Here is a 144179-nt window from a genome sequence, read left to right on the forward strand (position 1 = left end):
AGGACTTGAAACCACAACCTACTGAATCAGAGGCAAGACCACTAGCAACTGAGCCACAGCTGACACGGACGAGGCTATTCAGCTGTGGCAGGATTCACAGCTCCACCTGATCCTCTTCCCATCGATGTCCAACTCAGACACCCCGACATCGACAGTGTCGCCCGAAGTGAGACAAGGCACCGAACGCATCGAGAGGCTTCATTGGGAACACGCAGAGGCCAAGTTGAGGCATTGGAGGGTGTACAAAAAGCTCCAAACAACCCATCTGCCCAACCCTCCAAGCACCACCTACCCTGCACGTGGCAGACTCTGCAGATCACGCTTTGGCCTTAGCGGCCCACCTCAGAACCGGAGTGGAAGCAAATCTTCCTCGATCCTGAGGGACTGCCTAAGGAGAAGAGAAAAACAACCAAAGAAGGAGATTGTGTGGTGGGGTGACCACAATGAAGGGTCAAGGGGTGGGTTTTAAGGAGGAATTATAAAGGAGGTGAAGTGTAGAGAGGTAGAGTTAGGGAATTCCAGAGCACGGGTCTTGGGCTGCTGAAGGTACAACTGCTAATGGTGGGGAAAGAGGAAAAGTGGGGTATGCACAGTAGGCCAGATTCAGAGGAACAGAGTTCAGATGGGGAGCGGGTTGTAGAGCAAGATGACTTATTTCCTACACTCTTGGCAGCGTTCAACAAAAGTGGTTCATTTTGCCTACATTGGTCCAGACGTTACAATTTAACTCACTTGCTGCAAGCTTCATGCGACAGGATCAAAGGTCAGGAGTTCGAAGGCAGAGGTCAGCAGTCGACTGTCACAATGTAGTTGTGGGATCTGATCATTAGCTGGCTCTGCAGATGAAATAAAAACTTACATTTACCTATTGAATAATATTAATGTCACGGAGGAATGTCATTGACAACTTACTTGTATTGTCTATTTGTATTGTTATTTTTTAAATGTGTTTTAAATCTTTTCCGTTGCAAACATATCACAAGAAAAAGGCCCTCCAGCCTATTTGATCTCATCCAGACCAATTTGTTTGCAGAGTACAGTGTGGAACATGAGTAAAAATAATCACAGTGAATTTATTGAAGTCAACTAGACACCATCACTTTTCATTCTGTGCTCATTTTACACACCATGTGTACAACTGACTTATATCAGAAGTGTTCCTTGCTCATGAATTATCAATCAGAGCATATGGACTTGAAGGAACAGGAATTAGCTATCTATTCAATAAGCTCATCCCTTTTTAAACTATTTCAATCTGTCACGTCAGCTGTAGCTCAGTGGGTAGCACTCTCACCTCTAATTAAAAAGGTTCTGGGTCCAAGTCTTTTATGTTTTTGGTTATTGGGTTCGCTTAGTCTAGCGAATGCTAGCTGCGCCCTTGATATTAACACATTATTTGGTACTTGAAACAATGCAGGCTGAGAGACTGATTAACTGAGCAAACACTGGTAATTTCTTGGAACTAAGAACAGAGCACTAACACCATGTCTGCTTCTTCAATCACCTCCAGCTCTAGACTTACAGTTACCCAAGAAGCCCGCGCTGTCTAGCGATTGGTCAGTACAGTCACATGGTCAACTAACTACATTCTCTTTAAGGTACAAAGCATCCACTTTACCACATCCCTCCCCCTTTACTTGAAAGTACAATTGACAAGTATCACAATATCCCAATTATTTACCTGAATGTCTCTCAGGAGGCTTCCTCGGACGTGTCGAGTGTTGGAGCTCAACGGACTCGGCTGGATTTTCCGAGACCTCCTTCTCAGGGGTCAACTGTCCACCAGGCTCTTCGGTGGAAGTGGGCAAGTTTGTGTCTCAGCCCTATCAAGCCCAACAGCCCCACCGGTACTTCCAAATTGCGTAACGTTTCTTCCATGTGCGGTGCAGACTCAAACGCAAATGATGATGGCATTCCCTCTTGTGGGACTGTCTCTCTTCTCCGGAGATGATCCACTTGTCGTCTAATTATTCGGCTTGTTTACTGATACATTATAGGAGAGAGGTCCTGTCACGGCACTCACTTCGCCTAATAGCCAATTGAGCCCAACTCCAAAGTCCTTTGTGAGTACTGTGTCTCCAACTGTGAAATTTCTTCCATGATTATAGCCATCATGACTAGTCTTCTGAGTCTCTTGGCTTCCCTCCATACCCGAAATTTGGCCTGAAAAGAATTAGATGGGTGAGGAGACTTCTCTTCATTAGTAATTTAGTGGGGGCAATACCGGTGGTTGTTTGTGGCATCATCTGGTATGTGAACAGGAACTGTGACAATCTGGTGCTGATGGAATCCCTGTCCAGCTTTTTCATCCCAGACTTAAAAGTTTGGATCACCCGCTCAGCCAAACCATTAGAGGCGGGGTGGGTAAGGCAAGGTTTTGATATGAGTTATTCCACTGAGGGTTGTAAACCTGTGGAACACCCCGCTGGTAAACGCAGTCCCATTGTCTGGCATGAGCACCTCTGGCAACCCGTGCACTGCAAAACTCTGTCACAAACGGTCTATGGTGGCAGCAGACATGAGTGACCGGACTTCATAGATATCCATTCACTTGGAGAGGGCATCTATTAGTAAAAGGAACATTGTGCCCGAGAAGGACCCCACATAGTTGGTGTAGAGGCGTACCCGGCCACTCCCAGGGGTACAATGGAGCTAAGGGGGTAGCTTTTGTACCTGCTGGCATTGAAGACAACTTTTGTCTAGGGTTTCGATGTCTGTGTCCATCCCTAGCCACCACAAGTAGCTGTGAGCATTTTCATCCCACTAATGCCAGGGTGAGCGCTATGTAATTCAGCCAGTAATGACCTTTGCCCTCTCGGGAGCTCTATAACCCTTGCTCTCCGGAGCAATTTTCTGTCCTGGCAGTTGGGCTCATATCTGTGATTGAAATAGGGCTTCGTGCAATCAGACTTTGGCTTGCCAGACCATCCATTCAAGATCTGCTCCTGGACGTGAGATACAAAGTGGATCTTGGCTTGTCCACTCATGGACTGGTCTGGCCTGGACAGGGGAGGAATCCAAAAAAATTTAGTACTAAGACAAGTTCCTGTGGAATCGGAACCTTCACATTGTTATCTGGCAGGGGGAGGCGGCTCAGCGCGTCAGCATGTGCGATCTGGCTTCCCGATCAGTGAATAAAAGTGTATTCCTAAGCAGCCAATATTGGTGCCCACCTCTGGATGTGGGCAGATGCGATGGGGGTATCACCTTATCCTCTCCAAGTAATCCCAGCAGAGGCTTGTGGTTGGATACGATGTGAAAATGGTGACCGTGGAGTTATTGATGGAATTTCTGAGCACCAAATACAATCCTTCTCAATTTGAGAATATGTCACTCTGCAGCACTGAGTGTGTGAGATATATAACCAATGGATGGACCCATCTGCCATTGAATGTGAAAGTACAGCCCCTGCTCCATAAGGGGATACATTGCCAGTTAAAATCGACTCATTCTTGGGGTCAAAGTGGATCAGTGGGTCTGCAGATCTTGACAATTGCTTTACCTTGAGAAAAGCATCCTGGTGCAGAACTTGCCAAATCAATTTATGGTTTTTCTTAAGCAATGCATATAATGGAGCCAGTACGGTTGATAGATTTGAGAGAAATTGGCCATAGTAGTTTATCATGCCTAAGAAGGCCTTTAGTTCTGTCATGTTTCTCGGTGCAGGTGCCTCGCAAGTAGCCTTGACTTTGCTTCTACAGGATGCAGGCTCTGCGTGTTGACCTTATAGCCCAAGAAAACATACATGGAAACATAGAAAATAGGAGCAGGAGTCGGCCATTTGGCCCTTCGAGCCTGCTCCACCATTCATTATGATCATGGCTGATCCTCTAACTCAATAGCCTGCTCCTGCTTTCTCCCCATTTCCTTCGATCCCTTTCGCCCCAAGAGCTATATCTAACTCCTACTTGAAAACATACAAGGTTTTGGCCTCAACTACTTACTGTGGTAGCGAATTCCGCAGGCTCACCACTCTCTGGGTGAAGAAATTTCTGCTCACCTCAGTCCTAAATGGTCTACCCCGTCTCCTCAGACTGTGACCCCTGGTTCTGGACTCCCCCACCATCAGGAACATCCTTCCTGCATCTACCCTGTCTAGTCCTGTTAGAATTTTATAGGTTTCTATGAGCTCCCCCATCATCCTTCTGAACTCCAGCAAATATAATCCTAACCGACTCAATCTCTCCTCATATGTCAGTCCCGCCATCCCAGGAATCAGTCTGGTAAACCTTCGTTGCACTCCCTCTATAGCAAGAACATCCTTCTCAGATAAGGAGACCAAAATTGCACACAATATTCCACGTGTGGTCTCACCAAGGCCCTATACAATTGCAGCAAGACATCCCTGTTCCTGCACTCGAATCTTCTGGCTATGAAAGCCAACATACCATTTGCCTTCTTTACCGCCTGCTGCACCTGCATGCTTACCTTCAGCCACTGGTGTACAAGGACACCCAGGTCTCATTGCACATTCCCCTCTCTCAATTTCTAGCCATTTAGATAATAATCTGCCTTCCTGTTTTTGCTACCGAAGTGGATAACCTCACATTTATCCACACTATACTGCATCTGTCATGCATTTGCCCACTCACTCAGCTTGTCCAAATCACACTGAAGCATCTCCGCATCCTCCTCACAGTTCACCCTCCCACCCAGCTTTGTGTCATCTGCAAATTTGGAGATATTACAATTAGTTCCCTCATCTAGATTATTAATATATATTGTGAATAGCTGGGGTCCCAGCACTGACCCCTGCAGTACCCCACTAGTCACTGCCTGCCATTTGGAAAATGACCCGTTTATCCCTACTCTTTGCTTCCTGTCTGCCAACCAGTTTTCTATCCATCTCAGTACACAACCCCCAGTCCCATGCGCTTTAATTTTACATGCTAATCTCTTATGTGGGACTTTGTAGAAAGCCTTCTGAAAGTCCAAATAAACCACATCCACTGGCTCCCCCTCATTTAGGTACCTCCTCAAAAAATACCTCTTTGGCTTGGAAAAGGCATTTTTCTCACATCAAGCCCACCCCCACATGTGAAAAGCATTTCAGCACCTCCTCTAAATTAGCTATGTGTTCTTCGTCTGTTAGTCCAGTGACGAAGATATCATCCAGATAAACAATGACATGGGGCAGTATCTGAAGCAGATTTCCCATGGTATGCTGGAAAATGGCACACACTGATGAAACCCCGAAGGGTAACCGAGTATACTGATAAAATCCATGATGTGTATTGATGGTCATGAATTCTCTAAAGCCTTCGTCCAACTCTACCTGCTGGTAGGCATGGCTCATGTTGAGTTTTGAATATCTCATGCCCCCTGCCAATTTCGAATAAGATTTGTCAATCTTTGGTATCGGGTGTCTGTCAAGTTTGGCCACTCTGTTTACAGTTAACTTATAGTCGCTGCATAAGCGAACACTTTGGTCTGTCTTCAATACGGGTACTATGGGTACCGCCCACTCGGAAGGTTGCACCTGTTGTAATATTCCCAACTTTTCCAGCCAGTTCATCTCGCTCTTGACCTTACAGCACAAGGGACTGACCTGGCTCTGATAAATCTGGGGGTTGCGTTCGGGTCTACATGGATTTTGGCTGTAGCCCACGAATCCTTCCTAGCTCGTCACTGAAAATGGAAGGGTACTTTTGTAACAATTTCTGTAAGTCTCATGTTCTGATTTGAAAAATCTTGGCCCACTGCAATTTAATCTTTTTGAACCCGTTGTGACCAATTAAACAGGGGCCTGCTCCAGCTACTACTATAAGGGGTAAATTGGCAGACTGATCCCCATACTGTACCAGGACTTGACATATCCCTTTCACTCTTATCTCTTCGCCCACATATGTTTTTAATTTAGTGTCTGAATGTTCCAAACTTAAAGGATGGACTCCTTTATTCATGTGTCTGAATGTATGTTCTCCTATGACAGACATTGATGCCCAGCATCGACCTCCATCTTGATGGGTTGTTCATTGACTCTGGATGACCACTTGGATTGGCTCAGTTCTACCCACTTTCTTAGATGTCAGATTCTGCTTCCCTTGGTTCTTCAACAAGACAGATTTCGCGATTTCTACCTTTGTTTTTAAAATGCTATCTCACCCTATCTTGACAATGCCGTATTATGTAAACATTGTGGTGGCAGGAAAAGCATTCGATATTTCTGAACTGTCTGCAGGCTGCCTGGATGCATTTCTCTCATTAATGTTGTGGGTTTTCAACAATGCCCTGTTAAGAAGTAAAGACAAACCACAGTGAATTTAAGTTTGTGAGTGCAACATTCAACAAAAGAACACAAAGCTCTATTACGTCATGTCTAGACTCCCTCGCTCTCTTATTGTAGGCGCAAGTATACAGTTCAATATGATGCATAAAATGTTGTTTTTCAATGGTCTGTAAATAATGGATGCTCCCTGTCTTTCTGCAGAGTCCAACGTTTTTGCGCCTTTTGTTACCGGCCCTTCCCGCTCTACAAGATGGACGGCGCCATTTTGTGTATATTTTATTGCCTCCGAGTCTCTACCATCACTCTTCCAATTCTAATGCCTTACTGAAGTCTGGATTAGTTTCAGATAGCAATTGCTTTTCAATAGCACCGTACCCGATTCCACATATCAATCGGCCTCTCAACATGTCATTAATTGAAATTCCAAACTCTCAATATTCCTTAAATTCCTTTAAAACAACTACACAGCCAGCGATTGTCTCCCCTGGAACCCTATTCCTCGAATTGAGTTTATAACACTTCGTAGTGACTAAGGGCTTTGGCTTCAGGTGGTTTTTTTGCAACGTTTACTAACTTGTCGAAAGCCTCTGTATCAGGGGTGTTAGGTGACGTGAGGCTGTGGACTAGCCCATACGTTTTGGTCCCGCATGTGGACAAAAGAATCGCCCTCTTCTTGCCCTCCTCCGCGATGTCGTTAGCGGTAAAGAAGAATGCTAGGCTTTCGATGTAATGAGACTAGTCATCGGAAACGGGATCGCATGGTTCAAGATGTCCAAACCGTGGCATACTCGATGACTAAGCAGACTCCGCTTTAGAACAGCTTTCAAGGTAGTGGCAAAGTAACGTAGCTGGCTTACCGCAGCTTTCTTGATTGCCGTCCATCAATCTGGTTTATCCTCGTCGCCAGTTTTATGTTTTTGGTTATCAGAGTTGCTGTGTCTGGCGAACGCTAGCTGCACCCTTGATATTAACACATTACAGGCAGAGAGACCGATTAACTGAGCAAACACTGGTAGTTTATTGGAACTAAGAACAGAGCATTAACACCATGTGTGCTTCTTCAATCACTTCCAGCTCTAGACTTCCTGTTACCCAAAGAGGCCGGGGTGTGTAGCAATTGCTCAATACAGTCACATGGTCAACTCTTAAAGATACATAGCACTCCACTTCACCACAAAGTCCTACTTCAGAGACTTGAGCCCTTAATCCATGCTCAGACTCCAATGCAGTAGGCTGCTCTTCTGGAGGCACTGCCTTCCAGATGAGATGTTAAACTTGCTCTCTCAGATAGGTGTAAAAGATCCCAGGGCATTTTTCAAATTTTATATTTCAAAGAGGAGCAAGGGAGGTCTTCATGGTGTCCTGGCCAATATTCATCTTTCAACAAACACCACTATCCAACATGATATGGTCATTATGATATTGCTGTTTGTGGGGCCTTCCTGTGAGTAAATTGGTTTCCATATTTCTTACATTACAACAGTGACTTGAAAAAGTGCTTCATTCGTTGCAAAGCAATTTGGGATGTTCTCAGATTGTGAAAGCAACATAGCAATGCAAATCTTATATTTCCTTTGTACCTATCTGCCTCAATCCTAACCATATCCCTCAATTCTTTCCCTCTCCAGAAATTCATCAAAATGCGAATTGAGCCCTTATGACTTAGTGGAGAGTTGGGTTTTGAGGAGATTGTTAAAGGAGGGTCTGCAGGAGCAGAGGGGATTAGCATTGAATCATAGAATCACAGAATTGCTATGGTGTAGAAGGAGGCCACTTGGCCCACTGTGTCTGCACCGGCTCCCTGAGTTTTTTAACTTAGTGCCAATCTCCTGCCTTTTCCCTGAAACCCTTCACATTGTCTCTATTTAAATAATCATGCAATGCCCTCTTGAATGCTTCAATTGAACCTGCCTCCACTACTCTTCCAGGCAGTGCATTCCACACCCTAACTACTCGCTGTGTGAAAAAGTTTTCTCACCTCACATTTGCTTCTTTTGGAAAACGCTTTAAAACTGTGCGCTCTGGTTCTTGATCCATTTTCGAGTGGGAACAGTTTCTCCCTATCTACTCTGTCCAGACCATAAGACCATAAGACATAGGAGCAGAAATTAGGCCATTCGGCCCATCGAGTCTGCTCCGCCATTCAATCATGGCTGATAAGTTTCTCAACATCATTCTCCCACCTTCTCCCCGTAACCTTTGATCCCCTTACCAATCAAGAACCTATCTATCTCAGACCCCACATGTTTTTGAAAACTTCTATCAAGTCTCCTCTTTGCCTTCTCCACTCCAAGGAAAATAGTCTCAACTTCTCCAATCTTTCCTCATAATGAAGGTGTCTCAGCCCTGGAACCATTCTCTTAAAACCCTTCTGCACTCTCTCCAATGCGTTTGCATCCTTCCCATAGTGTAGTGCCCAGAATTGAAATTCCAGAGTGCTGGGGATCTAAGTGTGAGGAACGCTAAAGGTAATTAGTATATGCTAATAAGGATCACTTTGAATTATGAATAATAAATGACCCTTATTAGTGATCTACAGAGTAATGTGAACTCCAGCAAATTGTGTGCCTCATATTTTATCCTACAGACAAATATCACTATCGAGAGCAGCTGTACTTTTTCTAGGCTACAGATGTTAAACACATGAGCTATGCTCACTGAACTATTAAAACAAACTATCACCTGTTGTATACAGGTTACAGACATGCTGTGCTCATTCAGTGCTGGTGAAATGTTGACAGACCGGTGGTGTGCTGGGTTTTATTTAAGATCACAGCAGGATTCTCATAAACACAGAAAGATTTATCTCATCTCCACAGACTTGAAGCTGCAGCCAGTGAAGAGGAGAACCGAGTTATAAACAGAATGTGTAGCTCACGGTTCCCGCGGTGACATGATAGTTATACAAAAAGAGCGAATCCTTGAACATCTTGTCGAATCGGCAAGTTATGTAAATAGAGTATGTGTTTTCCTGAGTAGCATGTTGCCACCCAACTGTGCGTTCTCCAGTCTCACCAATTCCTCTCACATAGGGTCGTAATTTATTGTGGGAGGGCAACTAATGGTGTCTGCCATGAGTTAAACGTGCCTGTTTAGGTTTTTCAATTTTTTTTTGGGTGGCAAGCTGTTGAAAGTGCGAGGTGATAATGTCACCGCGGGCGGGGGAAACCGGGGATCTAGGGTCTGGATGGACAGGCCAACCAACAGGGTATCTCCTTAACCTTAAAGTTAGAGTGGGGGGGGGGGGGCGGTGGGTGGGGGTGGGGGTGGAACAATATAAATTCTGTGGAACTCACTTCCCCAAAAAGCGGTGGACGGAGGGTCATAGAATATTTTTAAGGCAGAGGTGGACAGATCCTTGACTGACAAGGGAGTCAAAGGGTATCGGGGGTAGGCAGGAAAGTGCAGTTGAGGCCACAGGGCCACAGCCAGATCAGCCATGGTCTTGTCGAATGGTGGAGCAGGCTCGAGGGACTGACTGGCTGACTCCTGCTCCTAATTCATGTTTGTATGTAATGTCAAATCAGGTACAGAAAGAGTAATAAAGAGAGGGAAAGAAAAATTAGATTAAAAGCGAGAGCGGGAGAGAAAGGACAGAAAGAAAAAGCATTTTTTTCAATGTGAAAATAATTTAAAATCTCCAATAAAATCTGAAAGAATGAGACTCCGCAATTGTAATAATTAATTTTCAGTGCCACAGAGTTTGACTGGCAGCAATTAAGATTAACACATTGTTAAAAAAGGCAGTTTCCAAACCATTCCTCGAGCAGATGTCACCCCAGCAACTCTGATCTCTGTTTCTCCTTGTCCTCTTGACGTCTTTGCTACCTTTGACTCTTGGCTGCTCTATTCTCTTGAGCTGCGTCTCGACTGTGGGTCCACCCTTATGTTACTGTGCTCTGTCTTCCATGCCATCAACCTCTCTGATTATGCACTTAGGCTGAATCTAATGGTTCACAGCCTCCGAGTTCTGTAGGTGAGCTTATTATGTATCTGGTCTGTATATGGTCAAGATTGTTCTTCCAACTCCAAAGCATTGCTCATTATTTCTTATTATTGTTGCTGAATCCATATATTCGCCAGTGGAAGTTTTGATTACTTCCCAAACTCACTCTTGGTCGGCCTATTGCCCGTCAATGAGTTCAGTAAAACACTGCTCAGCTGCATTATCTCCCACTAATTCATTACTACCTGCCCCCTTCCCAATACCCTGTCAAATTTCATTAGTTCCCTCTGGGCCAATCAATTAATCTGGAATCCAACCTTACATCATCTGCTCTCGAGAAATTTTTAGAATTCTTTCCCCAAGCCATTTTGTTCTGTCACCTTCCTCACTGCATTCAAAAACATTCTGGAATCTTCCACCATGGGCGGAATTGTCCCAGATTTGCACTTGGTGCGGAAGCGGGTGGGTAAAATGACGTTTTGCTTGCTGGCCACGATGGTGGGTTTTCACACCATATCGTCCCAAACCTGCCGCATTAATTATACATTCTGGGGAAATACACCGTTTCTATGGCGGGCGAGCTCTCATTTGCCCACCACGCCATCACCTCACCATTTCAGCACGCCATATTTAAAGTCCAGCTGCACTCACACCTCTCAGAGCATCTAACCCACGACTGCTGCACAGAAGACATGGCCCAGAAAGGCAAAAAGACTGCAACCCCCAGGTTCAATGATGCGTCCCTTGAGCGCCTTTTGGACGTAGTGGAAGCTCGCAGTGATGTTCTCTACCCCCGCCCTGGCCGCTGGATGGGCAGCAACCACTCTAATCTGGCTTGGGAGGCGGTGGCAGTGGTGGTCAGTGCCAACACCTTGCAAAAAATCACAGCCACCCAGTGCCCAAGAGGATGAATGATCTCCTCCGTTCTGCCAGGGTAAGTCACTCTTGTCACACTCTCCACTCACACACTCACAAACCCATTACACATCCACAGGGACCTCACTCACTGCCAGTTCAAGTGACATCACCATTCACCCTCTCACACACACCTTCATTGTCCTCATCCCATCTATGGGACCACTCACCATCCACATATGACAGGTATACTTATCATTTGGCCTGTCAGGTGTCCTACTTACACACTGTCCATCTCTATTTATGTAGGACAAGCTGGCACACAACAAGAGGGAGGGGTCGCAGATCAGTGGAGGAATACCTGAAATCAAGATCCTCATGGACTTTGAAAACAGAGCCATCCAGCTGACCGGTGAGGATCTGGTCTAGTCCTGTGCTGACGGTGAGGTCAGCTCTGCTCTACCAAGTGAGGATCCAGCAGTGCAACGACCATCAGACAATCATGCTGTGAGTGATGTGTCCTGTATCACAGGCCACTGCCATGCACTAACTATCTCCCTTTGCTTTCGCAGACACACCTGCTGAACAGCCAACAGAGTCCATAACCCAGGGCCTCCAATCAAGCCTAGAAGAAACCTCTGAAGAGGAATCTGAAGACACCCTCCTTGAAGTCTTGTCACAACGCTCACCTACACCCTCCACCAGCACAGAGGCACACACCTCGATAGGACCTAGCTTTAGAGTAGCCCCGGGATCACAATCTGGTGAGCACACCGCACTTTCTGATCCACAGCAGGTGGAGGCAGGGACTCCCCATGCATCCGGCACACAGAGGACTGCAGGAGGCCAGAAATTTACTGAGTCCAAATCGGATGATGAACCTCTGGATTCAATCATGTCACAGTTGCTGGAGCTGCAAAAGACAAGCTAGGGAACAACAGGAAGGGATGTTCGCTGCACTCCTCAGATTGCAAAGCACGATGGCGGAGTCCATCTGCCTTCAGTCTGATATGATAGTGCCAGCATGCCAACACTGTTAGAATTGTGGCCGCCATGGAGACCTTGGTCCAGGACATTGCTCCTGCGCTGCTGCGCGGGCTGAACTCTATCATTGATGTCTTGGATGGCCTCCAACAGTGTGTAAATGAGAGGGGTGTGAGGCGGCTCGATCTCACTCAGGCTACCCTTTCTCCTCAAGGACTCAGCCAGGGGCCCTTGGACATCCATAGGGAGGGGGATCAGCAGGTGCACACCCTGGGGCCATTCATCCAGATAACTCCGGGAGTGTCAAGCCCATCCAAAACCCCTCTTCCTGTGACCTCAGCAGCTCCAGCTCCACAGCTCGAGGAGGATGCCACTGTCACACAGCAGGACCCCGAAAGTAGGCTAGGGCCCTCCAGGTCTCAGCCCTCCAGAAGATGCCCATCAAAGTCATCACAGACAGGGCGTAGCAGTCAGCAGTCTGCCTCCACCTCCACTGTGGATGGCTGGGGAGAACCAAGATGTAGCGACAGGATTAGGAAGGTTATGAAGATGTAACTCTTTCGAGTACAAACACGTTTCCATCTGTTCCTATTCAGATGAAATTACATTGTTTCATAATTTGCCATGATGAGATTTGAACTCTTGATCTTGGGGTTACAAGCCCAGTACCATAACCACTTGGCTATTTAGGCCAAGCATTATGAAGATGTACTTGTACAGCCTGGGCATGGGTGTTAATCACTTGTCCATAATGTTCACGATTGTCAATAAACACCCAAGAATGTCTCCCTGCCTATGGCTCCTTGTTCTGATAAGCAATGTTCTTGTCACTCAGATGTAAAACCCTTCTGCACAAGATAAAGGCAGGTGTCTCAGTCCAGAGCCTCTTCCCTGTGCTTTGTGTAGACTTCAGACAAAAGTGATGGTCCAGCCTCACACTCACTGGACACGCTACTGATACCTGCACCGCGACGGTACTTGTCAATGCTGCCAGAATGTAGTGGGCAGGCGTCACAGACTTCCGTCATTCTCTCTGTGTGCTCTCAGCACCTTTAAGGAGCTGGCCTCCATCTCTTCAGCATCTATAACCACAGATGCTGTGCTCCTAAAGGGCTCAGATGTTGAAGGCAGACAAAACATCAGATGCTTTTAAAGTTTCATGGCTGTGTGATCATGATATGACCTGATCACAGAGAGCAAGCGAGCTACCCTCGGCCAGACGGGAGTCAGACATTCTCAGAGACTATTTGAAGATCTATGGAGAGTCGTCACTGAATGTTGGCATCATCCTCCTGCAATCGAGTGACTATTAGGGCCTCCACCGCACCTGCATGACAGGAGCATTCTCATAGAGGATATGTGCACTGCCCTGAGCCAGACAGGAGTCAGACGTTCACAGATGCAAAGTGAGGATCTTATGCTGTTTCCTCACTGCGCCAGGCAACGGTGATGTGTGACACCCTCTGTGGACTATATCGCAGGGCTCCACCAGACCAGCCCAGGCACCGGAACCTCATTTTCAGCTTCCCGATGGTTTGCTCCACCAAGGTGCGAGCTGCAGCCCTGAGCATCATTATACCGTCACTCTGCTGCAGTCTGAGGCTGCCGCACGGGTGTCATCAGCCACGTCCTCTGTGGGTTGCCCTTGTCCCTGAAGAGTCATCCCTGTAGCCTCTGTAGACCTGGAAGACATCAGGGAACTGTGACCGATTAAGAATATAGAAATCGTGCACACTCCCTGAAACCATGCGCATACCAGCAGGATGTGTTTGTGGTGGTTATACACCAGCTGCACGTTCAGCGAATGGAATCCCTTGCAGTTGACAAAGCTGATCACTTCTGGCGACGGAGATCTGGGCGCCACAGGAGTGCAGCTGATGGCACGCTGCACCTCTGGGAATTCCGAGATCTGGGCAAATCTAATCACTCTTGCATCCTGGCTATCCTGGTGCCGGGCAAAATGCACAAAGTTGTGTGCCCTCATGAAGATGGCATCCATGTCCTCATGGATGCATTTGTGGGTGGAGGCTTGTGATTTCCCACAGAGGTCACCTGTGGAGCCCTGAAAGGAGCCACTGGCATAGAAAATGAGCGCGGCTGTCACTCTCATGGTCACTGGCAGTGGATGCCCTCCATGTCCACGTGGTGCTAAATCCTGCAGTAGCTGGCAGATGTGATCGACAGTTGCCTAGACAGTCTTTGGCGACACTGTTCTTGGTCATCTGCAGGAATGAAAGGCAGCATCTATAGACCCTGGGTCTAGTAGGCGCCGACCAGCGATGGTTTGCTGTGGCTCTTCAGTGGAGTGTGCGGGTGCCCCAGCCACCCCTTCTTCCAGAGGGTGCTGCTCCTCCCTATGCGCAGCCAGGTGCCCCACTCACTCTCTTCTCCATTGTCTTCGCTCTCTGTACGTCATGAGGTGTACAACTAGTTCTCCAGGCTCCATGATCCTGATGTACTCCTCCTGCAAGATGAAAGAGAGAGACATGTGGCTCAGCATGGGTGTACTAAGAATCTCTCTTGGTTAAGCCTGAAGGCCCCTTAACACATCCTGGAGAGTGTTGGCCATTACTTGGATGGCCAGATCTTAGTGCACTGCATGTCTGCCTGAAACCCCACCTTCCTCCACCCCACCCTACCTAACCGATTGGCGGCTTTACCCACTGTACTCCATGCGTTGCTCTCAGCACAGGCACAGGCATTCTCCTAACCCACACTGCAAGGCTGCGCTGTTAGATTGAACCATGGGGTAGACTGGTCCAAACCGAAATGAAGACATTGCAAGGGTCTGTGAGTGCCTCCATCAGTGACTGCTCCACGGCCAGCTTTTGCAAGGAGATTGTACAATGTGCCCAATCGTCCAACTGTTCTGCAGTCCACTAAAACGCTCATTAGTTTGCAGTCTGTGCCCGAGGGGTGAAAAGCTCTGGAGTACTTGGTGGCACTTTGATGCCTCTGTGTTGCTTCAGTGGTTGGATAAACTAGAGGCCCGACTCCAATCATATCAATGTGGTTGCGCCTGAACTGTCTCAGCTGCAGAGGAATGGTCACTTTGTACAAGGTATCCCTAATGCGTGGCCGCTTCCTTTGCCCACCCTGCACTCCCCAACCCCGCACGTGCATGTGCGCTACCTCCAACCGCAAGGCAGCCTTTGCCCATCCCCCCAAAAGTTGCTTCAGTCACAGGGCCTGCTGCCCCACCCAACACGCCTCAACCTTGAAGCCCAACAGGCGTCCCACGCGAGTGTTCCGCAATGTTACGGTGCACTCACCTCCGAGTTCCCCTCAAAGCACATCCAGCAGGCTGGCCTTATAATGATATGCTAATGTATTACAACGAGGTTCCTGACGTTTGATGGTGGGGAACACAGCCCACCATCGACGGGCTGAGTGGACAATCGCAAACTAGTTTCACGACGTCGTGAAACCAATTTCTGACCTTCTTGCTATGTTGTCCACTCATGCCACCGAACACGCCTGATGCCAGCTGGCCCAGACGAATCCGGCCAATGCCTCGTTTTTCCTGCTTTGTTGCCTCCTTTGCTGCCTTGCCAGGTTATGCGAGTGGCTCTTGTTGTGAGAGGCAACTGTTTTCATGGCCTCTGATGTGCCAACGGAAATGTGAGCTGAGTAGGTTGAAATTGCCAGTGTGAGTTGATCCTTGTGTGTTGGCTGTGATGCCCAAAGACAGCAGAAAAGTTTCGGGAGATGAGAACAGTCTTGTAGGCGTCACCTAGATCTGTAAAGTCTTTTCAAATTGGGGTGAGCCAATCCGGGAAGGTGCTGTCAAAGGACAAGGATAAAAAAACAATGAGCAAGGATCAAGATTGCAGCTGCTGACGAAACAGAGAAAGTGGTTAAAACAAAAACAGAATTACCTGGAAAAACTCAGCAGGTCTGGCAGCATTGGCGGAGAAGAAAAGAGTTGCCGTTTCGAGTCCTCATGACCTTTCCACAGAATTGAGTAAATATTAGGAGAGGAGTGAAATATGAGCTGGTTTAAGGTGAGGTGAGGGGTGGGGGGAGAGAAGTGGGAGGGGGTGTGGTTGTAGGGACAAGCAAGCAGTGATAGGAGCAGATAATCAAAAGATGTCACAGACAGAAGAACACAGAGGTGTTGAAGGTGGTGACAACACATCTTTGTTCTTCTGTCTATGACATCTTTTGATTATCTGCTCCTATCACTGCTTGCTTGTCCCTACAACCACACCCCCTCCCCATCCCACTTCTCTCCCCCCACCCCTCACCTCACCTTAAACCAGCTTATATTTCACCCCTCTCCTAATATTCACTCAATCCTGTTGAATAGTCATGAATACCTATGCGTTCTTTTGTTCTATTGTTGTTGACATCTTTTGATGATCTGCTTCTATCACTGCTTGTTTGTCCCTACAACCACACCAACCCCCTCCACTTCTCTCTCTCTCTCTCTCTCTCTGCGCCGCCCCCCCCACACACCTTAAACCAGCTTATATTTCAACTCTTTCTTGGACTCGAACTCAAGTTCTGTCGAAGGGTCATGAGGACTCGAAACGTCAACTCTTTTCTTCTCCGCCGATGCTGCCAGACCTGCTGAGTTTTTCCAGGTAAGGATGCTCCCGATGATGGGGGAGTCCAGAACCAGGGGTCACAGTCTGAGGATATGGGGTAGACCATTTAGGACTGAGATGAGGAGAAATTTCTTCACCCAGAGAGTGGTGAGCCTGTGGAACTCGTTACCACAGAAAGTAGTTGAGACCAAAACATTGTATGTTTTCAAGAAGGAGTTAGATATAGCTCTCGGGGCGAAAGGGATCAAAAGGTATGGGGAGAAAGCGGGAGCAGGCTATTGAGTTGGAGGATCAGCCATGATCATAATGAATGGCGTAGCAGGCTCGAAGGGCCAAATGGCCTACTCCTGCTCCTAGTTTCTATGTTTCTATCTTTCTACACATTCCTTTATTCACACTGCCTTTTGAATGGACTTCTCCAGGTTGTTAGTCCAGGCCTCTGGATTATGAGTCTCCAGTAACATGAACACTATGCTACCATAGCTGATAAATTTGGAACACCAGACAATGTTGTTGACAGGAACGAGCAAACACAAGGTTGTTGCTGTAGTTAAATGGACTAGATAGAAACAGCAAAAACTGGAGGAATGCATTGGAATAGCATATCATTCCAGAGGGATCAGCCATTTCAAAAGTTTGAGAGGGGTTGACGTGCCTGGTTGCAGAATCAGAGTGTGTGATTGAAATGGTAGAAGGTCATCGGACAGGTGTGACATGAAAAAGTTAGCAGAACGTGGGCACTGTCAATTCTCTCCCTAAACTGAGTGCAGCATTGCTCGCACTGCTATTCTTCAGATGATGCATTAAATTGAAGGTCTGGCCTGCCACTTTGGGTGGTTCTGATGCATTTTAAGGATGCTATTTTCAAGAGGTAGCATACGGCAGCATTGTGCTTATGTTATTAGACCAGTAATCCAGGTATCTAAACAAATGACCTGGAAGCACGAGTTCAAATCCCACATTGGCAACCGGAAAATTTAAATTCAATGAATTAAATATATTTGGATTTTTTTTGAAAAAAGTTCATCTCAATAATGGTAACCATGTAATTACTGGATTGTTTTAAAAACTCATCTAGTTGTCTAATATCTTTTGAGGAAGGAAAACTTATTGGCATTGACAAGAATTGGGCTACATGTGACTCCAGACCCACAGCGATGTGTGTCCTGTTGTTACAATAATATCAAGGTACTAATCACTCATAACGGGTTGGGTAAACACATTGTGGTTCATTTATTAAGACTAGGCATGTGAGAACAGATATACATGAATAGAAACCCTGAAGATATCAGAGCTGTGTTCTGCTCACAGGCAAAAGTGAAACTAAGGCTGCATAACACACTTCCCTTCTGGTGATGTCATGCTGCTATCCCTTTATGGCGTATAACAACAATGTGGTTGACTCTTGATTGTCTCCTGAAATCTTGTATTTAAGAAGGTAGCTCACCACTATCTTCTCAAGGGCAATTTAGGGATGGGCAGTAAATGCTGGCCTTGCTAATGACACTCACATCCCGTGAATGTATTAAAAAAAGCAGAAATTCTTCCAGGAGTTCGGCTAACATCTCTCCTTCAAACAATACCACTGCTCGTTAGTTTATTAGAAATTGCTTATTCATACGCTGTGACTTCTTATTTATTGCCCCCTCTAAACTATTCTTTGATGTAAACAATCTTCTGATGAATGTACCCATGACATTTCCCCTGCAGTGAGAAGGAATCTGGTTTTCAAAAGCTTCTGTTCTCAGTAATATTGAGAAGGGTTTTTGAGAATATGATTTAAACAAATTCTTTCCATATTATAGCGCTGTTTTGATTAAAATGAAAACAAGCAAATAACATTTTTTACAGGAACTTGAACGCATGACCCACTGACTCAGAGGTGAGATAACTGCGTCTGAGCCAAGGACATCTTGTAAACATCGTCTTCTTTATTGCTGGACCACTTCCCTTTTCAGCGTACTCCATCTGTTTCCTATCATCCACAACCTCTGTGCACCAGCTGTTTACTTCTATCGGCTACTTCTGGACCCCAGCTGTTTTTTTTATCTATAAATTCAGTACTCCAGCTGTTTACCTCTATGTAAAAATAATCTTGCATTTATATAACGCCTTTCGTGACCACAAGAAATCCCAAAGCGCTCTATGGCCAATTAACTAATTTTGAATTGTAGTCACTGTGGTAATGCAGCAAATGCGGCAGCCAGTTTGTGCACAGTAAACTCCCACAAATAGCAATGAGTGGAATCATCCCAGATTTGCACCAAGTGTGAAAGTGTGCAAGATGTGCGGTAGCAAGTGCGAAAAATGACACTTTACCCGCCGACCACAATGGCAGCTTATTGCGCCATATCATCCCATTCACAGGGAAGACACCGGATCGCTGGCGGGCAGGCTCAGATTTGCCTGCCACGCTGTGATCTCAGTGCTTCCACACCCCAGGCGTCATATTTAAAGCACACCAGAGCACGTGCCAGCTTCATGTCATCAGACCAGGACTGCTCCAGATGACAGATGGCCCCTGTTCAATTTCACAGTATCATGTATATGTGTAATGGTGTCTTACAGCTTCATTGACAGACTTCGCGAGTCCTCCCCCTGCAAACCCTTACCACCCCCCACCCCCCCCCTCCACCAACTAGCAGTTCAGCTACACGCAGCCAGACCACAAGTGATCCTGGAGGGAGAATTGTGTGTGTGGCAGGGCCTCGTGCAAGCACTCTCCCACGCACATGGAGCCTTCCTCCATCGCACTCATCTCAATGTCCTGAGCATTTTCAATGTTGCCTGCTGGGGTTCTCTTTCAGTTGTCCATCTGAGCTGACCTGAACCTCCGCCCACCCACTGACCACACTCCCATGCAGCCCCCTGGGCCTGTCCAACATGGGGCTCCGCTCACTTTCGATTTCTGAAGCACGGTTGTTGTAAGGTTTGTTTTCAGCTCCCCTGTCCTTTCCCCTCCTCAATCACCCATATCCTTTCCCCCCATCACTGTCAATCCCCCTGGCAGCACCTTGCACCTCCTCACTGTCACCTACCAGCCAGAACCCTATACTTTCCGAGATGTCCAGGTGAATGTGCACGTTCTCTATCTTCTCAAGAATCCCATCCCCATCCACATTGACCTTCCTGACCTCCTCCTTCAAACACCCAGGGTTCATGTCTGCCTCCGAGTCCCCACCAACCACCCTCACTGTCCCTTCCACCACTACCATTGCACCCTCAGCCTCCCACCATTCCGGATCTCTCCATGAATTCTCACCATTCCCTGCTACCATGCCCACCCTCAGTTTGTTTCCCAGGAGACAGTCATTGACTCCACAGACCCTTCCCTTGCATGTTCACCTAGGCACCCGACCTCTTACTCCCTTCTCTGCCCCTACTCCCTCCTCCACCCTTGCTTCCTCCTCCACCCTTAATTCCGCCCCCCCCCCCATCTCCTATCTGTTCCTTGACTCCTTCACCTTGCCAAATTCCTTCTTACCCTGGACTCCTTCTGCTCCCCGAAGTCCTTCCTCTCCTCTGAAGTTCTTCCCCGCTCCGAACTCCTTCCCTCCTCCAAACTCCTTCCCTTACACCTTCTTCCCCCCCCACACCTACTTCCCGAGTTGCCGCATTGCCCCCCACCCCATTACACCCTCCCTCCCACGTACTCCCTCACCCCCTTCCAACCTCACCCCACCCTGACACCCTCGTACCTCCCCTCCCAACCTCACCCCAACACTCCACCCACCCAACCGGTACACTTTCCCCTTTCAGGCCTTCCTTTCCCACCCACCATGGTCCACCTCCCTCTCCCTATCTCGGTGATCCTCTATAGTAGCTCATTGACAGGACCGTGATGTCCTGAAGCAGACCCCAGACATTAATAGAGACCTCCCACCTTTGGTGAGCTGCCTCGCGGCGGAGAGGACAATCACAAACTGGTTTCACAACAGCGTAAAACTAATTTTTGGCCTTCTTGCCATATTGTCCACTCTTGCCCGCCAAGTTGCCCGATGCCAATGGGGAAGGAAAATTCCAGCCAATGTGTTTTTGGTGATGTTGATTGAGGAATAAATAATGACCAGGACACTGGGGATAACTCCCTGCCCTTCTTCAAAATAGTGCCATGTGATGTTTTACATCCACCTGGCCTTAAAGAAATGGGGTGTCACCTGAGAATGCATCTATATTTTTGCTTGCAAGCCTTGTAGTTCGTCATGAGATACACTGTCGTATTTTCTTAATAGCCCAGGAATTTCTCCTGTTCTCACATGAAATATTTCAGACCAGTTGAGCTTAATTTTTTGTAAGCAGTCTCAGCCCAGAAGACTAGCTTCTTCACCTGTCACTGTGATCACTGGAAGCTGGGCAGTCTGTTGCCTGTACGACACAGGTACTGTGGCGGTGCCCTCCAACTGTATGGATTCTCCAGTGTACGTCTGCGATTGAGCCGCGATTGACTCCAGATTCAGTGGCCGGGTACCTTCATTTAGGCATTTAAATGTGTGCTCTCCCACCACGGTGGTTGAGGTTCCTGTATCTGCCTCCATTACTAGTGGCTTCCTGTTCACTTGGATTGTGACAGTGATAGGTTCAGTTTTTACCACTGTGACGTTGTACAGGGAATAGATATCGGTATCGGCAGCTTCAGGTTCTGTTATATTATCCACTTCAATCATTTTGGTCTGCTGCCTTATGGGCTGTTTCAATTTCACCCAGCATTGCTTTATTATGTGACCTTTCTTATGGCAGTAATGGCATTCTGCCTCCTTGAATCTGCAGGTGTCCAGTCTGTGGTCACCCCCATATCTACGACAGGTTAACCTCGGAGTCGTTATTGAAATGTTTCCACTAGGCCTTTTCGTTTTTCTAGCAGCAGAGATTACCTCTCACTTTGCTGCTGTCTCTCTGGTTTTGGTGCCACACCCAGTGATAGGTTCCCACCCCATGAAGAACAGCACCATGTTGTACACTCTGTAAAGCCTGTGAGTCTCTCGCAGCACTTTCCATGGCGAGTGATATTTCCAGGGCGCGATTCAACTCGATGTCGGCTTCTGTGAGTAAACGACGCTGAATGGCATTGTCGTGAACTCCACAAACAAATTGGTCCTGCAGCATATCATCGAGTGCGTCTCCAAAGTCACGGTGCTCAGTCAACTGCTTCAACTTCGCTATATAGGTTGCGACCGACCCTCCCAGGGCCCTTACTCTGGGGTTAAATTTAAATATCTGCATTATTATGGATCGCTTCAGCTGGAAATGCATCTTCACTGGGTCTACTAATTTGTTAAAGGACTTGGGTGCATTTGGGGCCATCAGACTGTGGATAAGATTGTATGTCTTGCTGCCACATATACTCAAAAGGATTGCTTTCTGCTTCTCGTCCATGGCAGTGTCAGCGCTATTTTACTCTTGTCGCCAAATGACAAAGCAGACGGGTTTCTACTTGAAACAAATAGACTTTATTACAGACAGATCTTCAGATACTACATACTTTAACCAGGCCCTTGACTAGAAAGGCCCGCCACCCCCCCACCACCACCCCCCCCACCCCACCACCCTCCCCACCCCCCCCCCCCCGCCCCCCCCCACCACCACCACCCCAACCCCGCCCCCCTCCCCCCACCTCCACTGGTTTACTGGGTTACCCATGCTTAGGACTCATTGGTTAGAGTCTCAAAGAAAAACAATCGTGTGACCCCTGATGGGCAGCAGGAAAGGCTTTACCTTCAATTACTACATAATAAAACATCACAAAGAGCTTTACAGGAGTATTATTAGTCAAAGAGGTAGGGATTAAAGGAGAGGTGGAGAGGTTTAGGGGGGGAATTCCAGAGCTTAGGGCTAAGACAGCTGAGAACACGAGTGCCAATGGTGGAGCAATAAAAATTGGAGATGTGCAAGAGGCCAAAATTAGAGGAGGTTTGTGGGGCGGGTGAAGGTTACAAAGATAAGGAGGGTAGAGGCCATGGAGAAATTAAAAACAAGGCTCAGAATTTTGAATCTAGGTGCTGGTGAGCTTCCTCCTTGCACAGGCTCAGCATCTTCCATGTTGGTGTCTCTCCTTCAGTAGCAGTTCTTTGGCACTTGCTAAGTGTAACCTTGTCCTTTACAATGAGAGAATGCAGAGTTAAAGGGACATGCCTGATGAGGATACTTTTCACTCATATCAGCTGACAGACTTGCAGGTGCAGGTTTACGCTTCCTCTAAACATCTCCTTCAAGATGAGAACAATCCATTGAGACAGGAAATATGAATTTTCACTGTGGTTGAGCATAATGTTGATGCCTTATTGTTTCCTGAATTTTCCTGTGAATATGTTGGTTTCCCTGTCGCTCATGCAGTTGTGACCAAGAGGGCAGGACATGTGAAGAGGTGTGTCACACCTCTATTGTTCCTCCAGAGTGTGCATGGGGACCCTTCATGGACCTTGGCTAACTTTGTGAGGACATTAAAGTCCAGACTCTGCTGTGTGGTAGTTTATGGAGGAATAGGGGTTGTACTCACTAACTGTGCCACATCTCTCCATAAGTTCTGGGTCACTTTCCAGGGGGCTTGCCACTCCCTGTAGGGCTGTCAACCCTTCAGGGCTGTCCTGGAGTTCCCAGGGATTAAACATGAATCTCCTGGACACTGTTCAGCATCCCTAGAGAAAAAGGATGTTTTACTGACAGTCAAGAATCATCCGTTTGGGTAACAAAGAGTCCATTCCCTTTCTAACGGGTGTAGGTAATGTTTAGCATTGTTTTCAACTTATAAATCAAGTGTTTTAACACCAGTTCCCATTTAGACTCACTGGATAAACTCTTGGGGCAGATAGTATTGCAGACTGGCTGGCTTTAAGCAAGTGAATTTTGGAGAAATGTTTTGGGTTGATATTGTGGCATAACATGGTATAGATCACTCATTCTCTGGCATTAAGGTCATTTTACAAGCTTCAGCCCCCAACACTGTATAAAAATTAGTGTTTGTGAAAATCAGGCCGGTGTGTTTCCCTTGAGACATTATGATATGCTAACTGGTTTCGAAAGACTGGAAATTGATGCACCTCAGATGCTTATAGTCAAAGATCCCATGGCCTCATTACAGCACAGAAGGAGGCCATTGTGGGAAATTGAGAGACTGATTGCTACAATCAGTCAACAACTCCACTATTGTTGTATCGTAGGGACAGCAATCAGCCACGCAGCCTGCTTCATCATTCAGTGAGGCCATGGCTGGTCTGCATACCATCTCGAGGGGCCCGCTTTACTTGGTTATCAAAGATCCCTCTATCACATGACTAGCAGGGGAGTCAGATGGAATGTGGCCTATTCTTCATCCAGCAATTCCTATGTTCCTAGAGCCCTAGGATAAACTATGCCTGGACTACTGTGAGAAATCCTGTGCACCACATCTCAGGAAGGATATATAGGCCTTGGATGGAATGCAGGTTTACCAGAGCTTTTTTTTACTCTTTCACAGGATGTGGGCGTCGCTGGCTAGTCCAGCATTTATTGCGTGTCCCTAAAAGTCCTGAGAAGGTGGTGGTGAGCCACCTTCTTGAACCGCCTCAGTCCGTGTTTTGTAGGTACACCCACAATGCTGTTAGGAAGGGAGCTCCAGGATTTTGATCCAGGAACAGTGAAGAAATGGCGATATATTTCCAAGTTAGGATGGTGTGTGCTAGGAGGGGAACTTGCATGTAGTGGTGTTCCCATGAGTTGCTGCAGTGCATCTTGTAGATGGCGCACACTACTGCCACTGTGCATTGGTGGTCGGCAGGGTGGGGAGCGGGGGGCGGGGTGGATGTTTTAGGTGGTGGATGATTGCCAATCAAATAAGCTGCTTTATCCTGGCGGTGTCGAGTTTCTTGAATGCTACTGGAGTTTCACGCATTCAGGCGAGTGAAAAGTATTTCATCACACTCCTGACTTGTGCCTTTTAGATGGTGGACAGGCTTTGGGGAGTCAGGAGACGAATTACACGCCACAGAATTCCCAGCCTCTGACCTGTTCTTGTAGCCACAGTATTTATATGGCTGACCCAGCTCAGTTTCTGGTCAATGGTAACCCCCAGGATGTTGATAGTGGGGAATTCAGCAATGCTAATGCCATTGAATGTTAAGGGGAGATGGTTGGATTCTTTCCTGCTGGAGATGGTCATTGCCCAATTGATAGATGCTTGACGATTAGCCAAACAGCTTTTTATACCCTATTTTCAATATCTTTACATCTGGTAAAGAAAAATGTTCAATGAAAATGACAAAAAATCTTTCTTTAATGTCCAGGGTTGCATAAAGCTGTGTCCTGGAGATTGATCTTCAACTCCTGGAAACTCCAGGCGAATCCCAGAGGGTTGTTAACCCTAAAATTGCTTTCATTTAATATATGATTCTTCTTCAGAACTAAAGAGAAGTAAAATATGGTGAAATATATACTGTTTAAGGGGGGTAGGACAGGTGAAGCTGGATAGAGGGCCAGTGATAGGTCGGGGCAAAGGAGAGATTGCAAAAGATGTCATAAACAAAAGGTTGAAGGGGTGCTGATAGTGGTGATACTAGCTAAAGAAGGTGCTAATAGTGACATTAAGAGTAGAAAGCAGAATGAGCAAGTTACAGACCCACATGTGTCAACCATGTCTGACACATCTCCCAAGCCTCTGCCCTCACACCTTCCTCTCCCTCCCAGAACTATGATAAGGTCCCCCTGTCCTCACTTTTCAACCCACCAGCCTCCGCATTCAAAGGATCATCCTCTGCCATTTCTGCCAACTCCAGCATGATACCACCACCAAACACACCTTCCCTTCACCCCCCGTGTTGGCATTCTGTCGGGACCATTCCCCCCGAGACACCCTGGTCCACTCATCCAACACTTGCAATTCACTTGCACTTCGCTCAATTTGGTCTACTGCATTTGCTGCTCCCAATGCCTTTACATTGGAGAGACTAAACGCAGACCGAGTGACCGCTTTGCGGAACACCCTCAGTCTGTACGCAAGCATAACCGAGACCTTCCTGTCGCTTGCCACTTCAACACGCCATCCTGCTCTCATGCCCACATGTCCGTCCTTGGCCTGCTGCAATGTTCCAGTGAAGCTCAACGCAAACTGGAGGAACAGCACCTCATCTTCCGACTAGGCACTTTATAGCTTTCCGGACTTAACATTGAGTTCAACATTTTCAGATCATGAAATCTCTCCTCCATCCTCACCCCTTTTTGATCCCCCTTTTTCAAATAGTTCTTTTAAAATTTTTATATGTATGTTTTCCCACCTATTTCTATTATTATTATTTTCAAAATGTATTTCCATTCATTGTTTTATCCCCACCTTTTAGCCTATTTCCATCTTTTCTCCCACACCGTCACCTCCCCCCACCCCCACTAGGCCCACCTGTCACTTGCTCATCCTGCTTTCTACTCTTAATGTCATCATTAGCACCTCCTTTAGTCAGTATCACCACCATCAACACCCCTTCGACCTTTTGTTTATGACATCTTTTGCAATCTCTCCTTCGCCTCCAGCTTCACTTGCCCCACCCCCCCCATTCCTTAAACAGTATATACTTCACCACATTTCTACTTCTCTTTAGTTCTGAAGAAGAGTCACATGGACTCGAAACGTTAACTCTGTCTTCCTCTCCAGAGATGCTGTTAGATCTGCTGAGCTTTTCCAGCAATTTTTGTTTTTGATTCAGATTTCCAGCATCTGCAGTATTTTGCTTTCATTTAATATATGTCACTTGAACATAAAGCATAAGAAACAACTCATGTTTTGAATGGGTTTTCAATCTTGGTCAATGTTGCTCATCACAATCCTCACTCAACATTCCACCAGCATCACATGCTTTATAGCAGGTTTTCTCTTCTGCGCATGTGCAAGAAGCGTTCTCATGCCCATTGGGTTAACGCGGACGGTGTGAGCATGTGCAGACGGAGCAAAGCAGAACGCATGCGCGACACGGGCGTTCGAGTCACGTTGTTGAGATGGAAGGGACAGGCATGCGCAGACCGAGCCAAAGCGTGTGCATGCGCAGCTTGCTCACGGCTACGGATCATCCCTCGGTTGCTAAGGAGGGCCTGGACATTCGGGCTTCTGAGCTGGAGGGAAGGGAGGTGATAATGAGCCAAGGTTAGGCTCGGCTGTGAGTTGTCGGATACTGGTATAGTGATTAATTAGTGTTCTTGTCGGGTTGAATCGCTAGTGACTGGGAGGGTTGTGATGATAAAACTAAAAAAAACTGCGGATGCTGGAAATCCAAAACAAAAACAGAATTACCTGGAAAAACTCAGCAGGTCCGGCAGCATCGGCGGAGAAGAAGAGAGTTGGCTCGAAACGTCAACTCTTTTCTTCTCTGCCGATGCTGCCAGATCTGCTGAGGATTGTGGTGAGCTGCTTATTTCCGTCCCCAACAGGTTCATACCCTCAAACTCACTGAGAGGGACACCCTGACTGTCAGCGTCACCCTGACTGAGATCGTCACCCTGACTGATTTCGTCACCCTGACTGAGATCAACACCCTGACTGATTTCGTCACCCTGACTGAGATCGTCACCCTGACTGAGATCGTCACCCTGACTGAGATCGTCACCCTGACTGATTTCGTCACCCTGACTGAGATCAACACCCTGACTGATTTCGTCACCCTGACTGAGATCGTCACCCTGACTGATTTCGTCACCCTGACTGAGATCAACACCCTGACTGATTTCGTCACCCTGACTGAGATCGTCACCCTGACTGAGATCGTCACCCTGACTGAGATCGTCACCCTGACTGAGATCGACGCCCTGACTAAGATCGTCACCCTGACTGTCAGCGACATCCTGACTGTCAGCGTCACCCTGACTGAGATCGACACCCTGACTGTCAGCGACACCCTGACTGAGATCGTCACCCTGACAGAGTGCCACCCTGACTGTCAGTACCACCCTGACTGAGATCGTCACCCTGACTGAGATCGACACCCTGACTGTCAGCGTCACCCTGACTGAGATTGACACCCTGACTGTCAGCGACACCCTGACTGAGATCGCCACCTTGACTGTCAGCGTCACCCTGTCAGTGCCACCCTGACTGAGATCGACACCCTGACTGAGATCGACACCTTGACTTTCAGTGTCACCCTGACTGAGATCGTCACCCTGACTGAGATCGTCACCCTGACTGAGATCGTCACCCTGACTGAGATCGACACCCTGACTGTCAGCGTTACCCTGACTGAGATTGACACCCTGACTGTCAGCGCAAGCCTAACTGAGAGCGCTATCCTCACTGTCAGTGTGACCCTGACTGTCAGCGACCCTCACTGAGAGGGGTACACTCACTGTCTGCAACACCCTCACTGTCATAAGAACTAGGAGCAGGAGTAGGCAATTCAGCTCCTCGAGCCTGCCCCACCATTCAATACAACAATGGATGATCTCATTTTGGCCTCAACTCCAATTTCCCACCCTCTCCCCATAACCTTTCAACCCGTTACTAATTAAAAATCTGTCCAACTCCTTAAATTTATTCAGTGTCCTGGCATCCATTGCACCCTGAGATAATGAATTCCACAGATTCACAGCCCTTTGAGAAAAGTAATTCCTCCTCATCTCTGATTTAAATCTACCACCCCTTAGCCTAAAACTATGGCCTCTTGTTCTAGAATGCCCCACAAGGGGAAACATCTGCTCCACGTCTACCCCCTTTAGCATCTGATATACCTCAATTAGATCTTCTCTCATCCTTCTAAACTGTAGCGAGTATAGGCCTAAACTGCTCAATCTCTCCTCATAATACAAGCCCCGCATCTCTGGAATCAACCTGGTGAACCTCCTGTGAACTGCCTCCAATGCAACTACATCCTTCCTCGAGTAAGGGAACCAAAACTGTGCACAGTAATCCAGGTGCGGTCTCACCAATGCCTTGTACAGTTACAACAACACTTCCCTATCTTTATACCCTATTCCATTAGCAATAAATGCCAAAATTCCATTTGCCTTCCTTATTTCCTGCTGTACCTGCATACTAGCTTCAGCGATTCATGCACGAGGACATCCAGATTCCTCTGCACTGAAGCATTTTGATGTTTCTCTCCATTTAAATAATAAGTTGCCTTTTTATTCTTCTGACCAAAATGGATAACCTCACACTTATCCACATTAAACTCGATCTGCCAAACTTTGGCTAATTCACCTAACCTGTCCATATCCATTTGTAAATTTCTTATTTCTTCATTGCAACTTACTTTCCCACCTATTTTGGTGTCATCTGCAAATTTAGCTATAGTACCTTCTTTCCCTGAATCCAAGTCATTAATATAGATTGTAAATAGTTGGGCCCAAGGACCGAACCCTGTGGCATCCCACTAGTTACAGCTTACCATCCAGAAAAAGACCCATTTATCCTGACTCTCTACTTTCTGTTAGTTAGCCAATCCTCTAAGCAAGCTAATATATTACCCCTAACTCCGTGTGATTTTATCTTGTGTATTAATCTTTTGTGCGGCACCTTATCAAAGGCCTTCTGGAAGTCCAGATATACTACATATGCAGGATCCCCATTATCCACTTTGCTTGTCACATCTTCAAAGAACTCTAGCAAATAAGTCAAACACGATTTACTCTTCATAAAACCATGCTGACTCTGATGGATTGCATTTTGACTTTCCAAATGCCCCATTACTACTTCCTTAATAATGGATTTCAACAATTTCCCAACGACAGACGTTAAACTAACTGGCCTATAGTTTCCTACTTTCTGCCTCCCTCCCCCTTTTTGAATAATAAATAATCAGCTGTCCTTTTTTACTAACAGGTAGCTTGATGTTCATTCTTGATCATGCACAATTTAGAATTATCAGAAAGCAAAGCATGATTTTCTTTAAGAAAATTAAAAAAATAAAGTTCAGGATTAAGATCATCAGGTTTTAAGTTACAGCCGAAAAGGAACATGAGAGAAGCAGATTTGCTGACATACAGCAGTTTGGAGAAGGTAAATGTAGTGTGATTATAGCCAAGCCCTGCGTATTCAATGCACAATCTTCAAGCTTGCTCATGTTTGTGTGCCAAAAGCAGGAGACAAACTGAATAATGATTTTACTCAAGTCTCAAGAGCTCTACATCAAAAATCAAAGTAGCATTAGCATTTTTCCAATCCACTGGAACCTTCCCAGAATCCATGTAATTTTGGAATATTATAGCCAATGCATCCACTATCTCCGCTGCCACTTCCTTTAAGACCCTGGGATGAAGGCCATCAGGTCCTGGGGACTTGTCACTCTTTAATCCCAATAGTTTGCTCAGTGCTTTTTCTCTAGTAATGGTGATTGTTCTAAGTTCCGCTTTCTCTATACCCTCTGCACTATCTGTTACTATTGGGGTGGTACTAGTGTCCTTCCTCCACCGTGAAAACTGAGGCAAAATATTGATTAAGCGTCTCTGCCATTTCTACGTTCCCCACCATTAACTCCCCAGTCTCATCCTCCAACGGACCAAACTTCACTTTAGCTACTCCCTTTCCACTTATATACTTGTGGAAGCTTTTGCTATCAGTTTTTACATTTGCGCTAGTTTTCTTTCATAATTTACCTTTGTTCTTTTTATTATTTTTTTAGTGACCCTTTGTTGATCTTTAAAAGTTTCCCAATCTTCTAGCCTGCCACTGACCTTTGCAATTTGGTATGCCTTAGTTTTTGCCTTTATGCTATCTTTAACTTCCTTGCTTAGCCATGGATGCTTTTCCCCCCTCTTACCATCTTTCTTCCTCTTTGGAATATATTTTACTTGGGAGGAATTGAATATCTCCTTAAATATCTGCCACTGTTCATCAACTGTCCTACCTTGTAGTCTTCCTGTCCAGTCCGCTAGGGCCAAATCTGCCCTCGTGCCTATGTAGTTACCTTTGTTTAACTCCAGAACACTCATGTGGGACTCAAGTTTCTCGCTCTCAAACTGAACTTGAAATTCTAACATATATGATCACTCTTCCCTAGAGGATCCTTTACTATGAGATCATTAATTAATACAAAACCAAATCCAGAATAGCCTGCTCCCTGGTTGGTTCCACAACATATTGCTCAAAGAAACAATCTCTAATACACCCTAAGAACTCTCCCTCAAGGCTACCCTTGCCAATTTGATTAGTCCAGTCTATATGCATATTACAATCACCCATGATTATTGCCGTGCCTTTCTTACATGCTCCCAGTATTTCCTGGTTTATACTGTGCCCTACTGCTAAACTACTGTTTGGGGACCTATAGATTACTCCCACCAGGGACTTCTTTCCCTTGCTATTTCTTATTTCTACCCAGACTGACTCTACGTCTTGCTCTCCAGTGCCTGTATCATTCCTCACTGTGGCACTGATCTCTTCCTTTACTAACAAAGCTACACCACCTCCTTTTCCTTCCTGCCTATCCTTCTGAAGCACTGAGTACCCTTGGATATTCAACTCCCAAACCTGTTCTCCCTGTAACCATGCCTCAGCAATTGTCACCAAATCATACCTATTTATCTCTATTTGCGCTGTTTACTCATTAGTTTTATTCCGAATGCTACGTGCATTCAGTTACAAAGCCTTTAAGTTTGCCCTGTTATCAATTTTCCCTACTCTGATATGATTCTTTGGTGCAATATGGTGTTCACACACTCTGTCCCTTCCTTTCACTTTTTGGTAACAATCAGCCTCATCACTAACCTGCACTCTTACCCTCTCCTTAAACTTTGATATTTTATATTTCCATGCAACTGAACCCCCCCCCTCCACTATTTGGTTTAAAGCTCTATCTACGACTCTACTGCGATTTGCCAGGACACTGGTCCCAGCATGATTCAAGTGGAGCCCGTCTGAACGGAATAACTCCCTCTTTCCCCAGTACTGGTGCCAATGTTCCATGAATTCAAACCCAATTCTCCCACACCAATCTTTGAGCCACGTATTTACCTCTTTATTCTTATTGACCCTGTGCCAATTAGCTCGTGGCTCAGGTAGTAATCCGGAGGTTATGAGGTTATTACCTTTTTGGTTCTGCTTTTTAATTTAGCCCCTAGCTGGTCTTATTCCCTCAGCAGAAGCTCTTTCCTCGTTCTACCTATATTGTTGGTACCTACGTGGACCACGACAACCGGATCTTTCCCCTCCCACTCCCACTTCTCTGTAGCCCAGATGAGATATCCTTTACCCTGGTAGGCAACACAGCCTTTGGGACTCTCAATCCTGGCTACAGAGAACAGTATCTATTCCCCTAACTATACTAACCCTGATTACGACTACATTTCTCTTTTCTCCCCCCACTTGAATGGCTCCCTGTACCATGGTGCTATGATCAGTTTGCTCATCATCTCCACAGTCCCCACTCTCATCCACACAGGGACCAAGAGTCTCGAACTTGTTGGATAAGGGCAAGGGCTGAGGCTCCTGCAGTGCTACTTCCTGGCTCCCTCTTCCTGCCTCCCTTATAGTCACACCCTCCTGTCCCTGACCATTGGTCAAATTTAGGATAGTTAATCTAAGGGGTATGACTGCCTCCTGAAACACAGCGTCCAGGTAACTCTCTACCTCCCTGATGTGCCATAGTGTCCGAAGCTCAGACTCCAGCTCATCAACTCTGAGCCGGAGTTCCTCGAGCGACCAACATTTGCGACAGATGTCGGAGCAGCTGCTACAATACATCGCCTGGCCCTGCATCTCTTTTATATAATTAGTTTTTTCAATTTGTTTTTAAATTTCCTACTGGTCTTTTGTTTATCAATTTGTAAGATATTTCTCCTATTTACCTTTAATCTGAAAGCAAGTTAGAATAGAGGTTCAAAATGCACTTTTTAGAATCAACTGGAACTCGTGTTCTCTCTGCTGTGTTGAAGCTGAAGTGTTAGGCCTCCGATCCTGGGTCCAAGCAGTCACCTTTAATCTGAAATCAATTTAGAATAGGTAGTTCAAGCTAGCAGTTACTTACCAACCAATGAACTTATGGTTTTCTTGTGATGTCACTCTTTGTTTTTTTCTCAGCGACACCCTGACTGAGAGCGACATCCTTACTGAGAGAGACACCCTCAGTGTCAGCGACACCCTCACTGATAGCGACACCCTCACTGATAGCGTCACCCTCACTGAGAGCGACACCCTCACTGTCAGCGACACCCTCACTGTCAGCGACACCCTCAGTGTCAGTGACACACTGATAGCGACACCCTTACTGAGAGCGACACCCTCATTGAGAGTGACACCCTCGCTGAGAGTGACAACCTAACTGAGAACGACACCCTCACTGAAAGGGACACCCTCACTGTCAGCTGCCCTCACTGCGATCGACACCCTCACTGAGAGTGACACCCTCACTGAGAGCGACACTCGCTGCCACTTTCCGGGCGCTCTTGGTATCTCCGCAGCTCCCCTTACGCTAGCCCCTGCCCCCGCCCCTGCGTGGCATGGATGTTGAGTCGTCTTGGAGTGATTAGGAAATCTGATCAAGACTTGATTGAAAAGATAGATTTTAAAGAGGGTGAGCAGCATCCAGAGAAAGCAGGGGCCAATGAATTATGCACCTTCTCAGCTCATTGATTTCCAAATGCAGCAAGGACTGCCAAGCCAGAGCGGGGCCTTTAAGCCACACCAGGCGAGGGCATTTATTGCCCGTCCCTACCAACTGAGTTGACTATCATGGAGCAAACTGTCATCTTATGAGACGGAAAGCTACCAGTTGTAAAGATGGAGGGAGGAGAATCCCTGGCGGCATGGAAGGTGATCTAGATAATGTGGCTGATATGGCTGAAGACTCGCACTAATAGTGCAGTGAAGGGTGATAGATGCACAGGTGGTCAGTTGAAGGAGTGGAAGACGAGGACTGAGATACAATGCTGCAGGTGGCTGCCAAAATAGGGGAACAAAACTGTACAGGGATTTGAAAATGAGAATGAGGGTTTGAAAGTTTGTGTGCTAGGCTAAGGGACAAGCTCAGTGAGATCAAATGTAATAGATAAGTGTGATTTCAGGCTGTCTGATCTTTGAGTACTTTGGTGTACCTTTCCTCCTTTTCCCTCTCGAAATATATTACCGTATATCTCTTATTAAGTTTCATTTGATATTTAACCAGGACATGTCCTCCAGAAATTTCAGACATGTTTGTGTCATCTGTATATTCTTATTTGCCTTTTGTGGCTGAGTCTCCATCAATTTTATAGATATATTGAAAAGAGCGATTCTCCCAACCCTGGCTGCTAAGATCATTATTCTGCCTACCCCACTCGTCTAAAAACTATCTATTAACCATTGGAATAATACCTGAAAACACTGGGAAAGTGTAGTAGGCCAATCAGAATTTGACGCAAAAACAGTTGAACTGTGGGTATAGACACTTCACTGGAACCATGCTGACTAAGCACCTACAGGTGAAATTCTGACTTCTGTTCTTTCACCACAGATGCTGACCAACTGGATTGTTTCCTATGTTTTGGTTTTAGATTCAGATTTTGAGCATTTGCCCTCTCTCCACGCTGCCATGTCCTCCTAAATAGCCTGCAACACAATCTTGTCAGAGAAAGTCTACTTTATGGCACCTAATCAAACATCTTTCAAAAAATCCATACACAAAATATATGCTGTGTTTCCACAGTCGTTACTCTCTGTTACTGAGACTGCTTCAACAAAACTATTAGGAACTGTCAGGACAGCTTGCATTTTATAAATCAGTCCTGGTTGCCCTTAATTAACCTATGTCATTCTAAATGAGTGTTAATTGTCTGTTGTGTTAAGGCCTCAAGAAGCTTTGCTCTCAGCCAGTCTTATCCCGCCGGCTCTATAATTACCTGACTTATCCATTTTTCTTTTCTGGAACTGAGGAGTTATTTCGGCAATTGTCCAAGCCTCGAGGGTGACTGATTAGGGAAGTTTGCTACTGAGGACGTGGAAGAAAATGTGCTGAAGGGACTTATATAAGGACGGGCAGGAGAGGTGAACACATAATTGGGTGGCAACAGTGAAGATCTCAGAGCAGAAGGGAAGAGTAGAGGGGGCAGTAGTTATTTTTTATTCAATTATGGGATATGGGGATTGCTGGCAAGGCCAGCACTCCTTGTCCATCCCTAATGACTGAATGTCTTGCTAGGCCATCCCTGAGGAACATAAGAAATAGGAGCAGGAGTAGGCCAACCTCAAACCTGCTGAGCCATTTAACCAGGTCATGGCTGATCAGCTACCTCAATGCCATTTTCCAGCACTATCCCCATACCGCGTGATATCTTTAATATCTAAAAATCTATCAATCTCTGCCTTGAACATATTCAATGACTGACTGAGTTTCCACAGCCCTTTGGGGTAGAGAATTCCAAAGATTCACCACCCTCTGCGTGAAGAAATTTCTTCTCATCTCAGTCGTAAATGGCCTACCCCTTATTCTGGGACGGTGTCCCCTGGTTCTAGACTGATGCTCCCCCCACCCCCACTACCCAAAGCCAGGCAAGGGAAACATCTTCCATCTGCCCTCTCAAGCCCTGTAAGAATTTTTATGTTTCAGTGAGATCACCTCTCATTCTTCTAAACTCTAGAGAATACAAGCCCAGTCTCCTCAATCTCTCCTCATAGGACAATCCCCTGCACCATTCCAGAAATCAGCCTGGTGAACTTTTATTGCACTCCCTCTATAGCAAGTATGATTTTAGATGAGAGAACAAAACTCTACACAGTACTCAGGCGCACTCTCACCAACGCCCTGTACAATTGTGCAAGACTTCTTGGAGTTAAGAGTCAACAATGTTGCTGTAGGTCTGTGTCCACAACTAGCCCTACTGGTGTCCGATTCCCTTCCTTAAGATTTAGTGAATTAGATGGGTTTTTACAATAATTACTGATAGTGTTTTATTCCAGATTTTATTGTCCAAGCCTCGAGGGTGACTGATTAGGGAAGTTTGCTACTAGGGAAGTTTAAATTCCCAGCTACCATGGTAAGAGTTGAACTCAAGTCTCTGGACCATTAGTCCAGGAATCTGGACTACAAGCCCAGTAACATAACCACTTTGAAAACATACTTCACAGTATTTTGAAGAAGGTGGAAGAGTTGAGGATGGGCTTTGAGGAAGGGATGGTGATGCAACATGGAATGGTTGGGGGAACTAAAATTGGAGAGGGAGTCAATGATGATGTGTGGTCAGCAGTAGGGTTGAGGAGGATTTGTGTCAAAGGTATTGATGTTCTGGAGGATTTGTAGCTGAGGAAATGAGGGTTTAGGAGGCTGAGGAAGTTGAATTTGATTCACAAAACACGGAGTTCCTCACTGTTGCCATTGAAGGAGGCACATAAAGTGATTTGTTGTCAAAAAGATAACCTCCTACCCTTCAGACTATTCCTAGAGTAGTAGGGGTTCATCCCTCCCTCCCACTCTTGAAACTTAAAAGCAAAATACTGTGGATGCTGGAAATTTGAAATTGCATTAAAATGTACCCAGGGCTCCAAAGTTTTGTTTATGAGGACAAATTACATAAATTAGGTTTGTGTTCCCTGGAGCATAGACGGTCAAGGTGTGATTTGATTGAGATTTTGGGGATTTTGATAGGAGTTTGGGTAGATGGGGAGAAACCTTTTCTGCTGGTGGTTGGGGAGGATTAGACAAGGGGACATATCGTTAAAATCAGAGCAGGATGTCCAGGAGAGGCTAGGAATATTTTTTCACCCCAAGGGCAGTATAAGTCTGGAACATACTCCCATGAGAAACAGGAGTAGGCCAGTTAGCCCCTTGAACCTGCTTAGCCATGCATTCATAATCATGGCTGAATGTATTTCAAAAGTGTGTTTGATTCCTCAGTAGCATCCCTTTGATGAGCACAGAAGATGGAAAATAAATTGCTCTATAGCCTTAAAAACAAAAGAAAGACATGCATCTACATAGCGTCTTTCATGACATCCGGAGCCCCCCCCCTCAGTACCTTGTGGCCTTTCGAAGTGTAGCCAGTGTCATGTAGGAAATGGGGGCAACTAATTTGCGTGCAGCAAGCTATATGATAATGATCATAATAATCTGTTTTCCTGTTATGTTGATTAAGGGATAAATATTTGCGAGAACTCCCCTACTCTTATTTGACATAGTGCTATGGGATCTGCTATGTCCACCTCATCTGATGGATGGCATCTCATCTGATAAATGGCATTTTTGATAGTGTATCACTCCCTCAGTATTGCCCTGCAGTGTCAGCCTTGATTTTTGTGCTCAAGTGGGAGTAGAGCTGACAAGCTTCTGACTTCGAGGTGAGTGTCCTACCCACGGGCCATAGCTGACACCTGAAATAGCAGCAAATTGTTGGTGGTTATTGTTTGAACCCTGAGCCCTTGTGTGATTTCAGAGATATCTTGCACTGAGTCAGAGTTTATTGGTGGTTTGCACTGACTGAAGTGCAACAACACTGGAGAAAACACTGTCCTGATCCTGGTAATCAACAACTTAAACTTTATCCAGTGTGTTTAACATAGTAAAACATCCCAATGTGCTTTACAGGAGTGTTCTCAAACAAAACTTGACACCGAGCCACATAGGAGACATTAGGACAGTGACCAAAAGCTTAGTCAAAGAAGCAGGTTGTCAGGAGCATCATAAAGGAGGAGAGAGAAGCAGAGGGGTTTGAGGAGGAAATTCCAGAGCTTAGGGCCCAGGCAATTGAAATTACAGCTGCCTCTGGCGGAGTAATTAAAGTTGAAGGATGCCAGAATTGGAGAAGCACAGATATCTTGAAGGGTTGTGATAAACACAATAACATTTTGTAAAGGGAGGAAAGGTTTTCAATAAGGGCACTTTTGATAAATTGTGATGGTCTGATTAAACGTGATACTGCAATCTGTCTTTTGTATATATTTTCTTGTAGCTAGTAAGCCGTTTAACCCCGAAGAGGTCAGGGTTATCGTGGCATCATTGCAGCAACCTGCAGTGTTTCTTAATATGGTTTCTGACTGGCCAGCACTGAAGTGGAATGTGGAGTATCTTTCGCATGTCCTTAATGGAAAACCATTGAAGTTCAGGATTGGAGAGAGGAATATGACTAAAGGTAAGGATTTCTAGCTGCACCAACTCATTTACTGGTCACACACTTAGATAACAAAATAACATAAGTTTCTGTAAATAATGTCAGCCTTCTCTCAAAATTTTTAATGGCAAAATTAGCATTTAATACAAGTTACTGATTTATTACAGAGAAAAATTACTGTTTTACTGTATGTCTAAGCACATAGTGTGGGTTTATGGCTGCTGTTTCCCTGACTGCTGAGCTCACATCTACCTTATAATGGTTCTCATTACTTTTTATTGATATACTTATGACTGCACTGATGTTTTCTCTCATTTCTTACAAGCTGCCGCAAGCTGTTATTTATGGGGGAGACTATGGCATAGTGGTAATATCACTGGGCGAGTAATCCGCTCTGAGGAACTCATAGGGACTCAAAATATCAACACTATTTCTCTCTCTACAGATGCTGCCAGACCTGCTGAGTTTTTCCAGCATTTTCTGTTTTTATTTCAGATTTCCAGTATCCGTATTATTTTGCATTTATTCTAGAAACCCAGAGGCCCAGGCCAATGATCTGGGACGTGGGTTCAAATCCCAGCATGACAGCTGGTGGAATTTAATTTTAATTAATAGTTCTGGAATTAAAAGCTAGTCTTGGTAATGGTCTGGGGACATGGGTTCAAATTGGTAATGAAGCTATCATTGTTGTAAAAACCCATCTGGTTCACTAATGTCCTTTAGGGAAGGAACTCCACTGTCCCCCAGACCCACAGTGTGCTTGACTCTTAACTGCCCTCTGAAATGACCCAGCAAGCCACTCATTTCAAGGGCAAGTAGGGATGGGCAATAAATGCTTTTCTTGCCAGCGGTGCCCACATCCCATAAAAGAATAAAGAAAAAAAACTGTTTTTCTGCTTCTCTGCATCCCTGTTGTGTTAAAATCCAATCTCTTACCTTCCAAGATTTAGAAAAAAAAACCCTTGTCTCCCTCAGACTTCCTTTCCCACACAATCCTGAGGGTTCTTAAAAACCCACACGAGATATTACTTCCCCAGTTTACCACTTATCCATTTTCTGCCTTCTATTCTTTTCAATCTTTTGGATCCATGCACTCTGGTCTTCAAGGTTTCACTTGGATTTCTCAATGCTCCACACCTCAGGCAAGTTGTGGTGAGAAGAGAGAAGGGAGAAGTGATGGAGCTTTTTCAGTGAGCTGTTCTAACTCATGTTTAGCAGCTCCTTTGTTGTCTGACTCCTGCTTTGGCAACCATTGTTATTAATTAAGTTTATTCATTCATGGGATGTGGGCATTGGCTGGCTAAATCAGCATTTGTTGCCCACACCTTATTGCCCTTGAGAAGATAGTGATGAGCTGCCTTCTTAAACTGCTGACTTTTGTGTGGTGAAGCTCTTCCACCAGTGCTGTTAGGGAGGGAGTTCCAGAGTTTTGACTGAGATACGATGAAGCAGTGGCAATACATGTCCAAGTCAGGATGGCGTTTGACTTGGAGGTGGTCGTATTCCCAGGTACCTGTTGCTCTTGTCCATCTAGGCAATAGAGGCCAGGGGGTTTGGGAGGGGCTATCAAAAAAAATGTTGGCGGGTTATTGCACTGCATCCTGACGATGTTACACCCTGCGACCACAGTGCGGCAGTGATGATGGGTGTGAATTCTTCAGGTGGTGGAGGGGGCAAATGCTTCATGTGGTGCAAGACCATTAAGCAACATAACTAAAGATGAGGTAGGAGCGAGGTTTTCGTTTCTTTACCAAAAAGCACCTTTTATTTTGCTTTTGCTGAGATTGACATTGACTTCCTGTTGTCAGATTCAGAGTTGGTTTCCTAAATTGGCATGTTTAACAACTATTTATGTTTGTTAGTGTGTAGGTGTAAAATTGACTGATTGCCATGAAAAGGAAAGGAAAAATGACTTTGATTTTTTTTTTACTTCATGAATTGAATTTTTTTCTGCATTGGATCAAGTTATGTCATCCCCACACACTGTATTAATATTGATGCGCTGCCTTAATTATCTCTAAGCTTGACTATTCTGATGTACTCTTGGCTGATCTCCCACATTTTAGTCTCTGAAAACTTAGTCATCCAAAACTCTGCCACCCATGTCTTAATTCGCACCAAGTCTCGTTCATCCTGTCACCCGCCTGCTGACTGACCTGTATTGGCTCTGGGTCAAGCAATGTCTTGAGTTTAAAAGTTTCATTTTTGTTTTCAAATCTCAGGCCCCTCTCTATCATTGTAATCTACTCCAGCCCCACAGCCCTTTGAGGTATCTGCCCTCCTCTAATTCTGGCCTCTTGTACATCCCCTATTTTAATTGCTCCATCATTGGTGGCTACATCTTCAGTTGCTTAGATCCTAAGCACTGGAATATCCTTGGTAAACCTCTCTACCTTGCTTTCCTCCTTTAAGACATTCCTTAAAACCTACTTCTTTGACCAAGCTTTGGCTCATTTGACCTAATACTGTCTTAACCTCCTTATGTAGCTTGGTGTTATACTTTGTTTTACAATGCTCCTGTGAAGCGCCCTGGAATGTTAAAGGCACCATATAAATATAAGTTGCAGTTAAAATGCTTCACTATTGTTATATTTTCACCAGATTGAAACACTTATTGTACAACTGCTGCATGTTGTTCATAACACCTGCATTTACATGGTTGAAGATGCTGCAGTTTCACATTCTTCATCCCACACGCAGTACTATGTTAGAAAGACTTGCTATTAGTAATGTTACCACACCTCTGTTGTTATCAACATGATTGAATTGCTCTGCAAATTCTTTTGGAAGGCTGGACTTGCATTCTTTCTACAATAACATTTCTGTGACTGTTCATGGTTCTTTACCACATGGAATATTAGTAAAACTAGTTGAAGTTAAGCTGCTTATTTTGTCTTGGCTCAACAGCTCTAACCGTGATACTTGTAAATCAGAGGGCTTCCCATGTTGCCCTGGCTTCAGACTGTACCTTTTTGCCAGTTCTGTGAAATTAACAAGCCCAAAGCTTGACGTGAGAGCACAGAATATGTGGAATAGGCTCTTCCATTTAAAGATGTTAATCCTGTGTTGATAAAAACCCTTTAATGCATAGCTGGTTGAACACCTGATTAAGAATAGAATTGAGAGTTATAAGGATGAGTATAGCTGGAGATAATTAAATGCTGTGCAGAATCTTTTTGTGGTTAACGTCAACACTATTTAATCTGTGCTTTGGATGTTTTATTCCATTAACCCCCCCACCGCCCTGCAGTTCTTGGGATGGAGAGAGCTAGGAAAAATCAGTTATGGAGACTGTATGAGATTCCAGACTAGCAATTTCCACCTGCCTGACAGCTGCAAACTGGCTTTGGGACCTCATGGGTCTTATCTGCTTGAAGCAGATAGATTTATGCTTACTGGAGCAGAGAGAGAGAGAAAATAAGTATTTTAGAAGTGCAATAGCCATTTCAAAACAAATGTTGTAACTGAGATTGTGGTATATTGGGAGAGCGCTCTAATGAAGATTTACTGTAATGTATTTTTGCTTCCACCGTATTCGGGCCAAATTGCACATAAATGTAACCTGGGATCATTCATGCTAAAGATTGGATTGGAAGTGTTTGGGAGATGGAGAGCAGTAACTGGGCCATTTAGGATTGACTCCTGTATAAGTACACCTCTGACAGATGTCCTCTTCCCTATCCCTGGCCGGATAGGAAGAAGAAGCAACCATGTAAGTGTCCAAAAAGGGATGCCCTACATCATATCAACAATTTCCAGTTCCCTGGCCCTAGCCGCCTCTTCAGCATGGACGTCTAATCCCTCTACACCTCCATCCCCCACCAGGATGGTCTGAGGGTTCTCCGCTTCTCCCTTGAACAGAGGCCCAAACAATCCCCATCCACCACGACTCTCCTTTGTCTGGCTGAACTTGTTCTCTTACTGAACAATTTCTCTTTAAACTTGTCTCACTTCCCCCAAATCAAAGGTGTGGCTATGGGAACCCGCATGGGCCCCAGTTATACCTGTCTCTTTAGGGGATATGTGGAACATTCCTTGTTCCAGTCCTACTCAGGCCCCCTTCCACAACTGTTTCTCTGGTACATTGATGACTGTTTCGGTGCTGCCTCATTCTCTCGCCTAGACCTGGAAAAATTAATCAATTTTGGTTCCAGTTTCCACCCCTCCATCACTTTCACGTGGTCCATCTCTGACACTTCCCTTCCCTTCCTTGACCTCTCCATCTTAATTTCTGATGATAAGACTGTCCATTGATATTCATTACAAGCCCACCGACTCCTGTAGCTACCTCGACTACAGCCCCTCACACTCCTGTAAGGACTCCATCCCATTCTCGCAATTACTTCGCCTCCGTCGCATCTGATCTGATGATGCCACTTTCCAAAACAGTTCCTCTGACATGTCTTCCTTCTTCCGTAACTGAGGTTTGCCACCCACGGTGGTTGACAGGGCCCTCAACCGTGTCCAACCTGCCTCCCGCACCTCTGCCCTCACACCTTCCTCTCCCTCCCAGAGTCATGAGAGTGTCCCCCTTGTCCTCACTTTTCACCCCACCAGCCTTCGCATTCAAAGGATCATCCTCCGCCATTTCCGCCAACTCCAGCATGATGCCACCACCAAACACATCTTCCCTTTACCCCCCTGTCGGCATTCGGTAGGGACCATTCCCTTCGGAACACCCTGGTCTACTCCTCCATCACCCCCAATGCCTCAACCCCTTCCCACGGTACCTTCCCATGCAATTGCAGAAGGTGCAACACCTGCCCTTTTACTTCCCCCCTCCTCACCGTCCAAGGGCCCAAACACTCCTTTCAAGTGAAGCAGCAATTCACTTGCACTTCCCTCAATTTAGTCTACTTTATTCGCTGCACCCAATGCAGTGTCCTCTATGTTGGAGAGACCAAACGCAGACTGGGGGACCGCTTTGTGGAACACCTTCGGTCTGTCCGCAAGCATGACCCAGACCTTCCTGTCGCTTGCCATTTCAACACTCTACCCTGCTCTCATGCCCACATGTCTATCCTTGGCCTGCTGCAATGTTCCAGGGAAGCTCAACGCAAACTGGAGGAACAGCACCTCATTTTCCGATTAGACACTTTACAGCCTTCTGGACTTAACATCTGTCACTTTCCAGAGTGCTTACCCTGGCCCGGCCATTATCACATTTTGCTTTCTTAGTGTCACCAATAGCACCTCCTACCACCATTAACAACTCTTTGACCTTTTGTTTATGACATCTTTTGCCATCTCTCCTTTGCCTCCACCTATCGCTTGCCTTCTATCCAGCTTCACTGGTTCCACCCCCCTTAATCAGTATATATTTCACAACATCTCTACCTCCCTTTAGATCTGAAGAAGAGTCATACGGATTCGAAACGTTATCTCTGTCTCTCTCTCTCCATAGATGCTGTCAGACCTGCTGAGTTTTTCCAGCAGTTTTCGTTTTCGTAGCTGGGAAAACTTCTCTTTTTAAAATACCGCCACGGGATCTTTTACGTTCATCTGAGGGGGAGAACTGTTGATGTACTGTCCCACTGAAAGACAGCATCACTGATAGTGCAGTATGCCCTCATTACTGACACTGAGTGTGTCAGCCTAGATTTTGTGCTCAGGTCTTTTGGCTGGGACCTGAATCAACAGCCTTCTGACTCGAGCAGGAGTGCTGCACACACAGCTACAACTAACACCTTATCTTGTTAATGAGTTGACGTGTTTGTTTTTCCTTTCTGTCTCTCTTTATCCCCTCGTCCCAGTTACCTCTCTTCTCAGAGCATTCTAATCCATCAGCAGTTTTGCCATTTAAAACTGGAAGATCATTAGCTAGACTGCTGCGTCCGTTTTTCCTATTATAAGATTTCTTATTGATAACAAGGAACAGTTGCTCGAAATCTGAAATAGAAACTGAAAATATTGGAAATGCACAACACGTCTTTCAGTTTCTTTGTAATAATAGATGAATGGTTTGGTTATGGACCCTTCATCAGAGCTGGAAATTGCAAAGTTAAGAGAAGCTGCGATTGTTCTCCTTAGAGCAGAGAAAGCCAAGGTGATGGAGCAAGTTGAAAGAAACTGTAGCTTTCAAGAGAATTTCATATATACTTGAAGGGAAAATATTTACAGGGCATGGGATGACTAATTGGATGACTCTTTGCAGGAGCCAGCACTGATATGACAGAATGAATGGCCTCTTACTGTGCTGCACAATTCTAAGCAAGCCTCGCTTTCATGTTGTTCAATACTTTATAAGGTGTTTACTTGTTGCTCAATTTCAGTTTCTGGTAAAAGATCTATACCTGAAATGTTAACTTGTCTTTTCTTTGTCAGATGCTGACAGGCCTGCATTAGCATCGTTTTATTATAGATTCCTTGTGTCCTTTTCAATCCCTTCTGCCCAAGAGTGAATCTTATTGACAATCATACAGCAACATTTGCCTTATTTTTATGGTAGTACTTGTAGCCCAGCTGTTGTGGCATCTGAGCACGAATTGAATACAAATGAGAAGCTCTAACAGTGAGTAGATTGATAGCAGGATGCAAAAACCAAAGATTGCTAAAAACAATTATAAACGTTGGAATGCCACCATGTTTCAACACATCTAGCGCTGAGAAAAGTGTCAACATTGAACACCAAATTTACGTCCGATCATTGAATCATACATCACAGAAGGAGGCCATTTAATCCAGCATGCCTTTCCTCTTGCCTTTCCTGCCATCTCTTTGAAGGAACTATCTAATTAGTTCCAGTCCCCTGTCCTTTTCCTAAAGTGCTTCAGTTTTTTTCCCATTTAAGTGTTTAACCAATTCCCTTTTGGGTTTTTAAGAATGTCCTCTTGTATGTTGATGCAGTGCTCTGCATTAATCCAATTTGGTGCCACTGCAAATTTTGGAATTGCACTTTTGTGATCCCAGCACCAATCCCTGTGGAACACCCCCTCCCACTTTTTGCCAGTCTGAGTGACTACCCTTCACCCCTACTCTCTGTTTCCTATTTTGTAGCTACCTTCCTATCCATTCTGCGAACTGCCCTCTGAATTCACATGTTCTAGTCTTAGTCATTAGTTTGCTACATAGCCCCTTATGAAAGACCTTTTGAAAATCCAAATATATTGTGTCTGCAATGTTATATTAGTATCTAACAACAACTTATATTTATGTAGTACCCTCAAAGTCCAACATTTCAAGATGCCTGAGAGGAGCATTATAGGATAAAATTTGACATTGAGCTAGATAAGGTGAAATTGGGAAAGGTGAAGTAAGAATTAAAGGGCATTTCCAAGGAATGGAGAAAGATAGAGAGGCAGGCTTTGGGAGGGAATTTCAAAGGTTAAGGCTGAGACAGCTGAAGGCACGGCCAGCAGTGTTGGAGCAATGAAAATCAGGGATATGCAAGAGGGCAGAATTGGAGCAGCGAGGTAGGGCTGGAGAAGGTTACAGTCATGCAGACGGGGAGGCCATGGAAGGATTTTAAAATTGAGACATTGTCGGATGTTGTTGGTCAATGAGTACAGGGGTGATAGGGTGAACTTGAGGAGGAGGAAATTGCTGTGAGTGTTTTTACTAGAGAGTAATTCCTTCTCCTTAACATATGCTTCCCCTGTTAAGTTTTCTTGCTTTTGCTGTGGCGGAGACAGACGTCTTGTGTCTGTACTTCCTCCTTGAACTATTCTGGTCAGACAGGTTAAAGGGGGCAGTCTATATGTGTCCCTCAGTAGCACTGTTGGCTTCAATGGGAGGCAGCACTTTTGCTTTGAGGAGGATGAGAACCAAATCCTGGAGCCACGAGAATACAACACTGCTCTGTGAGCAGTGGATTGGGTTACATTCCAACTTTGGCAAGACTATAGAACAAAGCAGCCTTTATTCCTCTATCTCCATTGATTCACTGGTTCAGTTATGCTGCTTTCCTTTAGATTCTGACCCTCTGTGGATTGTTGCGGCTCTTTCCTGTTCCGTTGACTGTGTTATTTTACCTGCTGTGCACATCACTCCTTTTTTTAAAGCATTAACAATCCCTCTGATTAAAGTTCAAGTGACTATTTTTGGCAGCTGGAACTTAAGTGGAAAATCTCCTGAACAAATAACAAATAATATATTTTTAATCATTTCTGCAGCACAATGTGAAACTTTGATTGCCAATGGTTAACAGGGAACGTTAGTGCAGTGACGCTAGCTTTGGTCAAAGTCCTCTTTTATAGAAGAAAATCATGAGAAATTTCCTAGACTCCTTTTTTTTACCCTGAGCATCAGTTTTAGCACTGGAGCCCATTCATCCTGCTTGGGTTTTCTGCTGCTATCAGTTACAGGGGATGTCTGAGAATGGCTGCTTTTCAAATGGTGGGGTGTAGGGGTGGCGGTGGTGGATGGGAGACATGGTGTTGATTGCTCCATGCCTGTTTATACCCTGGATTCATCAGGTGTGTGACTATAGCCTGGGACTGCTAATTGGGGCTTAGCAACAGTTTTCAAAGCAAGAGGGAGTTGTCCCCTTCCCATCCCCACTGTTTATTGTTTAGCTGGTCTCCAGTGCAAAGGGCAGTTATCTGTAATTGCTGTTGTCATAGTGGACTAACAAAGAGGGGAACTCTACCTAGGTTCTACAGGCTAGTGCTAAAATTAATGTTTCTCTCCTTTGAGAAGAGTTGAAATATTGGGGAGAAGGAGCATTTTCTTCTATAAAAATGGAGACTGATCTTAGGAAAATGTGCACATCCTTGCGCATCTCCCTTTTTGGAAAGTGGAAACCCGTGGCCTCCATTTTTGCTCTTGAGGTTCTGTGCCCAAAGGGAGCCTTTGTATAGTTGGCTGCTTGTAATCATATAGATGTTGCCTTGGGCCTCTCTCTGGCGAGCTGTTTGGATTCCATATTTGATGTCTTTCTCCAGTGGCCTGGCTGGGGATGGAAACCTCTTTGTGGAGAGTAACGAGATGGAACTAAGGTGGCGGACATCTGGTTTGATGTATTGCTGGAGATTCCATCACTTCACTTCTTCCTTCCAATTTCCCCTGTTTGTCCCACCTGCAACATTCTCATAGTGATTCTCATAGTGTCACGCTTGGCAAACGAGCAGCCTGTTACCCGATTGGATGTTTCTCGATTGTCTGCCAAACAGCATTTTTATAACTAATAAACAAAAAAGAAAACTTTAATGATGTTCTGGCTTTTCTCCTTGGTTGGCCTGGAGATTAGTCATCAATTTCTGGAGACTCTGAGACATTCCTGGAGAGTTGGCACCCCTGATGGGAATGTGCATTACTATTTGTTGGAATTCCACTGGGAATTAAACTTAGTTGAAGACTAAAGAACTGAGATGAACTGGCAGTGCAAAATAAGCCAAATTAGAAAGAAGTAAGAGGGCAGATGAGAGCAGTAATTAGGGGATACCACTTGTAGTTGTAAAAGCTAATGGCTTTTTGGAGGAAGGATTGATTTGAGGGTGTTTAGGAGTTGCGCAGTTATGAAATTTTCTAGCAACATACTGTGCTTAACTGTCTACATGAACTTTTCAACTTCTTCACGCAGCTATATAAACAGTGAAGTTGTGTCCAAATGATGAATTTGTGACTTGGTTGCAGCATCAGAAAAGCGATAAGCCCTGTTCTGCAGAGAAGGGAAGCTGAACTTGGCCTGCGCTTCACCTCCAGTTTAATTTCCAGTCCCCTCTGAATATCAGCCTTGCTTCCTGTGTGGCCGCGGAGTCATTTTGTCCATATTCTTCCCTTTGCTCCATTGCATTAAGGAAGAAAAGAGACTTGTATTTTATGTACCTGTCTTGATCTCAAGGCATTCCAAAGCACTTTATAGCCAACAAAGCACTTTTTGTTGCTTAATCACTGTTGTAATGTAGGAAACAAAGTGCCCAATTTGGGTGTAGCCAGATCCCACAAACAGGAATGACCAGATAAACTGTTTTAGTGACTTAGATTGAGGGCTAAATATTGGCCAGAAGACTGGGGTGGGGTGAATTCCCTTGATCATCTTTGAAATAGTGCCAAGTGATTTTTTATATCCATTTGAGAGGACATATTGTGCCTCAGTTTTTGGTTTGATCAGAAAGAATGCACCTCTGACAGTGCAGCACTTCCTCAGTACTGCACTGAAGTGTCAGCCTAGAACTTTGTGCTCAAGACTTTGGAGTGGGACTTGAACCCACAACCTCTGACTCAGAGGTGAGAGTGCTGCCGACTAAGTATTGATAGATTTAACTGTGGTAATTTGCTCTTGTGGAAGAAACAGTCAGCATGTGAATTATACCAAAGCACATTTAACGGCTTTATTGAGACAGGATTTGTTTCTCCAAATCACTTTAGAAATTGTACAATGTGACCTTTTCCAGGAAGTTAGTTACATCTCATCAGCAGCAGTCATCATTAGAACTTGGGTCATTTGTAATATTTTCATTAGCCTTTTATGCTAAATTCTGATGGAACCACTGACCCTTCAGCTTCATTTTTGGTTCAACTGTCTTTAAACCGTTGTCAAGGTTACGGGCTGTATTGTGATGCATGTAGACCATTGTAATCTAATTTAATACTGATTACTGCATTAAAATTTTCACACAGATTTTAATTTTCTACACAGACTGGTGAAGCAGAGCAGCTCAGGTATTAGACGCAATAAATTCCTAGAATGTGTTCAAGGCTGAATTAAAAAGAAAACTTTCATGGGATGTGGGTGTCACTGCATTTATTGCTTATCCCTAATTGCCCTTGAGAAGGTGGTAAAGCGCTTTCTTGAATGCAAGCGAGTGATTTGTTAGGCCATTTCAGAGGGCAGGGAAGAGAGAACCGCAATGCTGAGGGCCTTTTTTCCATCTTTCATGGGATGTGGGTGTCACTGGCCAGGTCAGCATTTTGTTGCCCATTCCTAATTGCCCTTGAGAAGGTGATGGTGAGCCGCCTCCTTGAACTACTGCAGTCCATGTGGTGTAGGTACACTTACACTGCTGTTTGGAAGGGAGTTCCAGGATTTTGACCCAGCTACAGTGAAGGATCAGCGATATGGTTCCAAGCTAGGGTGGCATGTGGCTTGGAGGGGAGCTTGCAGGTGGTGGTGTTCCCATGTGTCTGCTGCCCTTGTCATAGAGTCATGAAAGCATACGGCACAAAAAGAGGCCGCTTGTCTCATTGTGTCTGCGCTGATTGAAAAGCGAGCCACCCAGCCTAATTCCACTTTCCAGCATTGTCCTATGAGATGGTAGAGGTTTGCGGGTGTGGAAAGAGCAGCGGTGAGTTGCTGCTTGAGTCTTGTGTATAGTACACACTGTTGCCACTGTACGTCAGTGATGGAGGGAGTGAATGTTTGTTGATGGAGTGCCACTCAAATGGGCTGCTTTATCCTGGATGGTATTGAGCTGCTTGAATGTTGTTGGAACTGCACTCATCCAAGCTAATGGAGAGTATTCCATCATACTCCTGACTTCTGCCTTGTAGATGGTGGACAGACTTTGGAGAGTCAGGAGGTGAGTTACTCACCACAGAATTCCCACCTCTGGCCTTCTCATCTAGCTGCACTATTTATGTGGCTGGTGTTAGAGATGGTAATGCTATTGAATGTCAAGGGGAGATGGTTAGATTCTCTCCTTATTCTTTAATGGAATATGGGCATCGCCAGCATTTGTTGCCTGTCCCTAATTGCCCTTGACCTGAGTGGCTTGCTGTGCCATTGCAAGAAGGCAGTTAAGAGTCAACCACATTGTTGTGGGTCTGGAGTCACATGTAGGCCAGATCAAGTAAGGATGATGGATATCCTTCCCTAAAGGCCATTAGTGAACCAGATGGGTTTTTTCAGCAATTGATGATAGTTTCATGGTCACCATTATTGAGACAAGCTTTCAATTCCAGATTTCATTAATTGAATTTAATCCCACCAACTGCTGTGGTGGGATTTGAACCCATGTCCCCAGAGCATTAGACTAGGCTTCTGGAATACGAGTACAGTGACATTAACACTATGCCAGTGTCTCCAGTGGAGATCGTCATTACCCGCCACTTGTATGGCATGAATGTTACTTCCACTTATCAGCCCAAGCTTGAATATTGTCCAGGTCTTCCTGCCTTCTGGCACACACTGCTTCAGTATGTGAGGAGTTGTGAATGGAACAGAATGTGTGTAATCATCAACGAACATCCCGCTTCTGACTATATAATGGAAGGGAGATCATTGATGAAGCAGCTGAAGATGGTTAGGCCTAAGGCACTACCCTGAAGAACTCCTGTAGTGATGTCCTGGAGCTGAGATGATTGACCTCCAACAACCGCAACGATCTTCCTTTGTGCTCAGTATGAGACTAACCAATGGAGAGTTTCACCCCTCATTCCCATTGACTCGGCATCAGTGAGCAAGTTTTTGCCGGAGCCACAAATAGGCCAGACCTAGGAAGGATGGCAGATTTCCTTCCAGGAAGGGCATTAGTGAAGTAAGTTGGTTTTTAACAACCATGTGGCAATTTCATGACCATTATTACTGATATTGATTTTTTATTCTAGATTTGTTTTATTTAATTAAATAATTGAATTTAAATTCCGCAGCTACTGTGAGAGGATTTAGATTTATGTCTGCAAATCATTCGTCCAAGCCTCTGGATTACTAGTATCATAACCACTATGCTATTGAATCTCTTCTGAACTGATGGGTCATACTCGATTTAATGATTGAGTGACAAATCAGAATTATTTGACAATCTGACAGTAAAGGAACCTTTTTCAAATTGTGACAATATATTTTTGAGTTTCACATTGTGTTTTGAGAAGGGAAGGGTTTTAGATTTGAACAAGGCAAATATTGAAGGATAAAAAACAAATTGACCAGAGTTGATAATTTAAAATGTAAGGGAGGTAATTTCCTAGCCATGAATCATACCGGTAGGAAATACCTTGTATTTGTACAGCATTGGATATCTCTCAGCCCTGTAAACATGTTTCATGTATGATGAATTATTTTGATGTGCAGTCAATGCTATTATGCTTGTGAACCAGCAGCTGTTTTGTGCACAGTAAGATCCCATAAACAGCAATAAGCTGAAGACAATTGACCTTTTTTTGGTGGTGATTGAAGAAGCATTGTTGACCCAGACTCTAGGAGAATTTCTTGCCATTCTACAGATAGAACCTTGTGATCTTTAATGTCGACCTGAACCATTGGAGACAGGTGGAACCTTGGTTTAATATCTCATTCAGCATTGGCAACTTGGGCAGTGCAGCAGTCCCTCAGTACTGCACTGGACTGTCAGTATTTTGTGCTGAAATGTTGCAGCACTTGAACCATCAACCTTTTGAGATTGAGAGAGTGAGGACGCAAGCAAGTGAATCAAACAGGTACTGAAGCTAAGCATAGCTTCTCACTAGTTCATGGGTTTCTGTTAACAGCCACAGGTCACCGAAGGACAATTGTAGACCCACCTTGTCCTTTAAGGGAGTAATGAATTAGGGGACATGATTATGTGCCATAATGCAGTATAACCTTGATACCGGTTAATATTATATGAGGAAAAAGATGATTTGTGTAATACATTAGTTGTAACAGAATTTGTAGGGAATGTCTAATAAAAACACAATGATCCTTGAGTATAACTACAGTTGATGAGGCGTATCTCTTTTAGTAAAGGGCTATGACATGAATAATGCATAAAATAAAACTATTTCTCAATATATTATTGATGCCATTTGCTTGGTGCCTGTTATTCAATGTAAACAGGTTAAGAAGCTAGGCTAATAAAACTGCACTAAACAAAAATTGTATAAACTGATATGGAAGAAGCTTAAATAATGCCTGTACATATAGTTAAATATCAAGTTAAAAACAAAAAACTGCGGATTCTGGAAATCCAAAACAAAAACAGAATTATCTGGAAAAACTCAGCAGGTCTGGCAGCATCAGCGGAGAAGAAAAGAGTTGACGTTTCGAGTCCTCATGACCCTTCTACAGAACTGAGCGAATATAAGGAGAAGGGTGAAATATAAGCTGGTTTAAGGTGGGGGGTGGGGGAGAGAAGTTGAGGGGGGGGGTGGCGGTGGTGTGGTTGTAGGGACAAGCAAGCAGTGATAGGAGCAGATAATCAAAAGATGTCACAGATAAAATTGTAGCACATCTTACACCTTAAACCAGCTTATATTTGCTCAGTTCTGTGGAAGGGTCATGAGGACTCGAAACGTCAACTCTTTTCTTCTCCGCCGATGCTGCCAGACCTGCTGAGTTTTTCCAGGTAATTCTGTTTTTGTTTTAAATATCAAGTTACTTCGTCAATGTCTTTACGGTAACTGAGATCTCTGACCCATTGAAGGAAAAAGCTGGGCTGCAATTTTCACTGGGTTCAACAGATACCAGGGACAACAACATATTAATTGTGGCAAATGGTTTTATTTAAATTGTTTTCTTGTGAATTTTGTACTCATCAAAGTGTGGGATATAAATGCTGGGGAAATGAATTTTTTCTATGCTGAGCACTCATTTTCCACATTTAGAGGTCAGCTATAGCATCGGTTAGGCACAGAATGTGCTGCAGATCCAACCCCAAAAGTGTGTTCCTTATTCCACCAGAGTACCTGTAACATTTTTGATTAACAGCCATCCTGTGAGCTCTTTGAATGAGATTGGCAATTTAATACTCATGAATGCAGTTAGAGAGAGTTGTTTGCGGTGGTACCACGTTCACTGGGGACTGAACTGAGAGTGCTCATTTCACTGTTTGGCCACAACCGGCTTTACCTCTTATTTGGTGTTGTGTTTTTTTAAAAAATATATTAAATTTGGATGCTAATTAAATTTCACATCAATAATTCGCCATTCTTTCTATGAATGGCACCATGGAATGGTTAGACAATGGTATTTCAGCTGGCTGCAGCATTAGTTGTCGCTTGTTTAACAAGTGTAAATTTTTGTGTGTTAACATCACAAATAATCCTGAGAAATGTCTGATTGGAAAGGACTCTGACCTATTTAAATCTGTATGCCTTTGTTGACCTCTCTTTCTGTGACATTCAGACTGCCTTTTAAATAGTTTCATATCAACAGACCCAAGGGTATTTTTTGTAATGTGGCTCACTTTTCTATTTTAATGATGCAAAGCACATTTTCACCTACCTCTTTCCAAATGTTAAGTATTCTGCTGCTAATGTGCAGGCTGAAGTCTGAGCACTGTTGTTTAATAACCTTCTGCTCCAGATACTAAAGAACATTAACTGATGATTTTTTTTTGATGGGGAGAGAGTTTAAGATGTGCTACAGGACATAATATATCAGAAAAACAATGGTAGTTTGACACCATAAACATTACTGGTTTGACACGGTTGTTGAATAATGTCTTGTGTTCCAGAAGGTTGGATGTATTTAAGCGTGGAAACAATACTTCAGTGAGCGAGTGATCAATCTAAGTAAAAGATGCCGTCGAGAGATGAAAAAGCATTAGTATTAATTAATTCAGACACAAAGCAGGTAGATTTCTTACAGAAAATAACATTTTGCGGTGCAGTATATGAGTAATTTGAGACATGACCTCGTAAGTATAATGTACTGCCTGCAGTAACAGTGGTTTTGAATGTAAGGTTCCCAATGTTCTTTGCCACGGGAGTTATTCTTGCGTTTGGATTAGATCTGTTATAGTCTAATCAATAGCAATTTATTATTAAGATTTGTCAACAATTTTCGTTATCATTTTATCATGTGAATACCAGAATGGTAGAATGAGAACTGGATGAACCTTGGTTTTTCATTGTCTATCAATTCCTATTTCATTGAGGTAAAAATGGCACATTAGATGCAAATACAGTGCACAAAAATACTCATAAAACTAGGGTAGGGCTACTTTCCTGTACATAGCTCAGTCACCTTAAATGTTTGTCTTCCCTAGTTCCTCAGTTTGAAACACACTGTGAGTATGTACAGGCCACACTGCAGGAGTTCTTAGTCTGGCTTCATGGTGGATCTGATGTCTCAGCTGGACTGTTCGCTGCTTTTCCCCGGTCTCGGTATTGGGCCTATGCTGACTACAAGTATATCGCCATGACCTTTGAAGAGAAAGCCGAGGTCTTTCAGGTAAGCAAACAGTTCAAAATGCGTTCAGAACAAACTGGTCATCGCTAGATGTCCAAAAATTCTATGCAACGTTATAAACCCACAACAAAACATTTTGTTAATCAGAAGTGAATACTATTAAGTTTTAATAAAATATCAGCTTTTTGGATGAGATGTTAAACTGATTCCGCATATACTTTGTATATGGACATAACAGATCCCATTGCACTATTTCAAAGAAGACCAGGTGAGCTCTCTCTGGTGTTGTAGCTGATATTTATCCTGTAATCAGTATCGCTAAAAACAGATTATCTGGTTATTATTACATTGCTGTTTGTAGGACCATGCTGTCTGCAAATTGACTACTGTGTTTTCCACATTACAACAGTGACTTCAAACATACTTCATGGGCTTCAGAATGGTTTGGGATGTCCTGAGTTTGTGAAAGGTGCTATATAAATGCAGGTTTTTCTTTAAGAGTAAAAAATTATTACCAAATATTGGTTGAGACTCCTCCATTTTAAAAAAAAACACTTCTGCTTGTAATGGATTATGTTCTTGGTTTCTGTCCTGCTTTTCACAGTGCACCCTGGATTAAATTTATTTGCTTAGAGAAAATGTTTCTGTCTGGTTATATATACATTGGGACAGGCCAGAAACCAAGTTTAGTCCAGGGAAGTCTTGATATGTAAGTGTTTAGTGCTGTTATTGTTGGATGAGACATGATTTATCAATCATCCACTGTTTTTGGACAGATTAATCTGTTTCCCCAGGAAGTGGTTAAGCTGTCCAATTCCTGTTGATCTTTCCAAGGGTTATGTAGAAGCATTTTACTGGTAACTATCATTATGTTTGAGAGATATAATTTTAACAATTCCTTTGTTGCAATTCAACAACAGAGACTGGCTTCCTCAAAGCCATCTGTTTGTTGCTTTGTGGTAGATCGGCAGGCAATGAAGTGGTGTGTAAAGTTATCAGAAACCGTATTCTGAAGGTTCACATTGAGCAGCTTCCATTATTTTCTGTTTCTGAATTCTATAGGGCAAAAGTGTGTGTTTGTGTGTGTCTCTTGCGCCACTGTTTGATGTACCTTTTTCAAAGTTAAGAAGATGATATGATGTCAAATGATGTAACCTGTAAACCAAAACACGGTGATAACGGTTCAACCTCTGGGCTCACCATAATTACCTTAATATTGGACATGTAAAGACACGGTGCGATATTTGAGCATGAGAGCTAATTTACACGATTTTTCTGTAGCATTGAACCCAAGGAAAAGAGCTAACTTAAAGCAAAAACCCAAAATATTACAAGCACACAAAAAAATGCAATAGTTGCTCACTGCAATGCCTTGTAATATAATGTATATTTATCAATAGAAAAAATATAAGAAGAAGATTGACTGCAGCGAAAAGAAGGCTTGTATTTATATAGTCTTCCATGACCTCAAACCATCCCAAATGAGAAATATCTGAAATGAAACCTCTGTTATAACGCAGGAAACCTGTTTGTTCTAACATTCTCTTCTACAAAATTTGCATTTAATGACATGAACTTTTCTGAATATATTGTTTTAATTATTCTTGATTAGCGCTTGATCAGGGATCAGTGCTGGGCCACAATTATTTAAAAAATATATTAATGATTTGGATGAAGGAAGTGAATGTACCATCACTAAGTTTGCGGATGACACAAAAATAGGTGGGAGGGCAAGTGGTGAGGATGACGCAAAAAATCTACAGAGGGATATTGACAGGTTAAATGAGTGGGCAAATACTTGGCAGATAGAATATCATGTGGGAAAATGTGAGGCTATGCACTTTGCCAGGAAGAATAGAGGAGCCGAATATTATTTAAATGGAGAAAGATTGATGAAAGCTGCAGCACAGAGGGATTTGTGGGTCCTCATGTATGAATCACAAAAAACTAACATACAAATTCTGCAGGTTATAGGGAAGGCAAATGGAATGTTGGCCTTTATTTCAAAAGGAATGAACTATAAAAATAGGGAAGTCTTGCTAAAACTATACAAGGCACTAGTTAGACCACACCTAGAATACTGTGAACAGTTTTGGTCCCCTTATATAAGGAAAGATATACTGGCATTGGAGACAGTCCAGAGAAGGTTCACGAGGTTGGTCCCAGGTATGGAGGGATTTTTTTATGAGGAGAGGTTGAGTGGGTTGGGCCTGTACTCATTGAAGTTTAGAAGAATGAGAGGTGACCTTATTGAAACATACAAGATTCTTAGGGGGTTTGACAGGGTAGATTCTGAGAGGTTGTTTCCCCTTGTGGGAGAGTCTAGAACCAGAGGGCATAATCTCAGAGTAATGGCTCGCCCATTTAAAACAGAGATGAGGAGGAATTTCTTCTCTCAGAGGGTAGTGAATCTGTGGAATTCTTTACTGCAGAGGTCTGTAGAGGCTGGGTCATTAAGTATATTCAAGGCTGAGATAGACAACTTATTAATCAGTAGGGGAGTCAAGGGTTATGGGGAAAAGGCAGGAAAGTGGAGTTGCCATAATCTCTTTGAATGGCAGAGCAGACTCGGTGGGCCGAAGGGCCTACTTCTGCTCCTATGTCTTATGGTTAATATACAATGACAGCCCATGCAGCCATTTTGCTCTTAATAAGATTTTACCAACAACAGTAGGGTTTTTTTTTGGTGATGCTAGTTAAGTGGCAGAATGCTGCCCAGAACACCAGGAAAACTCCATGTTCTCCTTTCTGAGGTGCCATAAGGTCTTTAACATCCCCCAGAAACCATTGGGACAGGCAGATTCGGCCTCAGTCTCAATTCCCATCTGAAGGATGGCACTTCCAATGGAGTGCCCTCTGTACTTTGAGGTCTCCACCTTCATGTGTGCTTAATGTCTTTGAGCCTGTTTTTGATCGACATCTCATGTTAAAATTTTGGCACTATTAACTTGTGCCTTTTTGTGTGCCAGTGGAAGATGCGTTGAGTGGAGGAAGTGGCTAAAGAGAAGTGAACGATTGTCTGCCAGCCAAATCCGAAACTACTGAAATGTTCTGCCAGGAAAGAGCTGTTTTAACAGATCTTCTAGGTTATTGATTTTAGCCAGTCCCTGCCATTTACATTTGCCTTGTAGCTGGGCAAGCATTAACATACCCTTTGGGAGCCCAGCGGCACTACAGCGGCTTATAAGCACTTTCAAAGTAGGGCAAAAGAAGGCACTGCATGTGGTGCATTGCAGCACTGTCCTTCACTGCTTGCAGTCACATTGCAAACAGAAAAAAAAATCATACAGCCAGCAGAGCATCAGCAATGACATTAGTGACTGTATCAGATGCATGCATGCACACACTCAGAGTGCCCTGCAGCCAACTGTTACCTCCCTCAGCTAAAAGAAGCTTAGTTAACTAGAAGGGGGCACTTAACATGCAAAGCCATAAGCTGGATATGACGTATATCGAATTGCTCTTTGGAAGCAATGTGGAAATGGTCTTTTATTTTTAGGGCCTTATTTGCACAGTTGTTCTGATCAAATTTCTAGCATCTTTGGTACAATATGAAGAGCTGGCACTGGTATGATGGCCTGGATTGCCTCCTTATGTAAAATTCTATTGTTTTGTTTGCTCATTCTGAGTTTCCACCGCATGACTTTGGAGGGCAGTAAGGTGCAAGCTCATAGTGTGGGACTGGAACAACGTGTAGGGTCAGTGGTGGCAGGTTTCCTTCTCTGAACTAGCAGTGGACTGGTTTTGTGTTTAAGGACAGATATATTCTGGTGTCACCCCACAAATTAATTCAAATTCACAACATGTCTTGGTGTAGATTGAACTCACGATCTCCACATCACTAGTCTAGTACCAGACCCACTGCAGTATTGAACTATGGCAATAAACCCCAAAACACAGCCAGAGGCTAGTAACTTTTATTCTGTGGCTGTTGCAATGTGAATAAGGTCTATGTCCAGCTGCTACAGGGAGTTTCATTAGAGACATTGTGCTAGCTTTTGATAAATCCCTTTGCCAAAATTTTAAGCTTTGTTTTCTTTGATGCATGTCTTCCTGGTACATTTAGTCCCGTGTGTCACTTTGAATGAATTGCCAACAGAAATTAAAAGCAAACTTAAGAACAGGGAAGCCAGCTCTTCATTACTGATTGCTAAAAGTTATAAATTAACATAATTTCATCCTGCTCAATGTTAGAATAGTGAAGTTATTGCCAGCTATAAATTTCTATCAGGGAACATGGAATGTACAATTTTGTTGCATATCATATATTTGCAGTTAAAGTGCATTGCTGCTGGATTATTGCTCCCATTACATTGAGTAAATGTCTTAGAAAAGTCAGAGGAAGAGGATTGTTTATTTTCAAAGAAGATTGCAATCAGTTATCTACTGATGTTTATCAGATTTAGAGCCCAAATAAAAAACTTAGAAAATGAAACTGAAGCAGTGCTAGGAAGATAATTTGTTATGTTCAAACAGTATTCTATCACCTTTCTTGGTTTCATCCTATAGTCAGAGCACCTCCCCTTGCTTGTAGAGTGATAGGAAATTATCTGGATGTTGTTGAAGGTCCACAAGGTATCCCCTATGAACATTCTTCGAATCACAGATCCATGTAGGTTTTTTTTATCTGTCTCTTCTGCTTCTCTCAGGAAATTACCTGGCTGGAAGGCTAGGAGGAAGGTGGGGGGAAGCGAAGAAGTGTTTAGCCATCATGGTCTGGCCAACCTAGTGTGGGGAAAGCTTGAGAGATCTACTCAATGAAAGCAAAATACTGCGGATGCTGAAAATCTGAAATAAAAACAGAAAATGCTGGAAATGCTCATCCGGCCAGGCAACATTTGTAGAGAGAGAAAAGCAGAGTGCATGTGTCAGGTCGATGATCTTTCACCTGAGGATGGAACGTTAACACTTTCTCTCTCCACAGATGCTGCCTAACCTGCTAAGCACTTTCAGCATTTTCTGTTGATGTCTTTTCCTGCCTGTGAATTGTTGATATGGACTGATGTGGCACAGAAGAAATTTATTAGCTCGTTGTACTTTGCTGGCTCTTTGCAAGAGCTACCCAATTAATCCCACTTCTGCCAATAGCCCTGAATTTTTTTCCACTTCGAGTATATATCTCATTCCCTTTTGAAAGTTGATGTTGCATCTGTTCCTACCGCCATTTTAGATGCTGCACCCTGGATCATCATAATTCGCTGTATTAAAGAAAAAATTCTCCCCGCCTCCCCCTCTGGTTTGTTTGCAAATTACATTAAATCTGTTTCCTCTGCTTTACGGACCCTGCTGCCACTGGAAACAATTTGACACTTGAATTGACCAACAAGTTTCATAAGTAGAGGGGTGGAATCTTGCTATTCTCTTGCAAAGGAGCCTGGAATTGGAAAGGAAAGAGCCCATGTGTTTGATGTGAGGAATGGGTTAAGAAAAAAATTAAAATACTTGAAAACACACAGCATCTGGCACGAGCCCTGACTATTAACGAGAAGTAACCAACACATGATCTCATGCAGCTGGCAACAATCGGGTTGTGATCAGTCCTAGATGACATCAGCATATTACATTTAACAAATTGGTTTGTGTAATTTCCCTCAAGACTGGCTTGTTAACAGGCAGAAGATTCCAGCTTTTAATTTAGATATAATGTAGGTGACAACATGGATTTTGGTAATAAGATGCAGTGAAATGTGCAATATTGGTGACATAAATTCCTTTAGAAAAGGGAGAAATGGACAGTGGAATACAGACAGGGAAGGAGATAAAAGGCCTGGTCAAATATTGTTTGTGCCTTGGAGGACTGGGTGGTGCACTGCTTAGTTCATTGTATTTTCACTTGTAATTGGGCTCAAATCAAGGCCATACTAATGGAATAAACATATCCTTTATCCATCCAGCTGTAAGAGCCTATTATAAATCAGGTTAGGGTCAATGCCACTGTGAAGTAATGAGAGAGAGCCAGTAAACAGCAAGGAAAAGTGGAGGACCTGTTATTTTTGATTGACTATTAAAAAGAAAGAATTGCATTTATATCGTGCCTTTCACAACCTCAGAATGTCCTAACACACTTTACAGCCAATGAAGTACCTTTTGAAGTGTATCACTGCTGTAAAGTAAGAAGCTGTCAATTTGCACACAGCAAGCTCACACAAACAGCAATGCGATAATGACCAGATAATCTCTTTATTTTAATTAGTGATGCTGATTGAGGAAAAATATTGGCCAGGAAACCAGGAGAACTCCTCTTCCCTACTTTGAAGTAGTGCTGGAGCATTTTTTTCATCCACCTGAGAGTACTCAGTTTAACGACTCATCCTACATGTCTTCTGAAAGTCAGATACAGAGTAGCATCAATGGAGACTGAGAGGAGTTGCGCATAGAGACTGAGCAGAATGAAGGCGTGAAAGACCAGTAATGGTGTACTAATGTGTGCATTTCTTTAGTAGGATATAATTTGGTCTGACTTTGGGTTCCCGGGGAGAGATGGACGAGATAGCACACTGTGGATTGGCAGCGAAGCAGCAAACACGCCCTGTCACCTTGATTCTTACGGATGCAATCTGGTGTTGCAAGTGCAAGGAAGGTATCACTAAGTTTATTTTAGATGGCTTTCCCCTGATTACTATATTTATTTACTAATTCCCCTTTCCCATATACTCATAATTTGCTGACTGAGATGACAGGGAAACAGTCTCCTCCTCCCCCCATCCCTCCCCCACCATTGCAATGCCTATTAAGGGCAGTTAAGAGGACCATCACCATAGTTTCCTCGGATAAGTCAGTGGGTTTAAAAAAAACTCTACATAGTTTGAAGGGCCTATATTCAATTCCTTTTGGTGCTAAATTAGCCAAACTTAGCCAGGGCCCTGGGTGGGAACTTATAGTTGCCCTCAGTGCTGCAGAAGGGAAAAAAATGAAAGATTTGCATTCATTTGGCACTTTTCAGAACCTACAAAGGTGCTCTCAACCAATAAAGTGTTTTTGAAGTGTAGTGACTGTTGCAGTGTAGGAAACGTGCAGCCAATTTGCAAACAGAAAATTTCCACAAACAGCAACGTTAAAATGGCCAAATGACCTGTTTTAAGAATTGATTTGAGGAACCAGGTGAGAGGCTAAGAGATTTTCTTTTTATGCAGAAGCATGTTAGGATATCAAATTTCCCACTAGAAACAGCAGTGGAAAGAGAATCCACAATAGCTTATAAAAATGAACTGATAAAGAGAATAGGTCTAAGTGGACAACTCTTTGAGAGAGACATACAGCACAGGAGCAACAGGCTGACTGGACTCCTTCTGTGCAGTAAGGTTTTAATGATTCTAAACCCACACTGCCACTACGTTTTTAGCAGGGTTTGGGGCATTGCCAGCATCACTGAAGATCTATCTCTCCATAATCAGAGACCGGTGTTGGATTCTGTCCGGAGCCTGTTCACAATTTAAATTAACAAAATTATGTGCACTAAACTAGTGCCAATTTTCACCTGGTCAACCTATGAAGCAAGGTTTGTAGCTGTGCTAATCTTAACGCAAGCCAGTGTAAAACCAGAAGTTAACGTTTGTGCAGATTACCCCTTTCCTGCTACTTGCTACTTGCTCTAACTGATTTTTGAACTGGTGTATGTATGCAACTCTACAACCCACATCAAGTCCTGTTCACCCATCAACCCTGTAGTTGCTGATCTGCATTGGCTCCACTTAAGCCTTGGTTTTAAGATTCTCATCCTTGTTTTCAAATCCCTCCATGACCCTGCCCCCCATCTCTGTAATCTCCTCCAGCTCTACAACCCTTCAAGATATCTGTACTCCTCTAATTCTGATCCCTTGAGTACCCCTAGCTCCTAAGTTTAGAAATTCCTTCCATAAACCTCTAAGCCGCTATACCTCTCATTCCTCCTTTAAGAAGCTCTTAAAACACAACTCTTTAACCAAGCTTTTGGCCATCTGCCCAAATATCGCCGTATGTGGCTCAGTGTAAAGGTTTGCTCTGTAAAACTTCTGTGAATCTCCTGCAGATGTTTTATTATGTTGAAGGTGTAATATAAATACAACTTGATGTTTATGTATTGTCCCAAAATTAAATAAATTTGACCTCATTGACAGCGCGTTTATGATCTGAATGCAGTTCCATGCATGTTCTTGAAGGTATACAGTACATCTGGGGGCAGAATTTTCCATTCTGGGTCTAATTCCCATGGCGGGGGTGGGAACAGGAGTCCTTCCCGCCATGGAGGCTGGTGGGAATTTGCGCCATATCGCGGGCTGGATGGTGCATGCCCCACTGTCATATCTGGGCGCCATGTTTAAAAGGCACCAGGGCATCAACCTACCCACCGTTCAAGGAGGAGATGGCCTGCCTTTCACAAGGAGTGGATTCATTGATGCCCCCCTGGAAGTCCTGCTGATTGAAGTGGAGCCCAGGCGGGGCGTCCTCTACCCACAGAATGGAAGGAGGAGGCTGAGCCAAAAGACCAACCCGACATGGGAGGAAGTCGAAAGGGTGGTCAGTGCCCATGGCCTCCATCAGAGGATTGCCCTGCAGTGCAGGAAACACATGAATGACCTCATCCACTCCGTCAGGGTAAGTGAACCGTCAACTGCTCTCACTCACCTCATTAAATGATAGAGGGGACATGAGCCTCAGTGGCAATTTGATAAGGTGATACCTCATAGATCCACTGCAGTCCATCTAGTCTGCAGTGGAGCGGCCACTGTGGGTCGCTGACCCTTCCACACAGTGAGCTCACATGTTGTCTGTGAGGTGAGGGCGCAGGGAAGGGGCTCAGGCATTGAGGGCACCAGTAAGCACTGCTAATGATATGCCTCTGTGAGCCTTATCATTCTATCTGCATGGGCTCACCGCTCTGGAGGGTGCTGCCCCAGAACCCTTGTGGGCAACCTGATCAATCACATGGCACACAATCCAGTGGGTTATTTGTAAAATTGGAATCACGAGAAGATATGTGAAACCCAATAGCTCTCAACCCCTTCTTCTCTGTGCAGGAAAAGTTATGGCACAATAGGAGAGAGAAGGAGAGGACTGGAGGGGATTGGCGATCCCAAGAACCTGAACGACTTTGAGGGGTGGGTAGCCCTGCAGGCAGGGGAGGAACTTGGCTAAGCCTGCAGAAATGGAGAGGTCGGCCGGCAGCTTCCATCCTGTAAGCATCCAGGCATGTCACATAGAAACTTAAGGGTCATGTGTTCCTGTATGTTGGAGCCAGCTCATGCGGTCATTCACACTCTCCTCTCATACCTACAGGTGCCAGCGGTGGGGGGGGCCAGGCAAGAGCATAAGACCTGTCCAGCAGTCACACCAGTCCACAGAGGAGTGAGGACCTTGGGGAGGAGGAAGAAAGTGCATCTGTAGAGGTGTCATAGCAGTTCACCTGCACCCTGCACCAAGGCAGAGAGACACACCTCGGTGGATAATAGATGTAGTTCAAGAAAGGTCTCTCATTCTGGTGGTCACTGCACGGGCACGTGTTCACAGCAGGAGGAAGTAGGGTCAACCACGCTCACGGGCATTCGGAGGACTGCTGAGGACATCTGAGTCTGATGACAAGGCTCTGGCATCGCCCCTGTACAAGATGCTGGAGAGGCAGCAAGAAGTGGTGGAGGCCCTCAACTGAGTGACACGTGACGTGGTGGAGTCCATCTGCCTGCTCTCTGATGAAGTGGTTCTGACCTGTGCACACATGGAGGTCTCTTTGGGGTGGCAGATGCCATGGAGAACTTGGTCCAGCAGATTCTGCCGGAGATGCGTGCAGACCTGCACTCCATCGCTGTGTCCTTAGGTGAGCTTTCGCAGTGGCTATGTGAGAGGGGGATAGGGCACCCTGACCTCCCTCCAGATGTTTCTTCCCCACCAGGATTCATGCAAGGCCCTCGGGCACCCAGCGGGAGGGGGAGTGGTTGTTGGACATCCATGGGACCTCCACTCAGGACATTGAGGCTGTCCGGCTCTTCGGAATCCCCGTTGCATGTGACCTGTTCAACCTCGTCCTTTGTGACCACAGCTGCCCCACAGCAGGACAGCCAAAGTAAGCCTCCAGGCATCGGGTCTCCAGAGGACAGCCGTCAAAGTCATCCAAGACAGCGGGGCAAAGTGGTCAGCAGGTGCCTCCACCCCTGCTGCAGATGCCGAGAGAGCACCTAGAAGAAGTGGTGGGGAACGAAAGATTAAGAAGTTTTGATTTGCCATGTGGCTGCACGGGTGCACTATGATTGTTAATCATATGACTCTTTTGTAAATATGCTGCTGCTTGAAGATCCACCTCCTGGAAGGAGCTGCTGCTTTGAAGATCGAACTCCTGGAATCTGCTGGGCCGAGAAGATCTGCGTGGTTGTTGCTGCGCCCAACCGTTGCAGCGTGTGGTGTTCCAGGGTCCACAGTCGCTGGAGGCCTCCATCCTGATCACCACAAGCTGCCCCAGCCCTCTCCAGGTAAAGTGCTGACATTTGCATGCCACATTGGTCCAGATGTGTTCTGGGGCAGCGTGAAAAACCCGCTGGTGGTGGGTTTGATTGGGCGGGGGGGGGGGGGGGGGGGGAGGGGGGGGGGGGGTACGGGACGATTCCGGTCAGGCCTTTGTCTGCATCCCATTAACGGGATGCCAAACGGTTTCAGGATGGCCTCTGGCAGGAGTGACAACACACCGCAATGAGCGGGAGCGTACGTTCCTGCTGTCATTTCATGCCGCCGGAAAATCGATTTTTCTGCTCCCACCATGTTGTTTCTCTCTCCTCCCCCCCCCCCCCCCCCCCCCCCCCCCCCCCCCCCCCCCCCCCCCGCCCCACCATGGCACCTGCCATTAAATCTGCCACAGAGGTGGGGGCAGGTTTGGTCTGGAAAATTACACCCCTGATTTAAAAAGACGTGACCAGAATTTTGAGGATCCATCTATCTGGAAAGTCTGTGGTTCTTTGGAACGGAAAGTGTAAGAGGAGACCTGAAGGAGGTTTTTAAAACTAGAAATGGCTTGAACAGATGCAATCTTTATAAAAAAAAATTCATGAACTGTTGGTGTCACCAAGTCCAGCATTTATTGGCCATCCCTAAATGACCTTGAGAAGGTGGTGGTGAGCTGTCTTCTTCAACCACTGTAGTCCATGTGGTATCAGAACGCCTACAGTGCTGTTAGGGAAGGAGTTCCAGGATTTTGACCCAGCGACAGTAAAGGAATGGCGATATATTTCCAAGTCAGGATGGTGTGCGATTTGAGGGCGAACTTGCAGGTGGTGGTGTTCCCATGCATCTGCTGCCTTTGTCCTTCTAGGTGGTAGGAGTTGTGGGTTTGGAAGGTACTGTCGAAGGAGCCTTGGTGAGTTGCTGCAGTGCATCTTGTAGATAGTATACACTTGTCGGTGGTGGAGGGAGTGTTTGCTTAAGGCGGTGGATGGAGTGCCAACCAAGTGGGCTGCTTTGCCCTGGATGGTGTGGAGCTTCTTGAATGTTGTTGGAGCTGCACTCATCCAGGCAAGTGGAGATTATTCCATCACACTCCTGACTTGTATCTTGGTGGTGGTGGACAGGCTTTGGGGAGTCAGGAGGTGAGCTACTCTCTGAAAAATTCCCAGCCTCTGACCTGCTCTTGTAGCCACAGTAATTATATGGCTAGTCCAGTTCAGTTTCTGGTCAATATTAACCCCCCCAGGATGTTGACAGTGGGGTATTCAGCAATGGTACCTTTGTGTTTCTGCATTTCCATGAGGAGTGTGCAATTTTGCTGTCATGCAAGTTTTAATATGGGATTGTAACTGAATAGAAGAGATAAAAAGGTTGATGTAAATTGTTGGACTTTTAATAGTTCTTTTGTTTCAGTAGAGAGGAAGTTCCAGTTACAAATTTCTATATTTACAGAGAAAAAGACTTGTATTTTATGTAGTGTTTTTCATGATCTCAGGATGCTGCAAAGAGTTTTCTCTCTCTCTCAGGCAGCCCCTCAGGGTTGCAGATGACTTACTTCCACACTAAGAATGAGTTCTCAGGTGACTGAAGAGTCCAATGTGTGACCTACAGTCTCTGTCACAGGTGGGGCAGATGGTGATAAAGGGAATGGGTGGGTGGGGTGGCTGGGTTGCCATGCACTCCTTTCGGTGTCGACACTTGGCTTCACCTAGTCCTTGGCGATGAGATTTGAGCTGTTTGATTCCTTCTTGGATGCTTTCCCTCCACTTCGGGTGGTCTTGGGCTAGGGATTCCTAGATGTCGGTGGGGATGTTACACCTTTTCAAGGAGGCTTTGAGGATGTCCTTGAAGCATTTCCTCTGCCCTCCTGGGGCTCACTTGCCGCTTCGAAGCTCCAAGTAGAGCGCTTGTTTTGGGAGCCTCGTGTCAGGCATGTGGATGATGTGGTCCGCCCAGCGGACCTGATCGAGCCTGGTCAGCGCTTCGATGCTGGGGATCTTGGCCTGAGTGAGCGCACTGATGTATGTGCGCCTATCCTGCCAATGGATTTGCAGGATCTTGCGTAGGCAGCGCTGGTGGTACTTCTCCAGAGTTTTGAGGTGCCTGCTATACATAGTCCACGTCTCTGACTCATATAGGAAGGTGGGTATCAATACTGCTTTGTCGACTGTGAGCTTGGTTTGAGGTCCTGGTCTTCAAACACTCTCTTCCTCAGGCAGCTGAAGGCGGCGCTGGCACACTGAAGGCGGTGTTGAACCTTGTCACCGATGTCTGCCTTTGCTGACAGTAGGCTTCCAAGGTGTGGAAAGTAGTCCACGTTGCCCAAGGCCTTGAAGTGGATTTTGATAACCGGGGGGGCAGTGCGGTGTGGAGGGGGCAGGTTGGTAGAGAACCTTTGTCTTATGGATGTTTAGTGTAAAGCCCATGTTCTCGTACGCCTCAGTGAAGGTGCTGCCGATGGCTTGGAACTTGTGTCCAGGTGTGCGCAGATGCAAGCATCGTTTGTGTACTGTAGTTCAATGACATAAGATGGGACGACCTTGGATCTGGCCTGCAGGTGGCGGAGGTTGAACAGGTTCCCACTTGTTCTGCACGCCACTCCAGCTCCACTCCAGCGGGGAGCCTGCTGAGGGTGAGATAGAGCATTTAGGTAAGGAAGATCAAGAAGCGCATCAGTGTGATGACGCAGCCTTGCTTGACCCCGGTCCGAATGTGGATTGGGCCTGTGGTGGATCTGTTGGTCAGAATCAGGGCTTGCATGTCATCGTGGAGCAGGCGGAGGATGGTGACAAACGTTTGTGGGCAATCAAAATGGAGGAGGATGCTCCATAATCCTTCACGGTTGACAGTGTTGAAGGCTTTTGTGAGGTCAAAGAAAGCCATGTACAAGGGTTGGTGCATATCCATTGTGCCTCTTAATGGGTGGAATCCGCATTGTGACTCTGGGAGGACCTCTTCAGCCACAGGGTGTAGACGATTGAGGATGACTCTTGTGATGATCTTCCCTGTGGCTCACAGCAAGGAGATTCCTCTATGGTTACTGCAGTCGGACTTGTTACCTTTCTTAATGATGGTCAGAATTATGGCATCTCTGAGATCTCCTGGCACACTCTCCTCCTTCCAGATAAGGGAGCTGAGGCCCTGTATTCGCACCAGTAGTGTTTCTCCGCCATACTTTAGTGCATTGGCGGGGATTCCATCTACTCCTGATGCCTTGTTGCTCTTTAGCTGTTGAATGGCCTTTTCTGCCTCATGCCGGGTTGGAGTTGTGCTGAAGTGGTAGCGGGTAGCGTGCTGCGAGATAGAGTCGAGGATACTCACGTTGAAGACCGAGTTTTTTTTACAGCCAGTGTGGTCACTGTTGTAACAAAGGAAACGTAGCAGCCAATTTATGCAAAGCAAATTTCAACAACAGCAATGTAATTTAAAAAAATATAGATTCTTTGGTCATTTATTGATGCTGGTTGAAGGATTAAATTGGTCAGGAAACTAGAACACATAAAATAGGAGCAGGAGTAAGCCATCTGGCCGTTCGAGCCTGCTCCGCCATTCAATAAGATCATGGCCGATCTGTTTTGTTTAGAGTTTTGTGTTCCCAAAACCACCCCCCCCGATACCCTTTGATTCTCTTGCCTAACAAAAATCTATCTACCTGTGCCATAAAAATATTCAGTGACCCGGCTTCCACTGCCTTCTGAGGCACTGAGTTCCAAAGTCACATAACCCTCTGAGAGAAAAAAATTCTCCTTATCTGTCCTGTAAGGGTGACCCCTAATTTTAAAACAGTGCCCCCTAGTTCTGGACTCACCCACAAGAGGGGGCATTCTTTCCACATTGTCAAGACCTTTCAGGATCTTAAATACTTCCATCAAGTCACCCCTTACTCTTCCAGTCGCCATTGGAAACAAGCCTAGCCTGTCCAACCTATGCGCATAAGACAACCTGCTCATTTCAGGTATCATTCTAATAAACCTTGATGAACTTCTTCAAAAAAGTGCCATGGCAACTTTTACATCCACCTGAGAGGGAAGACAGGTTTTTGGTTTAATGTTTCAACTAAAAGTTAGCGCATCCGACGGTGCTGTATTCCCTCAATACTGCACTGAATATCAGCCTAGATTTTACCTACAGATATATGAGAATAGACTGAGAGTAAGCATTGCTAATGTGCTTACAAATGTTTTTTCCAAACATTGTAAGCCCTTTTTCGTTAATTTTCCCTGCTTCCTGTCCCCTCCTCCATGTTTGTCCCTCTTCAAAATTATTGTCTGGTATAACTTGATGGGCTGAATGGCCTACTTTTGTGCCTTTATGACCCCATATGGTGATGGTGAAAAAGGCTCATTTATTACTCAGGTTGTCTTAAGCACGCGGTGCTGAGCTACCTTCATGAACTGCTGTTCTTCTGCTGATTAAGTTTTTGTGATAGCATTAGATGGAAAATCCTAAGATGTTGACCCAGTGATGATCAAGGGAATGGCAATGTGTGTTCAAGAGAAGATGGTGTTTCTATGACTTTGCTGCTCTTGTCCTTTTCAGTGGCAGTAGCTGCAGAGCAGGGCATGCCTGATGAACGGCATGCTTGATGCAGTGAGTTTGGTAGACAGTGTGTATCAGGGGATACTGAATGACAGGGGAATAAATCAAGCAGTGACTTGTCAAATTTGCATCAGTAGGCCCTCCCTGCCCATCGACCTGTAACCAATGAAAGGGATCAGAACAGCAATGTCATGGGAGCCTAGTATTTTGTCTTTGGGTCCACAATACCTTGACTTAGGCTTATATCATCATTTGTTCATCATTACTGGATCAATATTCTTTCCCATTGTGGGAATACTATCGCCACTAGGACTATAGCAACCCAAGAAGAATGCCATGCATCACTTCACTGATAATCTGTATCTTAATTTCATTTACTCACCTTGGTTCCATACCCCTTGATACCCTTTCCAAACAAAGAAATCTATCAATCTCAGTTTTGAAAGTTTCATTTGACCCTGGGCTCAACAGATTTTTGCAGGGGATGTGACGAGGCGGAGGGTGTGGGGCAGTGATGGGGGGTTGTGGGGAAGGAAGAGTTCCAGATTTCCATTACTCTCCTGATTGGCCTAGATCTAATTTTAAGGCAGTGCACGCTTCTTCTGGGCTCCCCCACCAGAGGGAATAGTTTCCCTCTATCTACCCTATTAAATCCTTTTAATCATTCTAAATATTCCATTACTCCTTTATACTCAAGGGAATACAAGCTTTATTAACATATATTGATCACAATTACTGTGTCAGATGTTTACGAAAGTGGATGCTACTAGAAGAGAGAATTTGAAGTTTTATCACAGTTTTGGATGTCAGATTTTCCAACTGAGAGAACATTCTAATATGAAAGCAAAATATTGCGGATGCTGGAGATCTGAAATAAAAGCTGAAAGTGCTGGAAAAACTCAACAGATCTGGCAGCATCAGTGGAGAGAGAAACAGAATTAACGTTTCAAGACCAATATGACTCTTCTTTGGAACAGTTCTGAAGTAGAGTCATATTGAATTCGAAGTGTTAACTCTGCTTCTCTCTCCACAGATGCTGCCAGACCTGTTGAGTTTTTCCAGCGCTTTCTGTTTTTATATGAGAGAATGTTCTGTTTGTTAGAAGAGCAGGCTGGGTTGTATTGCAGATTTAGCTAAATTGTGTACAGTCTGCTTGGTTTATGTAATTTCTCCAGGGCTTCATACTCTCTTTTTCAAGATTCTGAATCTGTTTCAACTTTGAATGTTTTGCAAGTAGATGCATTGTAAATGACTGCATCTCTGAGGTAGCTTTGGCCTTGTCCCATAGGCATTTGGGAGATACATCTGGAGTGCTGTTGTTATGAAACAAGCCCATGACTTGCTCTGTTCAAAAGGTTTGGTAATTTAGTTTTGGTTGAACAAAATCAGGGGCAACTATTGCAGATCTAAAAAATGGTCATCTGTTGTTTGGTTTGAACGAACTGGCCCGGTACAAGTTTGGAAGGTGACTTTGAAGCCAGATGTAGGGATCATTGTTTTTCAAGTTTCAAACCTTGCGGCGGTGAACAAAACAAAAACTTGTTCCTATGGTGTCCAGCAATCTCAAATTGTCCACTAGACTTGCCTCTTGTGCCAAGTCTCAAACGAGGTTAGAAATTTTGGCAGCAATTCAGCAGATTTATGCAAGCTTGGTTTTGTGACCGAGCTGAAGCACTGCACACGGATGTTTACTGAACTGCAACAAGGCTGATGTAAGCTGAGGCAGGGGAAGAAAGTCTGAATACATTTTGAGCTGCAGATATTTATCATTTAAATCATTTATGATCCTCATTTGCTTCATGTCACAGTCATTATAAGAGGTCAAAATAATGGGAGGCAAGCATTTTTTAATAATGCTTTTCGAACCTCACTGCCGACCTGATGGAACATTCTCTCCCATTCATCCTCTTTCCTCACCAAAATAATGTATTTTATTCCCAGTTCGTTTGGTCTTGCACCATTATTCCAGCTGAAAGGTGGGTCATGTATCTTGGTTTATCCCTTCCCTGTTGATATACCTTCATTTAAAAAAAAGACCTGCAATTTATGGTCAAACTCGTGACTTTTGGAAGAATTATTCCTTTGCTGTAAAGGTAATTTACTGAAAATCAACAGCTTTTAGCAATCATCTCTTCAGTTCAGTGACAGGATGGTGCAGTGGTTTAGAATGTTGTCTATTCACTGTTGAGACCCGGATTTAAATACAGCCCAGACTAATTGGCCGAAGGTTTCCCTTATGTAGTTTGCAGTAAGTAAGTCAGAAAATAGTAAGCATGGAGCCACAGCATAAAATTGCTGTAATTTGACACTTAAATTGTCAATCATACTCTGAGTAAGGTGTGGGAGGTGACAATAAGATCATTGGGTCTTCTGAGGCTTTTGGCTCAAGAACAATAAGGAGCAATTTACTCTGTGCGATACCTGAGCTGGAAGTCTTTGATGCCGACAGTAGATGCTCAAGTATAAAAGCAATATAAGAACATAAGAAATAGGAGCAGCAGTAGAGCACATGGACGCTTGAGCCTGCTCTGCCATTCAGTTTGATTACCGCTGATCTTTTGCCTCAACTCCTCTTCCCGCCCTCTTTCCATATCGCTCAATTCTCTCAACGATCAGAATCTGTCAGCTTTGAACAATGGAGCATCTGCAGTCCTCTGGGTAGGCAAGTACAAAGATTCACAACCCTCTAAATGAAAAAAATTCACTTCATCTGAGTCCTAAATGATCAGCCCCTTATCCATGTGTCCCTTGTCCTAGATTCCCCAGCTAGGGGAAACACCACTTAGTATTTACCCTACCTAGCCCCTTCAAAATCTTGTATCTTCAATGTGATCACCTCTCATTCTTCTAAACTCCAGAGCATTTGTTCAGCCTTTCATTTTAGGACAACCCTCTAATCCCAGTGTCAATCTGCCTCCAAGGCAAGTATATCCTTCCTTAGATATGGAGTCCAAAATTGCACACAGTACTCCAGGCATATGGGATACTTGAGTTTATAGGCCGAGGCATAAAACATTTTTTTCATAAGAGCTGGGAGGTTATGCTGGAACAGTATAAAATGCAAGGTTGGCCACAGCTGCACCACTATGTGCTGTTCTGGTCACTGCACTGTAGGGAAGATGTGATTGCATTAGAGAGGGTACAGAGGAGACCTTCTGAGGATCACTACCTTGACATGGTGGAGAGGCTTGTGCACTCCAGCGATCCCTTGAGTGATGCCATCGGGCGCTCCTTCCTCCTGGTAGGGCCACCCATGGTGGCAAGGTCGATGGGAAGTGCCGGACAAAGAGTGGTCCAAAAAGCCCTCAAAGGCAGAAAAGGGTGAAGGAAGACTGTGTGTCGAAGTCCACAAGCCTGTCGGCCATGTCAAGGTAGCGATCCACCCTCTCTAGTGCAATCACACCTTCCTTACAGTCCTGTGACGATGGAATCATGTCCGGATAGCTGAAAAGCATCTCCCCTCCCCGACAGGTCATTTTTTTCTCAACTCTCACATAACTAATATTCAAAGGAGGCAAAAGGAAATGCTTTAGAAAGGAAATGCAGACACTCTGAAGCTCTCTTTGAAGCACGGCAGCTTTGGCAATGACAGGGAGAAGCTTGCTACCAATTGTTCAAAATGGCAACAACTTGTCCATCAAGCTGCATCACTTGGGTCACAATGTCTTGATGATGCAGAACAGCAACAGAGAAACAAAAAAAAATGGAAGCACGCTTTGCGCTCCAGATCCCAACCTCGTGGGTTATTCTGTCCCGTGTGCCCGAAGAAATGTGGTTCGAGAATTAGCCTGTTCAGTCACATGAGGATAATTGGCAGAAACTCATGACCCTGAGTAGGCATCATCCTCGAATTGAGGGACAGCTGACAGAGGAGATTTATGAGGATGCTGCCTGGACTGAGAATTTGCTATGTGCAAAATTTGGATAGGCCAGAACTGTTTTCTTTGGAATAGAAGAGGCTAAGGGGTGGCCTAGTTGAAGTGTATAAAATTGTAAGGTATCAAAACAGAGTGGTTAGGAAGGCGCTATTCCCCTTGATTGGGTGTTCCATAACTAGAGGGCAAGGATTTATGTTAAGAACTAGGAGGTTTAGAGGGGCTGTGAGGGAAAACGTTTCACTCAGAGTGATGATGATCTGGAACTCACTGCCTGAAAGGGTTGTAGAGGCAAAAGCCTCATAACATTTAGAACTTGGATATGCATGTGATGTGCCACATCTACAAGGCTGCAGACCAAGATCTGGAAAATGGGATTAGGCTGAGTGGCTGCTTGTTGACCGGTGCAGACACGATGGACTGAATGGCCTCTTTCTACGCTGTAACTTTCAGTGCTAAAGGCAAAATACTGTGGATGCTGGAAATCTGAAACAAAAACAAAAAATGCTGGAAAAACTCAGCAGGTCTGACAGCATCTGTGGAGAGAAAGACAGAGTTAACGGTTAAGAGCTCTGAAGAAGAGTCATTCGGACTTGAACCATTAACTCTGTCTTTCTCTCCACAGATGCTGTCAGACCTTCTGAGTTTTTCCAGCATTTTTTGTTTCTGTAAGTTTCAATGATTTCCAGGTGTGGTCTCATCAAAGCCCTTGCTCTTGTACTCCAGTCCCCTTGCAATAAAGGCCAACATACTATTTGCCTTCCTAATTGCTTGCTGTACCTGCATGCTAACTTTGTGTTCCTTGTACAAATGCACCAAAGTCTCCCTGAACAAACACGTTTACATGTTTCATGCCTTTTAAAAAATATTCTGCTTTTCTATTCTTACTACCAAAGTAAATAACCCTACACTTCCCATATTATACTCTATCTGTCACCTTGGCCCTACTCACTTAACCTGTCTATATCTCTTTGCAACCTCTGTGTCCTTGTCACAGCTTACATTTCCAACTATGTAACATCAGAAAACTTTTAGATACATTACTCCTTGTCTCTTTGCCGAAGTCATTAATATAGATTGTAAAAAGCTGAAGCCCCAACACTGATCCTTGAGGCACTCCACTAGTTGTAGCCTTTTGATTTGAAACTATCCCTTTTTATCCCTCCACTCTGTTTATATCTCCTAGTCATATTATTTAGCTGAAAATTTTCTTCATCTAAGTTTGCTTTATTCCTTAAAAAATTTAATATAAGCAATTTAAATGTATATTTTGATGGGGGAACGGAGTGGATATGGGGTGAAGTTCTTCAGCAATTGAAACATTATTGTGGGAAACTACAGCACTAAGGATTGTAGGTTCCTATTCATCCTACATGAGATGCCAAACAGAAGTCAGATGCCTCTTACACAGATGGAAGGACAATTGAGTGACTGTCCTAGTGTCAGGGTGGCCCTAATCTTAGTAGAAAGTTTGCATCCAGCTGGTGAATATGCACAGCTCTGAGAGATAGGATAGTAAGTCTGAAGTTTTAAGGTGATCACTGGACTAGTATTCCAGAGACCCAGGGTAATGCTCTGGGGCCTGGGTTCGAATCCAGCCAAGGCAGATGGTGGAATTTGAATTCAATAAAAATCTGGGACTAAGAATCTAATGATGACCATGAAACCATTGTCGATTGTTGTAAAAACCCATCTGGTTCACTAATGCCCTTTAGGGAAGGAAATCTACCGTCCTTACTTGGTCTGGCCTGCATGTGACTCCAGACCCACAGCAATGTGGTTGACTCTTAAATGCCCTCTGAGAAAGGGCAGTTAGAGACAGGCAATAGCCAGTGATGCCCACATCCAATGAATGAATGAATAAAAAACTTTTATCTACTATAAGCAACATTTTTCTCATTGAACTAATTAAAATAAATTTGTAAAATATATATATTTACAGAAAAAGATGGCATCTCTTCCCCCCCGAAGACACCTCCTTCCTGTATCCCAGTCGAATTCCTTATGAAGAGTCCAGCATATTCAGCAGTGTAAATGTGGTCAACCCTGATTTGGAGCGCTTCCCTCGATTTCGTGGAGCTAGACCACATGTTGTGACCTTGCACCCAGGAGAGGTAAGATTATGCATTTTGCCCGAATTTTGGTATGCAGGAACCAGGAGCAAGCCATTCAGCCTTTCGAGCCTGTTCTGGCATTGAATTAGATCATGGCTGATTAAATTTCAGTTCGTTGGACCATCATCATGAATAATGCATTGTGATGCACTCCATTTCTCACTTTAATTGGGTGGTTCTTTACAGCTATGCTATAAGTAGAGTGCTTAAAAATACTTTCAATGATGTTGTTCTTTATCACTGCAACAGAATGCCTGTCTGGTTTTTACAATGGATTTGATCCTGTGATGAGCTTCTGACTACATATCTGCTCCATCAACAAGACTGCCTGCTTATCCATCCACAACATTGTCCTACCTCAGCTCATCATCTGCTGAAACTTTCATTCATACCTTTGTTAACTCTAGGCTACTCCAATGCTATCCTGGTTGGTCTCCAATCTTCCACCCTCCATAAACTTGAGCTTTTTGCCAAAACCCTGCTGCCTGTATTCTCATTCACATCAAGTGAAGTTCATCCATTAGCCATGTCACTCTGGAAACACTTTGATTTTAACATTTTTCTCTTTGTTTTCAAGTTTCTCCGTGGCCTTGTCCCTCCAAATCTCAGCCCCACAACCCTCTGAGATTGGTATCAAATTTTGTTTGAAAGCATTCCTTGGGATTTTCTTTACTATGTTTCAGGCACTATATAAATGCAAGTTGTTGTATTACCTTACTTCTAAGCAGAAATTTAGCAAGTAGCCCTTGTAGAATCATATACTAGTGTCTTCAGCAGAGGAATTAAGTGTTATTTCAAATTTGGCTTACACCGACAAGGCCCCATTTATTCCCCAACCCTAATTGTCCTGAAAACGTGATGGTGCGTTTCTTCAGAGGACATTCCATTAGTGCCAGCAGCACTCCAATGTCAATAACTGATATTATTAGCCATTCCTCATGCATGAGCTAGAGAGTAGATGTTGGTTCGATTTCTCCTCATGGGAGAGTCGGACATTACAGCTGTGTGTGTTCAGTTAGAAGTTTATATGAAATTCCAATCAGAGAATTCTTCCCTGTTGTCCCCTTCACCCTCACTAATTTAGCATAGAAGTCTGCTTCATCTCTTCAGTTAAAATTGGGTCATTCAAATCAGACAAAGGGACATAATATATGGGGCCAAGAGTAGGGCATTTGGCCCTGCTCTGCCATTCAATATGATCATCTGCCTCAACTCCACTTTCCTGCCTTACCCCATATCCCTTGATTCCCTTGGTATCCAAAATTATTTCAATCTACCTTGAATATGCTGAACGACTGAGCATTAACAGCTCTCTGGGATAGAGAATTCCCGATATTCACAACACTTCAAGTGACGAAATTTCTTCTTATCTCAATCCTAGATGGCCGACTCCTTTTTCTGAGATTCATTCTGGACTCTCCAGCCAGGAAAAACACCCTCCAAGCATATACCGTGTCATGCTCCTTAAGTATTGTATATGTTTTAATCCAATTCCTCTTAGTGGTCTAAACCTTCAGGAATATAGGCCCTGTCTACTCAATCTCACCTCATCCCAAGAATTAGATGAGTGAGCCTTCATTGCACTCCCTCTAAAGCAACCACTGTTCCATTGTTAAGGAACCCGGGTTTGAATTTTTGTTTCCCAATGGAGGTGTGAATCAGGTCACAAAATGCTGAACTTAGCTTTTCTTTGCTGAAGAACAATTGTGGTTTCTTGATTTTTAACAAATCTAATGGGCACTTAAAGTATTACAACTTTTTGCACTGTAATAGTTACTTTTCTTTCCATTATCAATGTTGGTGCGGATTCAGGGTTTTATTAACTTGTTAGAGGTTTAATTAATTTTCAATGATTTTAAAATAATTCCTATTGCTATTCCTCGACTCCTGAAGATGTACATAGTGATTGCTAATGGAGGATGCACAGGAGCAATGAAGTAGCATGGATGACTTGAGGGAACATGGAGTGGAATGGGGTGGCATGGGTGACCTGAAGGGGCTTGGGGTGACATGGGAATTGGCACGGGCAACATTGGGTGGCACGGGGGTATGCAGTAGCAAGGGCGACCTGAAGGGGCAATGAGTTGTATAGTGGGTTGCATGGGGAGCTGCTTGGGCGACTTGAAGAGGCATAGATTAGCATGGGTAACTTGAAGAGTCATGGGGTAGCATGGGGGCAACCCGAGGAGCATGGGGTGGCAAGGACGATCTGAAGGGGCATGGGATTATATGGTGGGGTGCCATGGGTGACCTGACGTGGCATAGCATGGCAAGGGTGATCTGAGAGAGCCTGGGGTGGAATAGGGTGTCATGGGAGACCTGAGGGGGCATGGGATGGCATAGGGTGATCTGAGGGGGTATGGGGTGGCACAGGCTACCTAAGGAGGCATGAGGTCTCAGTGGGAGTGGGTGGGAGGGTGAGGGGCGAGGGTTAAGACACCTTTAATTGATGTTGGGAGCTGGGTTTCTGTGCTGGAGAACTGAGCCGGGCCTTCTAACCAGACTGCCTCGGCACCCACACTCCTTGCAAACTCAGTTGCATCTCACAAAATGCACTGCTAACCTGATCACTTTGGGGAAAGACAAAAGTCTCGGGCAAAGCCCGAAAGGTGAATTTTGGAAGGCGCAAAAGTGCGCAGGTCATTTTTTTCTGAGCCTGCAGGAAAATCCGAGCCCAAAACTCTGCACAATCCTGCAAATGTGACAAAATCTGGCACACCACATGGTGTATTTACTCATTCAGCCCAGAATTTATGGTGCAATTAAATAATCTTGTCCTGATTTCACCTTGTTCTTTGTCTCAAGTTGGCTTAAAGACCACATTAATCTTCAATATTTAAATTTATTATGGCTTTGAACACTGTTGTTGACCTATCCAGAATTTGGAACTACAAGAAAGACACAATATTTTTGAGAAAATCTCCAATGTCTACATTTTTTAATAGTATTGAAATAGGCCAAGACTGGACCAGAGAGAGGCAGCAGTTTAAAGAGGCGTCTGTATGGCTGGGCGATTTTCAAGTTTGTATATTCCCGCTTTGTAATACATTTATCATTGTTTAGACGGAAACATATGTGAACTACAGTATGAACCTGGCATGGCAACGAACAAAACCCCAAACATCTTATGGTGAAAACAAAACTGATTAAATATTGGAAATGCTTTGAGAGTCACATTCTGCTTGGGCAAGGGCAGTCATTTTATTTTTATGCCTGTGCTGAAATCAACTGGGGAAAATCAGTTTGTTGCATGAATTTCATTGTAATGCTTCTCTTGTGTCAAATGTTGGAATCTGGCATGTATGTAACTAATGGTAGCTCAGAATTTTAGCTTCCAACCAAATAGATGAGTGCCCAAAACTCAGGATTGAGTGAATGAATTTGTTTTAATTGAATGACTTTTAGTTTCTAACAAAGTTCATGTGGGCCTGGATCTTACATTTGCTGAAACTTCCTCAATGCTCTGTGAAACCGACAGCAATTTCGGGAACACAGAAAACCAGAAGTTTTTTTTAATTCTTTCATGGGGTGTGGGCGTCGCTGACTAAGCCAGTATTTATTGCCCATCCCTAATTGCCCTTGAGAATGTAGTGCTGAGCCCCCCCTCTTGAATCGCTGTAGTCCATGTGGTGTAGGTGCACCCACAGTGCTGTTACGGAGGGAGTGCCAGGATTTTGACACTGAAGGAACGGTGATATAGTTCCAAGTCAGGATGGTATGTGGCTTGGAGGGCAACTTGCAGGTGGTGGTGTTCCCATGTATCTGCTGCTCTTTGTGGTGGCAGAGGTCACAGGTTCAGAAGGTGCTGTCAAAGGAGCCTTGGGATAGCTGCAGTGCATCTTGTAGATGGTATACACTGCTGCCACTGTTGGTGGTGGATGGGTTGCCAATCAAGCGGGCTGCTTTGTCCTGGTTGGTGTCCAGCTTCTTGAGTGTTGTTGGAGCTGCACTCATCCAGGCAAGTAGAGAATATTCCATCTCACTCCTGACTTGGTGCCTTGTCGATGGTAGACAAGCTTTGGGGAGTCAGAGGATGAGTTACTCATCCCAAACTCGACCTGCTCTTGTAGTCACAGTATTTATATGGCTGGCCCAGTTCAGTTTCTGGTCAGTGGTAACCCCCAGAATGATTATGGGGGATTCAGTGATGGTAATGCCATTGAATTTCCTGGAAGATGGTTAGATTCTCTTTTGTTGGGGATGGCCATTGCCTGGCACTTGTGTGGCACATATGTTACTGTCAATGATTCCCTTATCGTCCATAAGATGTGCTGTTGAAGCCCTCGCAGATTGGAAATCAATTGGAAATCACTGAATTGATATGAACTCCTACCATTACGCTGTCATTATCACTATAAAACTCTTCAAAAGATTGAAACAAAAACATAAAATGCTGAAAAAGCTCAACAGGCCTAACAGCCTCTGTGGAGAGAAAAACAGAGTTAATGGTTCAAGTCTGTATGATTGTTCTTCAGAGCTAAAGAGAAATAAAAATGTGATGAAATTTATATTGTTTAAGGGGAAGGGGGTGGTGGAGCAGGTGAAGCTGGATAGAAAACAAGCGATAGGTGGGGTCAAAGGACAGATTGACAAAGATGTCATGAACAAAAGGACAAAGGGAGTGTTAATGGTGGTGGTAAGAGCTAAAGGAGATGCTGATAGTGGCCTTAAGGTAAGAAAACAGAATGTGATAATAGCAGGACAAGGGTAAGTACTCTGAAAAGAACAACATGAACAAGTAACAGATTGCTCTGAGTGGGGTGGGGAGAGGGGATGGTGGTGGGGAAGAAAGATTGAAAATAGGATAAAAGTTGGGGACAAAATAATGAATAAATGAATGAAAATAAATAAATAAAGATAAGTGAATAAAAATAAAAAATAAAAATGAATATTGAAAAAAGGGGGTTAAAAAAAGGGTGAGGATAGAGAAGAGATTTCAAGGTCTGAATTTGTTGAGCTCAGTGTTAAGTCTGTAAGGCTGTAAAGTGCCTAATGAGAAGATGAGGTGCTGTTCCTCTAGTTTGCGTTGGGCTTCACTGGAACATTGCAGCAGGCCAAGGATGGTGAGTTGAAATGGCAAGCGACAGGAAGGTCTGGGTCATGCTTGCGGACAGACTGAAGGTGTTCCGCACAGCAGTCACCCAGTCTGCATTTGGTGTCTCTAACGTGAGGAGACCGCACTGGGAACAGCAAATGCAGTAGACCAAATTGAAGGAGGTGCAAGTGAAGCGCTGCTTCACCTGAAAGGAGTGTTTGGGCCGTTGGATGGTGAGGAGGGAGGAGGTAAAGGGGCAGGCGTTGCACGTTCTGCGATTGCATGGGAAGGTGCCTTGGGAAGGAGATGAGGTGTTGGGGTTGATGGAGGAGTGACCCGGGGTGTCCCTACAGAATGCCGACAGGAGGGGTGAGGGGAAGGTGTGTTTGGTGTTGGCATCATGCTGGAGTTGGCAGAAAGGGCGGAGAATGATCCTTTGAATGTGGAGGCTGGTGGGGTGAAAAGTGAGGACAAGGAGGATGCTATCATGGTTCTGGGAGGGAGAGGAATGTGTGAGGGCAGAGGTGTGGGAGATGGGTCAGACATGGTTGAGGGCCCTGTCAAGCATAGTGGGTGGGAAACCTCGGTTAAGGAAGAAGGAAGACATATCTACTCCATTTGCTGCTCCCAATGCAGACTCCTTTACATTGGAGAGACCAAACGCAGACTGGGTGACCGCTTTGCAGAACACCTTTGGTCTGTCCGCAAGCATGGCCCAGACCTTCCTGTCACTTGCCATTTCAACACACCACCCTGCTCTCATGGCCACATGTCTGTCCTTGGCCTGCTGCAATGTTCTAGTGAAGCCCAACATAAACTGGAGGAACAGCACCTCATCTTCCAATTAGGCACTTCACAGCCTTCTGGACTTAACATTGAGTTCAACAACTTCAGACCATGAATTCTATTCTCTATGCTCACCCCTTCTTTACCCGCTTTTCTCAATATTCTTTTTTATTATTTTTATCCACTTATTTTTATTTTTATTTATTTTCATTTATTCATTGTTTTATCCTCACCTTTTATCCTATTTTCAATCTTTTCTCCCCACCACTGTCCCCTCTCCCACCCCATCCCCCGCCCCCACAAGGACCATCTGTCACTTGTTCATGTTTTTTTCAGAGTACTTACCCTTGTCCTGCTATTATCACATTCTGTTTTCTTACCTTAATGCCACTATCAGCACCTCCTGTAGCCCTTACCACCACCATTAACATCCTCTTTGTCCTTTTGTTCATGGCATCTTTGTCAATCTCTCCTTTGCCCCCACCTATCATTGGCCTTCTATCCAGCTTTACCTACTCCACCGCCCCCCGCTTCCCCTTAAACAGTATAAATTTAATCATATTTTTACTTCTCTTTAGCTCTGAAGAAGTCACATGGACTTGAAATGTCAACTCTGTTTTTCTCTCCACAGATGCTGTTAGACCTGCTGAGTTTTCCCAGCATTTTCTGTTTTTGTTTCAGATTTCCAGCATCCGCAGTATTTTGCTTTTACCCTTTAGATGATTAGCCGAATTAAGTGTAACTGAGCTTTTAATATTATGCTAAACCATAATTATTTCTGAACAGCTTCTCAAGCCCCAAAAGTAAATTTATATTTGTGCATTGTCAAATTTCTCCATTTCATGATAATTTCACAGATTTTTAAAAATAATTGTATTTTTAAATTTCGGTTATGATATTTCAACTTCTACCACAACAATATATGCCCTCCCAATCTTTATTTCACTTCCTATAAAATTATAAAAAGCAGATGATAAAACCTGTCTGTTATTTCTTGGTTTGCTGTCTGTGAGAATTCTTCAAAGCGGTTGGCTGCTTGATGACAAAGGGGACAGGAGATCTCCTATTACTGGTGCCAGAATGAAATTCACCTTGGGAAAGGCTCCATAGATCTTTGTCGGCAGCTTTGTTTGAGATCAGCAATGAGTGCTATCATTTTACTGCTGACCTCAAAAACTGGGCCATGGAAGTTATATTGTATGTGTTACAAAAAGAAATTGCACTCCTCAAATTGCCCCTTCAGTCAAATTATCACATGCTTACAATAATATTTGTGGAGTCATCAACCCCCTTCAGTGACAAGTGAGGCCAAGCTTGTTCTGAAACCTTGGGAATCCAATGTCATCTTTTCCATCCATCTTTGCCATGTTGTTCTTGGCTCAGTGTAGTTTAGAAGCCAGCGAGCATCAACGTATATAACTTAAATGAACTCGGTGCACTTAAAAACCAATGGCAATGGTGACCATCACAGTCAAGGGAAAGGGGTTGGGGTGCGTTACAGCAGTGAAGGCAAACTTGAATAATTGGGCCTTCCTTCTTCACTGGAGCTGAGAAGGGTAAGCAGTCTTCAAGATTTTGAGGTGCCCTGATAAATTAAACTGTACCCACTAGAGAGGATGGGCACAAATTAGCCGGAGAGTTGAATTTAGAATTCTCTGCCATAGGCTGTTGTTCATACAGAATCCATGGGCACAGTTTAAGAGGCCCCCGTTGGCAGGTTTGCAGGATGGGGCCTCTGTAAAATTCACCAGGTGACTTCCCCGCTGCCTACTTACCCACCCCTGACATGTCAGAGATTTTACAGGGGGCAGGCAAAACCCATTGCTTTCGCCACAATTGGGGCCTTTAAGTGACCAATTATGAGGCCACCAGGAGGAAGGCAGGGGCCAGGAGGGAGCCTGGCAGATTAAGCTCCTCAGGCAGGGAAGAGGGGTGGGGAGGTCACCTTCATCACTGGCCCCCTTTCATGATCAGGACATCCCCACCCGAGGTCTGTCCTCCCAGGTGCTCCCTCCCCCCGCTGGCTTTTCCAACCTGATCCCCAGGGCCTTCCCTCTTGTCCTTACCGTGAGCCTCCTTAGTTATTTGTCCTGGGCTCATAGCACTTAGAATCTGGAGACTGCCTGTCATCCCAGCATTGGCTACCACTCCCTGTAGTGTTGCTGAGACCTGGGAGCGGCTGGCCAATCAGATTGGCTGACAGCTCTGAGGTGAGACATGAGTGAGGGGTGAAAGTCCATCTCCATACATATAGAGCTCCATGGACCATTAACTGGCTATGGGGCAGCTGAAATTTTTTTTTTGTGGTGGGGCAGGAAACTCTGCCATTTGAAAAATTATAGGAACATAGGGCAGGATTTTACTGTCTGCGAGCGGGTCGGGGCCCACTCGCCGACATGTAAAATGACGTCGGGCGGAACTCCTGATGTCACCGCGCCCCATTTAAATTTTCAGGAAGGCGGGGGCGCAGCAAAATCAGCTGCGCGCTCACCGACCTGTCAATGGCCGATTGAGGCCATTGACAGATCGATTAAAGTAATTAGTGGACCTGCCCGTCCAGCCTTAAGCTTGACGGGGAGGCCAGGAGCCCTGGCGAGAAGTAGAAAAAACATGAAACCTCATCCACAGATGGGATGAGGTTTCATGTAGGGTTTTAAAAATTTTAATAAGGTTTTTTGGAAATTATGAACATGTCTCAACTCATGTGTCATTGTCACATGAGGGGACATGTAAGGGAATTCTTTTTTTTACTATTTTTAATATTTTTGAAAGTAGAGGTGATTTCCCTGAGGCTGCATTTAGCCTCAGGGAGATGAGTGCGCTCTTTTGTGCGCATGCGCAAAAGAGTGCACTCTCGATTTTAGGCATTCCCTACACCTCCCCCCCCCAAACCCCGACCGCCTGCACAGGGAGTGCATAGCGCTTCCCTGCGGACATCACGCTGGGCGGGCCTTAATTGGCCCGCCCACGTAAAATGGCGCCACGCCCGCCTATCAACTCTCCCCCCCCCCCCCCAACGGGGGGGAAAATTCTGCCCATAGGAACAGGAGTAGGCCATTCAGCCTACTCGTCATGCCCCATAAATTGGCTCAACAGGAATTAGATTGTTGCTTGCAAAAGATGATTGTTAAAAGGGTGTAAAGCGTGAGCAGGTGAATGGCATTGGCTGGCTTGTGGAGAAAAATGCTGTTGTGGAATTGATGGGCCAAATGTATTGTTTGTGTGCAGTGATAGTCTGTCCCATTAAGGACATCACAAAGTTCAACTAGTTTTTGTACCTGCCTTTGGTGTGGCAAATTGAGTTGCTGTATTCTGCTTGTCAGACGTGACTAAGTGAGTAGCACTCTCGTCCCGAGTCAGAAATTTGCGATTTCAAGTCCCACTCAAGAGATATAAGTGTAAAATCTAAGCAGGCACTCCACTTGCTGCTTTTCAGATGAGATGTTAAACCAAGGCCCCATGTGCCACCTCTTTGGAGATGTAAAAGACCTTGCACTAAAGACCCTGCACTATTTCGAAGAAGAGCTGTGGAAATCTTCCTGGATTCATGACCAGCACTTTTTCCACAACCAACATCACTTTAAAAAAAATCCACTGATTTTCTGGCCATTATCCCACTGCTGTTTGTGGGAGTTTGCTGTGCACAAATTGGCTGCTGCATTTCTTACAGTGCAGGAGGAACATATCAAAAGTACTTCATTGGCTCTGATGTCGTGAAAGATGCTATAGAAATGCAAGTTCTTTCTTTCTAGAGGGAACTTGCCTGAAGATTTCAGATTATAGTGTAGGGGGTGACATTGGTTTCTGGTTGGCAGGATGTAGCCAGTGGTGTACTACACGGATCAGTGCTGGGGCCTCAACTTTTTACAATTTATTTACATGACTTGGATGAAGGGACCGAACGTATGGTTGCTACGTTTGCTGATGACATAAAGATAGGTAGGAAAATAAAATGTGGAGAGGAAATAGGGAGGCTACAAAGGGACATAGGTTAAGTGAGTAGGCAAATATCTGGCAATTGGAGTATAATATGGGCAAATGTGAAGTTGTCCATTTTGGCAGGAATAATAAAAAAGAAGCTTATTATTTAAATGTATGCATTGCAGAGCTCTGAGACACAGAGGGATCTGGGTGTCATAGTGTATGAATCACAAAAGACTGGTATGCAGATACAGCAAATAATTAGGAAAGCTAGTAGAACGTTAGTGTTTATTATGAAGGGAATTGAATACAAAAGTAGCAAGATTATGCTTCAGTTGTACAGGGCACTGGCGAGGCCACATCTGGAGTACTGTGTACAATATTGGTCTCCTTATTTAAAAGATGTAAATGTACTAGAAGTAGTTCAGAGAAGATTTACTAGACTGATACCAAGAATCGGCAGGTTGTCTTATGAGGGAATGATGGACAAGCTGGTCTTGTATCCCCTGGAGTTTAGAAGATTAAGAGGTGACTTGATTGAAACATATAAGATCCTGAGGAGCCTTGACAGGGTGGATGTGGAGAGGTTGTGTCCTTTTGTGGGAGAATCTAGAACTAGGAGTTACTGTTTCAAAATAAGGGGTTGCTCTTAAGACACAGATGAGGCGAATTTTTTTTCTGAGTCTTTGGAACATTTCCTCAAAAGGAAGTGGAAGTAGGGTCTTTGAATATTTTTAAGGCAGAGCGAGATAGATTCTTGATTAACAAGCGGGGAAGGTTATAGGTAGGCCGGAACGTGGGGTTGATGTTACAATTATGATGTTACAAACTACGATCTTGTTGAACGCTGGAGCGGGGCCGAGTGGCCTACTCCTCCTAATTTCTATGTTTGTACGTATGTTGATATCTTTCCAACAAATGTGAAGTTGGAAAAAATCTGCACACAGACCCAGAGAAGAGAAATTGACGGTTTCACTCCTAGAAGGCTGCATGATAGGGTTGGTGTGGGAAGTGGAAATCTCTGTGCTGGAATTTCTATTTGTCCTTGTGCTTTTGCCAATTATCTTAAACTTGTGTCCTTTACCTACTGACCCTGCTGCCAGTGGAAATAGAGTTGATAGGGAGAATCTATCAAAATCCCTCCTAAATTTGAACACCTCTATTAAATCTCCCCTTTTCCTACTCTGCGCTGAGGTAAACCATCCTTGTTGCTCTGGTTTAGATAGGAATTTAAGACAGTTTTAAAATTAAGTTAATTTTTTTTTGCAGTAGGTGGAGGTTACAACCATGTTGAATCAGTACTTGTCCTGCTCCTCCTCACTTCAGCTTCTGTGATCAGCTTATATCTGGAGGTGATGATTGATGATGTCAGCAGTGGGAATGAACAAATTGCGTGTTGCTAATGACTTAAAATAGAGGGCACAAGATGTTGGAAAAATATTGGAGGTGGGTGGCTTTATTGTTTACCCAGACTCGAGAACAGTTTAATTGCATTTCATGATTTAATATGAGGGTTTTCATTATTGCAGTTCTATCATCTCAGCAAACTGGACTAAATTAATCTAGTAGTTTAGTGTGTGTGGGGAACAGAGGAATTTGCCCAGCCTTACAACATAACTTGGGTTGTCAATGAACATGTAGACTGTTTTATTTTGTGGTATTCCCCCCGTCCTTTTCCTATCAGTTTGCACAAGTTATCTTTTTGTTAGTCCCATCAGTAGAATGCAGTTTTCACTTGCATGTTCAAACACAATTTAATCCGCTGAGTGAGTTGTAGAATTAATTGCTCATTCACTTACGCTTACTTTGCAAAACTGTATGGAAATTAGTTTCTGAAATGTGACAGTAAATTGGAAACCTTGAATTACAATTTAGTAAATCGGGACAAAAAAAATGATCATTCTGAGTATAAACAGTTTATGATGGGTGCAATTGCGAAATATCATGTTTTCTTTTCGGTAGTAAAATGATGGATAGCAGTGCTCAATTATGATAATTTCAGGCAACATCTTAATGAAGAATAATTAATTTTGATAAAATCTGACAAGAAATCCTATGTGCAGATCAGGAATTTTGGTGAATTGCTGAAGCATAATTTTTTTTTACTATTTTGTAAACCAGACAAAAAATACGTGGAACAAGGATGGATCAACAGCAGTTTGCATTTATATAGCTCCTTTTAAGTAGTAAAATATCCTAAGACTCTTCACAGGAGCGTTATCAGATAAATTTTGACACCTAGACACATAAGTAGATATTAGGACAGATGACCAGCAACTTGGCCAAAGAGGTAAGTTTTAAGGAACGTTGAGAGAGGCAGCAAGGCCAAGAGGTTAATGATGGAATTCCACAGCTGAAGGCATGGTTGTCAGCAGTGGAACGATTAAAATCAGGGATGCGTAAGAGCCTGGAATTAGAGGAGGGCAGAGATCTCGGAGGATTGTAGAGCCAGAGGAGGTTACAGAGGTTGGGAGGGGTGAGGTCATGGAGGGATTTGAAAACAATTTCAAATTCACACTCTTGCCAGACCAGGAGGCAATGTAGGTCAGTGACCATAGGGGTGATAGGTGAACAAGATTTGGTTCGCATTAAGAAATGGGCAGCAGAGTTTTGGATGAGCTGGAGTTTATCCTATCCAAACGACTGGTCACTTATGCCTTTTGGACCCTAGGTGACCATTTATTTTAGCTCTCCTTTGTCCACATACTTGCTGCTTGCTGCTGCATTAGGAATTTGAGCAGTTGTGTATGGAGTTCTTGAACATTTATGTGGCTTTCATTTTTTTTGATGCCTTTCACAATCTCTGGGCATCTCAAAGCAATTCGCAGCCACTTTTGAAATGTGGTCATCACTGCGTACAGCAAGATCCCATAACCAATGTGAGATAATGACCAGATCACCTGTTTTAGTGAAGTTGATTGATGAGCAAATATTGGCGCAGGCACTGTGGAGAGCAAGCTTGCTCTTCTTCGAAGTTGTGCCATGAGATCTTTAACATCCACCTGAGAAGGCAGATGAGGCCTAGGTTTGACATTGCATCTGAATGACGGCACCTCCAATGATACGGCACCCCCTCAGTACTTGCACTGGGAGCGTCGACCTAGATTTGGTACAGAAGTCTCTGGGTGGAACTTGAACCCGCAGACTTCTGATTCAAGTGAGTGGTCACCGAGAAACACAGGAGAGATTCAAGCCCCTTCGGTACATTTAAAATCTTACTTGAGTGAAAATGCAATGTTTATCCCATAAAACACTTGTACTGTGGAGATAACTCGTATGCTTGTTTGGGGGGAGTATATTGCTGTTGTGGTTAACATTTTATGGTTGATTTCTTATTTAAGTTGCCTTGTTCTTTTTTCGTTTCTTGCCCCACACAGATCCATACCTTTAGTGTTTTGTGTGTCCTTGCCTATGGGATTGCAGCTAACATACTATCAAAGCTCAGTCCTCAAATGGGTCAAAAGAAAAATAACAATTCGCAAAGTAATGCCACTTACTAATTAGTATTTGTGACAACACTGTCAGTAGCTATATTTCATTTGCTGCTAAGTAATTACATCTGTTAAAGCAGTAATCAGCTCAGTTGCAGTGTTGGCCAGGAATCGTGCCCAGAAAGCAGTATCTGCTGCCTTAATTGTTGATCGAAACCAACAGTGTGTCTTCTGTTGGAATGAACCTCTGCGCTAAAAACATACTTCAAATGAGCATTACGATCAACAAGCATATCTGAGTGGCTCTTGCTGTGCTTTGCTTTTTTGTGTGGTAATTGGCCTGTTTTTAGTTAGCCAAAGCTCTAAGGGTGCGAGATGACCGAGAGAGGACCAAACCCTCTAAATTTGTACACAAGTTTAAAGGTGTCCCTGAGGCCTTGGCCAAATGTTTTGGATGGACACCACATATAGTCAAGAATTATGGCTAAGATTACGGCTTACATAAATTCAGGGTGTTTGTTCAGTTGTGATTTTTTTTTTTTGGCTGCATTATTTCATGAAACAGCCTGAGAAAAATGCAGCCATGGAACAGATGGCAGAGAAAAAGACAGAACATGGACACCAAGCTATCAGGTTTTTTTTAACTACATTCATCACATTTGGAGGCAGAGATCCATTTGTTCTGGGTGATACGATTTTGAGCTCTGTACATTTCTAAAATGTAGGACAGCAATTGGACATGTTATATGAAAAAAAACAACAACTTGCAGTGTAACCTATTGCTCCACAGGCATACGTTCAGGCACAAAATGTTAGCAAGCAGGTACAGTAAGTAATTATAAGGGGGTGGAGTATAAAAATTAAGGAATTCTTGGTGCAACTGTAGAGTACTGTGTACAGTTTTGGTCACCTCACTTAAGGAGGGACATACTTGCATTGGAAGCAGTTCAAAGAAGGTTCACTGAGCTGATTCCTGGGATGAGGAGGTTGTCTTATGTTCAAAGATTGGGCCTATACTCACTGGAGTGTAAAAGAATGAGAAGTGATCTTATTGAAACAAACAAGATTCTGAGGGGGTTTGACAGGATAGATACTGAGAGGATGTTTCCCCTTATGGGGAAGTTTAGAACTAGGAAGCACAGTTTAAGAATAAGGGGTCTCCCATTTAAGACTGAGAGGAGGAATTTCTGCTCTGAGGGTGGAGGTTGGGTCATTGAATATATTCAAGGCTGAGTTAAGAGAGATTCTTGATCTACAAGGAAATCAATTGTTTTTGGGAGACAGGCAGGAAAGTGGAGTTAAGGCCATAATCAGGTCAGCCATGATCGTACTGAATGCGAGAGCAGGCTCGAGGGGCCAAATGGCCTACACCTGCTCTTGTTTTTTATGATCTGATGATCGAGGGGCCAAATGGCCTACACCTGCTCTTGTTTTTTATGATCTGATGATGTTTATGAACAGATGACTCAGCTAAGGAAGGAGACATTAGGACAGCTGAAAGAATGCTGATCAAAAAAAGTTTTAATTCCTACCTAATTAGACAAGTGGAGTGGTTTCAGGAGGTAACTACAGAGCTTAGGGCCTAGGTTGCTTAAGTTACAACCACCAAGCGAAGGAAATGGGGAATGTGCAAGCGGGCAGAATTGGAGGTTCTTGGAGAGTTGCAGAGCTATGTGGAAGGATTTGAACTTGAAGATGAGAAATTGAAAATTGAGTGTTGCTGGACTGAGAGTTAATGTAGGTGAGCAAGCACGGATTATAAGCAAATGAGACTTGGGCCTAGATTTTTGCAGAGTCAATGACTCCGGAGTTATTTAAAAATGGTGGCTGGCATCCATATCCGGGATCCCCAGCTCCATTCCTGGTGGAGGAGGAGAAGGATTGTGTCAACTGTGTCAAAGGCTGCAGAAAGGTTGAGAAGAATTAAGAGGAATAGTGCATGAGTCACATGGGATGTAATTTGTGACTTCGATTAGGGTGTTGGCAGGCAATGTGGAGAGGTTTAACTATGAATAAAAGTTGCATTTGTTCCTCAATCTTGGGGTGTAAATGCATGGGTGATCAAGATTATCAGTGAAATAAAGATCATGCATTTATAGCACCTTTCAGGACCTTTTACATCTCAGTATGTTAGAGTCAAAGAAGTACGTTTGAAGTAAAAACAATGTGATAGTGACTAGCTAATCTAGTTTTTGTGATATTGCTATGGGGCAGATGTTGGCCTGGACAGTGAATAGCATCCCCCTGCTTTTTGGAATAGTGCCATGGGCTGTTTACGTTCACCCGAGAGGGTAAAGGAAACCTTGCTTTAACATCTCACTTGAAAGGTGGCACTGCTGCCAGTGCAGTGCCTGCTCAGCACTACAGTGAAGTGTCAGACTGGATTAAGTGCTGAGACCCCTGGAATGGGACTTGAGCCGACAACCTTCTGACTTAAAATCGACAGTGCCACATTGAGTCATAGCTGGCACCCCAGTTGCATTGTTAGTAAACCAAATATTAAAACTCAAGCTTTGATTCCACCCTTTTGCTCCTTGCCCATTGTTTTCTCCTTGGTTTTGGATTTGGCAAAAGGGGACAATTGTAAAAGCCCCATTTTGCTGTGATCACTGTATTTCCTGGTGTGCATTCTGCAAACATTGCCATATATGAGCAGATGACATGATTGATTCCTGTGTGAGAGTAAACAAAAAGGGAATTGCAAACCAAAACTTGGCATATCCTTAATAACAAAGAATTATGCCCTCTATATTTTTTTTTCTAAGGTAAGGTAGGTGTTTAAAATTGATTGATACTACAAGTTTTCGTAAGCCATGAAGCAGTCATGAGAAGATGCATTGGGTTCATTGCTGCTGATGTGTTCTTCATGCATATAATTGTTTTCTCCCTCTAGGTCCTGTTTGTTCCCAAACATTGGTGGCACTATGTGGAATCCTTGGATCCTGTCACTGTCAGCATTAACTCCTGGATTGAACTGGTAACATATGCAACCTCTTTTAGATAAAAAGGAAGATTTAATTTATACCGCGCCTTTCAGGACCACTGGAAAGTGCTTTACCGACAATTACATACTTTTAAATGTAGTCACACTTATAATTTAGGAAGTGTGACGGGCAGTTTGTGCACAGCAAGATCCCACAAACAGCAGTGATAATGATGAGATCATTTTTCTTTGTAGTGTTATTGGAGGGACGTACTGAAAAGGTGCTGTGTAAATGTAAGTCTTTGTTTTTTTTCTCCACCTCCCTCAGCCAAACAGTTTGCTGATAATGTACAATGCAAAGCTGCCGATAAATTCATGTTACTGCATTTGATGCTGACTATTCAGTAGCGCTGGAAGAAAGGTTAGCAGATATATTTGATGGATTCTGTTAAAACTGGTAACTTTTAACTGTTTCTCCACAAATCAGAATAAGTACTTTCCCTTTTCAGAAATTTTCAAAAATGCCGGAGGGCTTGTATCAGGTAGATTAAGTAGCCCAACCAGATGACTGTATTACCAAATATAGAAGGAAAAAACCCTGATGGCCATACTAATGCAGACTTAAGCCACGCATGCCCCTGTAGTCATGTGAAGGGTGCATGGTAAAACAGAGCAAAATGTCTAACTGGGCATGTGCAAGGACTTAAGTAAAAATAGTCTACAGACAGAAGTAAAATAAAATAAAATTTAAGTATCATGGTCCACAAAGGACAATGAAAGCTATTTTCCAAGCAGTTGAGAAATCAGTGCAAGAAGCTGCAGTGGAAGATTGTGGTGGCTATAGCCAAATCATTAAAAGTTTCGCATAGGTCTCTCAAAATACCTGTTAGTAATTAGCTGCTGCAGGGATATTTGTCACGTGTTATTCGTCACTATCAATATTGACTTGATGGATGTGTTGAGGGATGTGCCAGTCAGCTCAGAGTTGACACAATGGCTTGTGTTAATGGCAGAAACTCTGAATGAGGAACAAAAGACCACATTCAGAAGGAAAAATGAACCCTCATCTGTCAGATGACATATGAAGTCAAGTGTCGTGTTATGAGTGTGGGCAGGCCAATGCCAGGCATGTATATAGCTGTACTCTGCAGGATTGAGACCCAGGTGTTATAGTGCATTAGTCTTAAAATTGTGAGGCTACAAAGAGTACAGGGGTATGTTGTTAGGACATGAAATATAAAAGTAAGCACTGTGATGCCCTTGTGCAAGATCTTGCTTAGACCTCAACAAGAGCAGTGTGTCGAGTTTTTAATCCTCTCCCATGATACAAGAGCAGCTTCCCACCTTGCATCCTCAGTAAACTTGAGCTCATCCAAAACTCTGCTACCCGTATCCTAACTCACGTTGTGCTCACTGACTTTCATTGGTTCTCAGTCCAGCAACACCTCAATTTTAAATTTTCATCCAATTTTTTCAAATCCCTCCACAGCGTCACCCGCCCCTATCTCTGTAACTCCCTCCAGCCCTACAATCATCTGAGATCTCTGCACTCCTCCATTTCTGACCTCTTTGGCATCCTTGATTTGAATCGCTCTGCCATTTGCAGCTGTGCCATCAGCTGCAGAAGCCGTAAGCTCTGGAAGGCCCTCCCTAAACCATTCTGCCTCTCTCTCATTCTTTAAGTTACTCATTAAAACCCACCATTGTCCTAATATCTCCTTGCTAAGCTTGTCTCCAGGTGGATAGACTACTTGAATTAGATTAGCAAGAACCAGGGCACTCGTAGAATGTATTTAAGCACAGAATACCCATCACCATGAGTGGGTTAGCAACACCACTACTGACTGAACTGGCCATGTCCTGAAGGACATTACTGCTATACTATACCTGTGGCAGGTGGTGAGCGAACCATCAAGAGGGAAAATCCTACTTCGTCTTGTCCACATCAATACCATGACGATAGGAGTGACCACTACACAGTTCTTGTGGAGATGAAGTCCAGTCTTCACACTGAGGGCACCCTCTATCATGTTATGTGGCACTACCACAGTGCCAAATGTTAGATCAGATTTAACAGCTCAAAACTGGGCAACCACGTGGCGCTGGGGACCATCAGCAGCAGAACTGTATTGGACCACTGTAACCTAATGGCCTGGCATATCCCTTACTATATCATTACCATCAAGACAGAGTATCAACCCTGGTTCAATGAAGAGTGCAGGAGAGCATGCCAAGAGCAGCACCAGGCACACCTAAAAATGAGGTGCCAATCTGGTGAAGATACAACATAGGACTACTTGTTGCCAAACAGTGGAAGTAGCATACGATAGGCAGAGCTAAATGATCCCACTAACAACAGATTAAAATGAAGCTCTGCAATCCTGTCCCATCCAGTCACGAATGGCAATGGGCAATTAAACAACTAACTGGAAGAGGATACACCACAAATGCCCCCATTTTCAATGTTGGGAGAACCAGGAGAATCAGGGCATGATGAGACTGAACCATTTGCAACCATCTTCAGTCAGAAGTGCTGAATTAGTGATCCATCTTAGCCTCCTGCTGAGGTCCCCAGCAGCATAGATGCCAGTCGTCAGCTAATTTGATTCACTCCACGTGATATCAGGAAATGGATGAAGGCACCAAATACAGCAAAGGCTATGGTCTCTGACAATGTCCTAGCTGTTGCACTGAAGACTTGTTCTCCAGAACAAGCTGTGCCCCTAGCCAAACTGTTCCAGTGCAGTTACAACACTGGCATCTGCCTGACAATGTGGAAAATTGCTCAGGTATGTCCTGTCCACAAAAAAGGACAAATCCAATCCAATTACCATCCATTCAGTCTACTCTTGATTGTCAGCAAAGTGATGGAAGGTGTCTTCGACAGTGCTATCGTGCGGCAGGTGCACAGCAATAGCCTGCTCACTGACGCTCAATTTGGATTCCGCCAGGGCCACTCGGCTCCTGACCTCATCACAGCCTTGGTCCAAACTTGGACGAAAGAGCTGAATTTTAGAGATGAGGTCAGAGTGTCTGCCTTTGACATTAAGGCATCATTTGACTGAGTGTGCAATCCAGGAACCTTAGCAAACTTGAAATCTGCTGGAATTAGAAAGAAAACTCTCCACTGGTTGCAGTCATACCTAGCACAAAGGAAGATGTTGGTGGGTGTTGGAGATAAATCATTTCAGCTGCAGGACATCACTGCAGGCATTCCTCAGGGAACTTTGGCCCAACAGTCTTCAGCTACTTCACTTATGACCTTCCCTCCTTCATAACGTTACATGTGGGCACATTTGTTACTGATTGCATAGTGTTCAGTACCATTCACAAACCCTTAGCCTGTGTCCATATGCAGCAAGACCTGGACAACATTGAGGCTTGGGCTGATAAACAGTTAATAACATTTACTCATACATATATGCCAGGCAATGATCATCCCTAACAAGAGAGAATCTAACCATCTCCCCATGACGTTCAACAGCATTGCCACTGCTGAATGCCTCACCATAAACATCCTGGGATTGCCATTGACCAGAAACTCAACTGGACCTGCTACATAAGTACTTTGGCTATAAAAGGAGGCAAGAGGTTAAGAATTCTGCAACGAGTAACTCACCTCCTGACTCCCCGCAACTTATGCACCATGTACAAGTCTGATGAAGCACACTCCACTTACCTGGATGGGTGCGGCTCCAACAACACTCAAGCAGCTCAACACCATCCAAGACAAAGCAGCCCGCTTAATCCGCACTCCATCCACCACCTTAAACTATTACTCCCTCCACCACCTGTGCACAGTCTTCGGCCACTCTCATCCCTGAACATACGAAAGGTCAATGAATTGTCGGGCAAATTGCCTTATGATCACAGTGGTCTGCAGAACTCTCTTTTTTTCACTTCACAGGAAGTGGCCGGAAAAAAGTTTCCCTGGATTTGTCTTGGGTTTTTTTCTATGAACCGTTGCTAGGGTGTTGCATGGTCACTGGCGGTGGGAGCAACTGCATGGGTGGGGGTTCATGATACTTAATTGCAGCATTACTGTATTTTATTTCCATGGAAGAATAAAAAACATCATAAAAATACATAAACCTGAGGTTTAATGAATGGGAGAGGCTGACCTTTTCCTGCCCGTCCTTTTCATATTTTTTGGCCAATGTTTATTAATCCCATAACCAACGTCACAGGAGCAGCATTCAGTCCTTGAGCTTGCAATCTAATTAAGCAACTGAATAGCTGGACGAATGGAGTAGAGGCACAAAGCGGGTGAATCATTTACTTATATACAAATTGGATTTGCAAGTAAACAACTTAATCATAAAGAAGCTAAGTGGCATTGCAGATGATGTGGTTTGAGAACTTAGGCAACTTAAGCATATGTATACAAATGCATTGCATAACGTATAAGTCTATTTATATATAGATAAACATGTTTACAAATAAATGAATATTCTCGATATCTCAATATCTCATTGTTGTTGGTGGAATTTTGCTTTGTGCAGAATGACTACTGTTTTTCCTAAATTACAACATATTAATCATATTTAATAGCCGGAATGTGGTGGGCATTAACTGGTGATTCACTTGTGCCTCTATAAAAAGGAACAAATTGAAACTGGTTTTTGAGTGAGGAGATGCACCTTTATAATGTGTGTCTCCGTAAATAAATGCTTATAAAAGTGTGTAAAGATTGGCTCTTGTTCTATCCTTCACCACCTGGTTTTTTAGAATATAACAATGACTACACTTCAAAAAGTATCTCACAGGCATATCCCAAATCGCTTTGCAGCCAGGGTTGTGAAAGGCCTTAAATAATGCAACTCTTTTATATTCTTATGGCTTGTATTTTGCTCTGCGCTATACAGCTTATTTACTTGTCCTTCCTAGAAGGCTTAATTTGCTGTCCTTCACTGCTATGCAGAAGACAGGTGCAGCACTCAGTCCTTGAGCTCGCAATTTAATTAAACAACTGAATAGCAGGATGAATGGAGTAGAGGCACAAAGGGGGTGAATCGTTTACTTGTATACAAATTGGATTTGCAAGTAAACAACTTAATCATAAAGAAGCTAAGTGGCATTGCAGATGATGTGGTTTGAGAACTTAGGCAACTTAAGCATATGTATACAAATGCATTACATAAAGTGTAAGTCTATTTATATATAGATAAACATATTTACAAATAAATGAATATTCATGCACACACTTGGATTACTCTTGATGCAGCATTGTCTCCTGCAGTGTTGTACGTTTAAAGGTCTTGACTTTCATTAGACCTATAAGTCTCTAGATGATTTAAACATTAACGTTCATTGTTCAGAGTAATGTAAATTTATGAATGTGACCTTTTGCTGAATTACAGACTGATTCAGCATATGTTTAGTTTATTCATATTCTAAAGGCAAGTATCATGATGCATCCGGTGTGCTTAAAGTTATGTTTTCACCGGCTGTAAATTAAGAGTACTGCAATATTTTCAATACTGAGAGCTTAAGGAGCCAGGAGAGAATCGGATCTAAGGAATCAGCACATAGAAATAAATAAATCACTTTTGTGTAGTGGTAAACACAACTTACATTTATACAAGGGAAAAATACAACAGATGCTGTAAATCTGAAATAAAGTCACAAATTGCTGGAAATACTCAGCAGGTCATGCAGCATTTGTGGCAAGGGAAACAGTTAAGGTTTCAGGTTGAGGCCTGGAGTGATGAAAGGTCACCTTTAGCTGCAAACTGGAGAAGGAGCAGAATATTAAAATGGGGTTATAATATTTTTTAGAAAGGACAGAATATAGATAAAATATTAGTAGTGTTGCTGTATAGACTGTCGTTGTGAGAGGGAATTGGAAAAGGAAATCTGCAGACAGATAGGGATCTGAGTAGAAATAACAAAATTATTTTATTGAAGAGGTTTCAATGACCCACTTGTTGACTAGGGTAAGGAGAGACAGAAAGCAGAAAAGGGAATAGAGTAGAGTATGTACTCCTTCCTCAAGCAATATGTTTGTATGCTTGCAGTGGGAGAGATGTTGCTAGACCCAGTTATGAGTAATAAAATAGATCAGGTGTAGAATCATAGATCAGGCAGTGAGTTAAACCTGACATAAAAGATTTTAAAAATTTGGGCTTTTTCCCCTTAGATAAGAGGAGGTAACAGTATGATGTGATAGTTGTTTAAAATTATGAAGAGTTAGGTTAAAAGAGAAAAATAATATTACCAACTGTTGCTAGGACATAGATGTTAATGAAAGAGATTTAAAACAGAGAGCAGGAGATGTGCAGCGGGCTGTAAGGCTATGCAGTGCACTAAATGATGGATGCAGAAACCATGTCAACATTTAAGAACAGGTTAAGAAAGAGAAAATTTCCATTTATATAGTCTTTCATGAGGTCAGTGCACTCAAAACAGCTTAATAGCCAATGATGTATTTTCTGAAGCAAAAGTCACTGTAATGTAGGAAACATGGTAGCCAAAATTAGCACACAGCAGGGTTACACAAACAGCATTTTGACCAGCTAATCTGTGTCGATGATGTTGGTTGAGCTGTAACTGGTGGCCAGGACATCAGGGAGATCTTAAACAAAAATAAAAATACCTGGAAAAACTCAGCAGGTCTGGCAGCATCTGCGGAGAGGAACGCAGTTAATGTTTCGAGTCCATATGACTCTTCAACAGAACTAAGTAAAAATAGAAAAGAGGTGAAATATAAACTGGTTTAAGGAGGGGCGGGTGGGACAGGTAGAGCTGGATAGAGGGCCAGTGATAGGTGGAGATAGCCAAAAGATGTCATAGACAAAAGAGGTGTTGAAGGTGATGATATTATCTAAGGAATGTGCTAATTAATGGTAGAAAGCAGGACAAGCAAGATACAGATAGCCCTAGTAGGGGTGGGGTGGGATGAACGGAAGAGATCGAAATAGGCTAAAAGGTAGAGATAAAACAATAGATGGAAGTACATTTAAAAATAATGAAAATAGATGGGAAAAGAAAAGTCTATATAAATTGTTGGAAAAAAAGGGGGGATCGGAAACGGGGTGGGTATGGAGGAGAGATCTTGCCTGCTGTTCTTCGAAACAATTCTATGGGCACTTTTACAAGAGGGCACTCGGTGTCTCAGTTTGGTGTCATGTGACAGTGTTGTACTGTGCTAGAGGGTCAGCAGAGATTTGTTATTCAAGTCTCTGGAATGGGATTCAAACCCACATTGAGTGTGCTACTCACTAAGCCATGGCTGGCACCTGAAAGCTGAACCTTACAGACCAAGAAGGCTCAAAAGTATATTTGCTGGTCTGCTTTGAGATAGTTGATCTTCAGTAGGCAGCTGTAGGAATGTTACAGAAATATCCCCCGAGCTCCTATGCTCATGGAAGGAAACATCAGACTGACCTTCCATGCTTTCTGGCCATCCAGTGGCTTTTTCTTGAAGGTTTGTTTGTTTGCTTGATTGATTGTGATGTCTTACTGACATTTGCTGTCCCGGCTCTCTCATAAGGAACTGTCACTTGGGCAGCTGCTGGGAGAGCAGTGGAGCTGTATCTCAGTGCAGGTCAATGCATTTGAAGACTGGGAAAATAATCAAACTTCTGAACATTGGGTAACCTTTTCATGCAATGCTGGCAGCATTACCTCCAGCAGAAAACTTGCTCAAAAGGCCAAAATGACTCCCAGGAGATTAGTTACAAAGAAGAATGGAAATGCCATCTCTCTATCTTCTTGTCTGACTGATCAGTTGTGCTTTTGGCTTGATCCTAATGTCAATGCTGCACGGAAATGAAGATAAAAGTGAAAATATGCCTGAGCATATCACGTGTAACCCTCAGTGCCAAGTTGTGTTTTACACAAAAAAATAGAGAGCGCAATTAAAAGAGTGATACAGTGATGAATTTTGAAAGCAACCTGGAAAATTCTGAAAGGGTCTGAAGGAGAGTCTCCGTTTGTTATAATTAAAAATGTCACACATAGTATATTGTTGACTACATTTGATCACCTTGTGTTTTTGCTGTAGGACCTCTAATTACTTTAGGGTAATTTCTTTGATAACTCAAGTAATAAAGAGAGCTCCTATGGTATTATGGTTCATGTGACTGTTGTAATATGGTAGTAAAACAGCAGAAATCTTTATGGGCCTTTGATTATCGTGATGTGATGGGCCAGGGAGTTTAAGATCCAAGCGTTATTATACACTATGCATTATTCTTGCTCAAGGGTAGTTCCTTTATTGCTGCTTCATGTTGAGTATAATATACTTTCCTTATTGCTCCCCTCCCCTCCCTGCTTGATGTTGAGGACTGCGCATTTTGGTAATGCTCTTCTTGTACTGATTTTATCTTGAGCAAAAAAGGTTTGGGTGTTCACTTTTAAAAAAATCAGTAAATAAAACTAGTGGAGAGGTGCAAAAAAAGCAATTTAAAAATCTAATGGAACATTGGCTTTTATCTCTAGTGGTATACAAAGGGGAGGAAATTATGCTTCAGTTTGTACAGGTTGTTGTTCAGTCCCCCTCTGGAGTGCTATGTATTTTTTTAATTCATCGTCTATGTGGGCATTTTTGGCTAGGCTAGCATTTATTGCCCATCCCTAATTGCCTTTGAGAAGGTGGTGGTGAACTACCTTCTGGAACCACTGCAGTCCATGTGGTGTAGGTACACCCACTGTGCTGTTAGTAAGGGAGTTCCAGGCTTTTGACCCAGCGACAGTGAAGGAATGTTGATATATCAAATCAGGATGGTGCGTAGTTTGGAGGGGAATTTCCAAGTGGTGGTGTTCCCATGTGTATGCTGTCCTTGCCCTTCTGGATGGTAGTGGTTGGGGTTTGGAAGGTGCAGTCTAAGGAGGCTTAGTGAGTTCCTGCAGTGCATCTTGTAGATGATACACACTGCTGCCACTGTACATCGGTGGTGGAGGGAGTGAATGTTTGTGGATGGGGTGCCAATCAAGCAGGCTGCTTTGTCCTGTTCGGTGTCAAGCTTCAAGTGTTGCTGGAGCTACATTTATCCAGGCAAGTGGAGAGTATTCCGTCACACTCCTGACTTGTGCCTTGTAGATGGTGGACAGGCTTTGGGGAATTAGGAGATGAGTTACTCGCCGCAGAATTCTTAGCATCTGACCTGCTCTTGTAGCCATAATATTTATATGACTGGTCAGTTTCTCATCAATGGTAACCCCCAGGATGTTGATAGTGGAGGATTCAGCGATGGTAATGCCATTGAATATGAAGGGGCGATGGTTAGATTCTCTCTTGTTGGATATGGTCATTGCCTAGCTCTTGTGTGGCACGACTGTTACTTGCCACTTGTCAACCCAAGCCTGGATCTTGTCCAGGTCTTGCTGTATTTGGACATGGACTGTTTCAGTATCTGAGAAGTCCCGAATGGTGCTGAATATTGTGCAACGATCAGTGAATACCCCCACTTCTGACCTTATGATGGAAGGAACGTCATTGATGAAGCAGCTGAAGATGATTGGGCCTAGGACACTACCCTGAGGAACTCCAATGATATCCTGGAGCTGAGATGACTGACCTCCAACAACCACAACCATCTTCCTTCTGGGCACCACAAGCTGGGAGGATATATTGGCCTTGGAGGGGTTCCAGTGCAGATTCCCTGGCATGATACCATTGCTGAAGGAGTTAAATCACGTGGACAGGTTGCATAAAGCTGGCTTTTATTCTGTTGAGTCTGGTTGGTGATCTAATTGAGGGATTTAGAGTGATAAAATGATTAATTTAGTGTAGATAAACAATTTCCTCTGGTGAGGGAATCAAGGTCAAGGAGGCATAAACTTAAATTTAGAGGCAGACCATTTAGGAATGAAATGAAGATGCATTATTCCATTTAAAGGGGAGTGGGATTCTGGAACTCTCTCCCAATGTTTCAAAACAGTGATAGATGCTTTTTAGAAAAGGTTTTCAAGGGCTATGGAGCAACAGTAAGAAATTGGGGTTGATCAAGCTCGAGTGGCTAATGGCCAGCTCTTGGCCCTGTGTTCCTAAAAATAATACATTGCAGATTTTCACATTCAAGTTCACATTCACAACTAAAAGTGTAAGCCAAAATTGAGACTTGTTCTATCCTGATGTTTAAAAGGGAAGCTTCACCCTGGGATTTGTTTTTAAAGAGGGCATCTCTATTTGACAGCAGCCGTGGTGAAAAATTTGCGCTTTGTTGCGATGGGGGTGCGTGAATGAAATGCGTCCTTCAACGCCCCAGTTGTTTCGAAAGCAAAGTGATGAAAATTCATGTTTCTACATCCAGTCTAGGAAACTGAGAAAATAACAGCCTAGTCAGGAGGTCACCAGCCTTGGAATAAGTTTTTTTTTAAAAAGTACAGTAATTGTGACCTCAGTCCCTGGTCAAAAGACTTGGGTCGCTCTTGTAAGTCTGAACCTGATAGACCAGTTGTGACCTGGCTGGGGATATTAAAATTTTTGTGCTGCTGCACATATATTGGGAGCGCGGCACAGTTCCCACTTCTAACCTGGTGGTAGCCGTGTTTCTTATTCCATTCCGCTCTGTTTCCAGGATGACGATGATGAAGCCAGAGTTGGGGAGGCGTTGACTCGCACTGTCGTATGTGCTCTGAAGTCTGTGGATCCTCGCGCTGATATTGCCAGCTGGCTGAATACCACGGAGGTGCGTGAATCAGTGTTTAGTCTGTCGGAGTTTTGATGCAACAGCCCCGGTTACCAAATTTGAATGTATAGAATATAAGGATTTGGATTTAGCATGATGACCATTTTATGAACTAACCGTTGGTTTCATTGGTGACGTTGTAAGGTGCAAACACACAAAATGCTGGGAATGTGCAGGATATCAGTGAGCACACTGGGCCATAACTTCCGCACTCCCCAGCAATAGAAGTGGGGGGGGGAGCTATCCCAAAAATGCACTGGGAAGTCCTTCTCAGAACTTAACAAATAAGGGTTTACATGGCAATTGGCCAGAAGTGCAAACTTCTTCTGAGCAATTGCGCTGCTCTGGGAATCATCTGAAAATGTGATTTAAATCACAGATGGTAAAATTTGAATTCAATAAAAACCTGGAATTAAAAGTCTAATGATGACCATGAAACCATTGTCGATTGCCATAAAAACCCATCTGTTTCACTAATGTCTTTTAGAGAAGGAAATCTGCCATCCTTATCTAGTCTGGCTTACAGGTGACTCTAGACCCACAACACTATGATTGACTCTTAAATAGAGTCATAGAGGTCTACAGCACAGAAAAAGGCTCTTCGGCCCATCCAGTCTGCGCCAGTCAAACAAGTACCTAACTATTCTAATCCCATTTTCCAGTGCTAGGCCCATAGCCTTGTATGCCATGGCATCGCAAGTGCACTTCTAAATACTTCTTAAATGTTATGTGGGTTTCTGCCTCTACCACCCTTTTAGACAGCGAGTTCCAGCTTCCCACCACCCTCTGGGTGGAAAAATTCTTCCCCACATCCCCTCTAAACCTCCTGCCCCTTACCTTAAATCTGTGCCCCCTGGTTATTGATCCCTCCACCAAGGGAAAAAGTTCCTTCCTGTCTACCCTATGTATGCCCCTCATAATTTTATACACCTCAGTCATGTCCCCCCTCAATCTCCTCTGCTCCAAGGAAAATAACCCCAACCTATCCAATCTCTCCTCATAACTAAAACTCTCCAGCCTAGGCAACATGCTGGTAAATCTCCTCTGCACTCTCTCTAGTGTAATCACATCCTTCCTATAATGCAGATTCCAGAACTGCACACAATACTCTAGCTGTGACCTAACCAGCATTTTATACAGTTCCAGCATAACCTCCCTGCTCTTATGTTCTATTCCTTGGCTAATAAAGGCAAGTATCCCATATGCATTCTTAACCACCTTATCTACCTGTCCTGCTACCTTAAGGGACCAGTGGACATGCACACCAAGGTCCCTATGATTCTTGGTATTTCAATGGCTCACATCCCAGTTCTCCTCCTCGGTACAGTCCCCATCTTTTATCATTCAATACCTTTTGTTTTAAATTTATTCATAGGATGTGGCCATCGAAGGCAAGACCAGCATTCATTACCCATCTCTATTTACCCTTGAAAATGTGGTGGTAAGCTGCCTTCTTGAATATGATCTAGTGGCTTGCTGGGCCATTTCAGAGGGCAGAGTCAACCACATTGCTCTGGCTGTGCAGTCACATATAGGCCAGACCAGGTAAGGACATTAGTAAATCTGATGGGATTTTACAGCAATCGAGTAATTCTGTGGTCACCATTACTGATTTATTTAATGCATTGAATTTAAATTCCCCAGCTGCCATGGGATTTGAACTCATGTCCCCAGATTGTCCAGGCTTTTGGATTACTAGTCCAATAACGTAACTACTATGCTACCGATCCACAGTTCAAACCCAAGGTGCATCGATTTGAACATGTTTCGTGCACAGCTGGATTAACCATTGGACCGCCAGGTTTCGCTCTTCTGATAAAACCGCCCAGTACTCCAGAATCATCCCTGTTTTCTATTATCTGCCAAACAACTGCTTAAATCCCACTCTGCCACCTCCATCAAATTAATAGGAACTTAGGAACAGGAGTAAACCATTTAGCCCCTGGAGCCTTTCAGTAAGGTCATGGCTGATCCATGACCTAACTCCTTTATCCCATATCCCTTAAACCTTCAGTTAATAAGATATCAATCTCAGGCTAACAATTAACATTGACCTAGCATCAATTGTCATTTGCAGAAGAGAATTCCAATTTTCTACCTCCTTTTGTGCAAATAAGTGGCTCCTAACTTCACTTCTGAAAGGTCTGGCTCTAATTTTTTGACTATGCCTCATAATCCTAGACTCCCCAACCAATCTACTCCTTCTGATCTCATTACTACATTGAAAAGCTCACTAATTTGTGTCTCACCAAGATCAGGACCGCTTGTTCGGCTGTTTTCATTCCTTCCCTTTGCCCACCAAACCAAACCTGCCCCCAGGCTCTATGCTCGAGCCCTGAACTCCCCCCATGTCTCCAGTTCACGTCCCTCAATTCCACTCCAAGCTTATATTGTCCATGAGACCCAGACCCTGCTCCATTGACCTCCATTCCCAACAGCTAAATTCCTAATCCTGCCCCTCAACTTCTAGATCAAATCAAACAGCCATTTCATACAACAGCCCAACTGGCAAATATCACAGAGGAAAACCTACAAATTATTGATTTTTATAAAATTATTAATGCTAAGTGGATGGTAAGTAGCCGCAGCCTCTCGGCCTCGGGTTATATCCAGCCACAGGCCCCGATCCCTGGCCTGGAGTTTCGAGCTAGGCCACCCGCCAGCTGTGCACTCAGCGCTGTGGAGCAGGCGTGCCTGACTCCGAAGCGGTAGAGCTGGGCATGGCGTGCAGCCTCAGGACCTGGTCCCTGGGCTGTCAGCTCACAGATGCAAATGTCAGCATGCCCTCTGAAATGGCCTAGCAAACCACTCAGTTGTATAAACCTCTGCAAAGTCTATAAGGAATGAAACTGGACAGACCACTGGGCATTGACTTAGGCACCAGAAATGACAACGGCAAGCTCAGCCCTGCCCTAACAGCACTGTGGGTGTACCTACACCACATGGACTGTAGCGGTTCAAGAAGGCAGCTCACCACCACCTTCTCAAGGGCAATAAATGCTGGCCTAGCCAGCGATGCCCACATCCCATGAATGAATAAAAAAAGCCTGGTTTATGGCAGCTAGTGCCGTAAGAAAGGGGGCCTGTCCTTCAATCTGACTCTGTTGGACTGCGACACTGGACCTTGAGGACAGCTGCGGTGCCTGGATCTCGCCCAGCATGAATCAGAAGGTCAGGTGAAACGGGTACGGAAGAAATTTAGTGCAAGTAATGAGGTACGGAGTGGCAATCTGACACTGATTGCCACTTCGAGGAAGTTATGGCCCACTGTTTCTGCTGAAGGATCACAACAGAATTGTTCACCTATCTTTCTGTTTCAGTTGGTGACTGACCTATTGAACGTTTCCAACTTGAATAACCAAGCATGTATCATCTCTTGTGGTCTTGCTTATGACATCTGAGAGATTTGTAAGACACATGGTGAATCTCTGAGATCCAGTGAAGGAAGTGGTTGATGTTAAAGTGATTTTTTCATTGGTGCAAATGCCCCGTGATCCAGTTAGGACTAACGGTATCAGAGTGTTTATTAATTGGTTCCAAATTTGTTCTGATTAAGCAATGTAAACAGTACCAAAGCATTTATTGGTTGGCTTCAGGTTTCCCAGCAGCCAATTAAAAAAAATAAGACTTTTGTGTTAAATACACATTTGAAGTGCGATAATGTAATAATGCCTGATATGAATAATTTTTTCTTTATTCTTTCATGGGATGTGGGAGTCACTGGCATTTGATGCCTATTCCTAATTGCCTTTCAACTGATTGGCTTGCTAGGTCATTTCCAAGGACAGTTTAACAGCCACATTGCTGTGGGTCTGGAGTCACATGTAGACCAGACCAGGTAAGGGTGGCAGATTTCTTTGATGGCAGATGGCCACCCTTACTGACTATTAATTGAATTTAAATTCCACCAGCTGCTGAGGTGGGGTTTGAACCCATGTTCCCAGAGCATTAACCTGGGCCTCTGGATTACTAGTCCACTGACATTACCACCAAGCCACCACCTCCCCCTGAGATTCATTTCAATATGTTGAAATAGTAAGTGTTATACATTTATAAATAAAAGCATTTTAATAGATTTTCTCTCTTCCTGTTTATTTAGGCTGCAGTCACTTCGCATGAAACAAACTTGCACTATGTCAACCTTGCAGTTCAGGCCTGTTTAGATAAGCCAAAGATTTGCTCCGCAAAGGGCAGAAACACATCAGCTCGGGGCTCTTCTGCCTTTTCTAGGAAAAGGAAATGTGGTTCAGGTGAAGAAGCAGAGCACTCGGCAGCTACGGACGCTGTGAGGAACCCTGCAGAACCTATATCCACCCTTACCCCCAGCATCCCTTTCGGGCCTAACCTAGTTTCCGTTGCCCGAGAAGCAGCTGCTGTAGCCCAGCACGGAGTACCCAGTGTCCCCAGGGATGATAACATTTCTCTGACAAATAACCTGGAAGCTAATTATTGCTGTGGAAGAAAGGACTGTAATTCCAAACCTACTGGAGTTCACAGGGCAGTGATATCTACCGACGAGTTGCTAAACTGTTTGGTCCACCCCGATGTGATCAGCTTAATGACTGAGATTCTGCTGGACAGGCATTGCTCTCATTAATTGGATGAGCTCTTCAGTGTCCATTGATTTTATTTTTTAAGTGTGGAAATAAATCATCCCTAAAAGGAAGTGTCTAACTCCATTTATCAACATTATTAAAAATCTTATGCAGTCATAAGGAATAGGAGCTGGGGCAAGTCAAAAGGCCCCGGGAGCCCATTTCCACCATCCAATAAGATCATGGCTGATCATCTATCTCAACTCCACTTTGCTACCCTATTCTCATATCTCTCAATGTTCAAAATCTATTGATCTGTCTTGAATTTACTCAATGACTGAGCACAGGGAATACCAAAGATTTGCAATCCTCTAAATGAAACAATTTCTCCTCACCTCAGACCTAATGGCTGACGACATACCTCGAGACAATGACCCTTCATTCTACATCTACTTGGCTATAAGCATTAGGTCTGTTGTCACAGTCTTTGGTCACATTTTTCTGACACCATTCACCATTGCAGATTTCTATGTCAACTATCCCAATGCATTTGATAAAATACTTAGGGCATAATTTTACACTGATCAGGCAGACGAGCGCCCGACCCGGACCGGCATGAAATCGTGCGAGATAACGTCGGGGCGAGCGTCTCGATGTCATCCTGTGCTCGCATAGGATATTTCGGCCGGCAGGCACACGCAAAAGTCGGAAGCGGGCCCGCCGACCATCAGGGTAATTAAGCTCATTAACGGCGTCATTGTCTGCAATTTTTGTTGCCTGTCCAACCTTAACGGTTGGCAGACAGGAGAATCGACCAAGGCGACCTTTACGTTGTTCATGAAACCTCAATTTCTGAGGGCAGCATTTTCAGAAGCTGAATTTTCAGGTGACTTATTAGGATGCACGGACACTTTCTTTCAGCTCCTGAAACCTTTATTTTTGATTTTCCAGGTCTTCGGCTCCCTGAGGCAGTTCTCTGGCTTCAGGGAGATTTCTCCCAGCGCCGACCAAGCGTAAAACGACACGTGATGACGTCGGGCAAGCATCCCGACATCATCGCGCTCTTGCGCGATATTTCGGTCAGTCGGTGGGCGTGGGCCAGAGTCGGCGGCGCACCTGCCGACAATTAAAAGGCTTTATTAAGGCCGTTAAAAAGTTGATCGAGAGAAATACTTCGCGACCCATCCGACCTTACGGTTGGTGGGCAGGCGAAAAGGCCAAGCGGCCTTTGCATTTTTTAGGAAACATCGTCCATGGGCGCTCTCTGCCCCCCCCCAACCCCGGCGGCGCTGAGCTGTTAAATGGGCAGCTAGCGTGAAACCGCGGTTGGGGGCCGATCGCAGCCAGTGGGTCTGTTCCCTGGCCGATCCCGGGCCCACTGACCGCACCTGCCCGCTGACCTAAAAATTCAGGCCTTGCTTAACCAATTGATTGCGAACACTTGCACAGAGAAAGTCTGACAGGGACTATAATATTCAAAAATGGTCATCATACTTTCTGTGCTTATTAGTTTGACATTAGAATGCCTGATGTTGCCAGTGCTGATAGATATTAGACATAAAACAAAACAGGACACTGGAGCAGGTCATCCTGTAGCAGAGACAACATTACCAGAAGCTTGTTATGCCATTTGACATCTTGGGGAGGATTTTTCCCTCATTTAGCTCGCCCAAATAACAAAATAAAGATTTTCAAACCACTATAAAACGTGCCCCCCCCCCCCATGTGACTCTGGGACATGTTATGAATTAAATTGTAAGATTTTGATTTTATTTTTATTTGCTCAGGGAAATGTCATCCCGCCCATCCCGCTGGGCCTTTTCGCCTGCCCACCAACCGTAAGGTTGGATGGGTAGCGAAGTATTTCTCTCCAAATCAACTTTTTAATGGCCTTAATAAGCCTTTTAATTGTCGGCGGGTGCGCTGCCGACTCTGGCCCACGCCCGCCGACCGAAATATCGCTTGGTCGGGTTGGGCACTCGCTCGCCCGCCCACCGAGCTAAAAATTCTTCCTCCTTGTAATTGCAATTATAACAAGTCAAGATGCATGAATAATTAATTTTTTTGCAGACTTTTTAGAGTTTGCTTACTCGTTTGCTTAACTTGCGGGTTAATCACTCTGAGATCCGCAAAATAAACCCAAACCTCCTTCGTCAGCACTTTCCAAACCTGCGACCTCTGCCACCTAGAAGGACAAGGGCAGCAGATGCCTGAGAACACCACCACCTGCAAGTTCCCCTCCAAGCCACACACCATCCTGGCTTGGTTATTCCTTCACTGGGTCAAAATCCTGGAGCTCCCTAACAGCACTCTGGCTGTCCCTGCACCACATGGACTGCAGCAGTTCAAGACGATGGCTCACCACCACCATCTCATGGGCGATTAGGGATGGACACCAAACCCTGTCTTGCTAGTAATACCCACATCCCATGAAACAATTTTTTAAAAAACCCATGTTGATTTTTGACGTAAAAATCTGCTCTTAAAACAGTTAGATTCCCATAAGTGAACTCTATTGAACTCAGAATTCATTTGCCTAGTTTGAGGTAACACTGTTACCTGTAACATGCGTGGCACCTTAATTTTCAAATTCTCCCCCTGTTTAAATCCCTCCATGGTCTTTTTCCTTCCTATCGCTGTAACTACCTCCAGACTTGCATCCCTTCTAGAACTTTGCATTCCTCCAATTCTAGTCTCTTGTGCTTCCCCCACTTCCTTTGCCACATCATTGGTGCCTGTGCCTTGAGCCATCTAATCTCTATGCTCATAAAAATTTGCTCTCAAGACCTCGCTACATCTCCTTGTTTGAGTCGCTCCTTAAAACTCTTTAATGAAGCTTAAAGTCACCTCCAAATATCGCTTCCTTTTGACTTGGTGCCAAATCTTGTCTGATTATGCTCTTGTGTAGCATCTTTGAGGTGTCTTACTATATTAAGGGTGCTACAAAAATGCAAGTTGTTGAGTTATTACAGGATTGTGGACTATTGCCAGAAGGTGTTGAAAATGACTGCAAGTGTCACTTACTTTTGTTTATTGATACTGGTTGGGGAAAATCAAAAAGGCTGCTGAACGATGACTGTGTTGCTGAAGATATGCGTGAGATTTTATCGAATGGAGGGGGTGGGCTCGAGGGGCTGAATAGCCTACTGCTCCTAAGGGAATGATGTTGTTCTGCAGCTTGCGCTCTTGCTGTATTGGAATTTTCTCATCAGATTTATGCTGAGTCGTGTAATTATGATGTCAAGCTCCAAGGAAGCTGTAGATTTGCCAAGACTGTCCTAAAGTGTGGTCATGCAGTGGTGTGACCTTTCTGTCAGATCTGTCACATCAAGTTAAGAACAAGCTTCTAAAATTTCAATCTTGTGGAGTGAAAATATTCAAGTGTAAGAACAAATAAATTGCAAGCTTACAGTTAGCATGGCTAATGTGTGTTAGGGACCCCAAATTAAAGCAAATGGAGCCATAGTTTTCAATTGAGGAATTTGTTGCAATTGTGTTTGTTTATCTTAGTAAATACACCGAACTAAATAGTCTCCAGTGTTAGGTGCTTGGATTTATTCCTCCACTTCCACCCCCCTCCCCCGCCCCCAAGCTGACACCAACACCTTGGTGTGTGGGTGGATTACCTATTTTGACCCTCTGTGTGTCCTGGAGCAGGAGTACAGCTGCATTGGGAAAGAGAGATGTTTAGAAGGTTTTCTGCATTAAGCAGAGGGCAGTGGTTTGAGTGATAATCTCAAGGCAGTTATGGCTGCCTGGTGGATCAATGGTGGTGCTGTTGGCTCTAATGCATCTGGTGAAGTTTTGCCTGAACTCTAATTCTTTTGTTTTTCTGATTTTTTTTTGAATTTTTGTATTTTACTTAAATGGGTTGTAAACCTTTCCTTAATTCAGCCAGCTGCGACGGGAGTTGACTTTAATAAACCTTTAATAATTATATTTCACGACACATAAGTGATCAGGTCATTGACTTATCCTACACCAGCCAGAGTGCTAAACTTAAAGACTCCTCCATTTTTCCTCCTTCATACTCAATGCTGGCAGCTCTGTCAGGTAATAGTCTGCTGCTCTTCACCGCTTGGAATTTCATTAAATTTACAGCAGAGAAGCAGCCAATTGACCCAACTGGTCTACTCTAGTGTTTATGCACCACATGAGCCTCCACCCACCCCACTTCACCTCAAATGATCAACATAACTTTCTGTTCCTTCCTGTATCCTGTGTTTATCTAGATTCCTTCTAAGTGCTTCAAGAATGTCAGCTCTGTGCCCTGTAGTAGCAATGCCATTGCTTGCTGTTTTGAGTTTATTCAGATATTTTCACACCGCTTAAGGTAAGCGTGTAAAGATCATTGTGTGGTTCTGGGACAGTTTTCACCCTGTGAGCCTCATAATTTCATCAATCTTTCATTGCTTGCAGACCAATCAATGAGCCCCATGTTCCGAGCCTGCTTCTCTTGTACATGTTGGTGGTGCACTAGAGGTGAGCTCAGTGTCTCCAAAACCACTTGCCTTGCTAACTTTAAAAGCAGCGAAGACTAATTCACCCTCAACCTCCACTAGTGGTGAGGAAGGGCAAGTGGGGGAATTGTCACTATGTTCTTATAATTGTCCAGTCATTTAAAATTCATTGTCAGAATGTGGGCATTGCTGACAAGGTAGGCATTCATAGCCTGACCATAGTTACCCCTGGCTGACTAGTCTGCAGAAGTCCACATGGTAAAGGGGGGCCTAGAGTGGCGGCTGTTTGAAAACTCTATCCAATTAGTCCCTCAGTCCCTACCCTTTCCCTGTAATTTCTGGTAACCATGTAATTTTTTCCCTTTCAAGTATATATTCAATTCTGTTCTGAAAGTTCCTATTAAATCTGCTTCCACCACCCTTTCAAGCAGTACATCAAATTTCAAGCAGTGCATTGTCATAACTTGCTGTGTTTAAAAAAAAACTCACCTCCCCCCTGGCCTATACTTCAGGAATCTTCCAAATCTGAGGATCTCAGGAGATTGATTTCTACAGAAAATCTATGTGCTGGTGTAGGGTTTGAAGCTCTGACTGTGTGTTTAGGAAGGATGTGAGGTTATTGAGAGGGTGTAGAGGAGATTTACCAGAATGGTTCCAGGGATGAGAGATTTTAGCTACAAGGCTATGTTGGAGAAGCTGGGGTTGTTCTCTTTAGAAAGGAGATTTGATAGAGGTGAGCGAGATCATGACAGGTTTAGATAAGATGGACAAATAATACTATGGCTACAAGAGCAAATCAGAGGCTGGGAATTCTGCAGTGAATAACTAATCTCACTCCCCAAAGACTCCCCACCATCTACAAGGCACAAGTCAGGAGTGTGATGGAATACACTTCACTTGGCTGGATGAGTGAGGCTCCAACAGCACTCAAAAAGTTTGATACCATCCAGGACAAAGCAGCTTGCTTGATCAGCACACTATCACCCACCTGAAAAATCGCTTCCACTACCAATGATGCACAATGGTAGCAGTGTGTGCCATGGTGTGCCACCACCTCAAGCGCAATTAGGGATGGGAAACAAATGCTGGTCTTGCCAGCGACACTTTCATCCCATGAAAGAATAAAAAAAACAAAAAATTTGTTCCCACTAGCTGATCATACGAGGACTAGGGGACACAGATTCAAGGTTTCAGCCAAGAGATGTACGAGGGAAGTAGCGAAGAACTTTTTTGCATAGTGAGTGGTAATGACCTGGAAATTGCTGTCTATGAGGGTGGGGGAAGTGGAGACAATCCGTGATTTCAAAAGGAAGTTGGCTAGGCACTTGAGGGACATAAACTTGCAGGGTTATGTAGATAAAGTGGGGGAATGTGACTGATTAGATTGTTCCATATAGAGCCAGCATAGATTCAATGGGCTGAATGGCCTCCTGTGCCATATTGACTCCTGGTAGGGGGTTTTGATTATTGTATCCTACTCCTAATTTGGTTGGTTTTCTGTGACAAAAGTGCTGGTTGGTTCAGGATCATTTTGATAGCCCTCATGTGACCCCATAGGTTTTGACACTGAGGCCTGTTGAAGGTTGTTGATGGACCTCTCAGATGGATAAACATCATTCTTCTGAAATGGGAAGGGTCTTTTGCAGTTTTCAACCTTGATTGTTACACAACGAAGATGTAGTACCTGTGCTAGAATCAGGAGGTGAAAAAAACTTCCACACAAGTCACATACAACATTAAATGGCAAAAGATTGGGTTCGGTGGTGTTATAGCCAGTCTGTGGGATTCAAGTGTACATCCAGCACTCGGTGGAGGATGGGTTAAAATTGTCTAGTTCCATCTGAGTTTTTACAAGGGTCATTTCTGGCATTCATTCTGTTTCGAAGGATGTGCAGTGGGGAAACAATTGATTTAATGTCATGGTTCATGAAAGATACTCAGAAGATCAATTCTTCCTTTAATGCCATAAATCCTGCATAGGGATTGAATCTAGTTTTCCATAAGCTCACACAGCCCTCTATCGAGTCTCCAGTCTCCAGATACCTAAAGATTCAGGTCTAGAAAGGATGCAGTTAGCTTGAGAAGGTTCAAGGAGCAGTAAACTCTGGTTAATCTAATCTTATCCCTCATTGAAGAGAAAAAAAGTACTTGCCTTTATAGAGTGCCTTTCATGATCTCGGGATATCCCAAAGCTCTTTACAGCCAATAAAGTATCTTTGAAGTGCAGTCACCGTTGCAATTTAGGAAACCCAGCAGCCAATTTGTGCACAGCTCCCACAAACAGCAATGTAATAATGACCAGATAATCTGTTTAGTGATATCGGTTGAGGAATAAATTCTAGCCAGGACACTGGGGAGGACTCCCTTGCTCTTTGTGGCAGTAGTGCCGTCCACCTCAGAGGGCAGATGGGGCCGCAGTTTAAGGTCTCATTCAAAGAACGGCACCTCTGGCAGTGCAGTATTCCCTTGGTACTGAGTGGGACTTAAATTTACAAACCTTCTGACTCACAGAGTGCTACCCACTGAGCCACAGCTGACATGCTGTGACATTAGAGTTGTACTGAAACCCACCTGAGTTTTTTCCCTAGGCTGGCTTCAGCTCTGTATAATGCATGTCTATCATATTTTCTTTCTGCTCGTTGATCCCCATTGATCTGCGTTAAGCCCTTATGTCAGTCTGCTACCCATGTAAACATTTCACACAAGAGTGCACTGGTACAAAGCAACGATGACAAGGATGTGCAAGGAGGATGCATGGCTATACGTGTCAGGAAAGCATTGACAGGCTAGGTCTCTTTTGAAAAAAGAAGGCTTAGCAATGATCCAACAAAGGTTTTAACATTATGAAAACTTTTGGAGTGGTGCAGAGCGAATGTTTTACACTTATAGGGGAAGAGCATAACTTAGAGGCCATCAATATAAGATAGTCACCAAGAAATCCAAGAAGGAATTCAGAAGAAGCTTCTTTACCCAAAGAGTGCTGAGAATGTGGAACTCGCTATCACAGGGAGTGGTTGATGCAATTAAGGTGAAGCTAGACAAGCAAATGAGGGAGAAGGGAATAGAGGGTTATGATGATAAATTTAAATGAGGAAAGATGGGAGGAGGCTCAAATGGAGCATTAATCCTGTCATGGACTAGTTGGGCCTATTTCTATCTGTATACCCTATGTAATCCTATATGATGAAATGTGTGGCTACTATAACTAACTCTGAGAAAGCAAATCTATCACTTATCTGCTGTGATGTTAAATGACTGGATCACTTGAGGTTGGTCAAATGCACCCAGCATCCATACCGATACAAAATGAGGCAACCTCCTGGAAAGCGAAGAGGCGACAGGAAATGGAAGCAATAGCCAGAACTAGGGCTGATCACATATACACCCATTGAGAACATCAAATGGCCTTGTGCAGATTATTCCCCCATACAAAGCAGCTTTGTTTCTTCACGAACTATTATCAGCTGTTTTTGTCATGCACCATCATTCTATTTGCCCTTTACTCGATCATGCTTTCCGCCCTATCAGAGACATTCCTGTTTGTTCTTTCCCCTCTTTCCACTTTCCCCTCCTATGTATCCACTTAAAGCCCGTTACATCCCTCACCTTTTCTAGTTCTGGCGATATCTCTGTTTCCCTCTCCATGGTTATTGCCTGACCTGCTAAGCATTTCAAGCACTTTCTGTTCTTATTTCAGTATCCTCAGTATTTTACTTGTGCTTTGGTATGTAAATTCAACAGTTAAAGAGAAATAGAGCTTGGTAGCACCTCCCTGATCACTGTCATGCAGTTTAAACCCTTTCCCTTTGTGCTAAGATTTGAGGATAGCAATAGGATGTGTAGAGTGAGACAAAAAGAGGAAATGGAACAAAGTCCTTATTCTGGTTTGGATCAGAGCAACTAGTTTAGGGAATAGATCTTGAAACCAAATCTTTAGGTTTCCTAATCCACCAGGCTACCACCCCACCCTCTGCCACAACCCCATATTGGATTTCCCCTGCTGTTTGTATCGCCATTTCAATGACAACTTTGGTTCTACTCGAGCATTTGCAAAAGACTGGGGAATCTGAAGAAATCATGCATCTAGCACTTGGCGTTAACAGCTGTGGGTTGTCTATTTATTAGTGCTAGCACTAGCTACATAACCCAGCTGGTCACGAAAGCATGACAGCAATAAATGGTCTTTCAGCACAGTTTCCATTGCCCTTCAGAATTAAAGAGGCTTGACTGTTTACATTAGTCACTTCCATCATGTTTTAAAAGCAGTCGTTAAACTAATTGAATTTTTAAAAGTTATTTGTAATTTTTCATCTGTTACGAAAACCCCCAGTTTTTTTTATTAAAATTAGCTGCACTGATATTACAACAGTGGATCAGTAAAGTTGTCTCACGCATAATGGGTGAACTCCTAAAGTAGGAGTAGCACATTCCTGCCTGCTCATCTTCAGTTGTGACAGTTTTTGAAGCATTTACTAACAGTCAAAGCAGTGACCTCTTGACTTCCCAGGGACGTGGGAGGATTTTTGTGAAACACGTTGATAGCTTCCATGTAACGGGGTCTGAGCGCTGGACTAACATTTCCACACAACGAGATCAACAGTGTGAAGATTTCGGTTGGCTTTGTTTATTTGACTTACTGGGAATTAGGCAATACCTAAGTCCGGCATACTTCTCCAACTCCTCCCTTTAACCCGTTCAGCCCTCAGACTGTTTTAGCTTTGCAAGATTTTTCTCTGTCCTTACGTACATGACATTTGGAAAATAATCCTTTTAAACTTAAGAAAGATGAGTACTATCAAGCAGGAGCTAAGTTGTGAGTAGAATGGTTTCTGTATTCTCTTGATCCATCCTTCCCCACCCCTCAGAACCCCGCTATTCCTCATAATCCAAATTTTTTTTAACATTTTGATCTTATACACTGGACCACTCTGGGGCAGACGTGTTCCCAGGAGACAGATTGTATGCAACCTGTAGAAGAAGCAAGCTTGCTAAGCCAAATAGAGCTTTTTCATTCCATACTTAATGTTCTTAAGTTAGTTTGAATGGTGACTTGCTCACAAAGTCTGCCACTGTGACACCCTAAATGGTTTTTTGTATGTTAAACTGCCGTCTGCAGTCTCAGGTGAATGTAAAAGATCCCATGACACTATTCTGAAAGAGAGTAGGACAGTTCCCCCTGGAGTCTTTGCAACCCTCCGGGATTGGCCTGGAGTCTCCAGGAATTGAAGATCTATCTCCAGGGCACTGCTGTGCGCAAACCCTGGAGAAAAATCATCGGGACATTAAAAAAGATCTTTTTTTGTCATTTCCTTTGAACATTTCTCTTTAACAAATACGAAAATGTTGAAAATGGGGAAAAACGGCTGTTTGGCTGACAGTTAAGCATAATCAAATTGGTTAGTGTGTCGTTTTGCTTTCCAATTGGCGTAGGAAGGCTATGCATCACAAGGATGGATATTTTGGCTGACTAATAGCTGAAGAAAAGGGACAAGCCATATGATGAAACCTCCAAGAAATCATTTAATCACAGCTGGCAACCCTAATCTTTGCCAATAACATTCCTTAGCTCAGGTTCCCCAGTTAAAAATAAACAGATTATCTGGGCATTATCTCATTGCTGTTTGTGGGACCTTGCTTTGTGTAAATTGGTTGCTGTGTTCCCTACGTTGCAGTAGTGACTATGCTTTAAAAAAACACTTAATTGGGTGTGAAGTGGTTTGGGACATACTGCCATTGTGAGAGGAGTAATGTACATGCAAGTTCAAACCTACTTACTGACCATTCATGCACTTCATGGACATAATGACAGAGATTGCTAGTTGGCCAAATTTCCATATCTAATGTTGACTTTGAAACTGGTAAGAATCGAGGCAGGTTGGTGGGATGGCGGAGCTGGTCGTTTGAAAGAATAAACAGTGGGAAACCAGAGGACACAGATTAAAGATTATTGGCCAAAAAAGCCAGATGGCAACATGAAACACGTTTTTACACAGTGGGTAGTTGTGACCTGGATTGCGCTGCCTGAAAGGACAATTGGATAAATACTTGCAGGGAAGAAACATACAAGGGTATATGGAAAGGAGAGGAGAATGGGATCAATTGGATAGCCCTGCTGTAGAGCTAGCACAAACACAATGGGATGAACAGCCTCCCCCTGTGCTGTATCATTCTCTGAGCCAAGTTATAATCATAAAATCAAAGGAAACAATGTGTAGTTAATAACTTACCTCATGGTAGGCTGCTCCCTAATTCATAAGAATTATGAAGACATCTTTCATTGAAATTGCTCAAGCTACTTCAGTTATCATGTCAGAATGGCTATGTAACCAGCGTGGGTTAGTGATGTGTAATTGTAATATTCTAACACATTAAGAAACTGTATTTCCTGCAATGACCTCAGTTTATTATTTAATGGCCACAGTTGAACTCGTCGTCAAATGCAGTCATAAGAGTGAAACATTTTGATTTCTGTCAGCTAAATCCTAGATGGGTGGACCCAAGCAATATGGTCATGGTGTCAGCCGCACAACTGCTAATAACACCAGAAAAAATTGGAAAAGACTCAGCAGATCATGCAGAATCTGCAGAGGGAGAAACAGAATTACCGTTTCAGGTAAATGACCTTTTCCTCAGAAGTGGAAAATGTTAGAGGCTTAACAGTGGGCCAAGGAAAAGGGGAGAAGAAAGAGCCTTAAGGGACATGAGGCATAGATGGAGGTGGGGTCCGCACCAACCACAATCTAACGGAAAGCAGGACCAGGCTCGAGGGGCTGAATGACCTATTCATGTTACAATGGAGGAAACAAAAGGGTGGAGATCAGGAATGATGAAATGGCTGAAGTGATGATTGTGCAAGGCAAAAGGAGGTGGTAATGAGACAAGTGTCGAATCGAGATGAGAAGTAGCAGCAGCATTGCACAAGGGGGAGGGAAGTGTGGAAAATCTGGCAAAGAGAAGATTCCCATGGCCTGGGCTGTGCCTCTCTGGCCCTCTGCTAACGATGAAATGTCAACCCTCCCTCTCCAGGATGCTGACCTGGCCCCAGAATTTCCAGCATTTGCTGTATTTTTATTTTGTTTCACTGCTGGTGAAAGATTCTGCAGCTTGGTACCAAATCGATCAACAGGCAGGCAGCAAGTTGCAGGATCTTTCCTGCAGGAATGAGAGCAGTGGTGACCTGGAAACACAATGGAGTTAAAGGGAGCAGAGACCGCCTGAGATCACAGCAACAACAGAAGTGGCCCACAAACACAGAGGAATTAAATCATTAAGTTACATCATAGCACAAGGAGTCCCCCAGGGTGAATACACTGGTAAACCTCGAATCGAATTTAAATTAACCCCAATAAAGCAAGGATAGATCTATTAGTTGGTATGAAAATTAAAACCAATTTAATAATTTTTCGTATAATTTTAATCAGTTTTCAATTAATTAATTAAGTCTAGGGGATGAAGTTGAAATTAAATGACAAGTGATAGCAACAATAAAGGGTTCCAAACTTTTTTAGTAAATTAAAATTTGAGACTTATAGATAATGAGAATTAAGTAAAGAATTGAACATTACCTCTCTACAAAATAAAGTGAAGTCAGCACAAGGGGAGCAGCTGATTGATGAATCTTATGGCGAAGAGCCTTAAGTTTATTTCTGCTAAATCATTTAGCAGTCTAATAGAGGCATGACAGGGCATCTCGGTCTCATGGAGTTCACATCCTGTTCTATGTGGGAACTCCATAACACGTTTCCTGTATTGGACAACCGCATTTGCAGGAAGTGCCTTCAGCTCCAGCAGCTCGAGTTCTGGGCTTTGGAGTTTGTGCAGCAGCTGGCCTCACTGTGGTATATCCATGAGACAGAGTTTTCATGGATGGCATGTTTCTGGATGTAGTCACCCTGTAGCTTATAAGCGTGTCAGGGAGAGAAAGAATGGATTGACTGCCAGGACATTAGTGAACCAAGGGTTTTTATGACAATTGGCACTTGTTTCATGGTCATTGTCAAACTTTTAATTCCAGATTTTTATTGGATTCAAATTTCACCATCAGACTTAGATCAGTAGCTTTTTTGGACACCAAAGAAATCAGGGAATCGGATGGGAAAGTAGAGTTGAGGTACAAGATCATTCATGATCTTACTGAATGGCAGAGCAGGCTCGAGGGGCTGAATGGCCTGCTCCAATTTCTTATGTTCTTATGTAGCAATGATTGTGTACTGTGGCACTGATGAGCAGAAAACCTGAGGTAGGATACCAGTCACGTCAACTAACAAATGGACTTTCAGTTCTTCCCTTAGCAGCTCACAGAGCTAGGTATTGATAACAGTGTACCACAATCCATTCTACCCCCATGTAATTCATGTGAATCCATGTAAATTCTACAAAATCAATCATCAAATGTTACATATCGTTCGTCTGCTCAGTTAGTTAGTCTTCAATGCTACTTTCTCACACAGCTTGGTGTCATCCATGAGCTTAGGTATTCATGAGCTTCTTATAATGCCATGGCCAACACAAACAATAAACATTAACAACAAGAGGGGTTTCCAGGGTCAGTCCCTTGTTGGTTCCAGTGGACGTAGCCACATCTTTGTTTCTCATTATGCAACTGACAAAGAATTCATTTTATGTAATGTTACGGATTCCACAAGCTGTCACTCTAACCCCAAGTCTGTTATGAGGAAGCTTGCCTGACGCTTTTCGAAGATTGAGATACACGCCATGTGCTTCTCCCTTGGATTATGTTGCTTCTTAAAAATTTGCTCCAAAAAGTTGGCCAGCTGCTCATAATTTCATCCCAGCAATAGATTTATTACCTTCTGTCTTGCTAAGTGCTCTTGAATTACATCTTTTGTAATATACTCTATAATATTATCCCCTCATTACGGATGTCAAACTAACAGTCGTACAGTTCCCAGGATTATGCATCTGACCTTTTTCTGAACACTGGAACTAAATTGACTTATCTTTTAATCATTTGAGTGACAACCCCTGTGTTCCAGTGAACTCATGCAACATTTCTCTCACTCAGTCTTTTCTTCCATTCTTCTGCATACTCCTAGAATTACAGAATGATGCAGCACTGAAGGAGGCCTTTCAGCCCATCGAGCCTGTGCCAGCTCTTTGAAAGGGCTAACTAATTAGTCCCACTCCCTTGGTCTTTTCCCAAAGTCAGATGTCCTTTTTTACATGAAGTCCTGTTTCTGAATGACCGATTCATTGCCGAGCAATTCTGTTTTGCCATTGGTTCTTGTCCTGCTATCTTGGGAACCTGTAAAAACTATCTTCCATATATCCTTTATAGCTGGTTTACTCCCATTGTATTTTTTGTCCTCTCCAGGGTATCTAGCTTCTGATTTATACCTTCAGTTTCTCACTTGTAAAATGAATTCTCCTGTATTTGGTACATTAATTTTAATACCCTTTTGCTTCAGCCAGCCCTATGAAATTGAATCTAATGACAGTCTAATTTCTGACCTATCCATCATATTAGCCCTCCTAATAAACTCTGGATCAAGTTAGATCATTTTGAAAAATGGCAAATGCAATTGCAGAGCTGGTTACGTGTGGGGCATGCATGATGTGGTTTCCCCGAGTGGAAGAGCAATAAGAACTTGCATTTGTATAGTGCCTTTCACAACTTCAGGACGTCTCAAAGTGCTTTGCAGCTGATAAATTATTTTTTGAAGTTGTCATGTAGGAAATGTGGCAGCCAACTTGCACACTGCAAGCTCCCACACACAGCATTGTGATAATGGTTAGGTCATCTGTTTTTGTGACGTTGATTGAGCGATAAATTCTGGCCAGGATATTGGGGAGAATTCCCCTGCTCTTCCTAACAATAGGCGCGTGGGATCTTTGACATCCATAAGAGGAAACACAAAGCCTCAGTTTAACATCTAATCCACAAGACACCAGCTCTCTCAGCGCGATTCTCAAGTCTCTGGAGATTGAGTCAAGCCCACAACCTTCTGACTCACATGCAAGGGGGCTACCAATGGAGCCAAGACTCTCACCTCGAGTCTGTAAGAATGCCAGGATGTATACATAAGCACCAAGTGTCGGCCAGTTGTGTTGATGGAGCAGGAGATTGCTGAGTCCGAGCATGAAGTGACCACTCTCTGCACTGTACAGAATGTGGTAAGACTTGTGGAACCTAAGTTCTGAGGAGTGATTACACCCACAAAGAGAGAGAAATCAGCAGAAGCAGAAACGGGTACTCAACTATTCATTGGGCAAGGAAAAACTGGATTGGGCAGGAAGGTGGGAAGAGAAGTAACCCCTTGAAAAACCCTGCCGATCTGACAATGTTGCAAATGATCAGGTGAGGAGGGGTCAAATGACTCCCCTCTCTTTGCCCTTCGTTTGATCGCAAAGTTTTTTTGGTTTGAAAAGAATATACTTGCCAATTCAGTGAGTACTTAGCTGTTTACACATTGTGATCATAAAGGAACCAATCAGACAGATTTTCTTGAGTTTAACAAAGTAAGAGGTTACTCTTATTATGCTTAAACTGGCATAAGTAAAATAATAGCAAATAAAAGAAAAACGTTCGCATACACAGACACACACACACACACACACACACTCGAAGTCCACATACACACATATACAGATAACAGAATGGGAAAAGATAAGTTTGTTGTAAGGTATTGGGTGTAGTTTGGTAGGCCTCATGAAGGTATTCATAGTCTTAGACAGTTCAACAGTAAGTATTTATTAACTCCTAGAAACTATATACATAGGTACAGTAAAGGTCCAGGCTAGGAGCTGTCTCCATGCTTGCTTCTACACAAGGCTCTGTCCAACTGACAACACATGACCCCCTAGGTGTGGGTCATGTGTTATCTTACATCACTGTGTGGGTGGTACTGTACTCGTAACGCGCCAGACCCTTATACTACAAAGTTGACCAAATTAGAGTCCATAAATAAAGGTAAAAGAGTATGCAGTTCATAGTTTGGTGACTCAGCTGGCTTCAGCCTGAATCCAATGGTCTTGATGCTTCTGACTTAAAGATGTAGATGACTGAGTTGGTTATTCTTCTGGAGAAACAGCTGTGGAGTTGAGTTCTTTATTTAAAATGTCTATCTGCTGCACATGGAGAAAGTCAACAATAGCAGGCAAAGCCCAAAATCTGCATGCTGTGTGGAGAGAGAGAGAGAGAGAGAGAGAGAGGCAGGGGGAACCCCAACTTAGCTTCTCAGCTGCCTGTACAGCCCAGCTGAACATGTGCTTAAAATACATAAAAGCGATTGGCTGGACATGTGGCCAGCAATTCAAACATGATGACATATTAGGGTGGATAGAAGTTTGGCTAGCTAACAAGAAACAGAGAGTAAGCATAAATGGCTCATTTTCGAGTTGGCAAGATGTAACGAGTGCTGTGCCACAGGGGTCAGTGCTGGGGCCTCAACTTTTTACAATTTATATAAATGACTTGGATGAAGTGACAGAAAGTGTGGTTACTAAATTTACTGATGATACTAAGATAGGTTGGAAAGTAAGCTGTGAAGAGGACATAACAAAGGCAACAAAAGGATATAGATAGTGAATGAGTAAAGATCTGGCAAATGGAGTATAATGTAGGAAAATGTGAAGTTGTCCATTTTGGTAGGAAGAATAAAAAGGCAGCATATTAACTAAATGGTGAGAGATTGCACAGCTGAGATGCAGAGGGATCTGGGTGTCCTAGTGCATGAATCGCAAAAGGTTAGTATGCATGTACAGGAAGTAATTAGGAAAGCTAATTTAATGTTATTGTTTATTGTGAGGGAAATTAAATACAAAAGTAGCGAGGTTATGCTTCAGTTATACAGGGCACTGATGAGACCACATCTGGAGTACTGTGTACAGTATTGGTCTCCTTATTTAAGGAAGGATGTAACTGCATTAGAAGCAGCTCAGTTTACTAAACTAATACCAGGAATGGCTGGGTTGTCTTATGAGGAAAGGTCGGACAGGCTAGCCTTGTATCATCTGGAGTTTAGAAGAGTAAGAGGCAACTTGATTGAAGCCTAGAAGTTCCTGAAGGGTCTTGACAAGGTGGATGTGGAGAGGATGTTTCTTCTCCTGGGAGAATCTAGAATTAGGAGTCACTGTTTAAAAATAAAGGGTCATCCATTTAAGGCAGAGACAAGAAGAAATTTTTTCTCTCGGAGGGTAGTGAGTGTTTGGAATTCCCTTCATCAAAAGGCGATGGAAGCAGAGTCTTTGAATGTTTTCAACGCAGAGGTAGATAGATATTTGATAAATAAAGGGGTAGAAGCAAATGGGCGTATTAGTGAGAGGCAGCATGGTTTTGTGAAGGGGAGGTTGTGTCTCACTAACTTGATCGAGTTTTTTGAGGAAGTGACAAAGATGATCGACGATGGAAGGGCAGTGGATGTTATATACATGGATTTCAGTAAGGCCTTTGACAAGGTCCCTCATGGCAGACTGGTACAGAAGGTAAAGTTGCATGGAATCAGAGGTGAGCTGGCAAGATGGATACAGAATTGGCTTGGTCATAGAAGACAGAGGGTAGCAGTGGAAGGGTGCTTTTCTGAATGGAGAGCTATGACTAGTGGAGTTTTGCAGGCATCAGTGCTGGGACCTTTGCTGTTTGTAGTATACATAAATGATTTGGAGGAAAATGTAACTGGGCTAATTAGTAAGTTTGCAGACGACACTAAGGCTGGAGGAGTTGCAGATAGTGAAGAGAATTGTCAAAGGATACAACGGGATATATATTGGTTGGAGACTTGGGCGGAAAAATGGCAGATGGAGTTTAATCCAGACAAATGCGAGGTAATGCATTTTGGAAGGTCTAATACAGGCAGGAATTACACAGTAAACGGCAAAACCCTTAAGTGCATCGACGCGCAGAGGAATCTGGGTATGCAGGTCCACAGGTCACAAAGTGGCAACGCAGGTGGATAAGGTAGTCAGGAAGGCATATGGCATGCTTGCCTTCATCGGCAGAGGTATTGAGTATAAAAGCTGGGAAGTCATGCTGCAGCTATATAGAACCTTGGTTAGGCCACACTTGGAATATTGCATACAATTCTGGTCGCCACATTACCAGAAGGATATGGAGGCGTTGGAGAGGGTGCAGAGGAGGTTTGCCAGCATGCTGCCTGGTCTGGACGTTATTATCTATGACGAGAGGTTGAAGAAACTCGGATTGTTCTCACTAAAGCGACAAAGATTGAGGGGTGACTTGAAAGAAGTTTACAAAATTATGAGTGGCATGGACAGAGTAGATAGTCAGAAGCTTTTTCCCAGGGTGGAAGGGTCAATTACTAGGGGACATAGATTTAAGGTGGGAGGAGAAAACTTTAGAGGAGATGTGCGGGGCAAGTTTTTTATGCAGAGGATAGTGAGTGTCTGGAATTCGCTGCCAGAGGAGGTGGTGGAAGCAGGTATGATAGTGGTGTTTAAGAGGCAGCTTGACAAATACATGAATAGGATGGGATTAGAGGGATATGGACCGCGGAAGTGCAAAATGTTTTAGTTGACGGGCAATATGATTGGCGCAGGCTTGGAGGGCCGAAGGGCCTGTTCCTGTGCTGTACTTTTCTTTGTTCTTTGTTTTTTGATAACTGGGGTAGGCGGGAGGTTGCAGTCAGATCAGCCATGAATTTATTGAGTGGCGGAGCAGGCTTGAAGGGCTGAGTGGCCTACTCCTGCTCCTACCCTCTATGCTTGTTTGTATGTTGGACAGGGTTGACTGGGACCAAGCTTCGCTAGGTTGCATCCACTGGAGTTTAGAAGAGTAAGAGGTGACTTGATTGAAACATATAAGACCCTGAAGGGTGTTGACAGGGTGGATGTGGAAAGGATGACTCCTCTTGTGGGAGAACCCAGACCTAGGGGTCACTGTTTGAAAATAAGTGGTCATCCGTTTAGGACAGAGATGAGGAGAACTTTTTTCTCACAGAGGGTGAGGAGTCTTTGAAACTCTCTTCCTCAAGAGGTGGTGGAAGCAGACTCTTCGAACATTTTTAGACAGGGCTAGATAGATTCTTGATAAGCAAGGGGTGAAAGGTTATTAGGGGTAGGTGGGAATGTGGAGTTGAGGTTGCAATCAGATGAGCTCGTGATTTTATTGAATGGCAGAGCAGGTTCAAGGGGCTGAGTGGCCTACTCCAGCCCCTAATTTGTATGTTCGTATGATTGTATATTCCAATTATGATTCAATTAGCTCATATCTGGAAAGCAGGGTCCCGTTGTTCAAACAATTAGCCTTTAATAGCCCATCTCCAACAGTTAGATACCTCAGGCGATTGACATTGGTGCCTTGTTAATGAAGGCAGGAGATATGGGGTCTTTCACACTTCTCAGGGGATCATTGTCTTTGGTAGGTTTTGCAGACTTGCTGTCTTCATTCCAATGGAGTTGGAATATGGAACATGTAGTGATGCAAATTAGGCCATGAGTTCAAGTCACTTTTAGTCTGTTTTTTAGCAGCCCAATTTCATGTTTCCAGCCGGCGAGTTAAAATCATATTTTGGCATAAAGCTCATTATTGTGACTTTGTCTATTCATTATTCAGTGCTGAGTTACACATGAAGAATGACAAGTTCGCTATGGTATTGAATGTCTGTTAACAGTGGAACTACTCCTAGCCATGCCAGGGCCTTTGGGAGAGCAGCAAAGAAGATTGGAGAGGGGCCAAGTATATACCCTTCAACTCCTCCCATCATCACACGCTGTGCCAAGCAGGGTGACCAGCTGTCCCATATTTTAAGGGATTGTCCGTTATTTTGAATGTTTGTCCTGTGTCCCTTAAGGTTTGTCCTTTGCCCCACATTTCTGGAACAGCCTGTAGGAGTCTGATCCTGGGAGTCTCCAGGGTATGAATGATTCGAGCGGGACTGCAAGTGAGCGAGCCGGCCAACAAAGAGATGACAATGTAATGACTCAACAAGGTAAGTTGTAAGTTTTAGCTCAACATGATATCGAGACCCCAGCTATTTATGGTATCAAGACCCCCTCTCCCCTCATGGCCACCAACATCCCACCACCCTAATCCCTTATCCCAAGTGTCCCCAGTTATTTTATTTCATAAGAGTTGGTTGCCCTGGTACTGAGATACATTGATTTATCAGTTAAAACATGCATCAAACTTTGAAGAGCTCTCAACATGGCTCCAGTTAACGTTAACTTCTGGATAATTGAAATCATCGATAACTAGTGCTTTGGCTCCCAGAAGCTCTCCTCCTTTGTTCCAATAACATCCTATCAATACCTTCTACCGCCCTGGTCCATCATCATCATCAGTGCTCGGCTTAAGGTAGGTTGTGGCTCAATTCTCACTTCTCCGAAACACTCTGTCTTCAGTTCTCCATACGAGGTCCCATTCTTCAAGAGGTCAATAACAAAGACAAGTGATTTATTTCGATGCGCTTTCAAATTAAGTATTAATTGTTTTCCCACACAGTGAAAATTGCAATCCTATATTTCCTTAGACACATCTGTGCAAGTGTGAGGCCGTCCATTTTGGACCTGAGAAAGATAAATCAGTGTATTTTCTAAATGGTGAGAAACTGGAAGCTATGATGGAGCACAGAGATTAAGGGGCACAAGGACACAAATCATTTAAAGCAAGTTGACAGGTGCAAAAAGCAATCAAAAAGGTGAAAGCTATGTTGCCCTTCATCTGAAAGGGAAGTAAGTGATGATTCAGTTTGTGCAGTGCCTTGATCTGACCCCACCTGGAGTATTGTCTTCTGCTCTGGACTCTAATTCAGGAGAAATACATTAATTCCAGAGGTGATGCATTGCAGATTTACCAAAAAGATACTGAGTGCAAAAGGGTTAAGTTATGAGGTCAGGTTACATAAACATGGACGGGTTTCCCTTGTGTATTGTAGATTGAGTGGCTGATCCAATTGAGGTATTTAAGGATTCAATAAGGTAAAGATCTCCCCTGGTGGGACAATCCAGAACAAGGCAGCGTAATCTTAAAATTTGAGCTGGGTCATTCAGGAGGGGAACCAGGAAGTACTTCTTCACACAAAGGGCAGTTACTATGAGCTCAAAGAGTACAGTGCTTCTAATGCAATGTCTTTATTCGAACTGAATGTAACATGGCTGCCTGAAGCCTGTTCCTCATGGCAGAGGCCACATGACTATGGCAAGCCAGGCAAGACCTTTAGTATAAGATTGCATTTCAATCCAACATCCCCCCTTTTCATAATGAACAACAGACAAATTTGCATGTGCTTTCATGTATACCTCTGAGTTTCCCAAGTTACCCACTATATACCCACTGTTCTCATGCATTAACAAATTGTTCACTATTCTCATCAGTCTCTGCACATGCATTGCATACATAGTCATTAAATCGTGCAGGTCTCTTAATGGTATGCATGCATGTTGTCATTGGATGTTCCTTCCCCGGGGAGTGTTGGTCCCGTGACATGTGTTGTTGCCGTGGTAACTGTTGTTGTTGTTGCACTTCCATTGTTGGGGACTGGCGGACCTCTGGGAACGATGGTCGTTCTGTACTCTGTGCAGCTGGTGGGATCCCATCTACCTGATTGGCTGCCTGCAGTGAAGGAACAGCTTCCCTTGTTCGTATGTGCCTGCGGTTTCACCGGTATATTTGGTCATTCACGTCTACCACATACGATCGAGGTGACAATTGCTCTCCGCATGTCCCAAGTTGCCACCTGGGCAGATTCCTGTTGAGAGCATTGAAAATTTGTACCCTGACTGGCTTCCCCAATGCTCAACTTTGGCAATGATTTGGCAGTTTTGCAAATTGAAATTTGTCTTTCTGCTGTTTCACCTTGATTTTTTAATTCGCACCTGTTACTACTTCTGGCTTCAGTATCTTTTTTACTATTGGAAGAGTCATTTGGGTGTGGTGGTCTTTGGACTGGACTACTTTCTACCTTTCTATGCCTTCAGTCGGTTTTTTTCTCCACTCAAGCTTTGCCTTGTATATATCTGTGCTAGATTTATTCAATTTTTTGATGATTCCTTTGGCGATTTTCACTGCCACATCAGCCTTTCCATTTGACTGGAGCTAGTGCGGAGATTATGTGTAGTGTTGAATTTCCCAGTCTTTGTGAAGAGGCTGAATTCTTCACTAGTGAGATGAGGGCCATTATCGCTCATCACAATGCCTGGAATGCCATATGACTGAAGTGTGCTTTCAGGCATTCTACTATCTCACCAGTAGTCATTGAATACTTGGCATGCATAAGTTACATACACTTGGGGTTCAAAACATGCCTTCAAGGCTTTCAAGATTTCTGCTGACTGTTGTTTTCTGTTCCACGGAGAGATTTATGGTGGAATACAATTTGTAGCAGTCTCTCCCCACCAGTGTTAACAATGTCTGTATTGTATTGGCTCTGGCTTGTTAATTAAATCTGTTGCAATCTCCTATTTTTGTCATTGCAAGTGGAAAAACTGCCAGTTCTGCTGGATGTTGCCTTTCATTTCAAGAGGAGCCATTTTTGACTCACTCAATGATTTACTTCCAGCCTGCTTCTTTTTGTTTGCTTTTCCTTGTCAGTGGCTTTCAGTTGCTCTTAACAGATTTGAACATTTCTGTATTCCTCTTTCAGTAGCTGTGGCCCCTCTCCTGCTTTTCAAAAATCAATCTTAGCACCACTTCTGACACCATGTTACGAGCTCAAATAGTACAGTGCTTCTAGTACAATGCCTTTATTAGAACTGAGCGTAACATGGCTGCTTGTAGCCTGTCCCTCGTGGCAGAGGTCACATGACTTCAGAAAGCCAGATATGGCCTTTAGTGCAAGATTGCATTTCAAACCAACAGTAATGCAAATCCAAACCCTTGCCCTAAATGGCTGTAGATGCTGGTGAACAGCTGAAGCTTCCCTAGAACTTTGTTAGTCATAAGTAAAAGGGGGGTAAATGGGGTTGAGGTGCAGATCAGCCTTGGTGGAACAGATAAGATGGGCTGGATGGCCTATGTAAACAAATATAAATATCCGGTATTCTTCGATCATCTTTCAGTTTGGAGCAGAGTTCCCTGAAAGATGAAAGACATTATAGTAATAATCTGCTTCATCAGGAGAAGTTGAATAGGTGAAATGAACCATCCTTGTTATTAGGTACTTTCGATTAGTCTAAGAGATAGAAAGAAAAAAGGAACAAGCTGCATTTATATAGTTCCTTTCACAACCTCAGAATGTCCTGAAGTGCTTTACAGGCAACTAAGTACATTTGGAGTGCAGTCACTGTTGTAATTTAAGAAATGTGGCAACCAATTTGCACACAGCAAGCTCACACAAGCAGCAATGTAGATACTTAAGTGAGCATTAATCACCCACTTATGGGCCTCAATCCACTGCTGCCAGGATTTAACTGGTGGTGGGAGAAATCCACACCAAGCAGCCAGCCTGGCAGTTGTGGGGGTTGGGGGAGGCCCTCCTTAATAGACCTCCTGGGTCCATTGGAAGGCCCCAAAGATTTTAACTGTCTAGGTTGCCCTCCCCCCATGGCCTCTTAAACCCCAGCCTCCCAACCCCTTACCCCCAACCCCCAACCCCATTGCTGGTGCCTGCCAGTTTGGGACCCGGTATGACCCCCAATACATCCCCAAACCCTAAGCTAATGCCTCACACCTGTTCCAAAATGCTGGAGAGCTGCTGGCCTCTTATTTCCAGCAATTCTCTGACGCGGAACATCCTCATCCAGAAAGATGGAAGCCTCTTCAGTCTATTAAGGGCCAAATGACCATTAACTGGTTCTGGGGCAGCCTGTATTCCCCTTGGCAGACTCCCCCCTGACATTTTAGCCTGGTTGGGAATCTGGCACCTTATAATTCAGCCCAGCGTTGTTTCATGATGTTGGCTGAGGGATCATTATTGACCAGGATGCCTACTCTTCTTGAAATAATGTCGTGGGATGTTTCCATCAACAGGGGGTGGTGGTGAAGTGGTATTGTTGCTGGATTAGTAATCCAGGCACCCAGGGTCAATGCTCTGGGGACCTGGCTTCAAATCCTGCCACGGCAGATGGTGGAATTTGAATTCAGTAAAAATCTGCAATTAAAAGTCTAATGATGACCGTGAGGCCATTGTTGTAAAACCCACCTGGTTCACTAATGCCCTTTAGGGGGAGGAAATCTAGTGGTTCTTACCAGGTCAGGCCCTGCAGACCCACAAAAATGTGGTTGACTCTGAAATGCCCTCTGAACAAGGGCAATTAGGGATGGGTAATAAATGCTGGCCTAGCCACAGCCCATGAACAAATAATTTAAAAAAAAACCTTAGAGGGTGACAGGACATCAGGTTTATTCTGACAGTGTGCTGCTCCTTTAGTACTGGTTTAAATTCTCAAGTCTCTGGAGTGGGGCTTGAACACACAAAAAGTTACAACAGTGACTGCGCTCCAAATGTACTTAGTTGCCCGTAAAGCACTTCAGGACATTCTGAGCTTGTGAAAGGCACTATATAAACGCAACTTGTTCCTTCATGACCTCAGCACCTTCCAAGATAAATAAACCAAATACGTTAATTTAGCCAATTATTGGGTTAAATATTGCCATCAGCAGCGAAACAGACAGTGCCCGCCATTTGTTACCCTCACATTCACCCACACTTTCAATGGGCTTTTGCAGGAGAACTTGTGGCGATGAGAAAGCCATTTCTGCACAGAAGCCTCCACAAGGTATCAGGGACCCATGTGAACAGAGAACAAGGCTGTGCATCACTTTAACTAAGCAGATTGAATACTCCTCACTAAACTGTGCAGAGTATGAACCAGAAGTTTAAATTAGGAGTATTTAATTCAATACCAAATCAGGTGCAGAAAGCAAATTAAAAGGAGGGAAAGAAAGCTGGCATTAAGGTAGAGAGATAATAGAGGCAGAGAAGTAAAAAAGGTAAATATTTTCTTTTTTTTAAATTTCCAGAAATAATTAAAGGCTTGAAGGCATGAGACCCCACACTCATAAAACTGTTACTTTCAGGGCTGGAGATGTTGTTTGTCAGTAATTAATATTTATCACATTATTAAAAATGTATTCCTGCTGGAATGGACAAGCCATTTTTTTTCTGGCATGATTAGTTTGCATCTACTATGAAAGTAATGTAACTTTCAATGTGTTTCAATGTTGAGTTTCTTGGTGAGATGTTAATGTGGTGAAGCTTCTGGAGGCACACAGCAACTCGAACAATGACTTCCTGATTTTCACATTTAACTGCAAATGTGAGGTTGCTAGAAGTTTCTGTCTGATTCACAGTCAAGGTCATTGAGTGCCAGGCAATGACCACTCAAGTTCCAGGTAATGGCCATCTCCAAAAAGAGAGAACCTAACCATCTGCCCTTGACATTCAATAGCATTACCATTGCTAACTCACCCCACTACCAACATCTTCGGGGCTTATCATTGACCAGAAACTGAACTGAAACAGCCATAATAAATATTGTGGCTACAATGTAGGTCAGAGGCTGGGAATTCTGTGGCAATTAACTCACCTGCTGACTCCCCAAAGCCTGCCCAACATCTACAAGGTACAAGTCAGGACTGCGATGAAATACTTTCTACTTACCTCAGGAGTGTGGCATCAACAACGAGAAGGTTGACACCATCCAGGACAAAGCAGCCCAAGTGATTGACACTCCATCCACCAACTTAAATATTCACTCCTTCCACCACCAGCCACTGTGGGAGTGTGTACCATCTACAAGATGCACTGCAGCAACTCACCGGGCCTCCTTAGCACCTTGTAAACCATGGCCTCTAACACCCAGAAGGACAGCAGAAACATGGGAAAACCACTACCTGCAAGTTGCCCTCCAAATCCTACACCATCCTGATCTGGAACTGTATCACCATTCCTTCACTGTCGCTGGGTCAAAATTCTGGAACTCCCTCCCTAACAGCACTGTGGGTGTACCTACACCATATGGACTGCAGCAATTCAAGAAGGCAGCTCACCACCACCTTCTCAAGGGTAATTAGGGATGGGCAATAAATGCTGGCCTAGCCAGCGGCGCCCACATCCTGTGAATGAATGAATAACAAAAAGGACTCCATTCATTACCTTAAACATTCATTCCCTCCTGCACTAGTGCACAGCCTACAAGTTGCACTGTAGCAACTCTCCAAAACTCCTTGGACAGCATCTACCAAACCTGTGACCTCTACCGCCTAGAAGGACAAGGGCAGTAGACACATAGGAACACCATCACCTGCAAAGTTCCCTTCAACTCACCCAACATCCTGATTTAGAACCATATCGTTGTTCCTTCACTGCCGCTGGGTCAAAATCTTAGAACTCCCTCCCTATAGGCACTGTGGGAGCACCACAAGCACCACACGGATTGCAGGGATTCAAGAAGGCAGCTCACCACCACATTCTCATGGGCAATTTGGGATGAATAATAGATGCTGATGTTGATCCTATGTTCATCCCATGAAGGAATAATTTAAAAAAAAATGACTTCTGAAGGCCAGTAACTTTAATGCAGGGAAACAATGCAATGTTTCATTAATCATGACCAACAGCCATGAGTCAATATTTGAATCCATTATAGGACAGTATGCCTGACACAACATTTCTGCAGACTCCTGAGGAGAAAGTTGATTCCACTGGATTGAGTGGACACTCAGCAGCAAAGGAGAGACTTATGAAGCTAAGGGTATGTCCTGCAAGGAGCATATGTTAAAGGAATCTCTAATGGATGTGTTTAAGAGGGTTTGAGCAGATAATTCGATAAAGACTATTTACACTTGTCAGTGATTTGCTAATGAGGGCATAACTTTAGTTCTGAATGACAGAAGAATTAAAGTCGCGGTTAGAAAATATTTGCCAAACGCAGGAAATTAGAGTGAACGATGCATTAGAAAAGGTGGATGTGGAGGCCACATGAATCAGTGGATTTAAGAAAGAATTAGATACATACTTAAAAAAAGTTAAGGTATTCCGGTTATGGGTAAAATGGAGTAAGTGGCTGTCTCATGGAGCTAATGGCAGCAGAGACACACAGATAATTGTGTCTTTCTGTGCTGAAGTTTCTACACTGAGAACATTTTGCCAGCTTTGCCTTTTTGATTTTAATTGGCTGAAAATTTTCAGTTTCTTCCTTACAAGTCAGTTGCCCTTTTCAGCTTGGTGAAAGGTAGGAAGGGTCTTTAACAAGCACCTTGTATTTCACATGAAGAGGGAATGTACATAAGGCACTATGTTGGACAATTACCTTTCCAGCACATCCCCAAAAATGACAGCCAATCTTTTAATGTAATACTGGGTTTTGGATCACCAACCTCACTGAGGGCACATTGTCTGGGTAGACTAGAGCAGGATTCAAGACTGAAAGTGTGAGGAATCTGGTGCGTTTCTCGGACAAGGAAGTGTTTATAAAGAACCTTCGCTCAGAGGATAAAATGAATTTATGTGAAAGGAGATGTAGTCTGGACATGTAGTCTGTGAAAGGAGCAGCTGATAGGCCAAATGTCCTTTTCTCAGTCATTGGTCACACTGTAGCACCTTGGGTTCAAGGATAGCTTAGAACAGATAGAGAATAAAACAAGTTGCGATGGACTTCAGTCACAGAATTTCTTCCTTAACTGCTTGAGTCTGACATTTTCTACTGTTTAAATATCTTATGGTATTTAGGCGTGCAAGTTTTAACTCAATGCCAGATTAGGGGCAGCTTTTTTGGTTTTGGGTTGACAACTACAAGAATCAACTTATCACTCCATCTTATTTCTTTTAGGGCACTTAACAGTGTGTGTGAGAGGAGAGAGGAAGAGAGAGAGAGAGAGTTTCCAGTAGATTTTAAATGTACTGATTTATGGCAAATCAATCCTAAGAACTGGTTAAGAATTAAGCTGGTAATGATTAATTCGTAGTTCTAGATGTTTGAAGGAGGCGCTTCAACAAAGTAGACTGGGAGAGAGAGACCTTCCAGCATCATTAAAACCACAAGAGCCAAAGTGTGGTGCAAGAAAACAAATGTAATGCTGTTGCTACTTGCAGAGTACATTGGAAGTCTGCTCAGGAGCACAGCTGGAATTTAGAGATCTTAATGTTGACTGACAAGTAGATAAAATCATCTGTCAGCACGTCTCTATGAATCATCAGGCCTCCTGCACAGGCAGAAAGAAAGATCTCTTCCACTTAAGAATAACGAGTGGTTGGCGGACAGCAGGGATTGTGGTTGACTTTATTGAGTAAGATGTGCAGCCTGCCCTGACTCAGTGAGATTTACTTTAGGCAGGTGCTAAATCTACCCTAGTTGGTTTCTTGCCAATTCTACTGGAACCACCAGCTGAGGCTCCCCACTAGTTAATTTTTAAACGGGAACTCGGTTCAGTTTTCAGTTTAGTTTGCCCTTTTTCCACCTCTTCCTCAGCGCCATCACTGAAGACCTGCAGTTCTAGATGCTGCCTAAATGGATGTTCTTCACCAATGGGTTCAGTGAAAGAAAGACTTGCATCTACATATTTGAATATTGCTGAAAAGAGAGTCATGCTGCCAAAGCTTTTTGTCTTGCCCTTGTCAGGGCAAACACAAGTATGCCAAATTTCAAACAACAATTTATACTGCAGGAGGAAAGGGTTGGTAAGTCAACTCTGATTGAAGAAATAGATGAGGAACTATAGGCTCCCCTAGATCCCAGGTAATTCAAAAAGAGCGCAAGGCTTGAACCAATTCCTTTTGTTTGCAGAGAATGGGTCCCTGTGTAGGAATGCATGTCACTTCTGCCGAGCGTTAATAAGCCACATTATGAGCTCCCCTGATGATCTTAAATTGTTGTTAGTATAGCTATTAGTGCACTCAGGATTGTTCAGCAAGTGTTGCCCAATCACAGAATCACATCTAACAGTGGACTTTTTAATTTTGGGATTTGCAAGCGTAGGCTGGTTTTATATTGCTCAACCTGGCTATTACAAACAACCTGGCTATTACCGACATCTGAAGGAACATGCTGATCAGTCCTGATGAGTGCTAGATGAAGCTTTGGCAACATGTCTCCTTTCTTGGTGATATTCAAGTTCTGCACTACCAGGCGACTGCCTATATACACTTTCATTTATCGGGTGTTGGAAACAGATTCAATAGTAGCTTTCAAAAGAGAATTCAATAAATACTGGAAGGAGAAAAAAAAATTGCAGGGATATGGGGAAAGAGCGGTGGAGTGGGCCGATCTGGATTGTTGTTCAAAAGAGCTGGAGAAGAGTTAATGGGCTGAATGGCCTCCTGCTGTTCTTTATTGTTCTGTGATTCTATACCTCATGACTTCAGGACATCCCAAAGTTCTTTGCAGCCAATGCGAGGCACTTTTTGAAGTATAGTCACTGTGGCAATAGAAGAAGTGCAGCAGCCAGTTGACACACAGCAAGCTCCCACAAATAGCAACGTGATAAAGGCTGGTCTGTTTTAGTGAGGTTGACTGAGGGATAACTATTAGTTAGGAAACCAGGGAGAACTCTTCTTTGAAATGGTTCCAGGAGATCTCTTACATCCACATGAGAGAGCAGATGTTGCGAGTGTTGGTTGATAAGGGATCCAAACCTGGAAGGAAGCTTCAAGGCTGAGCTTGATCCTGTTCACACCACATATTCACATGTAGGTTAACGCTCCTGCAGAGGTGTCGATGTCAATCAGGTATGGAAGCGCTTGTTCATTCTGTTGTTTTCGCCAACCTGGAGTCATCTACTGTGATGTCAACCTTTGCCACACCACAGGCAGGTGGCGGGATGAGTGTGGGCATTACATGTTGAGTGTGTCCATTACCCACCTGCTGCTGCTGCCATTTTAGGGACCAGGATCTCAGTGGCACAGATCTGGTAAACATTGTGCCCCAAGCTGGGGTTCTAATGAAATTCAGCATTTCAAAAGGTCAGGAAATTGGCCGGTAAATCGTTGGGGGGAGGGAGAGACTGTTGGAATAATTCCTTCCTTACCCTTATAACAGATTCAAAAAGCTAGACACAATAATCTGTCTGAGAACTAAATTCGTTTATCCTTGATTCAAAACAATCGCCTTAAAACTGTTTAACGAATAGTATGCAGTTAGCCCTGCACAGGGAACACCTTACGGATAATCGCTTATCCAAGGCTATTCATGTTTCCTGATCAAGAAGATAGGAGACAGTCCCTAGTGAATGAAAGATTGTACCTCTTTTTATGCTATATTCTTTTTGTGGCCCAGTCCCTGCTGAATTCAAACTGTGTTAAGAGTTTTATGAGCTTTGGGTCTCTGGAATGCTAGGCATGAGTGAGGGACCTCATGTCATATTGTTGCTTTTCCCAAGCCATAATTTTGCTGTACAAACCTTTGATGTTAAGCTTTATAGTTAAAAAAAACCTATTACCTTTTCTTATTAAGAGCTAATTCCCGCTCTTACACTGCCCCCTGCTGTGATCAAAAGCCTGTGTTTTAAAAGCCTGCATAAGAACCATTGCAGTTCATACTCTCAACAAGCTTATTTATTTATCCATCTGCATCTACCTATCCTTACAGTACAATGTTTTTTTGGCCCCGAATTCATCCCCTCCAATGTTATCAGTGTCATTAAAAGGAAAGAATGAATAGCATTTTTTATAACACCTTTCACGACCACAGGATGCCCCGCGGCGCTTTACAGCTGTGAGATCTTTAATGACCACCTGAGAGGGCAGATGGGACCTCGGTTTGATATCTCCTCAGATAGTGCAGCACTCCCTCAGTGCAGCACTGGGGTGTCAGCCTTGATTTTTGTGCTCCATTTCTGGACTGGGATTGAGAGGAAAAGACAGGATTTGTGGGCAAACAGTTTAAAGCAATTTCTTTAAATTTATTCATCTATGGGATGTGGGTGTCACTGGCTAGGCCACCATTTATTGCCCATCCCTAATTGCCCATGAGAAGGTGGCGGTGAGCTGCCTTATTGAACTGCTGCAGTCCATGTGGTGTAGGTACACCCACAGTGCAGTTAGGGAGGGAGTTCCAGGATCTTGACCCAGCGGCAGGGAAGGAATGGTGATATAGTTCCAAGTCAGGGTGGTGTGTGGCTTGGAGGGGAATTTCCAGGTGGTGGTGTTCCCATGCACCTGCTGCCCTTGTCCTTCTAGGTGGTAGAGGTTGCAGGTTTGGAAGGTGCTGTCGAAGGAGCCTTGGTGAGTTGCTGCAGAGCATTTTGTAGATGGTATACACTGCAATCACTATGCATCAGTAGTGGAGGGAGTGAATGTTTGTGGATGGGGGTGCCAATCAAACGGGCTGCATTGTTCTGGATAGTGTCAAGATTCTTGAGTGTTGTCGGAGATGCACTCATCCAGGAAAGTGGAGAGTATTGCATCAAGCTGCTGATTTGTGCTTTGTAGATGGTGGACAGATGAGGAGTTGTGAGGTGAGTTATTCACCTCTGAATTCCCAGCCTCTGACCTGCTCTTGTAGCCCCAGTATTTATATGGCTGGTCCGGTTCAGTTTCTGGTCAAATTCTGCCATATTAACTGCCTTCAATCTACGTTATACTAATGGAAAAACATCTCTATCGTCTTGCAGGCAATTTCAGTTAATCTCAGCTGCACCAGGACCAACGGTCTACTCATCATGGAGATCAGTTAACTCATTTTTCCTTCCTTATTTCTTTGTATAGGATCATAGAGTCATAGGATGGAATATAGTGAAGCTCCCAGGAACGGGAAATGAGATGGGGGACACTTACTGTGCCGGAGACGAAATGCAAGCTTCCCACGGGATGGTGTGTAACTTAGAGAGGAACTTGCAGATGGTGGTGTTCCCATGCATCTGCTACCCTTGTCCTTCTAGGTAGGTGATGTTGCGGGTTTGGAAGGTGCTGTCGAAGGGAAGTTGGGACATATGTTGGTGGCAGATTAAAGGTGGACTGTGGTTCCTGACGGCAAACAGCGGGAACCTATTATCATGACCCGCATACTCATTACACATATGGACACCAGATTAAGTTGTACCTTTGTGATTAAGCTGACAGCAAAGAAGAAACACATGACTTAGATTCGTGACTGGTTAAAGGTGGTGTGCAGCAGGCGGGGTAGTCTTCCTGATGGGTTTGGGATGAGTAGGAGCTGCTTTTCTTGCCTAGGGAACTTTGTTGGACCAGGGGAAAGGAGGTTGAGCTGTGGGCATTGAGCTTGGGTGGCAGCTGTCCAGGGAAGTCAGGGCTTGTCTGTCATCTGGGGTGCCCAGGGGTCCACAGTGGCAGGTCAGGAGGGTACCAGCAGTTCAAGTTCAACATCCACCTCTGAGACAACCAGAATGATCCTGCTGGGCTTGCAGGGACTGGATGCCTGTCTGGGTGCAGTTTAAATATGATGCCTGGATCTTCGACCCCACTAGGTAATGATGGGGTCAGTGACTTCCTGCCCGCCCTTTCTACACAATTAGCCACGCCCTTTGACTGTGCACAGCTAATTGGCTGGCCACCGTGTGATTGCTCATGGCTAGCTGTCCCACCTCCAAGTGGAAGTCCTGCTCACTCCCTGCCCCTCCCTGCCCCAATCTCGGGACGCTCACTGCTGCAACAAGATTCTGCCCATGGAGTCATTACAGCACAGAAGGAGACCATTTAGCCCATCGAGTCCATGGTGACACCCCGTCACCTCCAATTCTCTTCCGGTTTGTATTCTGTACAAGAGAGATTTATTTTTGTAGTCAGGCAACACCACTGAAAGAATGAGGATTTGATAGACTCTCTTTAAATACTTAATTTTGGAGGAACAAGAGAGGAGAGAATGATGACTACCCTAGTGTGACTTGAAACAGATCTGGGTAGAGAGGGAGAGTCATGAGCCAGCTGGACTCCATGATTCAGGCACTGTAGGTTTACCCACGATGAATGGACTAAGTAGATTTCCTGGTCATTACTAATCTCGCAAGATAAGAGAAAGAACCAATCAATTGTGTAAAAGGGTCACTCGTCAGGTATCAGATACTTTGGTGATGGAAGGTATCAAATCTTGGATGGACTTTGAGAGAGACAAGAAACATTCAGCAGAAAAGTAGAAATCAAACTTCTTAGAGGCTCGTTCAGCAATGGAGGAGAAATGGGATTGGAGGAGGTTGAGAACATAATGGGATTGGAATGGCCTTTGCAACCTTATTGACACTTAAAAGAGAAGGGCAGTTATTTACCCTTTATACCATATTCATGTAAAATTTAGCAATATGGTTAAATATTAGACGCCAGCCTTCTTAACAGCACTGTGTCTACCACACCCCATGGAGAATATGATGTGGTTCATTGGTGACACATTGAAGGCATTGACTGAAAGGGGCCATGCGTGTCAGCTGAGTATGGGTCAGGTCTTCCAACCATCCTGGAGCCATCATTGAGGTTGCGGCACGAGGTTAATCAAAAAATTTCCCCTAACATTTGAATTAAAGAGATCATTTTCTTCCATTACATCACTGAGGCAAGATCTGAACTGCCAGACATTATGCCTTGCCTTTAACAGAGGGTCTGTATTCTCCTCCACATAATCAATCTTTCTGATTTCTCTTCAGCTTTTTCCTTCCTCGTGTCGTGACAGTGGACCATACCCCAAATTACTTATGGACATATTGGACTTTGAAGTAACATGTGTTTTTTTAAAGAAGGACCTACTAGTAAAAGTTGGCTGAGACTGTAAGGTAACCACTTGCTGGAAAATTCCTATATGGATTACACTTGACCAACTAGTTCAGAGAGAACAGAATGTTGCACCTAAAAGTGTGACACGGCCTACTTCAGACAGGAGCACTTCAAAGGAAAAGATGCAATGCAAAAGCTGAACTGTAACCTCCTATGGTTGCGGAGATAATGAAGGCTGATAACCATCTTAGCATAAACCATCTCCTGTGAATTATATCCCAGGCTGTGGACATGAGGTGAGTTGAAAAGAAAGCAGATCTGGGCGAAAGACAAGTTTGTTTTCTCCCTTCCAGGAATACACAAGAAAAGAAGTTAACTAGCCAACTTCAACCCTAGTTCTGTGTGCCAGTTTGGTGTTCTGTCCTGGTACTAATGTGTGCTGTGAAGGTCACAGGTGTGAAGAACATCAACTAGGCATCCCTGTGCTTGCAGGTAAAATGTCTCTCTCTGATTGCTGGAAGCAAGTCACAAATTAGCAAAGCCACAGTCAAAAAGGAAACAGGATAGCTTCTTTCAGTTAAACTGCAGGACCAAAAATGTCTAAACCATCGATGAAGCAGCTGAAGATGTTGCATTTCTGAGTCTGCTCAGTGAATATCAATGGACTTGACATGTGCCAGTGACTCCATCCCCATCTCTAATTTACAAGTCATTAGAGCACTAAATTAGTAAACCAGAGGCCTAGCTACTAGACATTAGAATGTGAATCCCACCAAGGCTGTTTGAGAATTTAAATTCAGTCATAGAAACAAAAGGAGGGTATCAGTATAAGTGGCTAGGGAATTGTTGGGTTGTTGTTAAAAACCTAACTGGTTCACCAATGTCTTTTGGAGAAAGAAATCTGCCATCATTACCCACTCTATCCTGCATGTGATGCTAGACCTACAGCAATGTGGGTGAGATGGTGGCGAAGTGGTAATGTCACTGGGCTTGTAACCCAGATGCCCAGACTGATGCTCATAGGTTCCAATCCCACCATGGCAGCTGTTGGAGTTTGAATTCAGTGAATGAATCTGTAATTATAAAGCTAGTCTCAGTAATGGTGACCATGAAGCTATCATCAATTGTTGTAAAAGCCCATCTGGTTGGCTAATGTCCTTTAGAGGAGGGAAATCTGTCACCCTTACCTGGTCAGCCTACATGTGAGTTCAAATCCACAGCAATGTGGTCGACTCTTAACTGCCCTCTGAAATGGCCTAGCAAGCCACTTAGCTGGACAGGGCAACTAGTGATGGGCAATAAATGCTGGCAATGCTCACATGCCTAGAATAAATGAACAAGTTATAATCTGGAAATATCATCCCTATCATTTTCCAGTGATGGCTATGACAGGCAACACCATTGGATTAAGGTATAAGTGCCTGAAAGAAAGCTGGCATGATGTGAGAAACACAAAGACCAGACTTTATAATGGATCCACCTGTTTAATTTAAACATGCTGTCCTGTACATAACACAATTCTGTAGAGATATGTGCCTTGCCTGTGTTAATACCAGAACTACTGTAGATGTTGACGTAGAAGTTGACCTTTGAAGCCTCGAAAAATCCCCCCCAAAACAGAGGTCGACTCATACGCTGGGTATAAAAGTGAACCATCAGCATCGTTATGGGTGGTCGCCCTTTTGAAATGTCAACAGTATCCAATGCAAAAAGTGGACGTGTCTTAAGCTCCCGCACATCTTCACAACACAGCCATATTATCTGATCCCTTTTGCCCGGTTATAAGGTACTTGTAAGTTAAACGGGCATCTTTGTGGTGAAAAACTGAGGCTGACTACTAATGTAAGTGTTCGATGCCATGGCTGAAAAGGGGGTCAACTTATATGCGAGTTTATGCAAAACATGATTTTTGGGGCTGGAAAGATAGGGTCATCTTATATGTTGGGATTTACGGTGTTATTGTCAGCTGTCAGGTGCCTCATTTTATGGCACCTGTGGCCCAGTGTTAGAGAGTTGTAGGGTACAAAATTGGTCTTTGGTGATGATGTGAAAGGGGTAATGGTGAGTCAACGGACCGTTTCACACCTGGCATGTGAAAATTGGGCATGGTGTAAGACAACTTCTCTACTTGCTATTGCTTGTCTTGCGCTATTGTCGAAGACCAATTTCACCCCATGCCACCCTCCACCATGAGCTCAGGGACTGTTCCACGGACTTGAGTTCACAATCCAGACTGAAAATCCAGTTGATATGATCCCAGCTGATGTTACTATTGGACAATTCAGATCCCAGGACGGAACTCCGCTTGATAGATCCTAACTTTTATTTTTTTTGTTTAGAAATGTGGGGGGGGGGTGGCTACTCAACAGTCACAGGAGTCAGCTGATGAACTTTTAACAAAAGAATAAAACATTTATTAAACAAGAAAACAGGCACTATATTACAATACTCCTTCACCCACACCTGTACCTTTACAAATATATACAGATTTGTAAGGACAACACAAGTTACAAAAGCTACCTTATACTGCCATGTTCACAATAAGTACACGGCCCATGTAAACCAACAGATGACCTGTGATCAGACATACTACACTCTGAAACCAAGTGACAGATGCCACCCCAGACAGATGCTATGGATCCATCATCAACTCCTCCCAGACACTTGTCACACTGTGAGCCAACCGGTCTCACTGAACTCTGTCTTTCACATGAGAGTTTCCAATCTCCAGTCTTGAAGAATTCGCTTTGGAATCTTCTCCCAAACAACGCTTTCTCTCAGATGCCTTCCATAAAGATTCCATGTCCAGGGTTTTGAACTCTCCTTCTGATGTTCCTCTCCCCTGGATCATCACATGCATTCAAGCTTCCTTCCATGCACTCTCTCTCAGAAAGCCAGCCATGCCAACAGAACACCTATGCTTCACATGTTCATAGTAAGGAGTCACCAAACTTTGGCTGTCTCCTCGGATCTTCTGGCTTCTTGCAAGCCTATTTTGCTTTAAGCCTGCATTCTGCAGCTTTCTGTCTTTAAACTTGGAACCTTCCTCTGCTCCTCACTCTTAACTTCACTTAACAGGACCTTTTCTAGATTCCTGTTCGTTTCCTTTGACCAGAAGGTCTTCTTGGGATTCTCCTTCTGTTCTTTGAGGAAATCTGATTCTTGCAGCTCCCTCCTTTCTAGCTTCTCCTAGTTCCTGTCCCCAGCTGAGCTAAAAGAAACTGCTGTTCTGTTTCTCTCTGTGTCAGCGGGCCCCCTGTTGCTAGGCAACAGCCCAGTTTTCTACTTCAAGAGTCATAAAACCTCATTAAAAATGCAGGTATACCAACAAGCAAAGCCTTCAGACTTGCAGGCAACTTTTGAAATGAAACTAAAACTCAAGTTCGCCCCCCTTTCTTATCACACAAGTACAGAAACACAAATTAAACATAAACCTAAAGCTAAAACTCATTCCTAACATGCGCAAATACAAATATAACTTACTTAAAGCTATCTCTAGTTCCTAACACAGAGCAGCACTCAAGGGCTGTGGCATTGCTATGAAGAATGAGTCATTAAACTCTGAACCTGTCTTTAAGTCTGACCAGTGTTGTTAAGGGAACTGACACAGCCAATTCTTTTCTCTATCACTCATTCTTGGGCTGTGGGCATCAATGGTAAGGCCGCCACTTATTGCCCATCCCCAGTTGTCAACTCAGTGACACTTCAGAGGGTAATCAACCACTTTGCTGTAGGACTGGAGTCGCATGTAGGTGGAACAGGTAAAGATGACAGATTCCCTTCCCTAAGGGACATCAGTGAACCGGTTGGCTTTTTGCGACAGTCCAATAGCTTTGTGGTCCATGTTACTGACGCCAGCTTTTTGCACACCGATGGGTATCCCACAAACAGCAAATGCAATAAATTGTTATTCTGTTCACCTGGTGGTATAGACTAAAGGAAGGGTGTTGGCCAAGATACTAGGAAAGAGCCTCCTGTTTTTCTTCAAATGGTGCTGTGGGATTTTTTTACATGCACCTTGGCTGACAGAGGGGGCTGGTTTAATATTTTATCCATTAGCAACACCTTGAAGACTGCAGCACCCCTTCAAGACTGCATTGTGTCTTCAGCCGAGAGTATGGGCTCAAGTTCTGGAGTTGGGGCTTGGACCAATGACAATCTGTTTTGAAGGCAAGAGCACTTACCCATGGTGCTCTTTGAGCACGAGCAAGGAGGTTCCCCTGGTGCCCTCTTCAACAATCCTGTCTCAACCAATGCCCCAAAACAGTCATTCCGACTGAAGGTGATCACTCTATTTCCCTTTCACCTGATGCTGTCCTGAGCTGCTGAGTGCCTCCAGCATTTTCTGTTTTTACATTTCTAAACTTATTGCTTTTTGTGAGATCTCAGTGTGTAAAAAGTGCCTGCAGCATTTCCAATTACCCCTGCCTAGAATACTTGCCAAAAGCAAAGATAATACCCCAGAAATCCCCAGTGCAGGTCATCTTGCCCTTTTAATTCGACTTTTTCCTGGACCCTTTCAGTTCAAAGATCATTTACCCTGTAACTTGCTGAAAGGGTGAGTTGATAATGGTGTGGAAAGTGCAACGTGGCATCTGGGACCTTTGAGAACCATGGGGGCAATAACCTATTTACTTGACCATGGAGATTTACGAATTGGGGAAGAAACAGAAGATCGCTGAAATAGGGCGAATTCAGCTTCAGAGAGGGAAAGAAAGGTTGGATTAAGAGAGAGAGAGAGAAAGTCGGGAAGGGAAATTAAGAAAGAGAATGAAGCATCTTAAAATTAAAATTTTTGAAAATTGGAAGAAGGATTTACTACCTCCAGGAATGAGACTGAACAGTTTCAGCTGTTCCCTTTCTCGGCTAGAAAGATGAATTAGTATTGCATTTACAGTTATCACCTGGTTCAAAAAGTACTTACGCTGTTAATTGCTGGCCCTAACATTCTGCAGCAGGTTTAATGGAAAATTAACATGTGAGTACAACAGGCATCTTAAAAATAACAGAAGGTTGAGGTTGAAGTGCTGTTTGTGCATTGCTAATGGTGGAGCAGCATAAAGAGAGGCGCATGTTCCGGAGATTTATAACTTATTGTGTATCTTTTCTTGATTCAAACTTGCTGTCTGATTTGGCCATTAATAACCCCAAGTGTCGGCAATGTGCTAATTGTTGTTATTCCAGCAAGATCCTGGTCAATAATTGTGTTGTAAAAATCCAGGCTGGGATTTTCTTCACCGTTGCTTTGCAGGAAATTGCCTGGGCACCCTCCACCCACCCAGTCCCCTTGCCCCACCCCCCCAAAAGGATCAGCTCCAGTAGAATTCCCGGTCACATCTTCAAAATATTACAGGAAAATACATGGAATTCATTCACCACCCTGGAATTTTCAAAGGTTTGGGCTTCATTCCAAATTTCCCCTTTTTCCTCCATTCGAGTTCCACGTTTTAGCTTCACTCTTACCTCTCTCCTCCAGTTTTCTCCTCAACTTTCCTGAG

General features: G+C 43.9%; 1 protein-coding gene across 5 annotated transcripts; it reads left to right on the plus strand.

Moving 5' to 3' along the window:
- The first annotated feature begins 26544 nt into the window (after positions 1 to 26544).
- Positions 26545 to 105841, plus strand: hspbap1 (hspb associated protein 1). Of its 5 annotated transcripts, none has more exons than XM_041200062.1 (9): positions 26545 to 26663; positions 37367 to 37546; positions 53371 to 53555; positions 59957 to 60093; positions 74274 to 74445; positions 90512 to 90595; positions 90797 to 90835; positions 101065 to 101175; positions 105275 to 105841. In XM_041200062.1, exons 1-9 carry the CDS (start codon positions 26561 to 26563, stop codon positions 105770 to 105772), a joined length of 1509 nt encoding a protein of 502 aa, XP_041055996.1. In that variant the 5' UTR covers positions 26545 to 26560; the 3' UTR covers positions 105773 to 105841. The 5 variants fall into 5 exon arrangements, with proteins under 5 accessions (XP_041055996.1, XP_041055997.1, XP_041055998.1 ...); XM_041200064.1 differs by having other exon boundaries at positions 26578 to 26694; XM_041200065.1 differs by having other exon boundaries at positions 26586 to 26676.
- Positions 105842 to 144179: the final 38338 nt, after the last annotated feature.

This window comes from Carcharodon carcharias, chromosome 12 (genome assembly GCF_017639515.1).
Source record: "Carcharodon carcharias isolate sCarCar2 chromosome 12, sCarCar2.pri, whole genome shotgun sequence".
In the NCBI taxonomy this organism is placed as follows: domain Eukaryota; kingdom Metazoa; phylum Chordata; class Chondrichthyes; order Lamniformes; family Lamnidae; genus Carcharodon; species Carcharodon carcharias.

Bases quoted from the DNA above. Each gene is read 5' to 3' on its own strand.
- hspbap1 (XM_041200062.1), top strand. From the start codon at position 26,561: ATGCGCAGCTTGCTCACGGCTACGGATCATCCCTCGGTTGCTAAGGAG. The intron at 74,446-90,511 runs GTAAGATTATGC...TTCTCCCTCTAG, and splicing joins TGACCTTGCACCCAGGAGAG to GTCCTGTTTGTTCCCAAACA. The intron at 101,176-105,274 runs GTGCGTGAATCA...CTGTTTATTTAG, and splicing joins GCTGGCTGAATACCACGGAG to GCTGCAGTCACTTCGCATGA.